Consider the following 144095-nt stretch of genomic DNA (forward strand, 5'->3'; position numbering starts at 1 on the left):
AAATTGTTGGAATACCGAAATTTACCCTCGAATTAGTGAAGAATTTGAGAAAGTTACATTCAATTATCTCCCTCGAAGAAAATCAAATGGCAGATGCTTTGGCTACATAGCTGCTATGTTTCAGGCAACTCAGAAGGTTGATATGATGCCAATCAAAATGCAAGTATATGAAATTCCTGCACATTGTTATAGTGTGAAGAAGAGGTAGATGGTAAACCATGGTATCATGATATCCTGCAATATATCAAAAATCAAGTTATCCACCAATGCATCAGAAATTGATAAAAGAACCTTAAGAAGAATCGCTGCTGGATATTTTCTTGATGGCGAGATTATGTATAGAAGAAGCAATGATCAATGCTGTTGAGATGTTTAAATACCAGTGAAGCCCGAAATGTCATTGAAGAAGTACACAGTGGAATGTGGAACACATGCAAATGGTCTTTCCATGGCCAGAAAAATAATGAGATATGGATACTATTGGCTACTATGTACACAGATTGCATTGATTACGCAGGAAATGTCATAAATGCCAGATATATGCAGACAAGATTCATGTACCCCCATCTCCTTTACATGTAATGACAGCACCCTGCCATTTCTATGTGGGGAATAGATGTCATTGGGGCAATCACACCAAAGCATCAAATGGACATTGTTTCTTTGTGGCAATTGATTATTTTACCAAATGGTTGAAGCTGCTTCATATACCAATATTAAGAGATCCACAGTCTGCAAGTTCATAAAGAAGAGATAGTTTGCCGGTATGGTCTACCAGAAAGGATTATTACAGACAATGCTCTGAACTTGAACAACAAGATGATGACCGAACTTTGTGCACAGTTTAAGATCAAACATGCAAATTCAGTGGCATATCGTCCAAAGATGAATGGGGCAGTTGAAGCAGCAATAAGAACATCAAGAGAATCATTACGAAGACTACTGAAACTTACAAGATTGGCATGAGAAGTTACCTTTTGCTCTATACGCATACCGAACTACTGTTCGAAATCTACTGGGGCAACGCCTTTTTCTTTAGTCTACGGGATGGAAGCAGTCTTACCAATTGAAGTTGAGATTCCATCGCTCCGAATATTGAGAGAAATAAAATTGGATGAATCTGAATGGATCCAAGCTAGAGTTGATCAATTGAACCTTATTGAGGAGAAAAGATTGAAAGCTATTTGCCATGGACAGATGTATCAGAAACGGATGATGAAGTCTCATGACAAAAAAGTACATCCAAGAGAATTCCAAGAGGTGATCTAGTACTAAAAAAGATCTTGCCTATACATAAAGATTTCCGTGGGAAATGGATGCCTAATGGGAAGGACCATACGTTGTGAAAAAGGCCTTTTCCGGAGGAGCGTTGATCTTGGCAGAAATGGATGGAAAAATTCTGAAAAATCCAATAAACTCGGATTCTGTCAAGAAATATTATGCTTGAAGAAAAAAAAAAAAAAAAAAAAGAGAAAAAAAAAAAAAAAAAAAAAAAAAGAAGAAGAAGAAAAGAAAAAAGGGGTCAAGGTGAAAACCCGCAAAGGGCATCTTGTAACCAAAGGAAGGATTTGAGTTGAAAACCTGAAAAGGCGGCTCAAATGCAGGTTGATATTAGGCATCTGGCAATTGAACTCTCTTAAAATTTTGATGGTTTGGAAGAAGATTCACATCTACAAGCATTTTGACAACGATTGAGATCTTCCAGACAAAGGCTTACATCATTACTCTAAGTTGTACCAACTTGATTAATTTAGAAATACTTATGCTCATAATTTGTTGAGACATTTGAATTTTTATCATTATTATGTTTGCCATAAATTTGAATACAATTCTATTTATTTCAAGTTCAATTTATTTGAGATTTAATTTAATTTTGGAAATTCAATAAATTCTTTTCTACTGAATTAACATAATTTTGAAATAATTTAAAGATTTCTGAATATCACTTTATGTTAATACTTTTAAATACATGGAATACAAAGTAGGCAAATCATCACTATCTTAAAGCCATGAACATCAAGATTGTTACAAGTGGTGCTACCGACAAAGAGGTCGAATCCGCCAATTCTACTCATCAATTGCTCCAACCGATCATCATTCAGTTCTTGCACATCTGTTTTCAGAGATATAATAAAACAGTAGAAGATGATCTTTGCAATATTGATTCCAGCAAAAAGAAACAAGACATTGATATCACTAGGAAACATGTTTCTATACAGATCTTTGTATATGGTTTTTAAGGAAACCTAGAAGCATTTCCACCTCATCAGGTTCAAGTGGAGTAACTTTATTCCTTCCAACCCATACTAGATTCCATTTTCAGCACTCATCAAGAACATACTTCTGGACACTCGAAGGTGGCTCATTGTCATAAGCTTCAGAAGCCTTACAGACCCTTTCTGTCAATTCGGCACTTCCTGAACATGTTTATAAACAATTCAACCTTTTATATGTGCTCAATAGCATCTTCTGGAAGTGTTCTTTGAGTTATCTGATCTGGTTAGAAGAACATAGCATCTTCTGGAAGTGTTCTTTGAGTTATCTGATCTGGTTAGAAGAACATAGCATCTTCTGGAAGTGTTCTTTGAGTTATCTGATCTGATTAGACAGAATAGCATCTTCTGGAAGTGTTCTTTGAGTTATCTGATCTGGTTAGACAGAACATAGCATCTTCTGGAAGTGTTCTTTGAGTTATCTGATCTGGTTGGAAAGAACATAGCATCTTATGGAAGTGTTCTTTGAGTTATCTGATCTGGTTGGAAAGAACATAGCATCTTCTGGAAGTGTTCTTTGAGTTATCTGATCTGGTTGGAAAAAACATAGCATCTTCTGGAAGTGTTCTTTGAGTTATCTGATCTGATTAGACAGAATAGCATCTTCTGGAAGTGTTCTTTGAGTTATCTGATCTGGTTTGGCAGAACCAATCATTGAAATTAGAAGATGAATTTGCCAATAGCATCTTCTGGAAGTGTTCTTTGAGTTATCTGATCTGATTAGACAGAATAGCATCTTCTGGAAGTGTTCTTTGAGTTATCTGATCTGATTAGACAGAATAGCATCTTCTGGAAGTGTTCTTTGAGTTATCTGATCTGGTTTGGTAAGAACTACAGAACCAATCATTAGAATTAAAAGATGAACTACATGATCGTCTTCATTAAGAAGTTTCTTTTTAAGCTTCTTTTGCTTATTCCTTTCCCAAAAATCATAGCACGAGTTTCGCCTTTGCTTGTAACTAGGATTATCACATGATGGCTTCCCACCTTTTTCCGGAGGAAAGCTATTTGAAGTTTCAACTTCTGAGAATCACAAATTTGTCAAGAATAACATTTTATCAGAATCAGAATTCAGGATTTCTCGGTATTAGAAGAACTATTAATATCTGTGAAATCATCCTGAAAGGTTACTTCATAATCAGATGAGTTGTTATCAGAATCAACATGTTGTCTGAATGCAAGCTTTTCAAAAGCCTATACTATTGAGTTTTATTCTCAAGAGGTTTTGTGATATTATATCTACATCTACATTTGTCAAAGATGATAGATTCTCTGATTCTAAGAAGAAAGATCTATTGGGTTTTTACAATTGAAGGAATACTCAATTCACCAATCTGAAATCAAACAACTTAACATTCATGCATCATATTTAGACATTTGCAAAAATAGATGCATTTTCATTCTTTTTTATTCTTGTTGAAATTTTAACAGGAATTTCAAAGATTTTAGCAAAGATGAATCCATCATTTGGTGGATCAACATTTCCAGAGAAAGAGTTCATAATGAGAAGAACTCGTCATCTGAAGAAGGAAGAAGAAGTTCATAATGAGAAGAACTTGTTCAACCTTTTGTTTGAATTCATCGCCAGATGGATCATCATTTCCAGAGAAAGAGTTCATAATGAGAAGAACTCATCTGAAGAAGGAAGAAGAAGTTCATAATGAGAAGAACTTGTTCAACCTTTTGTTTGAATTCATCGCCAGATGGATCATCATTTCCAGAGAAAGAGTTCATAATGAGAAGAACTCATCTGAAGAAGGAAGAAGAAGTTCATAATGAGAAGAACTTGTTCAACCTTTTGCTTGAATTCATCACTTGATGGATCAACATTTCCAGAGAAAGAGTTCATAATGAGAAGAACTCGTCATCTGAAGAAGGAAGAAGAAGTTCATAATGAGAAGAACTTGTTCAACCTTTTGCTTGAATTCATCGCCAAATGGATCATCATTTCCAGAGAAAGAGTTCATAATGAGAAGAACTCGTCATCTGAAGAAGGAAGAAGAAGTTCATAATGAGAAGAACTTGTTCAATCTTTTGCTTGAATTCATCATTTGATGGAACATCATCCCCAGCAGAAAGTTCATAATGAGAAGAACTCATCTGAAGAAAAAGAAGAATTTATTCAATATCTTCATTACAATCAAGTGAAGCCAAATGGATAAAAAATTTTATTATCTTTTCATCTTTGCCCTATTCTTGTTAACACAATAATGAGCAAAGAGGGGCAGCTGAAGATATTAATTTTTTATCCATATCATTATTATTAATATTATTATTATTATTATTATTATTATTAGTATTTATTATTATTATTAATATTATATATTATTTAATAAATAATTACAACTGGACCGGCCCAGTTACAAGCCAACTAGAACCGGTCCAGCCAACCAGAAACCCTAAACAATTAGTAAGGTTTCAGCTAGGGTTTCTAAACCCTAGCCACACGCCAGCCGCCTCTGATGCTTCCAGATCCCAGCCGCCGCCTCACTGCCAAGTGGTCCAATGGCCCACTGCCGACGCCTCCGCCGCTGCCACGTCCCGAATGAAGGCTCCAGAAGATCAACGACGGCCGTCCACGCCAAGGCTACGGGGTGAGTCACCACTGGTAGTCCGGTGACTCACCAAAGCCCTCTCTTCGGACCGGTCCGATGACCGCACCGGTGGTGGCTATAAAAGCCACCACCCACCTGCAAGACAAAAGGAGGAGACAGAACGAGACACAGAAACAAAAAAAAAAAAAAAGAGAAATAGAACCGAAAAAAAAACAGAGAAAACAACAGCTACCAACGATCCCAGTCCACCACAACAGAGCAAAAACAAAAGGAAAAAGGAAGAAAAGAAACTTACCGAGGGAACCGTTGATCATCGGAGCCTTTTTGGAGCCATCGGAAAGTCAAAGGTCGAAGGTATAAACTTTAGATCTACGCATTTCAGTAGTATTTTAGGCTAAAAAACCTACGGATCTAGCTTTAGGGAAAACCAGGCTTTAATTTAGGGTGGGATTTATAATTTCCGGCCACCGGATATGGTGGCCGGCGGTGGTTTTGACGGTGGCCCACGGTGGCCGACTGATAACCAGCTTCCCTCCGATGAGGGAAGCTAGAGAGAAGGAAGAGAGAAAGCTTCTTCTCTCGTTTTTGAGAGAAGAAGAAGAAGAAAGAAATGAGATGCTGGCCCTTCGGGCCAGCTATGAATGGGCTTAAATAGCCCTCCCCAAACGACGCCGTTTTGGGGAGGGATCTGTCCGTAATTAATAAAAAGATTAACCTCTTCCGTCATCCCTTTAGTTTGTAATCTTTACCTTTTAGTCACTGAATCAAATTTTTGATTCTTTTAATTTGGTCTCTACATTTTATTTATTTATATTTTAGCCATTAACCGTATTAATAATATATTTAAGATAAATTTCATATTTAGTCCTTTAATTTTGATAAATAATATTTTAATCCCGAGTATATATTTTTAATTTATTTTAATATGATATTCGAATTTTATATAGTTTTAAATTAGTCACTAAATTAATAAAATATGAAAATAACATGTTTAAACCCTATAATTTTGAATTAGGTTTTTTTTAATTTTAATTTTTACTATAATTTAGTCACTAATTTTAAATATTTTCATTTATTTTACCACTTTTAAATATATTGTTCTAATTGTATTTTTATTGTTTTAATTGTTTATATATTTAAATAATTTTACTATTATTATATAGTCATAAATATATATAATGAATAATAAATCATATTTTTTTTTAATAAATTATTTTTTATATATCGAAGAAAAGGACAGTCTTAATACAACTGGATGTCCTATTCTGATGTTTTAAAATTAAACAATAGTATTTAAATTAATATTTATCAAAGAAAAGAGCTGTCTTAAGGCACCTAGAAGTTCTTTTCTGATATTTTTAAATAAATAAATATTTTTTTTATATAATTTTGAAATAATAGAATAATAAATTAAATATATTTTTGATTTTTTTTAAATTTTAATAATAGAGACAATTTATAATTAAAAAGTACCAATTTTGGGCGTTGTAGGGGTGCTAATCCTTCCCTAAACGTAACCGACCACGAACCCCTTTTTATTATTAAAAAGAACAAATTTTTGGTTATAAAACGCAGATCAGTTCATCTTTTAAATATGGTTTTCTTAAAAACTATTTTAAAAGAAAATTTTTAGGTATTCGACCTACCTGATCCAAAAGGTCGATGGCGACTCACAAATTATTTTCAAAATTATTTATTAACATTAATTTCCCCACCATAAATTAATATTTCGTGCCCGGACGAAAAACGGTTACGACAATCCCTAACTACAAGCACTGAAAATTGAAATTCTTAACTTCACATTTCGTAGAATTAGCTATTCAGTTCAACTAACTTCCCAGCATCAAAATCTTATATTAAATTCAAGGCAAACACACAAGAAATGACAAGAATACTGGAGGCGGCAATAAACTAACAAATAAAATTTCTTGAAGTTGTAAAGTTTAACAAATCAATACATCCCAAATACGAAAAATCAAGCATTAAGCACACTATCCCCAGCTAAAAAAGGGGGGTCAACGAACGTAGTCGAATCAGAAGCTCTTAAACGATCCAAGAAGAACAGGAAAGAAATCGACGGTACAATCGAACACTTAGAAACTCCTAAAAAAAGGAGAGATTTTTGGAATAAGGTTATTACCAGCAACTTCGACCACAACTTCAAGGATTGATTTGGAGGCTAAGATTCTTTAATCCAAATCCAATTATTTTCTAATACGAAATGATTAAATTTGATAAATTAGGGATTGGGAAAAGGTGAGAAGAAAAGAGGCGAGGCGGCCTCTTACGTGTTTCGAGCCAGCTTATATAGGGAAGGCAGCTGACGTGGACAACCTCCGTACACTATTCTTTTAAGTCGGCGCCGTTCAGCATTCGATGGAAGATGACATATCAGCACGCGTTCTTACCTTATGGACTTCTTTTATATATGGTAAACTAATTGTTTAGTACTTAGTTCATAAATTTTTTAAAATCATTTTATTTCATTTTAGTAACTGCAGTTAAAAGTTTAATAATATATAAATCATTAATTTTTTAATTATTTTAATATATAAACTTTTAATTTTTTTAAAAAATTTAATATTAAAATTTGAATGGATACTAAACTAAAAGAAATAAAGTTTTTAATGATGGTGTACTAAGCTGAAACAAAAATTAAATTTTTGATATAATTTTGAAAAAATTACAAGTTTAGATACTAAAACAGACCAAGATTAATAATTTAGATACTAAACGTATAATTTACCCTTATATATATATATATTACATCCACGTCACTAATATTTGAAAATTTGCGCTAAAATTATTATAATTATCTATTTTCTATAAAATGTTACTGAATTATTAATTTTCATTAATGGACTATTACATGTTTTTATAACTTAATTATAATCTTAATCCTAAGTAGAATAATAAAGAAAATTTTAGAGGAAAAAAACTTCTAAATAGGTCTATAACCTATGATTTAAGAAAATATGAACGGTTTAACTACCTGATTAAATATATTTGTCCGGATTCTTACATTACATCAATTTGATTTTAAAGTTAGGAATAAAAAAATTATAAATATTTAAAAAACGTAAAAGATTAGTTGTTAAAAAATTTTAGAGAAAAAAAAACTTCTAAATAGGTCTCAACGGGTATGACTATTTTTATATATGACTAGGGGTGCTTATTGAGTGAGTCGATCGTATGTTAGACAATGTTCGATTCGCACTCGTTAAAAATATTTGTTGCTCGACTCAACTAGTTGTTCATTAAGCTCGTTAAAATTGTGGTCATTAAAAAAATTTACTGCTTAACTCGACTCGTTGCTTGTTAAGCTCGACTCATTGCTCATTAAGATTTCTAAAAAAATTACCTTATTTTTTTAACTAAAAATAAAATTTACTAATACTGTACGAGGATATTAAGGTTTACTATTTTATTATTTATTAAAAAATAATATATAAGTTAACTTATTATTTTTGTATATTTTAAATTAAAATAATATATGTTAAATTAAAATAATATATGTTTAAGTTTAAATAATAAAAGAAATTTACCTTTCGACCATTGTAAATTAAATATATTATTTAATTTAAATATTAGTAAGATAATTACTCTTTAAATATGCTAATTTAAAAAAATATTTGTTGTCTTTTTAACTTTGAATATTAAAGATAATTATATATTTTTGTATATTTTAAATTAAAATAATATTTGTTTAATTTGATTAATAAAAGAGTTTTATCTTTTGAATATTTCAAATTAAAAAATATTGTTATCTGTTTAATGTTGAATATTAAAATATATTTAGTTGGATTAAATCTCTCTTGAAAATCCCCTATAAATAGTAAACAAATATGTTAAGTTAAACACAATATCTCACAACTCAGTTTTTCAAGAACTTCTCTTATAAAAAAAAATTTATGTTCCTTAGTTTTTTCAATGATAGTCGAAATCAATGATTGTTCATGATCTGTACAAATATGCTACTGTAGCCGATCATTATTTGTTGTATCATGGGACATAAATTTGTATCATGGGAGATAAATGAAAAACGAACTCGAGCACTAAAGAATGATCGAAAATCTGTTTTAAGGAAACTGTATAGCGATAGGCCTCAACTGATTTCGATCGATAAATCAAAATAAAAAGAATATTTTATTTCCATTTTTTTTTTACATCTAATAAGTTTAACCTTTTTGATTTAGTTTATTTTCTCATGATTGATTTTGTCTCAAATTATTTTTTTAGATGACAATCTTAAGATAAGAGTAAACTCGTTCATTCTCTTTATCACTTTGTACTTTTTATATTCTATAATGATATTTATTCATTATTAATTTTTTTCTATCGTTCTAGGATTAATGTACGCGTATTTTCTAACAGCCTTTACCAATCCCCTCTGCTCCCTGGACTCCCCGATGATCTTGGCATTGCTTGCCTAATACGAGTCCCGGGATTTGAGCACAGAAAGCTCCGCCTGGTCTGCAAAACATGGTATAGACTTTTGTCCGGTAACTTCTTTTATTCTCTCCGTAAGAGCCTTGGGATTGCAGAAGAATTTCTTGGCAGAAGAATGGATATATATTATTAAAAGAGATCGAGACAGAAAATTTTCTTGGCATGCCTTTGATCCCGTATACCAGCTCTGGCAACCCCTCACTCCTGTCACCAAGTAACATTCCGAAGCCCTTAGCTTTGGATGTGCTGTCCTCAGTGGTTGTCACCTTTATCTGTTTGGTGGTAAGGATCCCTTAAAGAAAGATATGCGACGAGTCGTATTTTACAGTGCCAGGACAAACAAATGGCACCGTGCCCCAGATATGCTTCGTCGAAGACATTTCTCTGGTTCGTGTGTTATAAACAATTGCTTGTATGTTGCTGGTGGAGAGAATGAAGGGGTGCATCGGTCGTTGAGGTCTGCTGAGGTATTTGATCCCAACAAGAATAGGTGGTCTTATATTTCAGATATGAGCACGGCAATGGTGCCCTTCATTGGGGTTGTAAATGAGGGGAAATGGTTCTTGCAGGGGATTGGATCTCACCAACAGGTGATGAGTGAGGTCTACCAACCCGAACCGATAGCTGGTACCATGTCTATAACGTAATGGTTGCAGGCTGGCGGAACCCGCGTACTTTAAACGGTCATCTCTATGCTTTGGAATACAAGGATGGCTTAAGCTAAGGGTTTAACCCGCGTACTGATTCTTGGAGTAAGCATATCGACAGTAGGAAACATTTGGGGAATTCTCGAGCTTTGGAAGTAGCGGCTCTCGTTCCTCTTAACGGGAAACCCTGCATCATTCGGAACAATATGAGCGTATCTCTGGTTGATGTTTCGAAATCCGATGATCTGAGGGACTGTGGAGACTAGGGCCTCTCTAAAGTCACAACCCCAAATAAGATACAAATATGAAACTTTATTGATAAATAGCATTGTAGTTGCAATTCATGTAAAAGGAAAAGCCTACAAGACTAGGGCTTCCTGGAAGAAGAAAAAAACAACCACCAAAATGAAGGTTGTTATGGCAGATGAGATTTACTCATTGCCACCAGCCAAAAAAGCCCCATCAATCTGAAGCCACCCAAACATAGAACTGCACAAAACAAAGTCATACAGACACCCAAACATAGAATTCTCCGTGAACCGAGGCTACGAAAATGCCTCCGGTGGACGGGGGCTCGAACATTACATCAGACTTTCCCGTGTCAAGAAAGCCTGCAAAAAATGGGATGGACAGGCCATCCGAAAAACAAGCCAAGGTACCCAGGAAAACACCAAGCCATAGAGCAATGAGCATGACCGGTTTGTTGGACCAAAAAACCTGTGCTGAATGATAATATTAGAAAAGGATGTCACATCTCCACAAGCTCTCTACAAGGAGCTCAACAGTTCCACTACTGATTGAATTGCAGTGCTGGAGATTCAACCCCAAGAGGGTCTTGCCTAATCTTTTCAGGAATGGGATGCTTTTGTTCGACACTCCGGAGCAACCTGAGAAAGAAAGTACTTGCAAAATTAGTTGTTCTGCATGGGACAAGGCGGCAACACCAGCATCGGTGATTGCACACCTTGACACATCCAGATCACCGAGGAAGACACAATTGTCTGCAACTGCCACCAAACTTGCATCGGTAATCCTCCTGCAACCATCGAGATTGAGCAACTCGAGGGTACCTCCATGTAGCCTGGCCAAGGCCAGAACTACCTCGTCGGTCAAATTTAAGCAGTCGCTCAGATTCACCTTCACAAGTCCTGCTACACAAGACTCGAGAAGAGGTAGAAGACCAGCATCTGTGATGCCATAAAGCCCACTCAAATCTACATGCTGAAGCTGAGGGCACAATTTTCCCACCATAGCCAGGCTGGAAGTCCCGAAGCCTGTGCAGTTCCTTATCGACAAGGATTTAAGGGAACTGCAAGGGGAGGACAAAGGAGCTTCCAAGGACACATCCTTAATTCCCATGCACTTCACTAGGGCCAGAGATTTCAATCCACAGTTTGAGAGGGCACCAATAATCCCAAATTGTGTGACCTTGTTGCATTCCTCCAATAGCAGGCCCTCAAGAGAACCTGCAAACTTGGCAAAAGCCAGCAACCCATGATCAGAAACAAAGCAACACCTGCGAAGGCTCATCTGCTTAAGGTTCGAGCATCCCTTTGCCATGGCTTCAAGACTCACATCTGTTACCCCCAAGCAAGAAGTAATCATCAAAGAGACCAACTTTTGCAGACCCTTAGCATTCCCCATGACCCAAAATCCCTTCTCGCTCACATTTCGTAGACCACCGAGCATTAGATTTGTCACGGACTTTCCATAATGCCCGATCACAGCAAGAGAAAAATCTGTGATGTTCAACCCCTGAAGCTTCACCTTTGAAAGGATAGAATGTTCTGGTGAAAACAGACTCGAAACTCCGTTATCCCCAACAAGTGGGCAGTCCTTGATAGAAATGGACTGCAGCTTGAGGCAAAGCTTTCCGATAGCTTGGAGGCCCTCATTACCAATCTTTGGGCAAGATTCGATGCTCAAAGCGGTCAAATTAGGGCAGTGCTCTGCAATTGCAGTCAAACCCTTGTTTGTAATAGAAGAGCACTGACAAAGGTCAAGCTTCTCCAACAAATGGCATTCATTAGCTATTTCAGACAAACCCTCGTCTCCAACACGCGGGACATTCCACAAAGAAAGCGCCTTCAGAGAAGGGCAACAACGGGCAACAGCGGATAGCCCGAAATCAGTTACTCCACGGTAAGAGGTACTTCCCCTAATCGAAAGCTTTCCAAGACCACCATGACCGCTCGTTCCAACAGCGACCGCAGCAAGCCTCGTGTCAGTTGCTTTCTTCGCTTCCAAGGACCTTGTAAGATACCCATCACTTTCATCAGACAAGATCATCTCAACATCGTCAGAAACTGAAACGATATTCTCCTTGACGACCTTCGATGACTCGTACTCGCTCCTACGAATACCGGTCAAGAGCATAAGCCAGTGCTTCGAAACACAAGCACAGGAGCTCCTTTCTTTGCCCCCAGAAAGGCGTTTGAAGATCTCAAAAAGACATTCATCAGGCAGGACGTTGATTGATGGTTGATTATTCTGCTCAAACTCGGTTTCCCCAAAGAGAAAAGGGGCAGTAATTCGAGCTCTCTTACGAGAAGGGCAATAGAGATCCACTTGGGAACTGATCGAACATGATCTACCCGAGTCTCTGGAATTTGTATAAAAGGCCCCCCCAACACAGAAATCATCATCACCTGAAATTCCAATAAGCTAAAACAATCCCAAGTATATTTCCAAACAGTGTAAGCAGAAATCAGACATGTTCTCACAACAATATCTTTTTCTTCATCTCAAGAACAATCAATCATACAGGAAATTCATAAAATTTCATTCTTCTTTTTCTACAAATTTTAAAAGCTTTCATCTTTGATGCAAACCTCAAGAATCTAAATTACAATCCTCACAAGTGATGAAAACTTGGTTCCTAAATCATTTATCTTTAATTTCTTGTTCAAAGCTAAAACCAGCTAAAACAAACCACACCATGGCTTAAAAACAGAACCTTGGGTATCAACTAGTGATCTCCATATCTAGAAACTCAAAGCCAATAAATACGAATAGAAAAGAAGCTTACCGGTGTAATTAACAAGAGCAGGCATGGTTGAATCCCAAAACGCAACACCCAGCAAGAGAAAACGCTAGAAAAACGCAGGCCAAGTATAGACCTTGAAAGCTTGAATTGTATCAGAAGAATGAATTCTTAAACCCCACTAAAGTAGGGCAAAAAAAAGGAAGAAGAAGAAGATTGAAAGAGAATAAGTTTCTGTGTTTAGCTGAAGAAAAAAACAGGACACGAGTGGTATTTATTTGGCTGAAAGAATAAGAAGAAGATGTCAGTGTGACGAAATTTCCAAAATTTTTATTATTTTAATTTTATGTCTTTTGTTTCAGATTCATTAACTGACAACCCTCGCTACATGCAATGCATCTTTCCTGGGAACTTTTCTTTTCTCGGCCAACCGTACATTGTATTATATTAAAATTTAGTATATAATATTATAAAATATTTTCAAGGATAAAGTTTTGGTTAATTCCTGAATTTCACTTTTTTTTCTCACATTAATCCATAAATTTCTGGGTAAACTACACGGGTGACCTCTAAACTATAGTCAAAAATCATTTTTGACCACTAATGTTTCAATTTGATCAAACATACCATCCAACTATTGAAATACTTCAATCAAGTCACATGTCGTTAACAGTTAATGGAACAGGTGACGTGGCAGTTAAAAACATTTTGGTATAATTATACAATTGGTCCACATTACTTATATATTCTTTCAATTTGGTCCTCATTTTAATAAATTAAAATCATGACACATGTCATCATTCGATTGGAGGACTAAATCTATAAATTAAAAATAAATTTAAATAAATTAGTCTTCCAATCGACTGATGACATGTATCATTATTTTAATTTATTAAAATGAGGACCAAATTGAAGAATATATATAAGCAACATGGATCAATTATGTAATTATACCAAAATGTTTTTAACTACCATATCACAGGTTTCGTTAACCGTTAATGGTAGGTGGCTTGATTGAAATATTTTAATAGTTTGATGGTTTGTTTCATCAAATTGAAACATCGATGGTCAAAATGATTTTTGACTATAATTTAATAGTCAATCGTGTAATTTACCCTAAATTTTCTCATCTCTTATTGAATTTATTTGTTTCACTCTCGCCTTTAAACTAAATAAAAATAAAAATTAAAAGGGTAAAGTACACGAGGATCCCTGACTATAGGATATTACTTTATTAAATCTCTTGACTATTAAAAGTTGCAAAATGGTCCTTTGAAAGTTACTTTGTTAAGTCCCTCGCTTATCAAAAGTTACAAAATTGTCACTCGACTATTCATTATGTTTCAAGCTCGTCATTTTCCATAAAAAAATTAACAATTATCTGACCTGGATGTTAACACGTTGACTGAGATATGATAGTCGTTTGAGATTATAATATAAAATTTTATTACATCTTAGTCAGTAGAATAACGTGTAACTCAGATTGTCATCAATTTTTTAACAAAAAATAATGAGTTTGGAACATAATGAATAGTCGATAGACCATTATGTACTTTTATTAGTCAAGTGACTCAACAAAGGCAACTCCCTATAGTCAGATAACCATTTTATAACTTTTAATATTCTAAGGACTTAACAAAATAATATCTTATAATCAGAGACTATTTATGTACATTACCCAAATAAAAATAACTTATTTTAATTAATAAATAAATGAATTAACTAACTAAAAATTAACAGAAGGACCAATCACGAAATCTATATTTTCTTGTAAAGTTTATTCAACTTTGCTTGCCTTTGAAATAAAGAAATCGCTAACGTTGTCTCTTAATTAACATTAAATTGAATTTTGGACGGTGTATAAAGTAATTATTTTTAGGCCTAGCATGCAAGATTCTAGGGTTTCCCTTATCATTTGAAATAATAATATAGTTCTCTTAATTATAATTTTTATTTTAAATTAATTTATAAATTTAAAAGGTTTTTGTATTAATTTTTAGTTTTTAAATTAATATTTATATTTTAAAATATTTTTATATCAATCCTTATTAGAGCTAATAAAGATATATTTTAAAGGTGATGATAGTTGAAATTATGATACTCTAAAAGAATTTAAGGACATTTAGAAATAGATAGTTTTTTTTAGAAGATCACGTGTTGAATTTTAGAGGCTTCAAAAATATATTAATTTAAAAAAAGAATGATATAAATCCAATTTCCAAGACTTTTAAAAAAATTCAAGAGTTAACTAAACATTAATGAAACTATCAACATTGAATGTATCGATAGTTTGAGGATTGATAAATAATGTTTTAAAATTTAGGGTCTAATTTAGAATGAGGTTATACTTTGAGGACCAATATAGATTAAAAAAATGGTAGTTTGATTGTTAATTAATGATGAACAAGTTGGACAAGTGGGTGATTTTATTATCTTTAATTATTGTATGACTAATAATGGGGCTGCTCTCTACCATTTGATAAATGCAAGCAAATGCGAATCAAACTTATCAAGAAAATTTTAGTATTAGCATCTAGCTTTTCGACTTTGATTAAAATTTGGTAGGTTAATCTACACTGTTGATCATTAAACTTTAGGGAAAAATACGTATTTAGTATCTAAATTATCAGTTTTGATTTATTTTAATACTTGATTTTTTTTTTATTAATTTGGAGTAAGTACAAGGGGTAAGTACAAGACAATATATGTTTATTGATAACCTTCAACCTTTTGACATTAAACGCTCACACCCCTGACATCTATGGTGCTCGAACCCAAGTCATCAAGGAATAACAACGATTCCTTTACCGCAGAGGCCACTTGGGTCACAACTAAACTTTTATTTTTTTTAAATCATACCTAATGTTTAATTATTTTGTTTCGTTTTAGTAACCCGCCGTTAAAAACTTAACGCATTTTGTACCTAAACTATCAATTTTGGTATGTTTTATTACCTAAACTTTCATTTTTTTCAAAATTTTGCGTTAAATTTTGAAAATGGATACTAAAATGAAACAAAAATTAAACTTTAGGTATAATTTTGAAAAAAATAAATGTTTATGTATTAAAACGAACTAAAACTAATAGTTTAGGTACTAAACGTATAATTTATCCTAAATTTTAAGTTTTGTATTGATTTTATAATTGAAATTTAAAACACTCTTGTATAAATATTAAACTTTGGTTTTGGATTTAAGTGAGACGTTGAGTTGTTAAATCATTAAATTCCTGACGAGGTGATCATCATTTTCGTGTTGTTTTGATAAAAAATTATCAATTCTTTCGATCGTCTGATCATCTCTATCCACCGGTCATCATCAACAATAAGATTAACATCAAAATATTCATATTTTACTTCTTTTCCTTATGCTTAGAATGTTTTTTCACGAAACCACCTCAAAATAAATGAAGATCCATCCAAATGTTCAGTATTCTAATGTTCTGTTCTCCTCTAACGATCGTCTAATGAGAGTGAGCTCGAAATATTTTTTTCGCATGTCGAAAGAATGTCTCTCTTTTAAACAAACAACCTCAAATCTCTCCATTTCGGAAAAAGTGTTCAAACCCTAAAAGTTCCAGCTTATGCTGCCACAAAATTGGACAACATCAATTTAGGACTACTCTTGCAGCTGAATTTTATCAACGGTCCAAATTGTCGAACATTGAACTCACCCAAGAATGGATAAAAATTAATAATTCAAAATTGTAAGAGTGGGCCATGGTTGTTGTGTTGACGTGGGACAAAACAAAACAAAAATAAATAAATAAAATTGGCAATTTGCGGAAGAGGGGGGCCCATTTAGAGAAAATGCGAGTGCTTTTGGGTTCTCTTGTCTTGGACAAAATGAAAAAGGATGTACATTGAATTTGAATACCCTTTTCTCTTTAATTTAATTACGTCGGTCCATCCTATCGTCGGAAAATCAATGTAAAACCCGATTTTTTTTTAAAAGGGATTTCTTGAAATAAGTCAAAATCTTTAAGGGTAAAGTACATAAATAGTATCTTGACTATAGGTACTATTTTATTAAATCTATTGGTTATTAAAAGTTGTAAATTGGTCTCTTTATTATAGAATGTTGTTTTATCAAGTCCATCGACAATTAAAAGTTACAAAATTGTTATATGACTATTCATTATGTTCCAAATTCGTCATTCTCCTTTAAAAATTAACGTTTGTCTAAGCTGAATGTTAGCATGATGATTGAGATATGATAGTCGTTTGAGATTCTATGATTAGATTTTGTCATATTATAGCCAAGAAGTTAATATTCAGCTCAGAATTCTATCAATTTTTTCTAATGAAAATGGACGAGTTTGAAACATAAATGAATAGTCGAGTGACCATTTTATAACTTTTAATAGTCGAGGGACCATTTGTATACTTTACCCAATCTTTAAAGTAAAATTGTTTTAATTTAAGTACAAAATAAATCAATTATGTTTTGCGAATTAAGTAATAGAACGTTATATCATTTTAATATCATAAATAAATAAATAATACAAAAAGTATATTTTTATTTAAAAATGATTTAATTTGATATATAATCATAAACATTATATAAGTTTTTTTATATATAAAAACAAGTATTCTTTTTATGGACTTACAAAGTACAAAAAGGCAACGGCAGCACTCAATTTTCCTCGTTTTTTCTATGAGCATATAGATGGATAAACACGGCGCCAGTTGGTGATATGGATGACGGCTGACGCGTCTCTTTATTTATTGGGTAAAGTTTACTAGAGGTTCATGTCTTATATTCAAACCATCTTTTTACCTATTAAGTTTTCAAATGTTACAAAATACTCATTAAATTTATTATCAAACTATTATCAAATAATCTTAAAATTTATCATTATTTTATAAATGCAATAATAATTTGACAAAAATGCATCATAGGTCCCTATTCTTTTAAAAGAAAATCAATATAACCCTCATATTATTTTATTCCTTAGTATGACTCTCCAACTCAAAAAATAAACCCAATATGACCTTTTAAACTATATTTTTCATCTTTCACCTTTACATTATCGATGTGACAATTCACTAAACTGACGTAATGATCAACAGTGTTGACGTGACAATCCATAGTAGTTGATAACGTGATGGATAACATTACAAATAGACCAACACTATAATGGTGAACTTCCACACCTGTACTATAACGTCAACAACGGAAAAAAGTTGATCAAAGGACCACATTGAGTTTGTATTTTGAGTTAGTTGGCCACATTGAGAGAGAAAATAATACAAGAGTCGTATTGATTTTTTTTCAAAAGTATAGACATCTTATTCCTTTTTACCTAATAATTTTGCAACATAAATAAATTTATTAACTAAAAAATCATTTCAACATGATTTAGTGATCATTTACATGCTTTACCATTAAGTAAATGTTATAAGCCCAAATTCCAACACAGCTAATCCAATCAGCCAACCTATGTGGACACTTGATTTTGGACAGAAATCAAAGGATGGAGAGAGATGCATGCACGGCCCTGAAGTTGAAGCAAAAGAAATAAAAATGCTTGAATTTGAATACAAATCTGTGGACATGCATATTGTTTGTCTTAAAAGTTTAATATTCTTCGACTTTACTAGGTATAAAGATGTTGGTAAATCACATATTACCAACCACGTTTCTCAATCATACTAATGAATAAAATAAAACATGAATGCATTGTGGTCAAGTGAACCTGTTGAAGAAACACCTATGCAATCAGTCTAAATTTAAAAATAAATAATAAAATAAAGTTTTTTTTAAAAAAATACTTTATTAGTTGAGAAATTATTTATCTGTGTTCCAACAGCTATTTTAGGAATGCAACAAAATAACAAACACGGTTCCAAATGTATCATCGCCATTCAATATAGGTGTAATTGAAAAAAAAATCATCGAACCCTATCACCTGCTGAATCGGTTGAAGATCGACTCGACGACTGTAATATATCCACTTCTTGTGGTTCCCCTAATTACCACGTTTGAATATGAGAGATGCCAGGTTAGCTCTCCACCCAATAATCAACGACGATGGTGGTTGTGTTTTGGGAAGAAGGGAAGCTAGTCCCTGACGCATGCTGTAACCGGGAACGATTGGATGATTGACATTTGTCTCTGCCATCCTGGAAAAATGTTCCACAAGCACATTACCAAATCACCAAAGCATTGCTCAACTCAAAAGAGTCCATTTTTCTGATAAAAACTCACTAAACAAACGTGCGTGCAGACTAGGAAAGGAGCCGAGGTATAGAAGTATGAAAGTGTATCATCACGGGCATCGTACATCAATAATACAAATTGGTGTGACAGAAGGAAAGGGAACAAGGTATAGAATAAGTATGAAAAGTAACTAAATCTTCAAATAAGAGTGAAGAAATGAAGAGATCTAGAACTGGAATCAAAGACTTCCACAACTTCTAGTTTTATGACATGAAAGCAGGTAATGGAGACAAAAACAAAAAACGATTACTGACTAGAACTTACGATTAACCCTAACGATTTTTGAAGAGTTTTTATTGCAGTAAATAATGTGTAAAAGCATAAAATCAGTCATCATGGTAGGCATACTACTGCAAGTCCTCAACTGTAATGCAAGGGAGCTAAATCCATATGCAGTCAAGATTACAGCAAAAAAATTGTGTTTTAAAAGAGTTGGCACGGGGAAAATCATCAGCTAGAGAAGCAGGCTAGAAATTCTCTAAGCACCAAAAATCTGGTGCAATCAAAGATTCAGTATGATTGAAGATGCCACTTGAACCTCTCTAACTGTAAAGAGATTAATAAAGGAAAAACTTTTCTCTGCTGTCTTCTCCAAATGTCAACGCCCCGCAGTTAACTTAATAAGAAGCTAAAGATCAACTAACCGGCGTAAAGATAAAGGTAGTCAACCCTACCTTCTTCCAAAACAAAGAAGCATCAGTTCCCTTAGGTGTTCTTAAAACAAAGAAATAACATGTACTTAGCATAGTACTCAGGACATATTTTGGACAGGATGATCAAGGAAATGCATGCGGCTCAGAGTGCATGTGATTAGAAGAAAAATTGTCTGGTAAAAGCATGTACCAGTACTTAATTAAGGATAATGAAATCATATTTAAAGAAAAAAAAAAGTAAATTATGCGTATTTGTTCTTTGTAAATTTTATCAAAAGCAACCCTTATCACTATCAACATGATGGCAGTCGGCAAGTGAAAAACACCAGCAACCATATTCAGATAATAAATAACATAATTGCCTGAACATTTCAAAGTATCTATAGAATAGTTGCCATAATGGGTCCGAACTAAGCTGCCAATAAATTCATAAGGGAAATAAGGTAACAAAAACAAACAAAAGACAAAGCAACCGTAAAGAGAGATAGCCATACGTGGGAGGCACCGTCCCTTCAGAAGCAAATGTGGAAAGGCCTTGTCGTTGCTTGTGTTTAGGGTTGGAAGTGCATAGTACATATACTCGTCCGCGGCGCTTAACGGTTCTGCAGAACTCGCACATCTTTTTCACTGATGATCGCACCTTCATACTTAACACTGCATAATCCAAATATCATCAAACAAGCCAAATCATATATAACAATAACATAATTCAAATACGAACATAGCTGGCGCAATTGCAGATATCGCGGTCATAAAATAACGGTTTCTGACGACACCGCTACCGTTCTATTGCGGTCGCGTACAGCTATTTAAATCCGTATAACTATAAGTAAGAAATGAATCAATGAAGCATAAATTAGCAATTGCACAATAACTTTTTTGCAAGAAATTCAATTTCAGCCTCGAGAAAAAAGTATGAATTACTTTTTCACAAATCAAACGAAAATGAAAGACCCTTTACAGGTTAAATCGAACAAAAAAATGTAACAGAGTGATGCAGAGGCAGAGAGCAGGTAACACAAACCGAGCAATAACTCAAAATCCAATGGCTCAAGTAGAAACCAATCTTCAAGTTAAGTTTGGGGTTTCAGAAATTACCTTATCTAGTTTCTTGATCCGCCCGAAACTTGAAAAACAAGAGAGCAGTGGCGAGAGGCTTGTCTAGCGGCGGTGATGTGCGAAGAAGGACGAGACTTGTGGTGGGCCGGCAATTTTTAAAAGAGAATGGTTTCAACCCTTGTGCAACATTGGGTTCGAATCCCGCATTTAAAAATAGACGAAATTGGGCCCAAAGGTTCGGCCTACAATGAGTATTTGTAGTATTCAATGTGTATTATTATTTTCAACTATAATGAGGAACCTTCAAAATTTATAAAATTTTAAAATATATATTTCAAACACATGCATGGATGAAAACCGGGATAGAAGATGGGTACAATTTTATGGATTTCACATTGTATCTGCATTAATAGGGGCGAGGATGGATACGAGTTTAGTGGGTAGTGAACGAGTATAGATATAAAAAGTCATAATCGTCGTGGGTAGTGGGTAGGTGACAGGTTTAATACTTTACTCACACCGCATCCGCCCTCCCCATATTCGTCCGTTCACTAACTTTTCACTATATAATTTTTAGACCATTATGAATTTAGGTATAATTTTAAATATTATTTTGTAAATATTAAAATTTTATAGGACACGACATGTATTGTAACTAAATATTATGATATATATATTTTTAAAATTTAAGTCAGTCGTTTCTCCTATCTCAAATCAGTGGGTTTAGACGGGTATAAATATGTATGAGATGAGTGGTGGGTATCTAATTAGTTAATGAGTGTGGAGATGAATTTAAGAATATATTCGAGTGAGTGGGTGTTGATTTAAAAATTTTACCCGACTTAGAGATGGATAAGTGGTGAATACGAAAATATTTTAACAAATAACAAAAATACATAAAACCCAAAATACACTTTGATTTTGAAAAGACCCGTCGGATATTCTCGGCATTTCCCTCCGAATATTCCTTTCCTTTCCGCTGTATTCCCCACATTTTCCCTTCGCCAACTCCTTCTTCCCTCCCGTTTCTCTCTTTTTCCCTCACCCTCTCTTTCATTTTCTTACCATCCAATCACTAATTTTAAGATTTAAAGCTAAGATTTCTGGCCATGAAATTTGGGAAGAGCCTCAGCAACCAAATCGAGGAGACGTTGCCTGACTGGCAGGACAAGTTCCTTTCTTATAAGGAGCTTAAGAAGAAACTGAAGCTTATTGAGCCTAAGTCCAATGAGAGGCCGAATAAGCGGCTTAGATCGGATCAAAATTCTCTCGGTGTTTTGGGTGCAGGAGATAAAGTCGGCGAAGGCTACGGCATGTCGAAGAAGGAGTCCGATTTCATTGAGCTTTTGGAAGAGGAGCTCGAGAAATTCAACGCTTTTTTCGTGGAGAAAGAGGAAGAATATATCATTAGATTGAAGGTAACTCCAACGCTGATTTGATTTCGAGCTGTTTTTATTGCCTGGGGAGGGGGATTTACTTCTTGTTTCTATTTTCTTTCTTCGGTTTTCCCGGTAAACAAACAGGATCCGGAACGTTGTCGTATACGCTAAATCAAGATATCAAGTTATTTTGGGTTGGTTGCAGGAATTACAAGACAGTGTGGCGAAGGCAGAGGATTCCAATGAAGAAATGATGAAGATTAGGAAGGAGATAGTGGACTTCCATGGCGAGATGGTTTTGTTGGAGAATTATAGTTCCCTTAACTACACAGGTATTTCAGCTTTCTTTTCATTTAATCAACACTTTTGTTTGTTTGATCAAAGATATTGCAACTTGCTTTCTGTTCACGCTTTACGTAGTTGATACCACTATTGTAGCTGGCTGCATAATCATTTAATCATGTATTTGTTGCTTTTTTGAATCATATTTTGCACCATAATCGTGATTAAGCTATCATAATCATAGTATGAAACTATTAGATATTATCATTCCAACTTACAATCCCTGTAGAAGAACCAGTAATTGTTAAAGAACTTAAGGCCCATTTATCTGGAATTACTTTATTCGTTCTATCTATTGCGTGTTCCTTCTGCAGCTAACCACTCATCCACATACATTCTTTGATTCAAAGTTAAATATTCTACTCTTAAATGGCCACCTTTCAATTTGTTCAACAGCATTTCCTTGGGCATATGCGGCACCCATTAAAAAGATTACCTTTAAATATTTGATGAATAAACTACCCATCTAGTACTTAAACTATCATTTTTGTTCCGCTTTAGTATCTAAACTATTCCGTCGTTAAAAACTTAACGCGTTTATTACCTAAACTATTAGCTTGGTCCATTTTAATACCTAAACTTTTAATTTTTTAAATAAAATTGTCGCTAAATTTTGAATGAGGATACTAAATTAAAACAAAAACTAAATTTTATGTATGATTTTGAAAAAATTGAAAGTTTATGTACTAAAATGGACCAAAATTGATAGATCAGGTATTAAACGTGTAATTTACCTTAAATTATTTTTCTAATGGTAATTTTAGTCCTTATAATTTAAATATTTATCAAATTAAACCTTGCTTCTTTTAAATTTAGATCAAATATTTTTTTAAGTCCATATTAATATTGAAGTTAGACGATTTAACCCCTTTTATTGTTGTTTCGTCTCTATTAACACTGAAAACTATGAACAGGATTGGTGAAAATATTGAAGAAGTATGAAAAAAGAACTGGTGATTTAATCCGCTCGCCTTTCATTCAAAGGATATTGCAACAGCCGTTCTACACGACCGACTTGGTTTACAAGCTGGTTAAGAAATGTGAGGCGATGCTGGACCATCTCTTCCCCAAGAACGAGAAGCGGGCACCAGCCTCAACCGAAGCAGCGAAGACCGGTTGCGATGCTTCGACATCTACGACTGAAGATTTGGTCAGAATGCCCAAGGAGCTACCGAAGATAAAGCACATGGAGAGCCTATACATGAAAAGCACCGTATCAGCATTGCGGGTATTGAAGGAAATTCGGAGTGGAAGCTCCACCGTTAGCGTTTTCTCATTGCCTCCCCTGCAAATAAGTGGATTGGACGAGACATGGAAGAAGATCCATGTTCTTGAACAAGCAGCCAAATAGTGGAATTTCAGCTCCTGGTGTTATTTTACTTCTTTAACTTTAGTTTGGTTGTAGACTGTAATTAGTTCTCCAACTTTTGTTATATCTGAAAATATAAACCTGTAGTCCGGTAAAATTGGTCAAATAAGTCACCCGGGTATCAACATTAGTCCATTAAGTTAAACTGGATTTTAATTTTTGAGCATGACGAATCGGTTCAAATAATATTTTTATTCAATCGAGACGAGTTTTAAATCATTATAGTAAATGTCATAGATCATTTTGAAGATGGTTTAATTGATCAATTGTTTTACTTGCTTAGCTTATTGGGTCAATTTTGTCCCTTTGGTCTAGCAAATTTCGAGTTCAAATTCTTGTGTATATAGAAAATTATCGTTGAAATATTCACCCACCACAGTTAAATGTGCGATCCGCGTCGATCCAGATTAATTAAACAAAACAGCATGAATTGGGAGAGCAACAAAAATAACTTAGATTTTGATATTAGATTAATTGATACTGAATCAAATATTAAATATCTATATGTATTTATTTATTTATTTAGCTTAAATCTAACCGAATATTTTATTTACTATAGACAGTAACAAATCACAGTCCGTTGAGTGTGGACAAATGTGTATCTCGAAGTTCAAAATTTGTATGACTCCCGTCTTTAAATTTTTGTTTATATCGATTTTATTTAAAATATTTATGTTATATATAAAATAATTTTAATTTATAGTTGCAATAATATGGAGAAGCAACCCGTACCGTTGCCCATTTCAGCCGCCATTATTTTAAGCGACCATAACTTTCTATTCACTCTAGAAATTCTTTTTCATTTTCTATTTACTATCAGATTAATACTTTAGCTTCAAGACAAGACTGTTTGAACCGCTAATACAAGCCTCTTAATATATTCAGATTTTCGCTCTCCTTCTCTTCTTCTTCTTCTTCTTCACAGCAACAACCCCATTTAAAACTTAGCAAGAAAAAAAAATCTGGGTTTCAATGGCTTCTCTGACTCCAATTTCCCAGTCCCACTCCTTTCTCAAAAGACCCAACCTTAAATCTCCTCCACCTCCCAATTTCTCTTCCAGTTTTGTCCTCAAGGATTTCCCACATTCCAAAGATCTGTCTCTTAAACTCCCCAGGATGGTTACTAGGAGCGCCGTCGTATCGGCCACGACGGCGGAGAAGCACAGGAAGAGGTACCCCGGAGAGGCTAAAGGGTTCGTGGAGGAGATGAGGATCGTGGCTATGAAGTTGCATACTAGAGACCAGGCAAAGGAAGGAGAGAAGGAAGTGAAACAACCTGAAGAGCGTACCGTTAAGGTATGGGAGCCCACCGTCGATGGGTACTTGAAGTTCCTTGTTGACGGCAAGTTGGTTTACGATACGCTTGAAGGGATTATTGATAAGGCTGCCTTTTCTAGCTGTAAGCTTTCCATTTTTCTATTTTCCTATTTTCATTTGACTTTTTTCTTTGAATTCTACTTCCTATGTGTATTTGTTTTCAGCTATATTTTTGGAATATTGTGATTGATTTTAGGATCAAATCATATGTGAGAAGATGTGTTCATTAAGGGAAAACAAGACTAGAATGAGCCTTTTAAGTTTTTTATACGATGATATTTAGATTTATTATGGGGCACAACGGGGTGAACTTGGGGTAATTGCTCTCAATTTGACGAAAAAACTATAAGAATGCAGATTAAATGTATTTGTTTCATGAAATTCTGTGATATCCTCTTCTATATGGGGGAATGACCGAATGAAAAATTAAGAATGCAGATTGTATGCCAAGAATTCTTTCTTTCTTCGATTCCGGGCTTCAGTTGTTTGGTCTAATGGTTCGATGAAGGTAGATTCAAATAGCCTTTCACATGAAAACCAAAGCACTTTACCATTAACATAGATGATTGAATTGTAGCTGTTTAATACTTGAAATGAATTCCTTTAAAAGTAACAGGGGTGCTAACTTCGCGTTAAACCCGAAGTTTCGGATGGTTTGTAATGCACCACCCAGTTCCTAGCTTTGCTCATTTCATATGTAATTATGTATATGCTTGTATGTATGTGCTTCTTGAGTGTGGTATTTTATGGTTTTACGGTACTGCTAGAAAAAAAAGTAAAGTAATAAGTATGGTCTGCTTCAGATGCTGAATTCAGAAACACTGGATTGGAAAGGTCTGAGAAGTTGGCAATGGATTTACAGTGGTTCAAAGATCAAGGCTATGCCATTCCAGAACCATCTTCTCCTGGTGATACGTATGCCGCGTATCTTAAAGAACTATCTGACAAGGATCCACAAGCATTCATATGTCATTTCTACAACATTTATTTTGCCCACTCGGCTGGTGGCCGGATGATCGGGAAAAAGGTAAACACAATACTAGCTCCAAATGTGTATCAAAAAGTAAATTTCTCAATCCTTATCTACACTGTTTAGAATTAAGCACATGTCATTGTGCTCCGTCTCTCTTCGTCTCTCTATCCCCATTTGGGTCAGTTCATTCATCTCACCAGCTTCTATCTAGTAGACATCCCATAGCCATACTTATTTTGTAACATGTTGATTGTTGAATGCATACACTTCCCTCGATATCTATGTCCTTACTGCCCCCTCCATAAAATGTGCTCTCTTAAATGAATACTAACTTGATTTACGAGAAGAGCACTCGAGCTCATTTAACCCCACTCTTTCTATTAGGTGGCTGAGAAGATACTTGACAACAAGGAGTTGGAATTTTACAAATGGGATGGTGACCTTTCCCAGCTGTTACAAAATGTGAGGGACAAGCTGAATAAAGTTGCTGAGGTAATATTCATTGTATGATTGCTTAACTCTCTTGTAAACACCATTTGCATTCCGTTTCTGTAAGACTAATACCTATTCTATGTTACTTAAGAGCTGGACTCGAGAGGAGAAGAACCATTGCTTGGAAGAAACAGAGAAATCGTTCAAATATTCAGGGGATATTCTTCGATTAATATTGTCATAGTATGCCAGCCATAACTTGTTCTGGTTTGTGTTATCAAATATGGACTCAACACTGTGGACTGAACTTGTAAACATATTTCTCTACAATTACTCGTATTCCTGGAATTCCCCCCTAATACTGTTCAGCTACACTAAAGTTTCTTTCGTTCAATATCATATGCATGAATGCTAATTTAGGGGCTGTTTGTTTACCTTTTAATGGAACCATAAAGCGCTGAATGTTGAATCGTTCAACATTCAACGCGTTTGTTTCGCACCTCTGAATGATTCAGTGCTGATTGATTCAGCAAAACAGTGTTGAATTATTCAGCATAGAAGTACATTCTGAATGATTCAGAGCTAGTAAACAAACAACATGTTACATTCAGAGTTAATTCATCCAGAGCCTCTGAATCATTCAGCACTTAATCATTCTGAAGTAAACAAACACCCCTTAGGTTCAAAATTGAGTTTTTTTTTATGCTTTGAGGTTTATCTCACCTGTCCTGTTCCATTATATGGATTTAATTGTGATGCATAGTCAGTGAGCATTGAGCGCCTGTAGCTCAGTGTATAGAGTGTCTGTGTCCTGAACAGAAGATCATAGGTTGGACCCCAATCTGACGCGCTCAGAATGTTAGGATTCTGCTCTGTTAAATATTTTAATCTCCCTTTTTCCCTGCAACAACAGACATACATTAATGGCATCAATAGTTGAACATGAATCGCGGAGCGGATCCGAAGGTTATTGATGGCTTGATGCACTCGAAAAAATTACCTTCCATGAAATGCGAGTAAAATGCATGATTGAAGAACACTAGAGCATGAGTTGGTCAAAAACTAGTGTTAAAGAAACACACAGAAGTGAAGCCCTAGCGAGTTTGACATTCGTTTTGTTCTACAATGCTTTCAACTTCAGAGAACAGAGAAGAGAAAAAGTGGGTCTGTCAATTGTTCCACCGGAAGCAAAGGCATTCAGCTCAAGTGAATTACTCAAAACGCCATCGGCACAGCAGTCGGGAACCACGAGCAATGAGGTCATAGTTTAGTTCTATAAAAGAACCAGGAACCAGCAGCTTATTGTTTCTGTTTCTTGCTTTTTGTCTGTTTCAGAGCCGTTTTGGCGGGGTGTACTAAACCCACTACATACCACACCACCGGGCGGCTCGCCTGAGTACCGAGTCTTTCTCTTCCGCCAACTTGACATCGTCGTCACCTGCAAGATAAAAACTTGACTTTACTAAACAAGCAAGAGAAAAGAAAGCCCGTTCTATGTTGTTAGTAAAGCGCTCTAGCAGTAATCAAACTAAAGCGCACGCTAGAAATGGCTTTCTTTGTGTCAAATACAGTGAGCAGAAAATAGCTAGTGGCTTCCTGTTGAATGCTGCGCCATTTCTACCTTACCCAAGTCGGCTTTGAAGACGACAGTCAAGCCTAGTTACTGGGAGATACGTTGCTTCTCCTTATCCAAGCTGACAAAAAACTGGAACATGGTGAGCGGCAGTAATCGAACCCGCGCGGGCAGAGACACCTGATATCTAGGCATGCCTGTTAACCACTCCGGCAGGCTCTCTTGATGGCGATATGTCGCATGATTAATATATAAAAAAATAGAATTATTCCATCCATCGTACAACACTATTACAAGAGTCATCTATGGTGCTACCTCCTTTGATCGTGAAATTCTTTGAAGCCAAAAACCTTTTTCCTTTCCATATTTTCAAAATGCGAGAAATAGACAAAACAAAAGGTTTGTTGTCAATCCATGTGAATTAGATTATTGCTTCACCGGAAACTCTTGTAAAAGGGTCACACAATGCTTAACTTTCTTTGCATTGCATCTTTTAATTCTTTCTTCTTCTCACATTGTAATTTTGTTATGGGCGTTCTATTGTTTTTCTTTCAGCTACTTATGTTTTTCTATCGCTTCTGACTGTAGGTTTTTTCTATTTATCCTTTCCATTTGTAATTTTTATTTAAGAAAAATAGACATATAAGATCACCGTATGCCTCACTTTCAACTGTTCATGTCACACCCCAATTTTAATTTTAAAATATATTTAATTTAATTAAGGGACTAAAATGGGCAGTTTTAAAAATTCTGGGTTAATCTCTTTGGGAAGTTTAGAGACTTATTCCTGAATTTTTCCATTTTTGAGATGTAGAGAAAATTTAAAAAAATGGAATTTGGTCGGCCATCACTCTACCATCTAAGATAGGCCACTATGATGTAACCCAAACTAGAAAAAACCCTTGGGATCGTGAACTAACCCCATACCTTAAACCCGTTCGTCACCCTCCTCGTCGCTCCCCGCTCCGGCCAGCGTTGCAGGTCACCATCATCTTCAATAGAAGCGCCAGGCCACCGCGAAGCAACCCCAGCCAACCACCAACGCTAAATGCTTGCGGTTAGTCGTGGTTGGGCGTTTGAACTTCCGTCGAAACCCCCTTCTGTCGCCTCAGGTTATCGCGTTTTTCGAATGCCTCTATCGTCCCCTTGCCTCATCGTCGCTGCCACAATGTTCCCCGACCATTTTCGACCAGAACCCAACCGACGGATCATCGTATTATGACTGTTTTTCTCATCGTTGGTGTCGGTAAGCTTGGATTAAATTCTCAGTTATTTTTCTTTCAGTTTTGATTGATTTTTAGTTAAATCTTGGTTGATATGGTGTTTAGATGCTCCTGGAGTGCTCAGCAGTCGCCCTAACCCCGTCGCCATCGCAACGTGCACCATGTGCGCGTGAGGCTCCTCCCCGGTCTTGGAACCCCCTAGAACCGATTCGAGTTAACTCTGACCGAACTGAGTTAACCTGAACCGGAATGACCCGTTGACCTTGACCCAAACCGTTGACTTTGACTTGCCAATTGACTTTGACTGTTGACCGTTGATTTTGACCGAAAAATCATTTTTTATGTTTTTCGACATCTTGAGTCCAGATCCAAAGTTCGTTTTGTCAAATTTGAACCCGAAAGCCTCTGAATTGACTGTTAAACTCTATCGTGCATATATAATTTAAACAATTTAATTAAGTTCATTTAATTTAAGGTCAATAATTGATTAATTTATGATGATGTCGTTAATCAAAGTACTCATGGATTCCCTGACCGTTCGTCTGTTTGATCTGGTTCCTCCATATTTGTCCATTAACACGAGCCCGTGATTACTCGTATAATTCTGTAACTCTGTTAGTCATTCAGTTTAGAATATTAATCCGATAATAATTTTGTTCTAGTATGACCTAGGTGTACAGTCGAAGAACGTATTGAAGCTAGTGCTCGATAGATCTCCCATACTGATTCTTTTTGCGAGGTGTGTTCTTATGTGCAATATATATATGATTTAAATACATGTATGAAGATATCATGTGCACTTGACTGTTTTAATTGATTTGCAATATGGCTAGCTGATCTGATTTAATTTCGCATGATTTATCTGTTTCAAGCATGATTTTTTTATTTACTAAAGTATTAAGCATGATTGTCTAATTCATGTTTTGTGGTTATTGAATTGATACATGTTTGAACTCTGATTTCCTTGATACTGTTAGTTACTGTTTGAAAACTATTATCTTCGGGATATTCTGGGATCTGGTATGAATTCTCTGCAGGTTCAGCTCTGATCAATCTGGTAATTCTTTATATAGGTTCAGTAACGATCAAGCTGGTAATTCCTTATTGATCTAAGGCGACCCTTGGGTGGGCTCCTGAGCTCAATGGGCCTACTGGTAAGACCTTATGGACCCTAAGGTACTCCCTTAGGGTGACACCTCTATTATGTGCATTGGGTAAGTCCTTATGGGCTTGAGGGCACACCCCTCAGGTGGACACCTACGCTTCGGCTAGGGTAAGACCTTATGGACCTAAGATGCTCCTTTAGGTTGCCTCCTACGCCCTTTGGGCCTAGGGTAAGTACTTATGGATGCATTTCTGGGGAACTGCATATGGTGTTCAGTTAGAGGGCGATTCTATATTTTAAGCTAAAAACACTACTGACGTTTTCATAACTTGGAACTAAACTAATTTGGAACTTAACTGTATGTTTTATTTATACACTGTTGGAACACACTGCGCTCCCTAGCTCACTCCCCCAAACTTTCCCCTTTCAGATATTTTTTCATAGGCGACCCGGACCTGACACTTGGAGGATCGACACATTCGTACAATATTATTTTGTTGTAATGTTTTTATCTTCTGAGTTGCATTTATTTTTGGGTGACATGTGATTATATTTTGAAAATACTGGTCTACAACGTATGCTAGTTCTGATACTTGTGATAGATTTGCTTCGAAACTGATTACAGAATATTTATTTTACTCAATCCTTACGACGGCTTTAAATTACTAGAATTGAACTTTAATATTTTCAACAATATTTTTAAAAGATGTTTATTCGTAATATGATTTTAAATCATTGAAAATGTTTTGGAAGTTTTTATTATAATCCGCTAGATCTGGTCGTAACACATAGGTGGATTTAGGGTTACAGTTCATGTGTTTTTATTCCTGCACTAGACAATTTTAACTTTGCTTTAGACAAAAAAAAACATTCTTTTTAATATATCTTCTAAATTTAGTAGACATGGGACACACTATCGATCAGGATGGCAGACAATGCAAGTAGGCCAGCCATAATTTCTAAGGCATGTGCTTTAGTGAAACAAATTGCTCAAACATTTGCGGGTTGAACTTCTTCAACCCAAAATGCTTTTTATAAAGGCTGCAGTTAGACATGTGTACCAACAATAATCTATGTGTGTGCGCATGCTTGAAAATTAGAACAATAAAATAAGATATCTCAAGTGCGTATTACTATAATACGTACAATAGATGATATTAAAATATCATCTTGTATTTAACATCATCTTAAATCCAAATAATAATTATTGTGTGGTCTTATTTTTTCTTGTCTTTACGGTTCGTGAAACGTCATATCTAAATTTATTTTAATTGGCACCTTAGAGATTTTGACCCAAAACTTCTTTTGACCCAAAACCGAGTCAAGTTTGAACTGGTGTTGACCTGAACTCGATTTAACCCTAAAAATATTGAATATGCACCCAACCTGAGAACGACCTACATCAATATTTAAAGATAATTTTCATAATATCTCTATATTTTTCAACTATTTCATAGTTTATCAAATAATAATATAAGAATTTTATTTGCATCCAATCAAAAATAAATTAGTTCCCAACAATTAAAGCTATAACATATTAAAACATGTACATTAAGTAATAGCATCATTCATACTAAGCCCCCATAAGTGTAGATTCAAGATTATCCTTTCTCTCAGTTCATACCAAAACATAAAAGACACAACAATCACTTTCAAGGTCAGATTAACGTGGCACAACCTCATCAGTCAAAGCCTCTAAAGGAGCGACCACCACAATCCCAGAGGCCCATCACGCCGAAAACGAGACTCGATAAGATTCTAGATCAAGAGCTTCTCAATTGCATCCTGCATTCCACAATTGAACAAAACATGAGATGCAGGAGCAGATTCAGCCACAAAAGGTGCAAAATATAACATGCTGTACTAGAAGGCAAAGTAAGTACCTTGAGTTGTTGTATTTGGGATTTCAATTGGCTTCCTTCGTTCGTTGTGACGGAACACGCGATTACAGGTCTTGTGACCCCGCATGCTCGTCCAAGAGCTTGCTTTGAAGGAACAAAAACGTAGGGCACATTCTGCAAAAGCAGCATTGCTATTGTTATCAAAATCCAGGCAATGAATCAAGGTGTGAACTTTACATTGAGGAATCAAGAAGATGTATAACTGGAATGTTTCCGAGCTCAAGAAACAGAGTGTATAACCAAAAGAAAAAGTACAGTAGAATCATATGCTCCAAATTCAGGGATGGACAGAGATGGAAATTTTAAATTCACACATAGTTTAAGCATATTATTTGTAACTTTTATCAATGATCTAATGTCGCACCTCTAGCATAAAATCTTTTGTCCATCCTGCCTAAATTCATAGCTAGCGAGGACATCATATACAACATTAACACATTAAACTTGTAGCAGGGAACATCATATACAACATTAAACTTGTAGCAAGGAACATCATATACAACAACAACAAACACATCGACCATAAATACATATACCGCCGAGCAATTACTTCGACTAGCGTAAATACTCAAATATGAAGCATGAATTCAAGGAAAAAGACATAAAGCAATTACCTTATCTTCAGCAAGCAAAGGAAGATGGAGCAGAATCTCAAGGGGCTCGGTATCGGCAGCCATCACAACGAACTCGGAGATACCTCTGTTCAGGGTCTTGGTAGCTGAATCCCAAACAAACACAATTAAAAAGAAAAGAAAAATAAAAGATAACAATGATTGCAAAAAATATAGAAATGATTATTGTTTCAAAACCTTCATTAGCTCCCTTTTTGAGCTGCTTGTAGTTGGCAGCTTGTTGAACGAGATCTAAAATCGTTGTTGTCAACTGAGCATCCGCAAGCGGGTATGCTTTGGGGTTCACTGCTTCTCCGGTCTGCAAAAGTATCAGCCAATTGTAAGTTAAAATGAAAAGATAAGACTACTTCCGCTTAACAAATAAAAAGATTCATTACCATTTTTTTTCTCTATGGGAAAACAGAGGAGGAAGACAAGTAACTAGCGTTTTTGTTCGATACAATAAAAGGGGCGCTAGGGTTTATTTGAGAAATATCGCAGATCGCTTATTTATAGATATTGCAACTCGGATCGGGTCCAACAGCTATAGGCCTGAATTATTAATTGGGTAAACCACCCATTTAGGAACTAAACTATCAATTTTGATCCGTTTTAGTACCTAAACTTATATTTTTTTCCAAAATCATACCTACCGTTTAATTTTTGTTTCATTTTAATACCCGCCGTTAAAAACTTAATGGACTGGCTGACAGTGCATAGCTCCAGTGGATAGACGACCAATCCAAACGGTGGATCTCGAGAGAATGACGAGTCGACCAACATAGTTCAGTTTCAGGCCCATAAGACGATTAATGAATGAGATTAGAGGATTTAGAAGTTGAAGATTCCATCATTGATTTAGTGAGATTGAGACATTTTTTGGTGAAACAGAGGCATGAATCATGTTCAGGGGGTCAAAAAAGGTACGAGTTGGAATGTGTCGATCTACGAGCCTGTCCGTTAAATTTTTAACGACGGAGTACTAAAATGAAACAAAAATAAACATTAGGTATGGTTTCGAAAAAATAAAAAAATCTATGAATTAAAATAGACCAAAATTGATAATTTAGGTACTAAACAGATAATTTACCCTTATTAATTAATAAATGTATTTAGCACTTAAATTTTAAATTTAATTCATAATTAAAACAAAAACTTGAGTGAATGGGGTTGACTCAAGTGATTATCAGCTTGATATCACTTAAGCAATATCTCATGTTTGAGTCCTTGTGTATGCATAAAATCTCGGTTGAGAGACTCTCAACGGGGATTTTATGCACTTATAAGGACTTGAAATCGAGACATACTTAAGTAGAATCAAACTACTTACCACTTGAATTAACTCGTTTATTGTTTTGGGGTCTTTTCTTTACTCTTATTTGTCAAAAAAAAAATAAGGCAAAGGCTAATGGTTATGAATATTTTGTTCATATGCTTTTATATGTTGAAATGTAATATATTCTAATAACTGAATTTTTATGACAGAAAATTTAACCAATCAAATTTTTATTAGTATTGATCGTTATTTTTATTGATATAATTAATTAATTCTTGTTGTATAGACTCAATTATTTTCAAAAACAAAAGTTTAAGTATGATTTTGGAAAAATTAAAAATTTAGATACTAAAACGAATTAAAATTGATAGTTTAATTACTATATATGTAATTTAGCTTAATATTTTTAATATAGGGTTGATACACTAAAAAATGTGTTCGAGTAATGACAATAGATTCAAACGAACAAAAACAATGACATATTTAATCAAACACGTTGGAAATATTTTTTTAAATATTTTAGCGTTTTTCAATATCAACGTAACATTACAAAAGCATTCGTAACGTAAAATATAGTTATTTTTATAAAATATTATGTTGTAACACCCATAACCTCCATAACTACAATATCATAATCGTAATTGTAATTTAATACTATGCTATCGGCTTAAATTTCTGCAACAAATCACAATGCGGTGAGTGTTCAATAAACCCCATCTGATGTCGCCGCAGCTCAACCCTACAATTCTGCGCCACAACAGAATAATAATTGCTCTCCACACTCTCCTCTGTTAAAATCAATTAATCTTGCATGCATAAGCAATTAACACATAAGGATCTTGATATGCTAATTAAATCAACCAAATAAAGCTCATGACATAATTATTAAGAATTACAATAAAAGAAATGAAAACTTACTTGATGATTCCATTATGATAGTTGAATATCCCAAAAGCAAGAAATAATAAATGTTATACAATCTCAATATTGTATAATCCTCAATTCGCCTTGTGATGATATTAAGACTTGTTTGATTCTTGATGAGAGAATAAGAACCCCAAAGCAGAGAGTGTTCTTGTTTTCTTTAAGAGAAAAAAAGAAAGAGCCTTGAGAAAGGGAAAAATGTATGATACGTGAGATTTTAAAAAATTGATTCCACTATATTTTTTAAATCACGAAATACCTTCTCAAATCTACACTAATCATCACTGTGTGTACAACAACAACAACAATTATCACTGTGTGTACAACAACAACAATTATCAATTACTTAAATTATATGAATCAATATTAGAAATCAAAATTTCTAACATTCCCCCACTTGATTCATATATGATAAGTATATAACATATTAACATAATTTGAGTTCACTTAAATAATGTAATATACAAGTCACACCTTCGTAAGAACTAAACCGACTAAATCATGGCAGTCACGGGCCTGGAAAACGTCCTGATTCCTTCCATGTATTACAGGTCAATCAAATTCAAACAAACACAATTTAATAAGATAGACACCCGAAAATATCTTATCCGACAATGTCTTAAAATAAGATCCAATATCTATAATCATAACAAAATATGCATAACTGAAATATGATTCATAGATAAGCAAAATCCGACAAACATCGATCTCTAGAGTATCAAACAAACATAAATGTGCAAGACATATATTCATACATGTATGACTAAGCAGCCGCTATACAAGGACTTCGCAACTACTCCCATTTCACTAACACGACCAATAAATGTATTAAGAGCTAGTCCTTCAGTCAACAGATCCACAATCATATCATTGGAGCCAATATGCACTATTTGAACTATTTGATTTTGCACTTCTTCTTTGATAGATAGATAAATACTTTTAAATCCATATGTTTGGCACCCTTGGAGTATCTATCATTCTTAGAGAATAATACAACTGTCGCATTATCACAATAAATCCTCATCAATTTAGCAATTGTACCAATGATGCCTAAACCATCAACAAAACTGCGCAGCCATAATGATTGAACTGTAACTTCGAAGCATGCTACAAATTTAGCCTCCTTAGTGGAAGTAGCAATGACAAACTGCTTACCACTCTTCCATGAGACAACTATCCTTCCGGGTATCCGAACATCCGGTATAGTCGAGTCCGAGTAACCAACAACCTCAAGGTTACTAGTTCTTCTTATGAGAGCATGTAATCCTTATACCTTGCAAGTACTTAAAACTCTCTTTGCAGCTCTCCAATGAATTAATCCATTATTTGATTAATAACGATCTAACATACCGACCACAAAGTTTATATCCGACCAAGTACATGTCTGAGCATACACCAAACTTCCAACTAAAAAAGAATAAGGGATATTATCCATTTCTTTGCACTCCATGTCGTTCTTGGGACATTGAGACAGACTAAAATTGGCTCCTTTCTGGATGGGAACTGGACTAGGTGTACATGACTCCATCTTAAATCTTTCTAGAACTTTGTTGATGTAAGACTTTTGAGATAATCCCAAAATTTTTTGTAATATATCCTGAAATATTTCTATTCTTATCACATAGGAAGCCTCACCCATATCCTTAATCTCAAAGTTGCTAGAAATGTAGCCCTTAACATCATGCAATGACCCATGATCACAAGTGACAAGAAGAATATCATCTACATACAACACAAGGATTATAAACTTGCTTCCCACAACCTTCATATAGATACATTGGCCAACGATCATTTCTACAAAGCCATATGATAATATAGTATCATTAAATTTCAAGTATCATTGTCGAGAAGCTTGTTTTAATTCATAGATTGATTTCTTCAACCTACATATCAGGTTTTTTTCACTTGTGGTCTCAAAACCTTGAGGTTGATCCATATATACCTCTTTTTCCAAATCTCCATTGAGAAATGATGTTTTAACATCCATTTAGTGAAGCTCAAGAACAAAATAAGCCACTAAAGCCATTACAATCCTTAAAGAGTCATTTCTAGAAACCAGAGAGAAAGTCTCTTTATAGTCAATGTTATCATTTTAAGTGTAACCTTTGGCAACAAGTCTGGCTTTATACCTCTCAAAATTTCCCTTAGAGTCTCGCTTGGTCTTAAAGACCCACTTATTCGATTCTTTTAGAGTCCTTTGGCAATTACGTCATTTCCCAAACAATGTTATTATCCATATATTTCAACTCTTCCTTCATTGCCATCAACCACTTGTTAGAATTTTCACTGTTCATGGCTTGGTCCAAAAAGATTGGGTCATTATCAATGCTCAAGTCACTTTGATGCAAGTGCATAAACTATATACTCATTTGAAATAATTGATCTTTTATCTCTAGTAGACCTCCTTAATGTTATTTCTTATTAGGTTGTACTTGCTCATTAACTTGAGCATTTTCCTCATTTTTTTGAACAATGACATCCATAATTGGATTTGGAGCATCCATTTGTTGTTGTTCTATATTCATGCTTTGTGGACGTGCTACAATAATAGAAACACCAATTTGAGATTGATCGTGATGGGTTTTGGTCTATCAATGACTCTTTTTCTCTACATTACGAGCTCTCATACTCCCACAGACTTTTTTATTTTCGTATCTGAAAATGAATCACTTTCGTTTCTTACTTGGAGTTTTGCCTCCATGATAACCAGTGTTTGAATTACCACAATAGGCAAAGTTGGCTTGGGGAAGTTTGACCTTAAGGTCTTCCTTTTACCTTGTCTCCTCTTGCAAGAGCATGACCTTAGTATCCGAAAGAGACCATTTTTCATTAAGTTGGTTGTATGTTCTCCGAAATTGCTTGAAATCATCACCCTTACATGATTTCAGCATGAACTCAACCAACACTCTCTCACCAAGATCCATATCCAAACTTTTAAGCCGGTTATAGGTATTCACCATGTGGTAATGTTTCTTCCATTGACTGAGTTAGAGTGTACTTTCTATTAGATAAATTATCAATAAGAGCAACAACAACAAATTATCCACAATGTCTTTCATAGTACACTTCTTAATTTCAGCAACAAATTCCCTCACATTCTCAGTTTTGGGTTGGGAGGCCTTAATTATAGGAACTATACTAAGCTTAAGAAATCTCATCATAAGCTTGTTCGATCTCTCCAGTTCTCCCATAATTTCTTGTCTGTCTCCGGACTAGTATCGGTCGATTTAGTGGGCTCATCCATAACTAGAGTAAATCGAGTCTCAAAATGCCAACATTTAGCTTGAAATATTCGATCCAATCACCATTGTTCTGCCAATTAAACTTGATACCATTGGTAGTCATATTTGACATAGTAGAGACCACTGTAAACATTTACATCTTACATATTAATTGCTTTGAATTTAACCACAATTCAGACAATAACATATACCAAAACATTGCATTTAAATTCACTTTGGCTAAATCTAAACACAACCAACAATCATCAAACACGCATCATTCTTATAACATATATAAGGTCAATCATTAAGTTTACTTTAACATACAAGTCATTTTTGGATGTAACTTATATATTAATTAAACAAAGTTTATAACTTACTTCAATTGTTAATAACCATGAGTAAGATCTATCTTTGGGTAATCGTATAACTACATGTTAATAACTATAAATGTTTATTATTTTTAAATGTCATTTATGATGCTACATCAAATAAACATTTATAAACATAATATAAATCATTTAATGAATTTTGAGTGGGCCACTTTGGTTACTAACACACTCACTAAAATATTAAATATTTAAATCATGACCTAAAATTGTTTGATGTGATCCTACACTTACCACGACAACATCATTAACTCTACTTACCATGGCAACGTCATTAACTCTACTTGCCACGACAACGTCATTCACTTAATAGTTCATTTCCCTTCTTCTTTTGTTGCTACAAAAGAATTCTCATTTTTATGGTATGTTTTTGTATAAATTCAAAATAATTATTACTTAATAGCTTCATTTCCCTTCTTCTTTTGTTGCTACATATACGTAGCAAGTATCTAATAGATAATAAATTAACAACAATCTAATCATATATCAAAAATTCAAATTAACACCAATCTAATTATATCAAATTATTTTTCCATATATAATACCTAAAAATTACTATAAACGATTAAATATCAATTAAACTGACCCTAACCATGATCCATCGTATCAGTCGTCGAAATATTTGGCACTGTTGCCGCGGCTGCATCGGCAGACACGCCGCCTTGTCTGTGTAATGCAGTTGCAGCCTCATCTTCAGGTGATACATTTCATTTGGTCAGCGTTTAGCGCTTTGTTTGCATATTCCGTGTTGATGAAACCTTCGAAACAGATCTGTTGACTATGCACCGAAAGTGTACATAATAAATGCAACTTTCGGTGCTGCTTGAAAAAAAGGGGGCAGCAGCTATTGCTGAATTTTGAAAATGGTAGAACCTTAATTTTAGCAATTGTAATTTAGGGTATTTACAAATTAGTCCTTAAAGCTTCAACTATAAATACCCTAGCTCATTTAGCTTCAAAAGCATCCCAAAGCATTCTAGCTTTCTTCCAATACTAGAGAGAATTTAAAGAGTTTCTTGAGAGTTGTTTTCTCCTTTTTATCAAGAGAGAATTATCATTGTTTTCTCCTTGGTAGATCGAGAGAAGTTATAATTCCTATTTTCTCATAGTTAAAATCTTCTACCATTACCCGTGGTTTTTACCCTATTTTATTTAGGGGTTTTCTACGTAAATTGTGTGTCTCTTTTTATCTTCATTTTTATTTTTTCAAATTATCAGTTGTGATTTTACTCTATTCGATAGCCGTCTTCCGCAACAATTGGTATCAGAGCTAGATTAGAGTGTATAATATCTGCTTATTGTCTTTATGGTTGCCACCAAAAGGTGGATCCTCCAACATAAGAAAGTAAGAAGGTATTACCCATTCTTTGAAGGTTCCAGAGAACTATTCACGATAGTGAAATAGTGGGAGTTATCCGTAATAGAAGCTATGGCAACAAAATTTGATATTGAAAAATTAAATGGGAGAAATTTCTCATTGTGGAAATTGAAGATGAAGGTCATCCTGAGGAAAGACGGATGTCTAGCAACTATCAGTGAAAGGCCGGTAGATTTTACAGATGACAACAAATGGATCGAAATGGACGGGAATACTATGACAAACTTTCATATAGCATTAGCAGATGAAGTATTGTCAAGCATCGAGGAGGAGAAGACAGGTAAGGAGATATAGGATCATCTCACCAAATTGTACGAGGCCACATCGTTGCACAATAAAATTTTCCTTAAGAGGAAATTGTACACTCTCCGTATGCCAGAATCTACTCCAGTGACAGAGCACTTAAATACGCTCAACACTTTATTTTCTCAGCTTACATCCTTAAGCTGTAAAATAGGAGAACAAGAACGTGTTGAACTTTTACTTCAAAGTCTACCGGATTCGTATGATCAACTCATCATCAACTTTACAGACAGTAATGTCACCAGTCTAGTCTTCGATGACGTTGCAGCTGCTGTTCTACAAGAAGAAAATCGGCGCAAGAACAAGGAAGACAGACAAATAAATCTGCAACAAGCAGAAGCGTTGACAACGATAAGAGAGAGATCAACAGAACGTGGCCAAAATAGCAGTCACAAACATGGTAGATCGAAGTCAAGGAGCAAGAAGAATTTAAAGTGCTACAACTGTGGAAAGAAGGGTCACTTGAAGAAGGATTGTTGGAGTCTAAATAAAAACTCTAATCCACAAGGCAATACAGCAAACACTTCAGATGATGAAGATGCTCTATGTTTTGAAGCGTCAACCACCATGGAATGCAGAAAAAGATTTGTAGATATATGGCTTATTAATTCGGGAGCGACATATCACATGACCTCAAGAAGAGAATGGTTCCATCATTATGAACATGTCTCAGGAGGATCTGTGTATTGTTGCAATGATCATGCCTTAGAGATCGTTGGTGTGGGAACCATCAAATTAAAGATGTATGATGGAACAATTAAAGTTGTTCGAGATGTGCGGCATGTGAAAGGCCTGGAGAAAAATTTATTATCCTACGGATTGTTGGATAATAATGCTAGCAAGATTGAAACACGGAAAGAAATCATGAAGGTGTTCCGTGGAGCGCTTGTGGTGTTGAAAGGAGAAAAAATAGCTGCAAACTTATACATGCTGAAGGGAGAGACTTTTCTAGAAGCAGAAGTCTCTGTTGCCTCATGTAGTTCAGATTCCTATGGCATCAGAAACTTGGACACATGTCAGAACAAGGAATGAAAGTCCTTGTGGAGCAAAAGCTACTTCCAGGCTTAACAAATGTATCACTTACTTTGTATGAGCATTGCATAATAAGTAAGTAACACCGGTTGAAATTCAACACATCAACTTCTAGAGGCAAAAATGTTCTAGAACTGGTTCACTCTGACGTATGGCAAGCACCAGTTACATCTTTAGACGGAGCAAAATATTTTGTCTCATTTATTGATGATTACTCCAGGAGATGTTAGGTGTACCCTATTAAGAAGAAGTCATATGTGTTTTCAACTTTCAAAAACTTCAAAGTGCGAGTGGAACTTGATTCTGGAAATAAGATCCAGTGTTTCAGAATAGATAATGAGGAGAATACACAAGCGAAGAATTTGATGACTTTTGCAGGAAAGAAGGCATCAAAAGACAGTTCACAGTGGCGAACACTCCTTAACAAAATGGAGTGGCAGAGCGGATGAACAGAACCTTGTTAGAAAGAACAAGAGCAATGTTGAGGGATGCAGGCCTAGAAAAATTATTCTGGGCAGAAGCAGTCAATACCGCCTGTTATTTGGTAAATCGAGCTCAATCAACTGCAATAGAGCTGAAGACACCAATGGAGATAGGGACTGATAAACCAAATGATTATTCAAACCTCCATGTATTTGGAAGTATTGTGTACGTGATGTACAACTCCCAAGAAATCTCAAAGCTGGATCCAAAATCCAAGAAATGCAAATTCTTGGGGTATGATGATGGAGTCAAGGGGTATCACTTGTGGGATCCCACTGCCCGCAAAGTGATCATCTGTAGTGATGTTATCTTTGTAGAAGATAAACTACAAAGAAAAGAATACGATGATAGCGCTGAAAAGTTAAGACTACACAGATACATGTGGAAAAGGATGTTGAAGAAGGAGATTCTTCTGAAGCAGAACCAACACATGATGAACAAGAACCAGAGAGTTCTGAAGCTCCAACAACTCGTCAATTAGATCGTGTGAGAATACGTCCCAATTGGTACTCAGATTATGTTATAGAAGGAAATGTTGCATACTGCCTTTTAACAGAGGACGGTGAGCCATCAACATATCAGGAGGTAATAAACAACTCAGATGCTTCACTGTGGATGATGGCGATGCAAGAAGAAATCGAAGCCCTTCATAAAAATAATACATGGGACCTTGTGCCACTACCACAAGGAAGAAAGGCAATCGGGAACAAATGGGTCTTCAAAATCAAGCAAAATGGTGACAATCAAGTTGAGAGGTATCGTGCAAGACTGGTGGTCAAAGGATATGCTCAAAAAGAAGGTATTGATTTCAATGAAATATTTTCTCCTGTGGTTCGACTAACAACAGTTCGAGTAGTTTTGGCAATGTGTGCTACATTGGACTTACATCTAGAGCAGCTAGATGTTAAAACAACTTTTCTTCATGGAAATCTTGAAGAAGAAATTTATATGCTCCAGCCTGAAGGTTTTGAAGAAAAAAAAAGAACTTAGTTTGCAGGTTGAACAAATCTCTGTACGGTCTAAAGAAGGCGCCGAGGTGTTGGTATAAGAGATTTGATTCCTTCATTATGTGCCTTGGATACAACAGACTTAATGCAGACCCTTGTGCTTATTTCAAGAGGTCTGGTGATAACGATTTTGTTATATTGTTGTTGTATGTGGATGACATGTTGGTTGCAGGACCCAACAAAGATCATATGAAGAATTGAAGGCACAACTGGCTAGGGAATTTGAAATGAAGGACTTGGGATCAGCAAACAAGATTCTAGGGATGCAAATTCACCGAGACAGAAGTAATAGGAGATTTGGCTTCACTAAAGAATTACTTGAAGAAGATCTTGTCACGATTCAACATGCAAGATTGTAAGCCAATTTCTACCCCTCTTCCTATTAACTTCAAATTATCCTCCAGTATGAGTCCTAGCAGTGAAGAAGAGATGATGGAGATGTCTCGAGTACCGTATGCATCAGCAGTGGGAAGTTTAATGTTTGCTATGATATGCACAAGACCAAAAATTGCACAAGCAGTGGGAGTGGTTAGTCGGTACATGGCGAATCCAGGCAAAGTGCATTGGAATACAGTGAAGAGGATCCTGAGATACATCAAAGGGACCTCAAATGTTGCATTATGTTACGGAGGATCAAACTTACTTATCAATGGGTATGTCGATTCTGACTATGCAGGGGATTTAGATAAAAGCAAATCTACAACAGGATATGTGTTCAAAGTTGCTGGTGGAGCTGTAAGCTGGGTTTCAAAATTGCAATCAGTTGTGGCTATATCCATAAAAGAAGCAGAATATGTAGCAGTTACACAAGCCAGTAAAGAAGCAATTTGGTTGAAGATGCTATTGGAGGTTGGGCACAATCAAGAGTATGTCTCTATGTTTTCTGACAGCCAAAGAGCCTTGCATCTAGCAAGGAATCCAACATTTCATTCAAGGACAAAACACATACGAGTTCAATACCATTTCATTCGTGAAAAGGTGGAAGAAGGGACGGTAGATATGCAGAAGATCCATACCAAAGACAATATAGCAGATTTCATGACGAAGGTAATCAATGCTGATAAATTTACCTAGTGTCGATCCTCTTGTGGCCTGTTAGAGACATAAGTAACATAATGGTACAAGGTAGAAAGAATGGTGTGAAGATATGATTGTTCCAATCAAATCTTCAAGTGGGAGATTGTTGACTATGCATCGAAAGTGTGCATAATAAATGCAACTTTCGGTGCTGCTTGAAAAAAAAGGGGGGCAGCAGCTATTACTGAATTTTGGAAATGGTTGAACCTTAATTTTAGCCATTGTAATTTAGGGTATTTACAAATTAGTCCTTAAAGCTTCAACTATAAATACCCTAGCTCTTTTAGCTTCAAAAGCATCCCAAAGCATTCTAGCTTTCTTCCAATACTAGAGAGAATTCAGAGAGTTTCTTGAGAGTTGTTTTCTCCTTTTTATCAAGAGAGAATTATCATTGTTTTCTCCTTGGTAGATCGAGAGAAGTTGTAATTCCTATTTTCTCATGGTGAAAATCTTCTACCGTTACCCGTGGTTTTTACCCTATTTTATTTAGGGGTTTTCCACGTAAATTTTGTGTCTCTTTTTATCTTCATTTTTATTTTCTCAAATTATCAGTTGCGATTTTGCTCTATCCGATAGCCGTCTTCCGCAACAAGATCTTGATGATTCCAATGGACTCGTTCTTCTCCATCTACAACGCGCTCACTTCATTGTTCAAATCATCCATCTGCTTTTGTTTCTTTGCACGTGATCACCTTGCTGATTCAGGGTTCGACTCCATCTTATTCCTTTTCTTCTCGTTGGGATCACATAAACTCGCCGGCTTTTGCACAGTAGCCATCTCGGAGGAATTTTTTTAAACAGGATGATAGATATTTAATCGAAATAAATAAACTTAATTGAAAACAAACTAAGGGGGCTATCTTTAACCGAACAAATTAATCGAACCAATAAAGAAAGACAACAGAAAACGATTGTAAGCATTGTATACCATGCATTGGAATGGTGTTATTCATAAAAGAAACCCTAGGTAATTCGAGCTATGTAAAAGTTGAAGGATGACCAAGGTCTGCTTTTTTAGGTAAAGAAAGTACGTTAATTTTCAGCGGCAAAAGTGCCCATATAGCATATGGGAATGTTTATTTCCCAAACTAATGCAGTCAGACGATTAATTCTTCAAAAGGGGTGATTGCTATATAATTACATGCAGTGTTTGGGATCTCTCAGTGTCTTCAGGGTTAGACCAGATTTCACGGTGTCTTTAGGGTGAATTCCATTGTTAAAATCCGGGCGTCTTTAGCAGAAAAAAGAAGTTGACGTTTATACACAAATATTACCTTAACAGAAATTAATTACTTGTTAGTACTGTTTAAGAATATTTTACGGATCTAGCGAATTTTTAAATATTTTCTATAAAATTATTTCTGCATTAAATTACACAATACAATATGTCTACTAATTACCACTTGACATTTTCTGATGCGTTTTTGATCATTTCAAAAACTTATGCGATGCATGTGTCGTGCCTTTCTGCAAAATAATTTTTCAAAATGATGATGATGATCCGTAATATTTTATAAAATTATTTATATTTTAAATTACTTACCCTCAAAGTTTTCCTATAATATACTATACGTATATGATTTTGAAAGGGTCAAAAACACATCAGAAAGTGTCAAGTGATAATTGGTAGACATAATTGTATTGTGTAATTTAATGTAGGAATAATTTTATATAAAATATTTAAAATTTTACTAGATCTGTAAAATATTCTTAAACATGTCTAACAAGTAATTAATTTCGATTAAGGTGATATTTATGTAAAAATGCCAACTTTTTTTTCTGAAATCTGGTCCAACCCTGAAGACATCGAGAGATCTAATCCAACCCTGAAGACGCCGAGATATCTCACACACTGCATGTAGTCCTGTAACAATCACCCCATTTGAAGAATTAATCGCCTGACTGCATTAATTTGAGAAATAAACATTCCCACATGCCTTATATGCCCTTTTCAGTCAAAGGTATTTATCAACGCCTTTTTAATTATTTCATTAGCTTAAAGATATTTTCTTTAAATAATAGAGTATATCTTATCTTTATTTACAATATTCGTTAATGCCGTCTAATTTAAAGACATTTTCTTTAAATAATGGAGTATATCTTATTCAATTTTTAATTTTTTTCAAAATCATATTTAATTTTTAGTTTTTGTTTCATTTTAGCATCCCAACATTAAAAATTTAATGCGTTTAGTACTTAAACTATCAGTTTTGATCTATTTTAGTACCTAAACTTTTAATTTTTTTTCAAAACGTAACGTTAAATTTTGAACATGTGCACTAAAATAATACAAAAACTAAACTTTATGTATGATTTAAAAAAATAAAAATTTAGATACTAAAATGAACTAATAGTGTCAAATTTACTCTTTAAAAATAATTATATAAAATGTTAGTAAGGACACTAGCGTTGTCAGCATGATGAAAACATAGGATCAGATGTCTAATGGAATCATAACCTCAAAACAGAAGAATTTGATGGTGTCTAATAAAAAAGCATTGTTTTGTTGTATACACAGTGAAAGAAATGAAGTAAATACGATATACGGACGTATATACGGATGCTTTTCGCCGAAGAACAGATACGTATAAGCTAACAAGGCCTTACCAGAAAAAAGTACATCTTCAACCCCAACCCTGTATTGGAAACAAAATTTAGAGTCATCAGGCTTGAAGAACCTGGCAGTGAACAAGGTGGCCTTTTAGCCGGTTCCGGCCGGCAAGGCTAGACCAAAGGTTCGTATACCAAGTCTTGAACTGACCCAGACTCGGTCTAAAATGAAATAGAATATTCGTTTTGAGGGTTTAATTGAAAACCACAAAAAATATAAGGGCTTAAATAATGCACTTAAAAGTGAGTAAAATATTACTCGTAGATATTCTTTATTTGAAGTCTTCAAGTTATCGTATTAAAAATAAATGCAAAAAGGCATAGAGGTGTTTGTACTTTAGCGGGAAAAATTATTGAAACCCTCGTATTATTTTTCTCTCGACGATGTCTTCTAACTCAAAAAATAAATTCAATGTGGCCTTTTGATCAATATTTTCTGTCGTTGACCGTTATAATATTTGTGTGTCAGTTCACGGTCCTAACGTGACAATCCATCTACTATGTTTAAGTTACCAATTTAACTAATCAGTAATATTTTCCGTTACGTTAATCTGTGATACTAGACTGTAATATCAGCACTGTGAATTATCACGTCAGTAATATAAATTACCACATCAACACCATAACGATCATTGATAAAAATCATCGGTTAAAAAATAATATGAAAATTATATTAATTTTTTCTCAAAAATACATATTCCTCTTATCTCTTTCTGTCAAATATAAAATAAAGCATGGTGGTGACTTACAAGACCATGGTAGCGTGGACCATGTTTACAGCGCCAACCAAGGATTGTGAGGTCTATATACCTTATCAGGAACTAAAAAACATATATAATTGAGGAAAAACAAGAACAAATTTGCTTTCATTACACTTTAACAATATCAAATTGTGTACAAACATCAAATTTTGGGTTTTTTAATTGTCCTCTTGGTTTTAAAGCTTTGTCTTAATTAATTTGGATTTATTCGCGTCGTACACCTGATTTTGATGGATATGTTTCCCGGTTGGAATTTTCTTCATAAAAAACTCATATTTAAGACATTTCTTAAATGATATTAAATTATTTACCACTCGAATCAATTCATGTCTATCAATATTTGGTACTTTAACTATTGTTACAAGTAACGACAATATATGAGAAAAGTAAAGGAAAATGGCATGACAAGTACTATCAATGTGCCCTACCACTCACCATTTTCTATTTCTAATCGGAGGGTTCTAACATGTTACCATAGGAAGTTGATTATGAAACCAAATTCTATTTGCCTACTTTTGTAATATTGCATATATTATTATTGTAGCCAATGATTTTGTAGTTTATTTATGGTTTGTATTCTTAATTTATATCTGTAAAGAGGACAAACGTAACATCTTTTGTTAGGGGTGGACTTTTGAAATTTCATGAAGAAATAAACTTATAATGTCTTAAGGGAAAGAACATATTTTTAATAGAAAATACATAAAAAAAATCTAAATTATATGATAATTTTAAATTTTTAAGGAGCGACTGCCCTCACTTGTCTCCCTTCGATCCATCATTGTCTATAGAGGTTGTTTTGATACGACTCTTTGAATTGGTAAATTAAATCGATTAAATTTATTAATTACTTGGATTGTTAATTCTAAATAATTTCTTGACAAAAAGACATTAAAGGTCCATATTTTTTGAAGAAAAAATCAATGAAATCCCCGTATTATTTTTCTCTCAATGTGGTCTCCAACTCAGAAAATAATTTAATGTGGTCCTTTGACCAACGTTTTTTCGTCTTTTAGCCGTTACGACGTTGATGTGACAATTCAGGTCGCTGATGTGACGATCCACAGTACTAACGTGGTAGTCCATCTGCCATGTTTGAATTATCAATTTAGTTCATTTGTCATGTTATCTGACGTTATCAACCACCGTAGACTGCCACGTCAACATAGTGGACCGTCATATCAACACCGTAAATTGTCACATTACATCGTAACGGTCAACAATAAAATCTTTGGTCAAAGAGCCACATTGAACTTATTTTTTGAATTGGAGGGTCACATTAAGAGAAAGAATAATACGAGAGTTGTATTGTTTCTTTTAAAATACATGAACCTATGATGCATTTCTTCCTAATTTCTTTCTAAAGATTTGTTATTAATTTTTGAAGGCAAGTGTGTGCTTAAATATAATTTTAAAAATTTATGAAAATAAATTGGATATTGCATAAAAAAATAGAACTAATTGATTATACACCAATAATAGTTGATGATATGATTGATCCTGAAAGTGCTGCATGAGGCCGAGGAAACTCAATCACATAAACTTGGTTTCAATGAACTCTCTCATATCTCTCTAAATGTTTTGGCTACGTCCATGATGCTTCAACCAATAGAAGAAATAGATTTCGTTGGATCTCTTCATAATCTTTGGTGCTTGTTAAACACCTTTAATATACTTATTTTTTAAAAAATTGATTATTTATCTAAATAATATTATTTTATTAAATTTTTTAAAAGACTAAAAAATTTGGATGTATTTTTTACATGCATAATATCAAAATCTTATAAAGACAAATTTTCTTTTGGGCACAAAAAAAAGTTTAGGTCAGGGTGGTTTTCTATTTTAGGGTAAGGATATTTCTATAACTCAATTGAGATTTATATAAGAATTTACAAATTGTTCCCCAAGAATCATGGCATATCTATTACCCAATTGTGATTTATATAAGAATTTACAGATTATTCACCAAGAATAACGGTGGTAGAATTCGAAATTAGGCCTGTAAGTTCAAATTCATAAATCCCAACCATTTATGATTTGTTTTTCATATTTGGTATATCTATACCTTTCATATTTTCAATAAAGATGTCATGTTTAATATATATTTTGTTGGTTTATTTTAAGAATGATTATGAAATAGGTTAAATTTTTTATCTACTCAAAATTGATATGAGTATAATATTTTTTTAATTTTAATAAAAAAATCTCATCCAACTTAATTTAAGGTAAATTATGTGTTTAGTATTTAAATTGTTAGTTTTAATTGTTTATAGTAACCTAAACTTTCTTTTCTTTTTAAATGATACCAAAATTTTTGTTTTTGTTACATTTTAGTGTCCTGTTCAAAATTTCATGTTAAATTTCAAAAAATTGAAAGTTTAGGCAATAAAAGGAAACCAAAACTGATAGTTTAGCATTAAACGTGTAAAACATTTTACGGCGGGATACTAAAATAAAATAAAAATTAAACATTATATATGGTTTTGAAAAAAATTGAAAGTTTATATATTAAAACGAACCAAAAATAATAATTTAGGTATTAAATGTGTAGTTTACCTTTTATTTATAAGGCTTAAACTTACATTCAACCTAACCCATTATAAGCACGAACCAAATGACATCGGTAATAAATTACTATTATTCTTATTCTTACTAGAGTTCAAATATTATCACGAGTGTAAATGTTAAAGGTCAAATAATGAAGAATTATCTATAAATAAATATTACGTTATATTTACTCATATTAATTTAAAAAAACCTTAACCTAATATATATATCCCACGAACGAACACATGATTGAAAAAGGTAAATATTTTAAAAGAAATAGAAATAAAAATCTGAGGAATAATTGGAGAAGGAAAGGACGAGGTTACCCTTACAAAGGCATCGGTTAGGGTAGAGACAAGAGTTTGGTTTGGTTCCTTCAAAAAAAAAAAAAGAGTTTGGTTTGGGACCCATAAAAATCAGTGAGTGGAGAGTTTGGTCCGTCCACTGAAGGGTCACACAAGCAATGAATAGGCCACCACCCCAGACCCAATCGCTCTTGAAGTTGACGACACGATAAATAGAGGGAGTATTATACTGCATTTGAAAATTTTAAATCTTTTTATATATTTTTTTTATTTTTCTATTGATTATTTATTTTAATGATCTTTAAAATTTTATAACTTAACCCCTTATAATTCTTAATATAATTTCTTGTACTTTTTATATAAATTTTTGTTTTCGTTTCCAGTTGAGATGACACCTCCCATAATAACTCACCACCGGTCTCCATGGGCTCCACCCTGTCTGTCTGCCGTATCATTTCATTCGATCTGTGCACCTCGCTACCCAACTGGGTCAAGGTCAGCCACTCATGGTGCACCCGTGGCACTCCCGTAATTCCACCTCAACACTCTGGGCCTTTTTGTCGTGGGCGTTGCGGAAACCAAAAAAAATCACTATGAAAATGCTGCAGGTTTTTTTTGTCTGTCACGTGCGGAGATTGAATCAAAACCGTCGAAGTGCTTTAAGTACCGATCCGACGGTTGCTGAATCGAAATGTAAACCGTGTACTTGCATTCGTCTCCAGCTCATGGTCACCTTGTTATTTTCTGCCGACTTTAGGTCCTGTTGGGCGATCGATTTTATATTTCCGATAAGAAGACATCAAAGGTCTCTATATTTTAAAAAAAATCATATTATTTTTCTTTCAATGCGTCTTTAAAATTAAGAAAATAGATTTAATATAATCCTTTGATCGATGTTTTTTTATAATTAAACATTATGTTACTGACGTAATAATCTACGATAATTATTAACATGGTGAATGACATTGTATATGAATTAAATTAATAACTAAAACATAAAAAATAAACTGTTACATCAATAACATTAACTGTCACATCAATACCAGATAGTCAATAACGATATTTATTGGTAAAAAGGTACATTAAAAATATTTTCTTAATTTGAAGCGTACTGCCTAGGGGAAAACAACTAATATGAAACCCATATTATTTTTTTGTCAAGAGTATAGGAAACTCTGTTTTTTTGCCTATATTTTTAAAACAATCTTTAAACCTAGTCATGACGTAAATTATCTAAAATCAACCATATTATCTAACTTCTAATATTTAATTTAAGGGTAAGTTACGTGTTTAGTACCTTAACTATTATTTTTAATTCATTTTAGTATTTTAATTTTTAATTTTTCAAAACTATACGTAAAGTTTAGTTTTTGTTTCATTTCAGTATCACACCATTAAAAACTTTATTTTTTATTTCATTTTAGTACATCCGTTCAAAAGTTAACGTTAAAATTTGATTTTTTTTAAAGTTTAGGTACTAAAACGGATCAAAATTGATACTTTAGGTACTAAATGCATTAAGTTTTTAACGACTAAAATGAAATGAAACTAAATATTAAGTATGATTGAAACAAAATTAAAAATTAAAATGCTAAAATAGATCAGAATTGATAATTTAGATTCTAAATACGTAGTTTACTCTTAATTTAAATGCCTCGCGTAATACCTCTAACATAAAAGATTAAAGCTATATAAAATTCAGGTTAAGATAATAAAAACTAGCAACTCTTTTGATCACGAACCATGCTACCATCTTATGTCCGCTTAATTATATCTGGGTTTATCTGTCCTGCCTTAACAGGACAAGCATCCTTTCATCTCTATTTTTATCAACTCATTTATAGTTTTCGAGTAATTTAGCTATTGCCCACAACTTTCCTAAAACTAAAACTTTAGGTACAAGTTAGAACTTTCGTAACGGGTGGTCTAGTGGATGAGACACTTAATTTATTAAGCAAGGTCATGAGTTCGAATATTTATGATTGTGAATGGAGCAAATTGGGTTGAAAGGGTCACCTTTACCTCTACAGTACACGATCCAGATTAATCGATCAATAGATCAGATGTCGATGTTTATACAAAAAATATTAATTTATTAAATAAAAATTAATTTTTGTCTTATTATTTTTCATATAAGTACTAAAATGTAATTCTTCTAAATCGTTGTTTTTTTTATTAAAAATAAATTATTTAGTTAAAAATATTTCTTATTAATTATTTAATTAAATGCATTATACGTCATTGAATTATGTATAATTTAAAAAGCATCTTATTTATTATTAAATATAAAATATATTTTATCTTATTTACTTTTAACCATAAATTAACCAGTTGGAGCGATAATTCGCATCGATCCTATAATTTCTCGCAAACCAAACGGATCTTTAATAACCCAGCTCAGCAAAACCCACGTGCACAACCATGTGTCGGATCCAACGGTCCGGATCTTCTCCGTTCATCTGCTTAGTCTGCTTATAGAAACCTTTTACCGCCTCTTCTCCTTCCCAACTTCTTCCCTTATAAACGCTGCAACTGCAGCAGAGAAGCGGAGCCAAAGCATTTGCTCCCTTATCTTTGGCTTATTTCGAGAATCAAACCTTTAAATTCTCTTAATATATCAATTCAGTCCAGAAAATGCTTCTGAGGAGCGTATCTTCGCCGATGCTCAATTCATGGGCTCCGCACTCTAAGGAGCCTTCGCCGGAGCACGAGTTGCCTTACCAGATTTCCCGAACCCGAACTGTTTCGTTCACAGTTTCGTGTTCCGTTGGATCGAGCGACGATTTGACTCGGAAGATGAAGAGGGCAGTGTCGGAGACGGATCTGAGGGACCTGGTGGTTCCGATGATGAAAGCCCGTAATAAGGGTAGTGGAATTTTGAGCGGAGTTTGTGTTGAGGAAGAAGAGGAGGTGGAGAAAGAGGAAGCTGGATTTGAGTGGTTGAGAGCGGCGTCTCTTGGAGTTGAGGAAGAGTGCGGGATAGGCGGTGGCGGTAGAGAAGGCAGCGGCGGCGGATCCGACGGTGGTGATAACGAATGGGGCTATTGGGATCCGAATAACGGAAATGACGTCACCGATTCTTATTATCAGAAAATGATCCAAGCTAATCCTGGAAATTCTCTTCTCCTCGGCAATTACGCTAGATTCTTAAAAGAGGTAATTTACTTATTTCTTCCCAATAAATTGATTAAAATGAATTCTGGGTATCTGAGTTTGATCTAATATATGAAATCCAAAACAGGTACGTGGGGATTCGGTGAAAGCCGAGGAATATTACGGGCGAGCAATCTTGGCAAATCCAAATGATGGGAATGTTCTGTCTTCGTATGCCGATTTAATCTGGCAAACTCACAAAGATGGCCCCAGAGCTGAAACTTACTTTGATCAAGCTGTTAAAGCTGCCCCTGATGACTGGTAAATACCCTCGGAACCAAATTCTAAGCTATGGGTTATATTACATACGGTTAATAACGTAAATCTATATGCTCTTTTTGATGAAATTTGCAGTTTTGTGCTCGCATCATATGCGCGATTTCTTTGGGACGCCGAGGAAGAAGACGATGAAGAGGATAGTAAAGTTGGCGAAAATTTGAGTTATGGGTCGAATCAAAGCTTTTTCCATGGAGTTCCTCCAACGCCGCCTCCTTTGGCTGCTGCTTCCTAAGCCCTCTTGGTGTTAAAAAAATAACATGTATTTGTCTTTTCTGACTTTTGTTAATTCTGGTAATCTTTTGAGGTTTTATTTAGTTTGATTTTTCATTACCATTGTAGAAAAGAGTGAGATTTGTAGTTAATTGAGAGCTGTGTTATGCTTTTCCCCATTCTTGAATCCGTATCATGTAAAATAAAGATATGGAAAATGAATGTTTCATTGAAATACTTCTCCTTGCCTCTTTCTTTTCAGGGGTAAAATATGCTGATAGTTTCTTTATATGTTTTCGGTTTAATCTACTTTGATCACTAATTTAAAAATGAAGGGAAATAGCGTCTAATATTATCGATCCGTTCGATTTTAATCTCTAATATTGTTGATCTGTTTGATTTAAGTCCCTCAATTGGTAATTTTCGTTCAATTTTAGTCCCTCAGCTGGGAATTCTCGTTCAATTTTAATCCTTCGAATCATGTTAGGGATTTAAACAAAGAGGATTAACGAAAATTAATAGTTGAGAGACTAAAATCGAACCAATTAACAACATTAGGAACTATTTCCTTTTAATTTTTAAATTGATGACTGGTTGGTAATACCCTAAACATAACGGACTATTTACATAGTTTACCCTTCTTTTTAACCCATGCTATGATTTCTTCTATTTTGTTAAAAATTCCCAGGTCAGTGATGACTTTTCTTTAATCAATACAAATAATACATATGAATGCTTGTAAAGGAATTAATTCATTCCGGGTCTTCGTACCACTGGAATTGATACCGTTGACCAAGATGTACAATCCACCGAGTTTTCTCATCATTCTTTGCCTATGGTATTAGCTAATGAAGATAAACATCAAGCTGTGTTCATAGATTTTGCTTAGCAAATCTTGATGCTGATTACATTCATTGAAGTTTCTTTTGGGTGCTTTTACAGGCTATGAAGAGTAATTTTCGGATTTCTTTTGGGTAATTACAAGGCAGTAATTATTCTTTGATAATTCTCTACCATTTGATATTGAACGTTCACACTCTTAACATTTATAATGCTCAAACTCGAGACTTTAAAGAATAGCAACAATTTTTTACTACTGAGGTGATTTAAACTTCAAAGAATAACAACATTTTTTTTACTACCGAAATAATTTAGACTTTAAAGAATAACAATAATTTTTTTTATTACCGAGATGATTTAGTTCGTGCTGGCCTAGGATCATAAGCACGCTTGTAAGGTATCTATTTGTTAGGCTGACCATAAATGTAGGAACAACTACCTGATGCCAATCTCGAAGAAGTTTCGATTCTTGATTGTCAGCTATGGATCCTTGGAAATGAGATTGTGTTCCATTGTATATCATGGGAATTCCAAATAGCCGTCGCCGGCAAACTTTTCTTGCAACTGCACAGTACCGTGGCCTATCAATTTATACCATGCCACTTTTAATTAATGAGATGAACGATATACTTCCAAATTAGTCTTGGACGATTGTCAGAATAGATCATAGTATTCAAATTTATAACTTTTAAATAACTTTTTATTGATTTTGAATCAATTTTTATAAAAAAAAAAATCGATCAATAAAACATGAATGTTTTGATATAAATCTCATCATGAATAACAACATATAACATATATCATTGATTAATAATAACAATAAGGAGAATTAACGGTTATATAAAGTAATGAGGTTTTTATAAAACGATGTAGATCAAATATGTAACCCCATCACCGTCCAACATTTAACTTCACCAAACAACCAACCCATGAACCACTCGAAACTCAACTAAGATCAAACCAAACTCGATAATAAAACAATCATTCAATTTGATCAAACCGTAGCAAAATAGTATTCAAATTTATCCATTTTTTTATAATTATTTTATCGTCTCAATCATCATTTTGTAACAGTTCAATATAACAATCGTTTTATAACTTCTAAAAAATCAATGACAAACAATCATGTGAACATAGTTCAATAACCTTTGATTACTACTTTACCTTAAATTTTAGGTTTATCTCCTCTCAACGTATAATGTATTTACAATTTTTTATGTGTGCCAAAATGGTACACATTAGTGATAAAAACAAAACAGATTTCAGATGATGGATATTTGAATTCACGTACCTCATTCGCGAATGATGATGGTCATGGTGTAGATCTAATCTCTGCAAAATAATCTACAAGAGCTATTTCAAATAGATTGAATGGAGAGCGTTTACACACTGTAGCAAGCTTAAGAGACTTAATTCACAATACCAATTTACACCTGATTGATCACGGATTATATGAGGCAGCGGAAAACAACTCCAGAGCTTTACAAAATATATTCAATAAGTCGATCGTTAAAGCACATTAATGATGACAATTTGGTAAAAGATCGACGTACGTGTGCTGCAAACAGGAATGGAGAAAACATCATATGCCACAATGTAGAGTTTTTCATACCTTGATCGTCGAACAATTCAGCCTTAGACATCCTTATTTAGGCAAAATGAAGTCGAGCGATTTGTTTATGAACATCCACTTAGAAAGTTAAAAACCATCTCAATGCTTTAGTAGTACTCCAGTGCAATAGGCTCCTGTACAATGTCCGGCGGTTCTTGCTCTCCAAACACTGGTTCACGGTCAATGTTGAGCTTACTTTCGCCCGAATCAGCTGTAGGAACTGCCTCCCACTGTTGGATTGGAGATAACTCTTCATTTGTCACGTCAGATAATGTTGGATTCTCCTCACTAGATGCTTTAGATGAAGCTATCTTCCCTGCAGTGGTTGCTTTCAATGCAGTTGCCTTTTCCTGATCGGATGCCTTAGATGGTTTATCCTCGTTTTTTGCACTGGATAAACTAGTCTTCTGAGAAGGCAGTTTGGGAAGGGATTTACGTAGTGGCTTCTTGGCAAGGACAGGAGAAATTACTTTGGTAGAGATGCTCTGAGATGCTTTCTCATCTAGACTTAGCTGACCCGATTGGTGACTGTTATTGTTGGTATCATCAGAGTCCAAAGGAATTGAGTCGTTTTTCCGACCAAGCTTTGGAGATTTAGGTCTTGTTGTTGGTATCTGCATCCAGGCAATAGGAAGGTCAATTTTATGCCTCAGGTTCACTCAAGAGGGGCCTTCACTAATTATCCAAAATCGATTCATTGGTTTGAGTTGTTACAAGTTAATGTATCAGCTATGGCTAACAACAGTTAACAGAGGTATTGTTTTATCCTAAATTCCTAATGGTAAAACCTTAAAAGGTAACCTTGACACCTATATGTATTGTTTGGCATTTCAATCCTGTCATCCTCCCACACCCAAGAGAGAGAATAAAAAATAAATAAATAATATCAATAAGCATGTTTTTGCATTCCTAGCTTTTTAAGCATAAAAGCATTTGACAAACCTTCTTTAGTTCCACCTTAGGAGGTGAAGGTTCCTGATAAAAGCTTGGCATTGGGGTTGCTTTAAAGTTCAAAGTCTTCCTAAAAATCTTAATCTCAGCTTCTTGAGTTTCCTATCATAAATTTAAAAAGTTGTTCAGATAAGAAAGAAACTATTTTGGGCCTTAAGTCATCATATTCACAAAATTACACCTTGGACTTTGCTTGAGAGTTGCTCTTTTCTACTTCTCTTGCATTTATCTTTTCCTCAAGTTGAGTGTAGAACTGCGCAACACAATGGAGACGGTTTAGAAGTACTATAAGAGAGTTGCCAGAATAGACTATGTAAAATCTCGAGAATGTTAAACAAAGAATCAACCTCTTTTCTTTTCTCAGCCCGTTCATCACACTTGAAACTGAAACCATAATTTGGAAGAGTCCCAAACCTACGAGGTTTGGCATCAGCTTCCGTGGGGCTTCTATGAAGCAATTAAGGATAAACAGAATATATCATATCAAACCAGAAGCTTCTAGACAGAGCAAGAGGGAAGTTCAAATTGCAAACCATTTCAACTCATAGTCCCAGACAAGAAGTAATAATGAAACAAACGATAAAGGATACGAGGACTCTGTGTCTCCTTCAGCTTTATGAATAGGTCCTTCCTTCAGAGGTTTCAGCTTGGGTTCCTCCCTAAAATACACAACAGAACAGTTGAGAAATGGAAGGAGAAAGTATCCTTCATCATCTCGAACATAAAGTCTAATTCCAGGGGATCTAAGTTAATTAATAAAATCAATAACATGGAAAGAAGGCTGCATGATAAAAGAGAACTTCCAACATATGCATAAGCAGTACGTACATAGTGCCTTCAGAGAAGGGTGCACCAGATTTCTCAGAATGCTGTCAGAAGCGGAGAGAGGGGGAACAATGATCAGAATGACAGTAATGGTTAGAAAATAAAAGAAATGAGTAGTACTATATGTTTCAACCTTGGATGCATTGCCTTGTTTTTCATTAACTGATCTACTTTGAAGAGGTTGTTTCGGACGTGAATTTGAAGCAAGAGAACCACCATTCGAAGCTGTCGGAGTTGCCTTTTCACTTGTTCCATCTCTACTTTTCTTCACTAAAGCTGAAGAAACTTTTTTGGGACCAGAGGACTTCTCGTTCTTGGTCTTGCCTTGAACCTTACGAGGCTTGGTTTGCTTCACATTATCTTTAACTTCCCCTTCCTATGAAGACAGACACGCTCATAAAACATGAAATTCAGACTAATGGAAATTAATAAGAGGATTTACATTTGATAACTGAATGTACACTGTCAGTGAATCAAATGATGGCAAAACCCTTAATTCTGCAAATTAATGAAGTGCTGTCATCCAGTTCTGTTCATTGATAGTTTATACATTGTTACTGACTCAAATATAAACCCTTAATAAAAGCACCCAAACAGAATGTAAGACATACTACCATTGAATCAATCAATCCGTTGCTATCCATAAAGTCATTCACTTCTTCTCTTCCTTCCCCAGCTTTTCCATTATCATCCTGTTCATTCTGCAAATTAGTCTCGGAGGTTTTCTCAACATTCCCATTCGCATAATCTGAAATACCACTGTCGTCCTCAGACACCCGAAGTTGCCTAACAACACCCTTTTGAAGAGCAACCTCGTCAATCGCATTGACAGACAAGATATCTTCCGAATCCATCACACACTGAATAATAGAAACAGGTACAAGGCAAAATACAAATAATGAAAATCAATTTAACACTTCCACTGATTAAATTTCTCAACCTTCACAGCATCTACAAATATATTTAGTAATTTTCGATTATATCCGTCTATCCACGTTCATCTCTTGCAAGGTACAACCTCAAAGGATATAAATAACAGGTCAATTTGCAGAAAAATAATAATCGCATCTAGCATCTATGATATTCATTGCTGTCGTAAATTTGTTCAGGAAAAAATGAACTAGCAACACTAAATTAGATCTTATAGTAGCGTACGCGTACCAATAATAAACAGAAAATCTAAATGAAAACGTCAGGAGTAGCTTAACTAAAAAAGCGCAATCAAATCAGCCAAAAAAACGAGTGAAAACAGTGATTTAAGAAGTGCAAATCTCCTATGAGAACAGAGATCTTCAGTAACACTAAACAATTACGCATTTCTTTCACAATGATCTACTCTTACCGAAACTCAAACATGAAATCCTCAGTCTTTCTCACAACCAAACAAACAGCAATCTAAGGAAGAAAAACAGTTTTCACTTATTGCTTCCTTACCTCGTGAAGCGTGCCACAAATCAAAACTTCATGAAGCCGAGAAGAAAGAAAAATTAGAGAGATTAGAAGGAAATCGAAAGGATCTGAGAAGGAAGAAGTACCGAAACTCAAACATGAAATCCTCAGTCTTTCTCAGCAACCAAACAAACAGCAATCTAAGGAAGAAAAAAACAGTTTCACTTATTTGCTTCCTTACCTCGTGAAGCGTGCCACAAATCAAAACTTCATGAAGCCGAGAAGAAGAAAAATTAGAGAGATTAGTGAAGGAAATCGAAAGGATCTGAGAAGGAAGAAGATAGTGAAGAGAGGGAACAGTGAAGATTAAAGACTAGGCAGGAAAAACAAATAAAATGGGAAATAAATGGAAAATGACATATTTTTATTGTTTGTTTGGCTGGAATCTAATTTGTGAAGGTGAAATGAAAGGTAATTTATAGTAGCGGCTTTCAAATCTATTTCCATGTCACTTTCTTTCAACAGAAAATGATTTATACGGCTACGAATATACAGTTTTGGTACATTACGTTTCTTTCACCTTTTAACTACAATCGTTAATTCGAGTATACGAAATGCCTCTAAGAACACTGATAGTTGGTTCAAATACGTTTGAAAACAATAATCTTTAATTTCAAGAGAAATAGAATTATTTATTATAATTTTTATCTTTAAAAATTGTATTATAAATATTAAAATATCAGGTAATATGAGATACACTAATATCACGTAAAAAATAGAGATCTTGAAGTTTAAAAAACAATAATGTTGTATATTCTAACAAATATGTGTTTTTTGAAAAGAGGATAATAATATGTGACAAGTTATATTAAGATAATTTTTTTTTATATAACCATCAATATTCAATCTATTGATTAACTAATTCGAAATCGTATATTACAAAGGCAATGGCGACCCTCCCAACTCAATTTGTTTCGTTTGCAATCTTTAGGATTCAAACCCCTGACCTTACTTAAGAGATCTAGTGTCTCATCCCACTAGACCAACCGGTTGTTGGTATATTAGGGAAATCATTTGACTACTCGATTTCACATTCAATGTCCCAATGAGTATAGTAGATAAAATAGACAATTGTAACACTGTACTCGGCGACAGATCTAGAAATTTAAGAACGGGTGTAAAATTTTAATATTATTTTCTTAAAAATAATAGGTATGCATATTTTTTAAAAAAATTTCCCATTTCCCCTTAACATATAAAACAAAATTTCATTTTTTCTCTCTAAATGATGATGTACTTGACCCCTAGGAAGCTTAGTACACATCCGCTCCTAACTTTCCCGTGAGACTTTTATCGTAAAATTAAATGGATAGAATATCACAACTTAGAGAGATAACTCAATAATTTATTACTTAAACCATAACTAGAACAAAGAAAAAAAATATTATGTTGTGTTATATTTCTATCTCTAATATAATAAAATCTATGATTGAATTGATATAACAAATTAATTGAATGTTAACTAAGTAAAAATCAACTAATTTTTTATTTTAAAATAGTCATTAATACTATTATATTTTGGATAATCTGAATTTATTACTCAAGAAAGCAAAAAACTGCTACAAGTGAACCAATATCATTACACAACTGACAAAACCTGTATAAGCATTAGCCCTCACTAGCACACAACAGAAACCAGAAAATACAAGAAGAGTACAGGGAAATAAGAAAGGAAATGATATCGCAGTTATCATGCGATGTTCCAGCTTGCGCAGAGGGCGACATTCCTCGGGTATGTTCCGTTGATAGGGCAACTGTAACATCCTCAATACCGGGTTAGTGATCAAATTGTAAAGTATCAGAATTTGGTAACTAAAGAAGAACAATGGATTAGTTCAATGATTTATTTGGAAATAAATCCTAAAAGTTGTTAGTAATTATTAGATGAATTAGAGGGCAAAGTGGTCATTTGAATTGGAAATGATAAGATAATGATTTATATGGGATAAGCTTGAGAGATTCTCCAGAAACTCTCTGTTCTTCTTCTTCTTCCTTTCCTCCCGTGTCTCCATAGCAAATGTAAGTTTTCTGATTAGTTGATTATTTGTTGATTTTAAGTATGAGTTGTGATCATTAAGGATAACTAAGTTTAAGGAAAGCTTAAGTTATCTTAAAATCAAAAGATAAAGGAGTTAGAGAAGATTAAAGATTTGAAGTTCTTGAGTGAAATCTTGAAATAGTTTATAATAAAATTGAAAGTTAAATTTGACTTGTCATCAATCTAGTTAAGACATATGAAGTGTTGGAAGTGGAATTAACACATGTTGTGAAAATAAGGTAATTCTTGAATTTCATATGAAGGATAGGATTTTGAGGTTTAAGATGAAATAAATGAGTACAGATTGGTTTAAGTGTGTGTATGGAGTTAAGAATGAAAAAGGGGATGAAACATGAAGGATTTAAGCAAAAATGGATGAATTTTCGGGTTTAAAAAGAGGATTATGGCAGAGTGCATCGATGCATCAAGGTTAAATCCCAGAAATTGTTGAAGTGCATCGATGCATAAGGTGCATTGATGCACTCATTTAAATTAATTGAACATCGAATGCCATGGATGCATTGATGCATAAGGAGTGCATCGATGCACCTGCTTAAAATACAAACATCGAATATGATTTATGCACCGATGCATGGTTAGTGCATCGATGCACCCGTCAAGGGATGCATCGATACATGGTGTAGTGCATCGATGCATACCTTCAATAAGAGATGGAAATATCTTTCTTTTAGCCTAAGGATTTAGTTTGAAATATATCAATTTGTATGCTGATAAGTATCAATGTATTACTATGTAGATTTAGAGCGTAATCTCATTCCAGAACAATCGAAGGATTAGAATCGAATCAAAGCAAGGCTAAGGTGAGTGCAATTTAAATTGTACTTATGTATCAAATATTGGCTTGCGATGAGCCAGTGATGAAGTTACTATAGTAAGAAGGGACTTCTAAAAATGTTATTTGAATTGTGATTCTTATATTTGCACGAGTACATGAAAATGGGTACATATGTTATATGTATTGCATCTGTTACATGAATTGAGTGAATAAATGTTAGTGTGATGAGTTATGTGAACTGGTTTAAGTAGCGGATGTAATTATATACGTTATGTAAAATAAATATGTGATTTAAGACATAAGTTAAAGAACTATATGATATGAGATAAGATAGACACATGCTATTATAAGTAACTATAGGATCACAAACTATGTAAAATAGCAATGATTTATATGATAACAAGAGAAAGGATATAAATTACATGAGTTAGATATATATATATATAGGAATTGGTATAACCAACTTATGAGATTAGATTAAAAGTGAGATAAGTTAAATAACATTGATTTATAGGACAATATAAGAATAATATATAAATGAGGAGACATTGACAGAAGTGATTATATGAACATATAAAATAAGTTATATGGAGAGATTTATGAGCTGAAATGAACATATAATACATGAGTCATATGGTAAAGATTTATGAAGCTATAGGAAAATGTTATGGGAACTATGTGATGATAAGTTATGAGAAAATATTTATATAGGTAATAAGCTATGTGAAATTGAATTAAGTAATATATGAAACTAGAAAATAATTAATGTGAAATAAGTGATTAGGTAAAACTGTGAGAAGTTATAAGGCATTGTTATTCGAAGTATATGAAAGTATGTATATGGATACATGTATAAGTTTATATGTATACTATGTGCTATGTGATGTATATATGAACATATGTGAACAAGATATGACATGCGAGTTCACATGAACAATGAGGAATGATATAAGCCATATGAAATGATCTACGTGAATATATGCACTTGTGATATATGTATGATATGAAATATATAGTTACACATACATGTAGTATGTGACAGAAGAGAAAGAACAAGTGATATGAAAGGTATAAATGATAATGCCCATGTTATATGATATGAGAACTAGTGGTATAGTTGGCATGCCAAGAGTCGAGGGTATATTAGTCCTTCGGGATGTATCCAGTGGTCCTTCGGGACGTATCCAGTGGTTCTTCGGGACGTATCTAGTGGTCTTTTGGGACATAATAGTCTTTCGGGACGAATACTGAACAAATGTTCGGTGCCCCATGAGGAAATTTATACGATCTGTGGTGACAGCATTAGTGCACAACCTCAATGTACTCACATACCTTAAGTTCTCACAGGTGTATATGGGCTAATAAAAAGACAATAACAAATTCAACATATGATGCATATGCTTTTGGTGATATGGAATATGTTCCATAAATTATATGATATTATGTATGTTTAGTTGTGAAATGATAAATGTGTTCATGATATACAGAAATGATAAATACAAGATCATATGATAAAGAGATTTCGTAATAATGGTATATGTACATGTATGTATTTTGATATATGAAATGTACTATGATTTCTATTATATGTTTTATATGCCTCACTAAGTCACGACTTAGCGTGTGATTGTTTCACACGTAGGTACCAAGAAGAGGAAGAATGAGAAAAGTTAAGCAAGACAAGTCAGTTCATCCTTTCCAAAGATCAGATCAGAAAAGCATTGTATATATGTATTTTAATACGGATGGTAGTTGGCATGTAAATAAAGATTTGAATTTGATATACTCTAATTAGTTTTTCTAAATCATATGAATCTTTTATGTAATAGTCAGTTGTTTTAATAAAATTTTTAAAATTATTCACTAGTTTGTACAAGTACCGTTTTGAAAAGTCAACGTGACACCTCGGATTCGTATCCGGGTCGGGTACGGGTTGGGGGTGTTACAGCAATCGCTCAACCTAATCTGTATAGCGTCTTTAATGCCCTCCAGGATTTCATTCCAAGTCTAGGATTTCCCCCAAACAACCTACCATTTCTCTTTTTCCAAATGCAATACACATAACTCGATAACAAGCTTTAGCACTCTCGTGATGAGAGATTTACCCTTAAAACAGTGCGTGGCCCAAGCTAACTCGTCCATCCCAGTGGCACGCTCTGCGATTAACACCACAGAGTTAAAGAATGGTCGTCCATAGACTTCTCGCGTAACCACACTCGAAGAATATATGGTTTCTAGTCTCAGGCTCTAAGTTGCATAACAAGCATCTATCATTATCAATAGCTAATCACATCCGCAGCAACCTCACCCTAGTAGGAAGCCTATCCAGGATGGTCATCCATATTATTATATTGTACTTAGGGATACCCAGAGAACAAAACCAGGTGGTGCCAACAACCTTCGGTGCCATGGGGGGAATGTCCTCCCAAATCCGTATTGTGCTAAGTTCTTTGCCTCGGCTAGCAAATAAATGATGAACAAAATGCATCAACTTTAGCAGCTTCTTGAAGCTCCAACTAGATTTGTAGGTAAGTTCATCTGCCAGAAATCAAAGCTTTTAATTATGTATGAATGAATCCACGCCACCCATAAGGAACCCTCCTCTGCCACCAAGTTCCTTATTAGCTTCACAGCACAAGCCTTGTTCCAACCAAGAATATCAATGACCCCGATACCCCTTTAGACTTCAGAAGACAAATCTGCTTCCAAATCACCCGAGCTCCCTTTGCATGCAAGTCAGCTCCCTTCCAAAAGAAGCGATAACACATTTGTTCCACCTTTCTGATCACCACAGTAGGAAGCACAATCTACCTACACCAGTAGTTGTCAAACTAAAAAGAACATCACATACCAGTTGGAGTCTGCCAGCAAATCTCAAATGCTTGTTAACCCAAAGGTTCAAACGCGCCCTATTTTATCAATAAGAGGCTGACAGTCTGCCTCAGTAAGTTTCTTTGTCACCAGAGGGATACCCAAGTATCGAACAGGAGCTTCCCTGTTTTAAAACTCACAATCTCACTTATATATCTACACTGAACAACAGACAACCCAGCAACAAACATCTCAAATTTACTGATATTCAGTTTAAGCCCAGAGATAGAGTAGAAAACCCAGTATAGTTTGCACACCAATAATAGAGTCAATGGAAGCTTTAAAGAAAATAAGAAGGTTATCCACAAAGAAAAGATGAGTCAAGCTTATCATTTTACATTTAGGATGGAACTTAAAAATTCCCCTAAGAGTAGCCACATTCAACAGATTTGATAAAACGTTCATGGCGAGTACAAAGAGGTAAGGCGAAAGAGGTTCGCCTTGCCTGACATCCCGAGCACCCCTAAAGTAGTCAACGAGGCTGCCATTAAACATGATTGAATAACTCGGTTTGGTGAAACATGCCCAATTACAGCCAATAAATTTCTCACGCAGGCCCAAAGCCTTCAGAATAACATCAATAAAATCCCAAACAATGGAGTCAAAAGCCTTTTGAAGGTCTATCTTTAAAGCACATCTAGGGAAAATATTATTCCTATTATAACTCCTAACAATCTCTTGGGCGAGGAGAGTGTTATCTATAATAATTCTCCCTTTAACAAAAGCAGTTTGATTTTTAGATATCATGTCGGGGAACACAGCAGACAGCGCCTAACTAAGATCCTGGTGATAGTCTTATAGATCACAATGCAACAGGAAATATGTCTAAAATCTTTGACTAGGCTAGGATTTGGCACTTTAGGGGTAAGAACAATACATGTGGAGTTAAAAGCATGAAGTACAAAAGAATTTTCGAAACAATACTTAATTGCAGCTGTGAAATCTTCGCCAACAATTGACCAAGCTTTCTTGTAGAAGAAAGGATTGTAGCCATCAGGCCCAGGGGAATTTTCATTACCTTGTCCCCAAATGGCATCCTTGATCTCTACATCGGATACATCACTGCATAAAATAGTGTCAGCTCCTAGGGGAAGAGAATAATTAAGGAGTTCTTTAATTGTTGCAATGTTGTTACCCTTAACATTTGCATCAGTCATTCCCAGCTGGTTTTTAGAAGAACATGATTACCTCGTTGGACATATCATCAAAAGTGTCCAGCCTGACACCAGATTGATCATAAAGAACCCTTATTGTGTTACTTTTCCTTCTACTTGCCACTATCGAATAGAAAAAGTGGGTCCCTTGATCCCCATCATTTAACCAACTTGCTTTGGCTTTTTGCTTATAAAAAAAATCTTAGCTTCTTCAAGGATTTTTAGCTCACTTTCAGCTTGTAATTCATCATTCACATTACTGACAGCAAATAAATTTGCAAGTTGGATACCCAACAGCTCCTCTCTTTTCAGTTTCACCTGGTTGGAAATGTCATTAAAATGGTTCTGTTTAAATTCCTGAGAGGACATTTCAACCTCTTAAGTTTTTGGAATAGAACTTGAGCTGGATTACCCTCACACCGGAACCTGCCAAGACTCCTTGATGATGGCCAAAAAATTTGGATGCAAATCCCATAAATTAAAGAACTTAAACGGTTTAGGCCTGGTCACAGGGGCTATCTTGAGAAGCCACACAATGACTGGGCAGTGGTCCGAGTCCTCGGGCGAGAACTCTACATCAGAGTCTGGAAAAATATCAACCCAAGCCAAATTCACCATACTCGGTCTAACTTGAGAGCTAAATACGAATCGGTTGCTTGTTTGACCAGTGAATAGAAGACTAGTGAAAGGGTGGTCGAAACCCCCAGATTTTCCACACAGCTTCGAAAGTCCAAATATCAGCCTCGCAGGAGCATTAATGTTACCCATGCTTTCCTCCGTATTCAAGATGATTTTAAAATCACCCCTAATCATCCATGGTAGGTTATAATCCAGTGAGCTTAATTGGTTCCATAACTGCCTCCAATCGGTAGTTTCCAACAGACAGAGGATGCTTATTTGACAACTAACAACCCAACTTATAATTTTCCTCTGCTTATGAGGATTGTTAAATCCTCGAGCGTTCCAAAAACAAACTAACATAATGTAATGGAGGAGTAAGATGTACCACCCCTATCCTCCATTTTCTTCACTTTGTCAACCTGCTCCTTTTTCTTCAACTTTAAATCTTGTATGAGCTTAGCCACTCCTAAAGAAGTTGCTCTCTGCTTCTTACCATCATCAGCAGTCAGCAAGCTCTCATGATCAATAGAGGTAAGGACCTCAAACTTGTTCTTTGAAACTCCCAAAGTGGCTTTTGTTTCCTTTGCTGGCCTACCCCTTCCTTGCTTAATAGGAGGATTACTCCCAGAAGTCCCCACATAAGCAGTCAGCTTTGCTTCATTATCAATATCTCTCCCAGAACCAGTTGGGGCCTTTTTTGCACAAATTTCTTCCACTACCGCAACATTGATAGGAATAATCTGTTCAGTAAAATTCATTTTCTCAATATTCAAACCATCGCTCTTCCCCTCATTCCCAGCTGGATTTTTGTTTACAATTATATCTTGTGCTGGAGTTTTCTCAATACCAACACTTTTCCCCTCATTCCCAGCTGGACTATTATTAACAACATCATGTTTAATCACCTGAGCTGGGACTTTTTCCCTCCATACCTGCTCCTTCTTTTTCCCATATGACATAATTTCGTAAAATGCCCAAATCTACCACATTCAACACACGAGACAGGTATCCAAGGTATAACGACCTTGATTCTAGCTACAGACTCGTCACACAAAATCACATCAACAAAAACTGGGATTTTCGAATCAACATCAATTTCTAAACATACTCTAGCATATTCAAGTCTCGCCCTAGAAGCAGTAATGGAGTCCACATATAAGGGCTTACCGATAACACTAGCGATGTAGCTGAGTCCCTTCTTCGAAAATAATTTCAAAGGAACGTTGAACAGTTGGATCCAAATTGGCATGCGATCCAAGTCAAAGTGTAGCTCCTTCAAGTTCGGCTTCCATTTCCTGAGGAAGAGAGGCTTGTGTTGTACATGTTAGGGACCATTTTCTAAAACCCAATCCCTGGCCAAGGAGCTAGCAAAGGAAAAAACAAAAAGGTTTGATCCGGCGAGACTCACCTTCACCGGAGCGGCTTTTCCCCACATTAGCTCAATTGTCTTTTACAGTAAACCAAAATTTGGGGTTGAGCCAATGAATTGCCCAACCAGAGCGTGTCTCCACTCTAATATTCCCTCCTCGAATACATCTCTTGGAGGCTTCACAACGAGCACACCCTCAGACTCCGTCGGGGGGAAAATCCAATTCTTGTTCATTTCCCGCCGCAAATAACTTCCTCCAGTCCGTAGTCACACCAATAGACATAGCCCAACAGAAACCCCAAAGAATCAACTAGCAAAATAGAGAAAGAATCAACCAATCGAAGGAGAAGAAGGATAGCCCGCTTTCAATCGCTGTTAGTCCTGCTAACATGCACCGAGAGAGAAAGCAAAACATGCGCCATCAAAATTTTTTGATACTATTATATTATCTTTTAATAATTTATATAATATTTAACAAAAGTAACTAAAATCATTACATTTATATAATATTTAACAAAAGTAACTAAAATCATTACATGTAGATCAACTATAAAATTTACAAATTTATATACAAATACTTATCATTTCACATTTGCTTCTTTAAAAAAATGATATTTTTGAGTTTTTTAGCTTGATCCAATTCAAATTTAATTAAATTAAGAATAAATATTAAACATAATCTAAAAATAAACCTTAAATTACGTATGTAAATCGTATTCTGATTTAACTGAATTCAACCGTCTAAGGGTTACAATACGTAAAGCTGCATGGGCAAAGACTTTAACGCAATTAATTAATAACAATCTTTTTTTCCTTTCAAGTTTAACTACTTATAAGTAATTTATTCATGACATTTATTTGTAATTATTTATATGGAAGTTTCCAAGTTATTTTCGCTGGACAGTCCACATAAATCAATCTTGTCCTCTATGTATCTTTCCCGAGGGTTGTTTGTTTGACTCTGAATGAATTATTCAACACTGAATGGAATCATTCAGCGCTGAATACTGAACAGTTCAGCATTTAACGCGTTTGTTTCTCACCTCTGAATGATTCAGTGTTGAATGATTCAACAAAACAGTGCTGAATGATTCAACAAAATAGTACATTATGAATGATTCAGAGTCATTATCAAACAACATGTCACATTCAGAGCTAATTCATACAGAGCCTCTGAATCATTCAGCATTTGAATAATTCAGCGCTTAATCATTATGAAGTAAACAAACAGTCCCTAAATCCTAATCTTGTTGCTTTTTAGTCCAATTATTTATGGGGTAAAATACACCGATAGCTCAATTATTAGTAATTTTTACAAATGAGTCACTAAAAAAATTATAAATTAATCATTCAATTAATCGATTGTTATAAATATATCACTCCATTGTTAAAAATAAGCAAATATTAACTTTTTAGTTACATCTTGACACTCTGTTTACCAATTATAATAATCAATTCACACAATCTATAGATTGTTACAATCGAGTTACTCGTCTGTAATCTAAAAGTTAATGTTCGTTACATTTACACACTTTATGATAAAGTGACACGTTTGTAACAATTAAATAATTGCATGATCCGTTTTTTTTTTTGAAATATAAACTATTTACAATTTTATTAATAATCGAGTGATATTAGATTAGGGATGGACATGGGTCGGGTTTCGACCAACCCGATCAAACCCAAAAATTTTACATCTTTCATCTGAGTCGACCCGAAAAATATATACCATCCACCTGACTAGAACCCGAACCGAATTTTTTAGATAAAATCCGAACCGGACCTGACCTGAAATAATAATAAAATATTATTTTTTTTATTCAATAAAAACAGTGAATTAATTGAAAAAATGATATATAGAAGGGTATTATTGTAATTATTTCAAAATATATAAGGTAAAAAAATTTCGGGTATCGTATTTTTCACCATAAACTCGAACTCGATCCGATCCAATCATCACATTTAAAAAAATCGACCCGATCCAACCATATTTAAAAAAAAAAAAATCTGACCCGATCGGGTCGGGTCGGGTTGGAACCCGTCAGGTCCGAGTCCCATGCCCATCCCTACATAAGATGTAATTTATCTTTATTTATTTTTATGGTAATTTTAAAGCTAAATATTCTTCTACAAATTAATCTTCATTGTCATATACTATTTTAGGTATAGGTTATTACGTGGAAGCTAAGGGCTCAACAAAACAAAGAAAACGATGCTCTTTACCTACTAATTGAACATTTTTAATGTAAGAAGATTTAAATAAAAGTTAAGTTGTATTGAGAAATTATATAAAATAATAATAAATTTAATTATTATTATTTTATAATAATTCAATATAAGCCAAGTTGGGGGCATAAAGACTGTGGTTTAGTTTTTTTGTCAACCTTGAAAATAAGTAATTATAGAAAATTCTTATTCGGAATAATTGCAATATTTACCTTACCTTTTCGCTTGTCATTCTCAGTAACCATTGACAACTACCAAGGTAGGTAAATACATTCAACTAATATTAATAAATATATTATTCGATATCATTTTTAAAAAATAAATAGTTTAGTCGATTTCTTTTTACTTTTTCTTACATGCTGCTGCTGTCATCCAATTGCTTGGCTGACGTAATCACGTCCATTGGTGTTAGAGAATTTTTTTCATGCTGGTCAAATTACGATATCGATCACTGTACCCTGTCAAATTTTGAGATTTTGTCTTTCTATTTAGAAATTTCAAAATCAGATCCATTTATTTTTCATTTTAAAAGATTTAGTCTCGTGATTGGGAAGTGAGGAGTAATTTTGTCCGGTGTGATGGAAATGAGGTAGCGGATAAACTTGTGCTCTATCCCGTGGTCTGTCGATAGGTGAAAAATGCTTTGAAGAGCCACCAATTGAAAATCTTCTAATGCTTAGGGAAGATCGAACCCGTGCTCTTACTCGGTCCGAAGTTTAAGTGGTTGTCAGACCAAATAAAAGAAGTGAGGCTGGAACCTCTTATGATTACTGCATGTAGTTATAAGCTGCCTGGTCTTGTTTCAGATTTTGTCGAGTCTTGTAATCTCGTTTATGTTTTCCTGTTTGTCTTGGTGAGTTTTTGTGCTCATAGTTCACTCTTGTAAATGCTACCATGAGTACTCTTTTCCTCCGATTAGGTTCAGGGAGGTTTTTAACGAGACTTGTGTGAGCACCTCCCTTTCATAAAAGAAATTATACACATGTATAATGTAATGGATTCTCTCTAATTTGTTTAAGAATTATTAAAGAATGCATGGACAACAAAATTTACATTAATAAGATTATTATAAAGGAATCAAAATTGACATATTTATTATTTATTGTAGTTCATGGAGCTAAGATAATGATAAACCCATTGAAGGTGGGAGAAATCATTGTCTTTTTCAAGGACATAAAAACCAGTAGAACTTTGGTCCCTCATCATAACCTGTCCTATGTAGGGACCATTGCAGACAGAACAATGCTTTCTTTCTTTGTCACTCCATTTTCCTTCACATTTATTTATATGGAAAATTTGCTAATTTTTTTATTGTTTAAATTTCATTTATTTATTTTGGTTGATTTAAATTAAATATATTATTTAAATTTAAATATGATTACCTAATGTTCGGGTACTAATTGCTTGTAATTTCAACGATTCCCTTTGGTCATATACTATATATGTATTTTTGCGCATGTAAAAAGTAAAATTTATAACATTATTTAATAAATCAATATCATTTAGAGTAATTTAATATATTTATAATGTTATTTCTTAAAGACGGCAACACTTGTTAAAATTAAGTTAAATTTCTAACATATGAGCATTAAAGTTTGAGAAGCATGTAGTTCAAATTTGATTAAAAAATAAACTTAAAACAAAAAAAAAATTAAAAATATGAATTAAATCATAAAAGAATTAAATTATTGAACTAAAAATCAACTGGACTCGAAATTCGAACAAAGAGTTCGAGTACATGCTCATCCAATCAAAGAGAGGAGACACTAATAGAAACACTTGAATGTCCTTCCACCTTGATCCACAATCCACTAGTTTGATATGAGCATTAATCTTAAAACTTTAAAGAACAAGTTCTGATTTTTTCACGATCCACCTGCGGCGATCGAATAAGCTCTCCTCCGTTAGTCGTTTGTCGAGTACCAACCTTAAGCATTCATCATCCTCTACAACGGCATGCTCCGAAGGAAGGCCAATCATGGTTGACATACCAGCTACATGAGAACAATCGGTACATAAAACACATGGTTACGAATCGGGTTTTATGTACCTGAAGAATTTTGAAGTACGAGTTATCGAAAGGAACCGGGCTTCCGAAGCCTTACTGCCAATGGTGTGAGCACCGGATAAAGCAACTAGTTCTTGTGTTCTGCAAGCAAAGTGTGCTACATAGTATGACAGTTAAAAGATGCAAAAAGCAAGCGTGCTGCATGGTATGACAGTTAAAGGTTATCAGGTAATAACTATACACCATATGATCAAAGCTTGGTGTTCACCCGGAATCTAGTCGGCCTAATGTAATCGGAATTTTTCAGACCTCCGCAAACAGAAACGGCTTCGGCTCCCGACTGAAATCATGTCGCCCATGGTACTAATGATGGAAAATAAAATTTCTTAAAGTTTCCTCTTCTTTTTAAAGTTTTTCACTCTTGTCTAGCATTCTGATTCTGAAGGCTGATTTTGTATTGAATAATAGTTGGTATTTACAAAATTTTCTGAACGATATTAGTACATTTCTTTGGAACAATTTAACCAAACTATCCTATTAAGAAATTGTTATCTTGGACCAGAAAGCCGAACAGCTGAAAGATAATCATCGCCATTGAACATCGATGGTGCCGAGACCAAAAATGTGCTGTCTCCAATCACGGCTGCCGGTTTAACGAACTCGAAAAAGTCGAGTTCCATCTGGAAGAGTTCCTCGGTACACAGAACCGAATCCTCCCTGTCCGAGCTTAATCGAGAAGTTATTTGTAGCGATCCTAAGGTCGTTATAAGTGAACCGGGTAGGCATCCCGGCTAAACTTTCCAAGAAAGTATCCTCTTCTGAAGTCTCACCAGGAGATTCCAGCAATGTTTTCCTTCTCTTGTAGTATCTCAATATATGGGAAGCCTCTTTTCCCTCTTCTATCCCCTCTACCGATTTCGGAAATCTTAACAAAACCAACCAAATCGGACTCGTTTTTAGAGCTTCGGAAGCTACCAATGTCGTCAAAAATGAAACAAATCCTCGAGTTATTGTCGTAAAACATAGCCACACAGTCGCAATTACTAAGACAAGATGCTTTGCAGCCATTAAGATCAGTTTTCGACCAAGGAGAAACGTGGCCAAGCGCGAAGTAATCGAGCCCGGTTCCAGCATCTACAAGACCTACAGAATCCTTTCCATTACCACAACTAGAGGCAACGCCAGTTTTGTAAGCGCTCGAACTAAGCTCCAATAGACTTGGTGTTTCCTGCTAAAGAATCTTTTTTTTTTGAACCATCTGCTAAAGAATCTGAGCGAACAAAATAAGGCAGACAAGCTTCGGGTGTTCTGCACGGATCACCGGGAACTTTCCTGTCGAAGAAGACTCTGCGGATTTAGATTGAAAAAATATATAAACCCATCACTTCTTAACACATCAATCCAAGTGGTACGCACATTTACATTAATAGAATCTGATATCCTAAACTCCCATAGCAACACTTTGTTTTTATCAAAGAACTTCTATGAGTTCCCATCAATGGAAGCTAGAGTCACTACCCCACCATTTTTGTCAATGTTCCTTCAAGCATCCTTTCCCATCGACCAATACAGTTGCGGGTTGAGTAACCTGCGGAAAGAACCATGTCATCTCGCTTGATTTCAAGGATGTAAGTCAAGTTACCAGGACTACGTTTGCTTATAAGCCTCATCCCTTGTTTAAACTCTTGGTTCTAAACAAGAGTATCCGAAGGATGAGCAAAGCTCTCCCAAATGACTTTGCCATCGTTCCTTTGCAAGACCAAATTCCCTGAATCCATCAATACCATAGCAGAAAACCTTGTGGTCACGGTATTTTCGTCCAGACAACAGTTTGTCCTTTCTGTAACAACACGTCGCCATTGTTTTGAAATACATACATGTCTGAATTTGAAACAGGGAAGTCTCTGTTAGCTGCCCAAATTACCTTTGTAGTCGTAATATCCACGATGACTAGTAAAAACCGTGTGACATCCGAGGTAGTAGTGGCAAAGCCAAAACCAAACTCAGAGCTGTTTGACACGAGGAACAAACCATTATTGTCGATCCAATTCATCTGAGAAACTTGAAAACCCTGTGAACCGATCGTTAGCCATAGAGGTATCAAAGAAAACAAGGGTAAGTGCAGAATAGAGCAGGAAATCAATACAACCCTTGCTTTCCATGAGAATATTCAGAATCAAGCCCAAACCAAGGAAGATATATGGAAAGAAAATCTGGGTTTCATAATACAAAAAATTGGCTCTAAAGGAAGCAGATTACAAGGCTATATTGAGCTAATTAGTCCATAAATTCAACAAAGTTCTGGTTTTGGAATGGAAAACAAGTTATTGAAGGGAACTAATAGCTTCAAATTCATGGAAAAACTTGTCTACAAAATGATCAAAAGATAAGGGACAAGATCAGATAAGGCAAGAGCAAACTGACAACTGGTGGGCAGTTCTTATTTGACCATGAAATCAGTGGGAAAAATATGCAAATTTTGAGAAGTGTTGGTCAAGTAACATGAGCAATAAATTACGAAGAAGATGGTTTTAATGGATAACAGTGTGAAGAACAATGAGACAGAGTGAAGGGGTTAGCTTTGACCTCATTTATTGCAGAAACAAGTGGATTTGCAGGTATGAGTGTCTGGTTTTTTCCTAAATCTGAGCTGCCTTCCCATCTTTTTTCCTTGGTGTTTTGGTATTCTTCCAATATGATAAACAAAGTGGTCAACTTTTTACGTTTTGGTTTACAAATCCAATTAATTTAATACCATTTTTTAAAAAATTAAGCCACGGTAATTACAATAAATACTAGTGTCTTACTTTTATTCGATTATTAAAAGTTACAAAATGGTCCTCTGACTATAGAATGTTGCTTTGTTAAGTCATTTGACTATTAAAAATTTGGTAGTTTTTTAAACTGGATGTCAATATGATGACTGAGATATGATAATCATTTGAGTTTCTATTATCAAATTTTATAATATCACAGTTAACAGGTTAAAATTCAGCTCAAAATTCTATCTATTTTTAATGAAAAATGACGAGTTTAGAACATAATAAATAGTTAAGCGACCATTTTATAACTTTTAATAGTCGAGTCTATAGTTAGATGACTATTTTTATAACTTTAATAATCGAGAGATTAATAAAGTAGTATCCTATATTGAATGACCATTGTATACTTTACCCATATTTTCAATATTAATTTTCATTCGATTCATTAAGACTTAAATTTAAATTTAAATTGTTATATTATATAATACCATGATTAAAAATATTATATCAATTACTGTTTATTAGAGTCTTGTTTTATTATTATTAGTTTTTAGTCAAATTATTATTATGTTATCATTGGATTCATATTTTCAGGGATTGGATGGGGAACGGTATGGGCCAGGAATAAGGCCAATTGGGCAATAATTTAATGTAAAATCGGGAACACAATTATTGGAAGGTCATCGTTGTAGAAATATTTATTTAGAAAATTTTAGTTATTGATAATAAAAATTTATATCTACGATACTCGAAAATCTCAAGAGATAACAACATTATTGATCACTAAAATCACTTAATTCGTGTAAATTTATGTCATTCACTTTATTCTTTTCTTTTCGAATTTTATCTTCTTTCTCGTGAAAGTTATGTTTCATTCGTGATTCAGCCCAACGTTATAATCGTTATTTTTTGATCTTTCTTTCAGCACACGATATCGATAAACTTATCTTATTATATCTTATCACTATGTCGATTCAGATTTTACTTAAATTATTTTAAAACTTGTTAAACTCTACACTAACTCAACCATTTAACATAAAATGAAGATATAAAATTCACTTTCCTTCTTCACCTTTCTCTGTTGAAATTGGAAGAAAACTTTTTTCACAAGAAGTTAAGGGAAAAAAAAAGTTTAGGTCATTTTATTATTTTTAAATGAAATTTTAAGAAAATTTAATCATATAATATTGTTAACTACTTAAACAGAGTAGATCAAGCATGAACCAAGTGTATTATATGGTAAAGAAATTGTTGTTGTTTTTGAAAACCTAAATTCCAACACTATAGAGGTCAGGCGTGTGAGCATTCAATGTTAAAAGGTTAAAAGTGTTCTTGAACATATTATCTTATACCTATCACATATTAATAAAAGAATTAGTGAGTAGATTAATTTTTTTAATATTAATGGTCAAATTAGCAGTGAGAAGAGAGTGAAATTTATTGAGTTTACCCCTTCAAAATTAAAAGTTACTTTGTCCCTTTTACCTCGTACCTTTAATGAAAAGCGAAGGGTGGGAAAATTTTGTATAAAAGCCCAAGCCCCCCCTCCCTTCTTTGTTTCCTTAGGTGGGAACCCCCCTTGTCCATATAAAAGCTTCAAAAGATGCTTCGAGGTGCCAAATTCACATGGATGGAGCAAACATCACTCGATCATTTTAGCGTGATTCCAAGAACCTCCATCCATATCTTTGAAAAGTCTCTCCTTTCCTTTGAGCTTTTCTAAACACAATATTACATGATCGAAAAGGTTAAATATTCTCCCACCACAATCAAGGTTCCGGACTCGTCTCGTAGATGGAAATAACTCGACTAGACTCGGATATAATCATAATCGAAACCCGGAGTTCAAAAAAGTTACAAAGAAAAGCTCCCCCATCCCCACTCCCCCCATAAGACTCTCAAGCATATCGACTCTTAGATTTTGTAAAGACCTTTGTCCCCTACTCGTACATACAAATACATTTTTTTCTCTTTAGATTTTTTCATTTAATAATCATTAGGTTTAGCCCTACTTCTTAATCCAAGTCCAACCAACCAGACAAGTTGTCCCCGCTGGTGAGAGATTATATCTTGTAATGGATATGTTTTAAGGACAAAACAAACCACTTTCCCCACATGGATAATGTATGTCACAACTACAATAAGGGACCTTATCAAACAATTAGACTATGGCTAAGTTATCTAAATAACAGTTCTACATATAATATATTCCTATGCTTTTCCACTTTGCAGTTTACGAGTGTCGGCCGACAGCCGACATGGAATGGTTCGGTTGGTTGAATAATCATTAGAGGTCTTACAGGCACCAAGGTCCAAGTTTCACCAACAGCCAGCATGTAAGTCAAAAGGATTAGCTCATCTAATTGATACTTCACTCAAATATTTACACCTTACATTCTTGCAAACATTTCAACACACTGATCATCAACACAAAACTATTAGCTACGAAAAAGATTGCGGAAAGGGAAGAGAGTTTTCTTTCGGCAGCACAAATACTCACCGAGACCATGTTAAGGGTCTTTAAGTCTAGGCCTGTACGGAAGCTTCGATGGCAAATGAAATTGTTGATCGGCTGCCGGACCATATATCGTCTTTCGCTTCCTCTTTGTTGCATCTTCCTTCGAGCGTTCACCTTCAATGCTCTGTTCGTTTGAGGATGGGTTCAAGGGATCATCTCCTTTGCTCCTAAGAAAGGAAGGGAAACTTTTGTCACTGAACTTGTTTGACTCTGGAAAGGTGGAATCGTTTTTTCTTATTTCCAGAGGTCGACCATTTCGAACACTAAAGCAAGGTGTTGAAAGAGGGCCCAATCGCAACGATAGATCACAGGCAAATTCATATGGGCTCTTGGCAGCATTTGCTGCATCTGTTTGTTTCATCTTATTCGAAGAGTCCACATCAGAAAACAGTAGGTTATGAATGTAACCAGTCTTGGCAGGCGCTACTGTATTAGAAATTAGCAAATTAGGAGGATACTTCTCTATAGGTAAGCATGGATTGTTACTAGGAAGGGAACCTTTCTCAGATGCAAAAAGAAACTTGTTATGGGCACCGTTAAAATGAATCAAATTCATTGTTGTTGATTTCATGAAGCCGGAATAACCAGCCATGCAATGTGAGTTCACTGTGACATTTCCTCGAGCAATGTTGTCGAATTCTCGAGTTCCCGGATCAAGGTAACACCTCAGGTTACAATTTCGTTGGCTCCTCGAGCTTCTTCTCGGTGTGCAGCCTAAATGCAAAGCAGCTATGTTACCATCTAGATCCGGCCTATGCGTTTCGACTAAGTCTAGTGGATCACATTATGATTCTTAAAGATATTTTCTGAAACCGTTATTCAATCAATGCAAAATCACATTATAAATGTCATGAAATAAATTATACCATCAAAACCCAACTTGTAAATATAATACCAATAGTAATAAATTAATTTAAAACAGGTCTTCAAAATCAAATCACAATAACCGAACAGTAATAGCAAAAGTGTCATCATCCTAAAATACGATACTTTAAAATAAGTTCCATGTCACCAAAATAAAGTCAACTAGCAAGATAAAACATTACAATCATATATACTTCAAGAGATATGTTGATCCTCCAAGTGCTCGAACCGATGTATCTAACCAACAGTATCTGAAAGGGGGAAAAATATTTTTGAAAGGTGAGCTAGGCTCAGTGTGTCCCAATATTACCTTAAAAATCACAGGTACATTAAACAAATCATAGTCCAGTAAATCTCATAAATTCATAAAAGAGTTTAACTTTTGAAAATCATAGTTTAAACTCTTTCTTGTACACCATCAGTAATTTCCAAAACTATTTTTCCATATAGCTTACTCTAAGCACACAGCAAAAAGAAAGCCAACCTAAGGATAAGCTTTATAGCTTGTATCCTTAAGCCCGTAAGTCCAAGTCCATATAGCTTACCCTAAGCACACAGCAAGGGAAGCCAACATAATGTATCTTGGGGCCCCAAGAGTCACATTAGGCCCATTCTGTTTATTAGCTTGATCAGAGCTATACTATTGTAATTCAATCCAAAAGTTCAATTGCACCGTTGACACAAATTCCATAAATCATCACTTAAATTGGTGCATCAATAAAAACAGTAACCAAAGACCAGTGTACCTCATATTAAAACTAATAAAACAGTTCAGTAATAATTAGGGAACACACCTCGATAATAGGTTCAAATAGTAGATCTACTGATTGCTGGTTTCACCACGCTCTCTGCTACAGTTTCGAACCTAATTTATAATAACACTATATTACTAATGGGTAACATATAAATCTTTAAAATCATAAAATTTAGGGTCTTACGGGTGAATACTGGCATACGGTTTAACTGATCTAGAAGAGCTGGGTCGAGCTGTCGAACGATCCGGAGAGTCTCTTGTACCTTCAACATATAATTTATCAGCCCCAAAATCCTATTTAATTGTTCAAAGCTAAAATTCTTAAGTATATAAGCCTTTTCAGGGTTTGACTATCAATTGGAGGATTTCGGGTTTGAATTGGCCAACGTATTGCGGGAATCGGAATCAGGACGTCGAAAAAAACATAAAGTATGACTTTTCGAAAATTTAAATTCTGGTCAAAGTCAACCACTTTGACCGTCGATTTGGAGACCTTCAGGTTCGAATTTGACAAAACGAACTTTGGAAACGGATTTGGGACGTCGAAAACTATCAGAATAGGTATACTCGGAAAAGATTAACGATCGTTTAAAGGTCGGTCAAAGCCATTTTAAGTTTTGGTCAAAGGAAGTCAACGATCAACGGTCGGGTCGGGTCGGTCAGACCAGTTCGAACCGGTCGAAACCGGTTCAAAACTGGTCAAACCTGTTTTCAGCCACTCACTCTCCCTGCGGCGGCGCGTTTGGCGCGTGAGGCCTCCTCCGGGGGTCTAAAAATTACAGAAAAATTTCTAAAAATTATTTTGAGCGATTTCGAGATACTTACAAAGATCGGTTCAAATTTTTGAACGGCAGAGAGCTCGATTTCAACTCGGCCGAATCTTTGACTGCTCCACCTCCTCACGCACCGCCGTCGACGGAGACCAAGGTTGACACCGACGGACTCGAAACGGCACAAGGAACACGATGGTGCGGGAGGTGTGTCGAAAACCGATCAACGATTGGAGATGAATTTAAGATTTTCTCGGCGGTAGTGCTAAAAAAAACGTCGAGACTTTGACTCGAAATTCACGTTGTTTGGCAGCGTTTCACTATAATTGATTTACTGGGTTTTGTTCACGGGTCGAAGATGAACACGACGGTGGTTTCAATTTTATGATTGGAGGTCGAACGGCGTCGGAAACGGGCTTGGAAGTAAAGGTACAAGAGGAGGAAATTTGAGCAATTATAATTTGTGTTTTCTGGTTTAAAACCAGAAAACACGCTTATAACACCAATCTTGCCGACAGTTTTAGAGGAAATTCAGGGACCAAGCCCTAAATTTCCTTTACTTCGAAAATGGCCTACAAGTTTTCATAAATTTTAATTTAGTCGCTTAATTTCACCCAATTACACCAATTTAAATTGTTTTTTTTTTCTCCGGTTGTTACAATTATCCCCCTCTATAAGAAATTTCATCCTCGAAATTTACCTTATGAGAATAGTTGAGGAAACTAAGCCTCCATTGACTCCAATGTCTCCCAAGTAGCTTCTGAGGGACCTCGGTTACTCCATTGAACTTTGACCATTGGAATACACCTATTCCGAAGAACTCGTTCATCTCTTTCTAAGATCTGGATGGGCTCCTCCTCATATGACAAATCAGGTCTCAGCTCTACCTCATCAACTCTGGATCTGGACAGTATCGCCTTAACATAGACACATGAAAAACATCATGAATACGACTAAGATGGGAAGTCAACTCAAGCTGATAAGCAACAGGTCCAACTTTCTTCAGAATACGATACGACCCAATAAATCGCGGACTCAGTTTACCCTTACGTCCAAATCTCAATACTTTCTTCCATGGAGATACCTTGAGAAAACCTGATCTTCAACGTCAAAACTGTATATCCTTCCTCCTTTGATATGCGTAAAATTTCTGCCTATCAAATGCCTCTTTCAGACGGTCACGGATCAATCTGACTGTGTCTTCCGTCTCCCGCACTAACTCAGGTCCCAAAGTCTTCCTATCACGTAACTCAGTCCAACAAATCGGGGTGCGACCACTACGCCCATAGAGTGCTTCATAGGGTGCCATACGAATGCTGGTCTGGTAACTTTTATTATAAGCAAATTCAGCCAAAGGCAAAAAGTTCTCCCCCAGCTACCATGAAAATAATTACACACCCCGTAACATATCCTCTAGAATCTGAATTACTCTCTCAATTGACCATCAGTTTGTGGATGGAAGGAGGTACTATAATCCAATCTTGTACCCAAAGCCGTATGTAGCGCCTTCCAAAATCTCGAAGTAAATCTCGGATCTCGATATGAAATGATAGATAACGGAACACCATGCAATCTAACAATCTCTGAAATATACAACCTCGCCAACTTGTCCAACGTATAATTTACCCGTACAGGAATGAAGTGAGCTGACTTTGTAAGTCTGTCAACAATCACCCAAATTGAGTCTTTTTTCGAAGGAGTCATAAGTAAACCAGTAACAAAATCCATAGTAATACGCTCTCATTTCCATTCAGGAATCTTGATAGGTTGTAACAAACCTGATGGATGTTGATGTTCTGCCTTAACTTGCTGACAAGTCAAACACCTCGCTACAAAATTCGAGATGTCTTTCTTCATGCCGACCCAATGATACCTCTCTCTAAAATTCCGATACATCTTATCTCCACCGGGGTGCATAGCATATGGACTACTATGAGACTCAGTAAGGATAGTCTGCCTCAACTCAAGGGCGTAATCTGAGCTTGTCCCTTGCTCTACTTGCTCAAAGATAGAAAGCAAGGAGCTATCAAGGGGCTGCTTAGCTTTGATCTCATCAACCAAGGTCGGCTTAACTTGTAATTCTGCTAACAGAGTGTCATCGTCATATAAATTCATCCTGGCCATTAAAGATCTCAACTCTGTTACCGCCTTTCGACTCAAAGCATCCGCTACAATGTTAGCTTTACCAGGGTAATAATCAATCACGCAACATAATCCTTTAGAAGCTCTAGCCAGCGTCGCTGTCTCAAATTAAGCTCCTTCTGGGTCAAAAGATACTTTAAGCCCTTATGATCCGTGAAAATGTAACACTTCTCTCCATAAAGATAGTGTCTCCAAATCTTCAAGGCAAAAATTACTGCCGCCAACTCTAAATCGTGAGTAGGATAATTACACTCATGCGGTCGCAGCTGACGGGATGCATAAGCCACCACCTTACTTTCCTGCATTAGAACACAGCCCGAGTCCTGAGTGTGACGCATCACTATACACTGTAAAATCCTTCCCGGACTCTGGTTGAATCAACACTGGTGCTTGAGTCAATACCGCCTTTAATTTCTCAAAGCTCTCCTGTTGTGCCTCACCACAGTCAAACGGTACATTCTTCCTTAACAACTTTGTCAAAGGAGAAGCAATGATCGAGAAGCCCTCAACAAAACGTCGATAATAACCAGCCAAGCCCAAGAAACTACGAATCTCAGAGATATTCTTGGGTCGTTTCCAATTCACAATAGCCTCGATCTTGCTTGGATCGACCTGAATACCTTGCGCAGAAATAATACGCCCCAGAAACGACACTTCTTGAAGCCAAAACTCACACTTGCTTAGTTTGGCATATAGACGATGCTCTCTCAAAGTCCGCAGAACGATCTTCAAATGCTCGTCATGCTCTGCCTCAGTACGAGAATAGATCAGAATATCATCAATAAAGACCACCACAAATTGATCCAAATATGGTCGGAACACCCGATTCATCAAATCCATGAAAGCTGCAGGAGCATTCGTCAAACCAAAAGGCATCACTAAGAATTTCATAATGACCATATCTAGTGCGAATGCCCGTCTTTGCAACATCAGATCCTTTAACTTTCAATTGATAATACCCCGAACGAAGATCAATCTTAGAGAATACAGTAGCTCCTCGCAACTGATCAAATAAGTCATCAATCCTAGGTAGTGGATATTTATTCTTGACCATCATCTCGGTGTGCAGCCTAAATGCAAAGCAGCTAACCAACAACAAAGCAGAATCAAGCAACACATTCATCATAATTAAGCAAGAATCAAGCCACAAAACAACCCCAATTCACAAACTTACACATTTGGCTTCAAATTAAAGCAGAGGAACCCATCATGCAAAGCAAAACCAGTACCTTCAATACAAGGTTGAAGAAGCTCTCCAGTTTCAGTACTCTCATCACGCCTAATGATTGTGTTAATGGCATCATTCGCTCGATCCCGCAGAGTCTTAAGGTCCATGTACTCGGCCTATGCAAATATACAAATGCCATAAAAACACGGTGTGAGTGTAACACCCCCAACCCGTATCCGACCCGGATACGAGTCCGAAGTGTCACATTGACTTTTTAAACATTTATTCGTATAAAATAGTGGGTAATTTAAAAACTTTGTTAACATTTAAATTATTTCAAAACGTTTACAACATATATCAGAGTTCATACCATTTATATCTTTAGACTACATGCCAACTACACTCTGTAAACAGTACATACATTTTCTGATCTGACATTTGGTAAGGAAACTGACCTGTCTTGCTCCGCATCACTCTTTACTCTTCTCGAAACCTACGTGTGAAACAATCACACGCTAAGTCGAAGACTTAGTGAGGCATAACGACTTATAATGCACTTTAAAACATATATCGATACATGCATGTTCTTTTCTATCATGTTATAGCAATTCCATGCATTCTTCGTATCATATAAAATCATATCAGATTAATTACAGTAAATACATACAGACACATAATTCATCATATGGTTCACGTAACACATTTCAAACCACTTATAAACCCATCGTATACATATCACATTCAGTATGATTGTTTAATCACTTTATTAGCCCATGTACACTAGTGAGAACTTAAGGTATGTGAGTACATTGAGGTTGTGCACACATATGCTGTCACCACAGCTCGATCAATGTCCCGAAGGACCAGTCCATAGATTCCGAAGAACCTAGGTAATCAGTCCATATGTCCCGAAGGACATAGGTAAACAGTCCATATGTTCCGAAGAACATAGGTAAACAGTCCATATGTCCCGAAGAACATAGGTAAACAGTCCATATGTCCCGAAGAACATAGGTAAACCCTCGACCCTTGGCATGCCAACTATACCCCTAGCTCTCATATCACATAACATGGGCATTATCATTTATAACAGTTCACATTACTTATCATATTCTTTCTCTTATAACCACTTATCCTTTCTTTTCAGTCACGTATCACATGTACGTGTAATCATTGATCTCATAACATATCTTGTTTTCACATATATATTTCATATCATTTCACATACACTTTCATATCACATGCCATATAAGCTCATAGCTTCTTTCACATTCTCATAGGATCACATAGTTCATATCTTATACTTTGTTTTCTCATGTTCACATATATCATGTCATATGGCTCATATCTCTCATGCAGTCACATAGTTCAGTTTCACATATGTTCATATATACATTACATAGCACATACTTCTCATAACATTACATTCAAAAGCATGTTAACACATATAATCATGCATACATACAATTCATGTCATTCATATACGTATAATCATATATTCATGCATTCTAACAGAGGAAATAGACTTGTCGCAAGTCTTGTTTCCATTTAGCACCATAAACTAATTAATATGCACTCACCTGGCCTCACTAGTCAATTCCAATCTCTTATCTTTCCCCTTGATCGATCTTACTTGCCAAACGTTCCGGAATTCTTTATGCGTAGAATCTACATAAATGTACATTTCGAGGTAATCATTAGATACCTACACCTTGTAATTGAATACTAGCAACTTAAACGAACTTATTAAACCAATATTAACATTTTTCTTTAGGGGGAATCGGTTCCCTACTATGGGGGTATCGATTCCCTCAAGACATTCTGGAATTCTGCCGTTTGAAGGGGTATCGGTTCCCCTTGAATGGGTACCGATTCCCCTTGCCCAGAAATCATATTTTCAACCCGAAAATTACTTCATTTTCACTCAAACACTTCATATAACATCCCCTTTTCATTCTTAACTCTAGTACACATACTTAAACCAATCTATATTCATTTATTTCATCTTAAACCTCAAAATTCTATCTTCCATATGAGATTCAAAAATCATACCAAATTTTCAATGTGTTCTACTTCCAATTCTAACACTTCCTACTTCTTAATTTAACCATTGACAAGTCAAATTTAACTTCAAATTCTACTTATCAATTCTTTTCCAAAGTTTCATATAAAAACTCCAAATCTTTAATCCCTCATAACCTCTCCATCATTTGTTTTTAAGATGATTTAAGCTTTCCTTAAGCTTAGTTATTATCTAATAATCAAAACCCAACCTTAAAATCAACAATTCATTTACAAACAAAGAACTTACCTTTTGAAGCTAGCCCCACGTGAAGAAGAGAAAGCAAGAAGAAGAAAGCTTCCAGATAGCTCTCTTCCCACGTGTATAATTCCTTAAATGATCAAATGACCATTTTACCCTTTATTTCCTTTAACAATTACAAAATAACCTTCATCATATGCATCCAATAATCATAGAGCTATTTCATTCTTCTATTTTAGTCATCAAATTATGAAACTTTACGATTTGATCACTAACCCGGTATTGAGGGTGTTACAGTGAGCTCATGGCCCGTTCTTTTTCATTATAAAACTAAACACAAGCAAAAAGAAAGAGAACATTTTTACCTCAGAATTAGCTTTGGAATACATTATTTCTTCAGCTTTTAAAACAACAACAGGGAGCTTCTCTTGCCATTCCTTGTTCTTCTTAGTTGCAGAGCTATGAATCTCGTTTACAACTCTAGACAAAACAAACCCAACTACATTAAAGAAAAGAAAAAAGACAACTTTAGACACATGAAAGAAATGGAGAACAAACCTGAAAATTTCTTGAATGAGGGAACCACGCATGGGTTGGTGCCTATCACTATGCCAGCTTTTTCTCTCAAACATAAGGTCTTGGACCTGGTCTAGGCATCTTCAATGGCGTTTCTTGAAACAAGAAGAAGAAGATGAGAGCCAAAAGGGTTTTTTTTATTGAGTGCCCCTTCAAAGTGAAACAATGGCAAGAGCTATGTTGAGAAAGTTGTGTGTAGCTTAATGCTTTCTGGGGCTCTCTTTATTCATGAAAACTGAGGAACTGATGGTCTGACCAAAACAAATGCAGAACCGTACCAACCCAAAGATATGAGCAGTGGAACAGAAAAATTAAAAATGGGAGACTTCTTTTGTTTTTTTATGGATAAAATACATTAAAATTACTGAATTGTTTGTTTTTTAAATTATTAAAAAATAAATTTTAAAATTTAATGCACTGTTTTAATAATATGTGTAATTATAACGTAATATATATTTAAAAATAATTTTTAATCTTTTGACATTGAACTTATATCCTTAGCGTCTATGTGCTTAAACTCATCTCCTTAAAAATAACAATAACGTTGTTACCACTAAAATTACTTAGTTTGTACATTAAAACCTTGCACTAACTTGTAATATTATGTGGTTATTCTATAATATTTTGATAAATTCAACAATTATTTTATGATTTTTAAAAATTTAATTATTAAAAATATCATTTGAATATAGATGATAATATACTATTTATTTATTTTTATTCTTCTGTTCGTTTTGTCACAAACCCAATAATTGAAAAGGCAGGGTTAATTGATGAGTTTGGTCTGTAGCTCCCGACTCAATCCACATGCCTGGCTTCCCTAGCCTACACCTTACAGAGACACATAAACGTATGATACAGTTAAGGGTTATTTTCATTCCAAGTCATCAAACTATGTCCTATATTTTAAATTAATTCCAATCTTTCAATTGAGTCCCAAAGTACTAGTATTGTATCATTTCTATCCTTCTCATCGCTCTATCACATGGATATCTCGGTCATGATCATTAAAAAAACGTTATTGATCTATATGAATTGGTTCAAGTGATAAGTAGCTTGACATCGTTTAAACAATGTCTTGAGTTTAAGTTTTTGTGTATGCAAAAAATCCTTACTGGGAGACTCACTTACCAAAGTCATTGTATATGTAGAAAATTTCTGCTGGGAAACTTTCCCACCAAACCTATGTATGTGCGATGCATGTCGAATTTTCTTTTTATTAATCTTAGATGTGTACAAGATAATATATGTTTAAAGATAACTCTCAATCATTTGACATTAAGCGCTACATTATTAACTCAATATCTCAAAGTGACATTAAACGCTTATGTCCATAATATTCTCAGTACTCAAACTCGGGAATAACAACTGTTGTCACTGTCGGTGGCATGAATGTAATGTTTTCCCAATATGTGTTATAAGACTTGCCAATCTTGTTCATATTTCAACAGCCCCCTACACCACCTACACTGCTGGACCCAAAGTGAACCAAAAGGTGACGTGAGTATCGTTATATTTATATATTAAAGATAGTTGAATATTTTTCATCGAATATGTAATATTATTATATTTCAGAATATAATTTTAAATTTAATTTTAGTTAATTAAAATAATTTATTTTAATAATATAATTAGTAAAACAATGCTTGATGAAAAAATCATAAGTAAATTAGTAAAAAATAATTACTATCAATATCATATCACAATAATATAAGAGGATCATTATATTATATTTATGTCGAGTTTAATTAAATATATAAGTTTTTATTTTAAAATTTGTATTAAAAATCTATTAAGTGAATTTAATAATTAAAAAGGTTTTTTTAGAGATTTTACGTTTGAGTAGTTGCATTTACAAGATGTATATATCTTTAATATATAAAAAATCTGAATAAATACTATCTTATAACCATTTTAAAATATTCAAAAAATATTGTATTAAATTTTGAATCGAGATACTTTCTCAAACCTGAATTAGATCGACTGATAAATAAAATATATATTATATTTGAGTAGACTAGAAATCTCACTCAACTCGTGATGATTCCTACTTAATTTCAGGCATAATAATAAAAAGAGAAAATAACCTCAGTGACCAAAAATGCCTTATAATATACGATTTTAACTTTTTTTTTATTTGCCAAAATGACCAACTAAATCGCAATTCGATCGATAATTCGCAACGCGATCTCCGGTATCGCAAATCAGTTTCCAGATTCGCAACGCGATTCTGACTATCGCATTGCGATTTCCCAAATTCGCGTTGCGATTTTCCTAATTCGCAATGCGAATACGTAAATCGCAACGCGAATTTGGAAAATCGCAATGCGATTACGTAAATCGCAATGCGAATACGTATATCGCAATGCGAATCTGACTATCGCAATGCGATTTACATAGCGTCATTCGTATTAACGCGTATTTTTTTTTCAAATTCCAAACACGAATATATTAATATATCGGAACACTGAACCATCCACAGTATATCCCGTAATCGCAACTCATAACCTAAATCACAACTCAATCTCATCTCCATCTCTCACTCTCTAAGGCGACATCCGTCCCCATCTCCGACGAAATCAGTCCCCACGACGATATCAGTCTCCATCTCCGGCGAAATCATTCACGGTCAGAAATGGAAAATCAACCAAATCAACCACCGATGGTTAGTTTTTTTAATTATTTTTATTTTGAAATTTTTGCATTATTATTAGGTTTTTCATATTGAAATTGATGATAAGTTTACTGGTGTTTTCAATAATAGATTAACCATTTCACTTAGATTGCTTATTATATTCATTCGATTGCTGCCAGTACTGCTAAATTGTTTAGTCTTTAACCCTGTGAAGTTAGTATTTATCTTTGTTTTGTCTTTTGGTTGAAGTAATGCAATCCATTCAAGTTTCTTTCAATTTTAGTATTTGAAACCGAGAATGACTATCGCAATGCGATTCTGTCGTTGCGATTTTCATTTCGCGTTGCGATTCTTGCGTTGCGATAGTCAAATTCGCGTTGCGATAGTCATTTTCGTGTTGCGATTTTCATTTTCGTGTTGCGATTTAAAGTTTCAGAAACTATTCTTCTTCTGCAAATTGAAACTTGAATGAATTGCATTACTTCAACCAAAAAACAAATACTAAATTCACAGTGTTGCAAATTTAAGTTTGAAGAATAAACTACTACTCTTTATGTTTATGTTCATATCTTCACAGTGTAGTTTTTGGTATATCTAAATTGGTATGTTTATTGTTTTTGCAGAACTTTTATTCGGCTCAATTGACCTTAAGAAATAAAGTAAGCCTGGCCAAAACAATTGCGTCGAAGCTTTCACCTGCACAAAGAAAAATATTTGAGGATACTTGCTTCGGGCCATGGCTGAAAGTACAACATCCGGGTGGAGATGCTATGTTGACCCATCTGTTTCTTCAAACCATGACTAGCGATCTACCAGAGACTATACAACATCGTGATGAAGAGATATGGTTTGATTTTCCACCGGCGTATACGTGTTTTGGGCGGGAAGAGTTTTGCTTAATCACCGGTCTACGCTTCGGACACGATGATGTAGATCGGTACACTAGACATATTACCCACCTATCATGGTTTTCCCGGGTTTTTCCTGAGCTGTCAACGGAGAAGTCGAATTTACACGTGGAAGACTTGACGAGATTATTGAATAAGAAAGATGGTTTTACTCGGATGGATGACATCGATGTTGTCCGAGGTCTTCTAATACTTTTGCAAGCCGAATTTTTAGGCAGAGAGGCCCGACAACCTATTCCTAATGATCTAATTAAATTTGGTAGAGGACCTAAATGCATGGAACCTGTTTTCGTAGGGTTCGTATCTATGGAGAGCTACATGGAATAAGTTGTCGTCTGCCTTTAATGATCGGAAAAGTTTGCGCGGCGATGGTTCCAAATACACTTTGTCAGGCTTTATTTGGGCCTTTAAGGTAATAATTTTTATATAATGTTTCCAAAATTATAATTAATTCTTTAACAATTACTAATGTTTGTTATTATATTGTTTGTAGATTTAGATATTTGAGGCCTTTCCCGCCATGCAGACATATGCATTAAAAACTTCTAATGATATTCCTAGGGCTATTTCCTGGAAGAGGAAACGGTCGTTGCAGCAATGGGAAGATTTACTACCGTATACTATAATAAATAATGTAAGTTAACACAAATACTACCATATGTTTATAAACAAGTTATTACTAGTACACGTTTAACTTTGTTTGAGCTTTTATATTGTTAGGAGGCCAACACTCCATTACAGAGGCTGACACCCACGGAAGCTGAGCTTGCCACTGATTGGTGGCAAGCTAGTAAGCTTTTTTTTTATGGCACGGATGATGAGCAGCCACCACTTTGAGAGCCATCACCTCACCCAGAGCCATCACCTGATCGACCCGAATATACACCTCCACAAACGAGAGTCATCACCTATTCTGTCATATCATCGAGCCTCTTCTCCACCATCACCTCATGATAGGCGACTGGCAAAGATGCCACGACGTTTATCTCCCTGTTCTCCACCTCCACGGGATGAGTTAGGGGAGTTACGTAATGAGGTCAATGCCTTGCGTGAGGAGGTCAGTACTTTACGCGATGACAATGGTGCATGGCGTGTTGAGGTGTCTACTTTACGTGGTGAGGTATCAGCTCTACGTGAGATTGTAGCATCGTTGCAGAACGAGGTTCATACTCTACGCAACGAGGTAAGTTTAATATTTTTCATATTTAACTTGATGATAAATTTACTCATAATTTCACTTAGATTGCTTAGTAAATTCATTCGGTTACTGTCAATACTGTTTAACTGTTTATTCTTTAACCCTGTGAAGTTAGTATTTGTTTTTGGTTGTCTTTTGGTTGAAGTAATGCAATCCATTCAAGTTTCAATTTGCAGAAGAAGAATAGTTTACTATCGCAATACGAAAATGACTATCGCAACGAGAGAATCGCAAAGCGAAAATGACTATCGCAATGCGAAAATGACTATCGCAATGCGAATTTGACTATCGCAACGAAAGAATCGCAATGCGAAATGAAAATCACATTGCGATTCTCTCGTTGCGATAGTCAAATTCGCATTGCGATAGTCAAATTCGCATTGCGATAGTCATTTTCGCATTGCGATAGTCATTTTCGCGTTGCGATTTTGTTGTTGCGATTTTCATTTCGTATTGCGATTCTCTCGTTGCGATAGTCATTTTCGCGTTGCGATTTTAAGTTTCAGATTCTATTCTTCTTCTGCAAATTGAAACTTGAATGAATTGCATTACTTCAACCAAAAGACAAATACTAACTTCACAGTGTTGAAAATTTAAGTTTCAAGAATAAACTACTACTCTTTATGTTGTCATTGAACCTGCACTAAACTTATATGATATCCTTTTAAATGTTTATATAAGTGCTTACTTCTGGAATGTTATCTGATGCATTTTGTGAACAATGATATAATAATGACTTGGGTGAATACCGTGCAAGTTTGAAATATATTTGTCTTTGTTTTCACTGTTTAATATCATGTCAGTTTATTTACTGATTTATGTATTAATTTATTTTTAGCGGCCCGCTAAGGTGGATGCTCTACGTCGGGTTTTTCTTGCAAGACAGAATTCACGCATCAGACGGCGTGCACGTGCCATTACGTCTCCGTTCACCCCAATAGTGCGAAGAATCCGTAAGAAAAAGCCCGACTCACCTGTCATCGTTCAAGAGGCCTCCCCTATCGTTCAAGATGCCCCTATCATCCCTCAAGAGTCCCCTCCCACCGTTCAAGAGGCCACTGTCATCGTTGAAGAGGTCTCTCCCAACATTTTAGAGCCCGATTCACACGGCGTAATATATCGAATTATTGAAAGCCCCCTCACGTGCCGGACGTGATGGATGACTGTTGGCTTTCGTATAAGTTACCAGCTAGTACCATTCCGGCAGATGAAGTGGAGAGGAAACAACTACCGGAAATAATTCTGGATAATACCCTTTGGGCTAAGACCGCAGTTGATTTTTATCTACATGAGCAGAGCCAAGGGTGTTACGCTGACATATACAAACTCAACGATGATATGCATTTGTTGATTGAACGGTCTTGGTGGGGTGTATTATTAGGGGTTGAAGACAACGGCTATTTCGATGGGGGGTAAGTCTTATATTTCTTCTTATATTTCAGTTTGATTAATTTTTTTTTAAATTTATATAATTCACTAATATATGTCTTTTTTTTGTAAAACAGCATATTGATGCATGGGTGACACATCTTCTAATTGTAAGTAAATTGAAGAAAAATATAAAAAAAAACGCTATATACAATTATGCCGACGTCTTTTCACGTAGTTCACTTGAAGAATCAATGACAGGAATCATATGTGTTAGCTAATGGACAATCTAAACTTTATCCTGCATGGTGGGAGGTCGATAAGGTTAGTATATTTGTTTAAATATTTTAAAGGTGTTCATAAATAAGTGTGTAATTTGAATTATTACATTTCGATGCAAGTGTTTATCCCTGTTTTGGACCGTACTCATTGGCTTCTCGTCGAGCTTCAGCTCCCATCCTTAAAGACAATAGTATATGACAACATGATAAATTACATATCATTGTCTGATTTGAGAGATATTATTAAGGGATGGAGCTCTCATTTGGCTAAATTATTGGATGCAATTAATTATTGGACTAAGTCTGGAAACAAGAAGCCAAAGAAGTTCAATGTTACAGTTATCAGAGACGAGACCGCGCCACAACAAACGAAGGAAGCCAGAGGGGATTGTGGTCCTCTCGTATGTATGTGCTTGGAGCGTTTGACGACAGGAAGTACACATTTTCTACCTCCCACCGATAGAGATAGAGGTGCAATAGGCTTGTGGTTTCGGCATTTTATGGCTAGAGCGATATATGCGAGACGCTACCTACCTACATCCGCGTTATGAAAGTGTCCATAAACAATTTGTAAGTCAAATGCAAGTGTTGTTAAACATATATACTCTTTTTGGTTTGAAAATGTTTGGTTAAGTAGCTAGAATTCAATAATTTGCTGTTTGTAGGTTTTAGATGTGTAGAAAGTGTTGTTGATTCAATGTTTGGTTTCTGCAGGTTAATCCTAAAGTGAGCTGCGTGAAATGGATGTATGGGTGCAAAAGTTGATTTCATTATTATTTTTTGATTGTTTAATTGATTTGTAAAAGATGATTTGTAAATGTTGATTTGTTTAATTGATGTGTACATAATATTTGTGCTTGTTTAATTGATTGAAATGTAATAGTTGATTTGTTGATTTCAATCTGCATTGTGTTGAATGCAAAACAGACTATCGCAACGCGGAAATGACTATCGCAACGAGAGAATCGCAACGAGTGAATCGCAATGCGAAAATGAAAATCGCAACGCGAAATTAGTTTCGCGTTGCGATTTTCATTTTCGCATTGCGATTCACTCGTTGCGATAGTCATTTCCGCGTTGCGATAGTCAATTCTGCATTGCGATAGTCATTTCCGTGTTGCGATAGTCATATTCGCGTTGCGATTTCTGCGTTGTGATAGTCAATTGAATGTCTAATAAGTGATAACAACTGAACATATCATAGCAATGTTCAAACTCAAGTTACTAATACATGCCTAACTGAAAATGTTAAAAGTTCACACATAATATACACATAATACAACGTTTGCATTTAAAAATCACCTAAGTTAACAGTCCCAAAAGGTGAAGCCGGTTGTGATTGGGATTTTTGATGAGGATCCATATTTTTGGTAAAGGAAAAGATGATTGTGATGGCACTGGTGATCCACATGTCAACCTTGTATGACCACTTTCCTTGCACCGACTACATGTCGATCTCTTCTTCTCTTCACCCTTAGACGGTATACGATCGTGACTTTTTGGTCGGCCAGGTAGCCTTCTGTCCATGGCTGGTGGCAAAACTGTTTGTAAGTCATCTGGTATGTCCCACTCAGAAGGATGTGGAATAGGGTATACAATCTCGCCATAAGTCTGTCGATATACTTCTGTAGTGTAGCAATCCATAGCGTATGCGCTTGAATCATCTTGGTTTAGATGAAGAGAGACTTTTATAACATGGCCACACAGATAACCAGATGTTTTCCATTTCATACAACTACACGTCTTTGCATTTAGATCGACAAGTCCATTTAAGTTATTATCCAATAATTCAAACAAAGTGTTTGAACATGGTTCAACTCTCCATGACGTTGACTTCACAACACGTTTCGTTATCTTTTTTTCTGTCCATGGTGTAACACGATGTTCCAATGTTCCTGTAAATTTAAATAAATAATACTTAGTAAAATATATGATAAGTTACGAATTTAAAGAAATAATACCTGCATGGTTTCTTTTCTTGTAGTACCACTGTTGAATAGAGGCTCGAAAAAACTCCATTAACATAGTAATGGGTAATTTCTAGGAATGACGACTTAGAGCGTTGATTGATTATGCACTATTAGACGTCATGAAACCATATCTTGCTCCAAGTTGATGTACTATTGACCATCTTTCAAACCCGACATCTTCTAGTGTTTGAGCACACTGAGGCAAAACACGTCTTAAACAATTTATATGCTTATTAAAATCCACTTCCCGATAAGCTTTTACAGCCTTCCAGTATGTCCATTTGTGATTTTTTATACCAGCAGACCTTGATTTTAGATTTCTATAAATGAACACCACAAAGTCCATGAAAAGCATCTGGGAAACACCTTCTAACAGCGTTGTCAATTGAGTTTGCCATATCGGATATGATTGTCAGATTGCTAATAGGACCTATGTAATCCCTAAGATGCCCCATAAACCATGTCCATGAATCGGAGGTTTCAGATTTGCCAACCCCGTAAGCTATTGGCAGTATCCCATTGTTAGCATCCATGGCTACTGCTAATAAGTTTACTCCAAGGTATCGACCTTTTAAATGTGCTCCGTCAACTATAATAAATGGGCGCATGCAATTAATAAACGAACGAATCTACAAAATCATATACACAAGAAATATAATCATTTAAATGTGAAATGCATGTAACTAACAAAAATGAGTCAACAAAATTATATTGATTTACTAACCGCATCACCAATGGCGATAAACAGCAACTCAAAGCGTCCATCTCTATCCGTTTTGATATGAGTTACTGACCCAGGATTTTTCAGCTTTAAATTGTGACAATAAGTCGGCAGTTGGGCAAACGATGCTTCTGGCGACCCCCTCAACAATTCCAAGGCATAACATTTGGCTCTCCAAGCTTGAGAATATGAGATACTAATCTTGAACCGAGCATTCATGTCAGTCATAATTTCATGTCCCCGATATACCCTGCCATTCAAAAACATTAACTCAGCCAGAAAACCACCCAACACCTTTTTGTTTGCCTGTCTATGGTGAGGAAAAACTTGGGTTCTTGAACATGTATGTTTATCAATAAAAGTCCTAACTTGAAACATTTCGCAATCTTTTATCCTCTTTGCAATCATACGCCACGTACAGTTTTTGTCAATCATACACCTTGTTTCGAAACGATCTTTGCTTGATTTGTTAACTTTTAGTTGATAGCTATCTTCCACATATTTCGTATACAAAGCTATCTTCAAGTCTTCCTTTGTATCAAAACAATCATCTTTCTTGATACGAATAATTTTTGTGTAACAATCAACTGCTATCTTTACTAATTCTTCTTCCGGTATCTGAAGTAATTCTGGCATATTCCAGTTATACTCATGTGGCATTTTCTTCGGGGACTTTTCTTTGGGGATTTCTTCTTCTTCCTTTTCTTCTTCAGTGTTATATGAATTACAGAATGGATGTTCAACATGTTCATTTACAGTCGTAACTTCCTCCTCATTATCATCAACAACATCTTCCTCGGCAACGGCTGTTTCATCATCAAAATTCGGGTATTGACCAATATCAAAATCATTACACGCAAGGTCTGTTTCTTCTTCTGAAAAATCATCAAAATCCGAGTATTGACCAAGATCAAAGTCCGGGTATTGACCAAGATCAAATTTCAAATAGTGACTAGTACTCACAATTTTTTCTGTTGGCTCATCATCGTCTAACTAGTCAATACGAAAACCGGAATTTGGTGCTGAAAGTTGATTGGGATTTGGATTAGGGAAAGGTTGTGGGTTTTGAGATTGCGTTTGGTATTGGAAATGTGGTGAAACAATATTTGCTTGGTGATGAAATTGTGGTGGAACCATTAAATTTTGAGCACCATAAACTGGGGTTGAAAAACTTAGTTGATTATTACTCACTACTGACCCAACTTCACTACTTCTAGGTTCAACAACATACAATGTAACATCATCACTTGAAACACTAATGTAAGCACTGAATCGTTCAACATCTTCAGTGTCGGTTAACAAATAAACTTTACAATTTCTCTGATAAGATAGCCTAAATCCACTTAGAGGCTCTAAATTCAATTTATTTGCAACACGTAACATTAGAGTTTCATAAGTTAACTTTTTTAATAACAGTTTTAGTTGAAGACTCATGGGTAAAGGCATATATTGTAAAACACCATGAACATTCTCCCATGACCCTCCAAAACACAAATCTATCAAAACATGATCAACATTAGATGATTTCATATTGTAAATTAATTTACTAAACAAACGAGCTGCGAAACTAAAACCTGTTACCAGATGTGGAAGGATGTCGTTAGATATAGGAACGGATATCACCGGAGAGAGTGATAGATGGAGATGGAATGAGTTACGATTTAGGGATTTAGGTTATGAGTTGATGCTGCTGCGTAGTTATATACCCAAAATATTTGTGTTGCGAAACTAAAACCTGTTGCGAATTCAGAAATCGAGTTGCGAATTTGAAATTCAGTATTGCGATAGTCAGAATCTCGTTGCGATTTACAGATTCGCATTGCGATTTACGTATTCGCATTGCGATTTACGTAATTGCATTGCGATTTTCCAAATTCGTGTTGCGATTTACGTATTCGCATTGTGAATTAGGAAAATCGCAACGCGAATTTGGGAAATCGCAATGCGATAGTCAGAATCGCGTCGCGTTGCGAATTATCGATCGCATTGCGATTTAGTTGGTCATTTTGGCAAATCCAAAAAAAGTTGGTTAAAATCGTATATTATAAGGCATTTTTGGTCACTAAGGTTATTTTCTCTAATACAAATGCTCTCAATGTTTGCACAAATAACCGTTTTATTACTTTTTTGGAGTATTTTACCATAATCTTTCAATTTTTAGTCAAAATATATCAGGTTGAATGAAAACCATTATTTAACCTACGATCATTCCATGTTATTAACTTACATTTTCACACATATTTAATTGATAATGTGACATGTCACATTACTAAAGTGATGACGTGATATGTGTCACACCAATAAATGAAAATATGTGAAAATATCACGTCAGTAGTATATGTTAACTGTAAATCAACTAATATTTTTTACTTAACATAATTAATTTTACCAAAAAATTAAAATGCTAGAATTAAAAGATAAAATATTCAAAAGATAACATATAAAATGATTATTATTTGTGACTAAATTAAAGTGATTATAAAATAAAATATATTCTAAATACTTTTGATTATTTAACAATAAATGCTCAACCACTTATATCACTAACATAATATGATTCATATATATACAAAATAATCATTCATACAAACATTAAAAAATAATATTATCATTATGCCTATATTTCGTTCAAAAATTTATTTGATTATCACCTAACATAAAAAAAAAACATAAAACTTATAAATGTCACCCTCTTCGCTTGCATGTGAACCACGTGTAAAAAAAAATCATCTAAATATTATAATATTAAATGTCAGACGTCATTTTCTTAAATTTTACTAATATGATATCTTTGATGATAAGACGCGTTACGTAAAACGCGCCTTTATTTAGATGGACCAAAGACACGTGTCTTGAAATGTGCCTTCCAGGAGAAATGTTGACATAGTACTACGTGGGAATGCACGTTTCAAAGGCATGCCTTCCAAGGTTTTCTAGTTACATCAGATTTCATAAAAACATTTAAAAATATATATTTTAAAAAATTGAAAAATAATACTATAGGAACTAACATCATAATTTAATACATATTAGTTTCATGAGTTGAATAGCTTAATGGGATTAGTTTATATAGACATATTAGAGTGTTTATGTTATGTTTTTTAACAATGTAGGATAAAAGCTAAAAGGTGTATTCTTTAACTTTTATATTTCTATATCTAATGAATCTAATTATACATTATTGTTAAATTACATTAGGTTAATATTTATTATTAAAGTTTATGTTAAGTAATATTAGATATTTTTATAGGTATTAGATACTGTAGAGATATTTTTTTATAGGTATTAGATACTGTTGTCAAACCATCTAATTTAGAAATATCAATTTTATTTCTAAAATTACAAACAAGTTAGATCACACTTACATAATTTATTATCAATGAGTAAAACGATTCAATATATTGTTAATTACTTGTACATCATCTGTCGTGAGGTAATTGAAGAAGAACTCGAGGGTTTGTCATGCAAGTGTGACTTCTTTGAAATAAGTAAAATAAGTCTTAGGGTAACATGAAATCAATAATTTGTCGTATCCATTCAAAATCAAAGTGAAAGTTACATACAAACAAAACTTTGAATATAAGCATCTACTTGTTGTTCTGAAAAGATTATGAAATGTTTTTTAATTGATATATATATCAGTTTCAAAAGTTAATTTAATATTTGATACTTTTTTATTATGTTTCTTGACAAATTTCTATATAAATCTCACATTTTACATGTTCATGGCACCAAGCAATATTTGTTTTCTATATTTTTATATTAGATTCAACTTAAATTATAGATCTAATTAATCATATTTAATAAATAATACATTTATATGCCAATAAAATATTTTTAATTTGTGTTACATAAATTTTTTTGAACTCATAATTAAAAAAATAAGTATTTAAATATACTATCATAGAAAGATATCTAATCTTAATTAATAAATATTAATAATAAATATTAACCTACTGTAATTTAATAATAGTGTATAAGTAAATTCATTCGATATAGTGATAAAAAAGTTAAGGAATACACATTTTTGCTTTTATCTCATATTGTTAAGAAATATAATATAAACACTCAAATATGCCTATATAAACTAACCCCATTAAGCTCTTCAACTTATGTAACTAATATGTATTAAATTATGATATTAGTCCATATAGTTTTAGTTTTTAATTTTTAAAGCATATTTTTAAATGCTTTTAGGGGGCGTTTGGATGGGGGTGAGATTCCCATGAGAATGGAATCCACATTCTCCTGTTTGGTTAGCCGGGAATCTCATTCTTCGTAATGTAAGATTACCAATAGTTGATTTTTTGGGTTATATTACCGGGAATGTCATTACCTCCATTTCCTTAGGTATTGTTAGATTACCGGCGTTTTGGACTAAAATGTCCTTAAATTGTTTTTCTTCAAAAATATCATTCTTCTGTCATTGAATAATAAAAATTCTACGAATGTTAAATTACAAATTTATCCTTAAACTATTTTAGATTTATAAAAAAATCTATAATTAAAATTTTATATGAAGTTTAGGGGTTAAAATAAAATTTTATCCTTTCATTAAACATTTTTATATTTTCAATTTTGTTAAAAAATTATATAAATTTTATGAATTTAATTTTTTTATTCATTTAACCAAACGTATAATAAGGATAATTTGATCAAATATACATTTCAATAATCTTTTATTCCTTTAACCAAACACTATAATCTTATATTCCTGCTAAACCAACCAAACACAAAATACAACATTCCTAGTAATTATATTCTCTGGTAATCTTACATTACCACTGATAATTTTACATTCCGTAAATCAAATACACCTTAAAGAATATGATGTGATAAGAAAACATTTGAAGAAAACCCTTAAAATTCGTCTTCCCACGTGGTGTCATATTAATATTTCCTACGTATTTCAAGAGATTATCCTTCAACCCACCTAAACATAAATGTGTTTCACATAATATTCTTTATCAGAAAAGATGTTAAATCAGCATAATTTGAAAAGAAAAAGATATTTGACAGATAATATTACGATTTTTGACGCTCAATTATTCATAAAAAGGCAGGTAATTTCATTCCTTTAAATTAATTCTTAACATATTCTGTATATTAAAAATCATTTCTTTGATTCATTTGGCGCCGTCGACTTAGGATTTTTCATTAAAAAATGATTTCTCTAAAACAAAAAATCCCACTCTGTTCTCGCTCTAAAATCTCACACTCTCCTCTTCCTCTCGCTCACCACTCTTTTTCCACTCAACAGAGAAGAAAAAACTGGAAATCATGCTGTCCCCAACACCATTGTCGCTGTTATGTGCTCTGATCCTTTGCATGCCTTTAGCCGTTATTGTCACAATCACTTCTCCGACGACCAGCACGACAACCACCGTCCATGACGGTCCCGAAACCAATCCTGTCCCGGATTTTGTCCCGGCAACCAAAACCCACCAAAGATTATCCTTTAAACCGCCGCCGTTACCGCCAGAAGATGACAAGTCACTCTTTCGGGTCGCTTCCCGAGTCAACTCAAGAACGCATCCTGGCTCCCCTAAAAAGATTGCGTTTTTATTCCTCACCGTATCACCTCTCCCTTTCGCTCCCCTTTGGGAGCTTTATTTTAATCAAATCCCTAAAAGCCTCTTCAATGTTTACGTCCATGCCGACCCGACTCACCCTTACGAAACGCCGTTTTCGGGATTGTTCGCTCACCGTGTCATCCATTCGAAACCCGCCCTCCGTTTCACCCCTACTCTCATATCCGCGGTGCGGCGGTTATTGGCTCGCGCGCTACTACACGATCGTTCGAATTACATGTTTGTACTTATATCCGCGTCGTGTATCCCTATCCACTCGTTTAACTTCACTTACCATACCCTAATCGGGTCCAAGAAGAGCTTCATCGAGATCCTGGACAACGAGATCGGGACCTTCGATAGGTGGGCGGCGCGTGGGGCGGACCTGATGTTGCCGGAGGTGAAGCTCGACGATTTCAGGATCGGGTCCCAGTTTTGGTCCCTGACGCGTAAGCACGCGAGGCTCATCGTTGGCGACGAGATCATTTGGGCCAAGTTCAACCTGCCGTGTGTGGTGTGGGACAATTGTTACCCGGAGGAAAATTACTTCCCAAGCCTCGTCCACATGCGCGATCCAAGCGGCGTTGTGCCGGCTACTTTGACGCACGTGGACTGGAACGGGAGCTCCGATGGCCACCCGCGAATGTACGTGGCGTCGGAGGTGGGGGCCGAGTTGATCACGAAGTTAAGATTGGATAAGCCTAGATATGGTGATGATGGAACCAAGTGCTCAGATTCGTCCGTGATATGTCGGCGTGATCCGTTTTTATTCGCCCGGAAGTTGGCTTCGGATTCGATCCAGCGGTTGATGAGTATCGCGAGTGAGGTAATTTTCTCGGATTAAAGTATATTTTCTCTCCCTGTGTGAATGGCTTGTAGTACATTTCCTTTGTTCTTTTTACAGCTCTTTTAATTTATCAAGGAAAAAAACAAAGCTGGGTAAAAAGAAACCCAGTGCGATTGTTGGCGACCTCTTAATATTCGCGCCATTGTGGGTTTGACAATGACTGAAACATGAACAAGCTTGTCAAGGAGATTTGTAGCATGGACAACTATATCATGAAAACAAAAATTACAAGCTTGTCAAGTAATAAGTTAAATTTATACGATATATGTGTGTGTTTATTTGGTGATAGATGAGCAGTGAGCATCCAATAAGCTGGTGAATTGGGTTTCAACGAGGCAAACATGAGCATATGCTTGCGACATATGGTGGGACCCTCTTCAAGGCTTAATACCTCGAGAATTACCTCAAGTCACTTTACGCCACGTTGAATGACGATCTCTGCAAAAATAATCTACAAGAGCTATATTTCAAATGGAGAGCATTTACACGGTAGCGAAAGAGACTTGGTTCACAATACCTATTTGTGCAGCAGCTATGGATAAAACCCTGATCGATCACGGATTATAAAACGCAACGAAAAACAACTCCAGAACTTTACAAAATATATTCAATGAGCCAATCCTTAAACCACATAAATTATGACAATTTGGTAAAAGATCGAGAGGAATGGAGAAGACAACGCCAAAGAGCCACAATGTAGAGTTTTTCATACCTTGATCGTTGAATAATTCGGTCGTAGACGTCCTTATTTAGGCAAAATGCAGTCGAGCTTTGCATATGAACATCGCTCAAAAATCAAAAGCCATGGCCATGAAAGCCTTTAATACTCCAGTGCAATAGGCTCCTGTACAATGTCTGTCGGTTCTCGGTCAATGTCGAGCTTACTTTCATCTGAATCAGTTGTAGGAACTGCCTCCTGCGGTTGGATTGGAGATAATGTGAGATTCTTCTTACTTGATGCTTTAGATGAGGCTATCTTCCCTTCAGTGGTTGCATTCGACGCAGTTGCCATTTCCTCATTGGGTGCCTTAGATGCTTTTCATCATTTTGCACTGGATAAACTAGTCTTCTGAGAAGGCAATTTGGGAAGGGATTTACGCGGTGGCTTCTTTGCATGGACGGGAGAAATTACTTTGGCAGATATGCTTTCTCGTCTAGACTTAGCCAACCTGATTGGCGACTGCTAGTTTTGGTATCATCGGAGTCCAAAGGAACTGAGTTTTTTTCCGACCAAGCTTTGGAGATTTAGGTCTTGTTGTTGGTATCTGCATCCAGGCAATTGGAATGCATCAATTTTATGCTCTCAGGTTCACTTGGAGGGGCCTTCACTAAGTATCCAACACCAATTCAATTGTTTATCGGTTCGAGTTGTAACAAGTTAAATGTATCACCGACAGCTAAAAACAGTTAACTGAGGTATGACTTCCAACTCGAGCATTTTGCAGAAAAGAAATGGCTCTTGGAGGGAAATGAGTAGAGACACTTGCAAATGCCTAAATAACGAAGGCTTAAAAAGTAGATAGGTGGCAATCCTAATGATAAAAGCTTAAAAGGTAACCTATATGTATTGTTTGGCATTTCACTCCTGTCATCCTCCCACACCCAAAAGAGTGAACAAATAAATAATATTAATAAGCATGTCGTTTGCATTTCTAGCTTTTTATGCATCAAAACATTCGACAAACCTTCTTTAATTCCACCTTAGCAGGTGAAGGTTCCTGATAAAAGCTTGGCATTGGAGTTGCTTTAAAGTTCAAAGCCTTCCTAAACATCTTAGTCTCAGCTTCTTGAGTTTCCTATCAGAAATTCAGTAAGTTGTTATGATATGAGAGAAACTATTTGGGTCTTAAGTCATCATATTCACAAAATAACACCTTGGACTTTGCTTGCAAGTTGCTCTTTTCTACTTCCCTTGCATGATTTTTTTCCTCGAGTGTAGAACTGCACAACAGAATGGAGAAGATTTAGAAAAACTAGAGAGCTGCCAAAATAGACGATGTAAAATCTCAAGAATATTAAATAAAGAATCAACCTCTTTCCTTTTCTCAGCCCGTGCATCACACTTGAAACTGAAACCATAATTTGGAAGAGTGCCAACCCTACGAGTTATGGCATCAGCTGCAAACAAACTGTAAAGGATATGGGGACTCTGTGTCTCCTTCGGCTTTATGATTAGACCCTTTCTTCAGAGGCTTCAGCTTGGGTTTATCCCTATAATACACAATAGAACAGTTGAGAAATGGACGGGGAAATTATTCTTCATCACCTAGAACATATTTCAGGGGCCGTAAATTAGTTAATAAAATCAATGACATGGGCGGAAGGCTGCATGAAAAACAGAAGAACTTCAAACATAAGCATAACGTACATAGTGCCTTCAGAGAAGGGTGCACCAGGTTTCCCAGAATGCTGTCAGAAGCAGAGAGAAGGAAGGAAATGAACAGAAAGGCAGTAACAGTAAATAAAAAAGAAAAGTGCTGAAAAAGAAATCAGTCGTACTATCAGCTCCAACCTTGGATGTGTTCCCTTGTTTTTCATTAACTGATCTACTTTGAAGAGGTTGTTTTGGACGTGAATTGGTAGCAAGAGAACCACCATTCGAAGCTGTCGAAGTCGCCTTTTAACTCTTTCCATCTTTACTTTTCTTCACTAAAGCTGAAGAAACATTTTTGGGACCAGAGGGCTTCTCATTCTTGGTATTGCCTGGAACCTTCTGTGGCTTGGTTTACCCCACATTATCTTTAACTTCCCCTTCCTATGAAGACAGACACACTCATAAAACATGAAATTCAGACTAATGGTAATTAATAAGAGGATTTACATTTGATAACTAAATGTACATTGTCAGTGAATCAAATGATGGCAAAACATAAAAAAATTAAAAATATATCCACTTAAACCTCATTTTTAATGAAGTACTGTCATCCAGTTCTGTTCATTGATAGTTTATACATTGTTACTGCCTCAAATATAAACCCTTAATAAAAGCACCCAAACAGAATGTAAGACATACTACCTTCGAATCAATCAATCAATCCGTATCTATCCATAAAGTCATTCACTTCTTCTCTTCCCCAGCTTTTCCATTATCATCCAGTTCATTCTGCAATTAATCTCGGAGATTTTCTCAACATTCCCATTCGCATTATCTGAAATACCACTGTCGTCCTCAGACACCCGAAGTTGCCTATCAACACCCTTTTGAAGAGCAACCTCGTCAATCGCATTAACAGACAAGATATCTTCCGAATCCATCACACACTGAATAAAACAAACAAGTATAAGGCCAAATACAAAATAATGAAAATCAATTTAACACTTCCACTGATTTAAATTTTCTCAAACCTTCACAGCAACTACAAACTATATTTAGTAATTTTCGATTATATCCGTCTATCCACGTTCATCTCTTTCAAGTTACAACCTCAAAAGGATATAAATAACAGGTCAATTTGCAGAAAAATAATAATCGCATCTAGCATCTATGATATTCATTTTGCCGTAAATTTGTTCAGGAAAAAACGAACTAGCAACACTAAATTAGATCTTATAGTAGCGTACGCGTACCAAAAATAAACAGAAAATCTAAATGAAAACGTCAGGAGTAGCTTAACTAAAAAAGCGCAATCAAATCAGCCAAAAAAAAAAACGAGTGAAAACAGATGATTTAAGAAGTGCAAATCTCCAATGAGAACAGAGATCTTCATCAACACTAAACAATTAGCGCATTTCCTTTCATAATGATCTACTCTTACCGAAACTCAAACATGAAATCCTCAGTCTTTCTCAGCAACCAAACAAACAGCTATTTAAGGAAGAAAAAAACAGTTTCACTTATTTGCTTCCTTACCTCGTGAAGCGTGCGACAAATCAAAACTTCATGAAGCCGAGAAGAAGAAAAATTAGAGAGATTAATGAAGGAAATCGAAAGGATCTGAGAAGGAAGAAGACAGCGAAGATTAAAGACTAGGCAGGAAAAACAAATAAAAATGGGAAATAAATGGGAAAATGACATTTTTTTATTGTTTGTTTGGCTGGAATCTAATTTGTGAAGGGTGAAATGAAAGGTGATTTATAGTAGCGGCTTTCAAATCTATTTCCATGTCACTTTCTTTCAACAGAAAATGATTGCTGTCTGTCCCCTACCAATATATAGTTTTCTTCCACCATGCAGTATCCGTTAAAGAGGTTAAATTTTTTTCACTAACCGCTTAACGGTAAAAAAAATTATTGATATTGTTTAAAATATTGAATTCGAGTATTATGAAGGTTAGGAGTGTAAACGTTCAATGTCAAATCGTTGAGAGTTATCTTTGAAAAAAATTAAAAGATGGATTATAATAGAAAATTATATTAATCTAGATCGATTCGGGACATATATATATAATACGTAAATATTCCATGAAAAGCAAGCATAAAACATGTCACTTAGTTTGGGTTGTGGGCTTCAAAAGTTATCCATTGGTTTTAAAGCCTATTAATTGGGCGTATTCAATAATGGGTTCGATGTATGGGTTAAAGTACCTGTTAGGTCCCCTATTATAAATATTGTATTAATTTAATCATATCAAAATGACCAATTTAGTCCTTCTGTTATAGAGACTTATTTAAACTAACCATATACAATTGGATCTTCTAAAATCAGAAGATGGAGCATTGATTTGATAGGGACCGGTATGGTAAGCCATCTCTTCAGTAAACCTAACACAGAGTTCCACCAGCATAGCTTGTCATGTAAATGATGTTAGAAGAAACACCAGAGCCGAACAGTGTTACAGAACTCGGCTCCTTTAAGAACTATGCAAAGAAAACAGCATTTTTGTTGTCGGTTCGCCGCTTAACTGGCGTGAGATGTTAAAACTCGACATTTTAATGAGTTTTAAAGTACCACACAAGAAGATGATCAAACGAATATGGATATAAGAATGTCAACAGATATTTCGATATTACAAAAGCACAAAGAGACGTACACATTTGGATCATGAATGTCTCAGCAATCAGTAAGAAAATTTGAAAAGATAATATGGAAGGTAAGCAATGAAGACTCGATTGTTTATATGTTTAAGAAATCAGTAAGGAGTGTAGTAATAACCGGCCGGTGGCCCCATCCCGTTGACCGGTGGCATTCCGTAAGGCATCGGCCCAGGTCCGTAATTCGATCCGGGGTTGCTAATCTTAGCCAAACTAGTTTGGCCTTGCATTCCATCCCTCGCATATTGCTGCCAAACCTGTTGTTCCTGGACAACAAAATGTTGTTTCTTCTCCATGTCGGACATTTGCACATACGAAGGTGGCGGAATGCTCAAAGATGCTGCAAAAGGGTCTTGATTGACATTCTGAACCGTTCCATCTGGTGCCGGAAGTGCTAAAACTTGTGTCGTGCTCTTCCCGGGCATCGGTAGTGCCACACTGCTGGCGCTACCCCCACTCAACTGAGCAGTACTAACATGCTGCATTACCGTTCCTTGATCGTACATGCCATTCAATAACAATGGATCGAGCCCACCGCCCAAAACTGCCTTTTGCCTCGGCAAATTACTAGCTGACTCGACCAAAGCCAATTCCCAATCTGCCTTCCCCGGCTCAGCAGCCGGAGTTTGCCAAGCTGATGTCACTTCGGGTTGGCCATTTGATGGGAAAGCATCCCATGATCCATTGCCACTGTCAGCTGAAGGACCGTTAAATAAAGCCAAGGCCAATTTGTTACCCTGATCATCCGCGGTGACAGCATCATCCCTCAAGTTCACTAAGTCCTCTTGAGTTTTAACAGGCTCGGGCTCCGCCGGCGGCGGCGTAGGCGGCGGAGTGTGATTCTCCGGTGGAGGTAGTGCCTTTATTTCATTCATATCTGGTTCGGGCTCAGCCTCTTTCGGTGGAGGAGGAAGCTCCTTCTTCTCTGGACTTTTGGGCCTCTCAGCTCCATCCCTCACATACACTCCCAATGTGTCCAACAACTTACTCGTAATCCTCTGCACATCGGGATACTCCGATGATCTGGCCACGCCCATTTCCTTGCACCAATTGTAAAATGCAATCAACTCATCGATCTGCTTTGCAGCACTTGTATACGCATCGAATGCCTTGACAGAATCTGGGTACTCCATATTGAAAAACCTATCAAGCAACACAGCTAAAACTTCACAAATATCAGCATACAATTGAAAACTCTCTTTCACGACAGGATACAAAGCATACAATATCATCCTGCTAATCTTAGCCAATCCGGTAGGCCGACACGACAAAAACCGATCCAACAACCTCTGCAAGTGTCCCATTTTACCGAATATCATCTCGGGCTTCATTTCCCTCAATGGGGTCATTGTTTTCTTCTCCTCCCTCCCATCTCTCCCCCTGCTGTCTCATTCACGTCACCATAAGATCTTGTTCTCCTGGGCATCCCATAGGCTCCATATCCATTGTCACCTATGAAATCTCTGTAATCGTACTCGTTCGGTCTCTGTGACGGTGACCGGAAAGTATCTCTTACACCACCGTATCGATCATCGCCGTTTCCATGACTACTTACCCCACTGCCCCTACCTTTTTTCCGATCGAAAAGCATCGATTCAAGTATTTGATCCAAATACATTGCATAGGCTCGAACAAAAGAAGAGTGATCCCATGAACTCGAATGTGCCTCGTCTATAAAATCCGACATATTCAACAACCTCGTACCTTTCCTCGTAGCATACAAGATCTCTTCTTGAAAAACCGGACCTCCATCGTTCATCAGCCTGTGAACAAGCACCAAAGCTTTGAGTGCCACGATCCAGTCACGTGTCTTCCCCAACCGTTTCGACACAGCGTAAACGCACGCGCGGACGTACCCGCCGGAGTAGGAGGTCAAACTGAGGATTTGTCGTACGTATTTCTCGTTCGCGGGGTCATCGTCGTGGCTCGTCGCTTTCACGATAGCCACCTCGAGTTCCGGCGCCATGTTGCTCGCCACTTTAGCTATTCCTATGCTCGTTTGGTCCTTAACGGCCCCGATCGCTTTCCGTAATGTGCTCGGCGCCATCTCCACCCTTTGATTTCAACCGAATTACACTTCCTTCACTTCAAACGTTCATTTCAAAAGTAGTAGAAATCCAATAAATTTAATTAGCTAATTCAAATTAAGCCATTAAGCCAATCCAAATATAAAAGTTTTGCTTTCACTCACCTTCGAGATTCACAGCCTAAGGCGACGAAGCAGTCACAAAAGCGCCGGTTCCGTTAACTTTTGAAGAAAAACCAACTAACTAACAGAGTAACGAGGGAGAAGAAGAGTTGACGAGACGGCGGAGGAGGAGGAGAAAGGGAATCGGAAAGAAAAGGTGGGAAAATGGGGTGGGACGTGGTAGGCTGAAGGTGGTGTCGGAGGGGCGCGTGCTTGCTTTGTTGAGTATAAAGCATGGTTTTCAGAACCGGATCGATTAGTGAACCGGTCATGCTACCGGTTCACTGGTTCAACCGGTTAAATTAATCTGACCGATCGAAAGAATCGGACGACATCATAATTATTTAAAAAATTAAATAAAAATACAAAAAATATTTAATAAAAAATAATTTTTTATATCACAAGTCATATTCAAAATAAGTCATAACATATATACGTTAAAAACCATAAAATCAAGTGAAACAAAATGATTTAAATTAATTACAACATAATATTTAAGGTAAAACATATTAAATAATAAATATAATTATATAATTATAATTAAAAAATAAATTTGGGTTAAAAAATCATAACAAAATGATATTGTCTTGTTTAATTTTTTTTTAAAAACAATCTCACATGTCTAAGAAACATAAAAGAACATCCCAAAAGTCTAAAGAGAAAATATGAGAACAAAACAATCTCACATTGCTAAGAAATATAGAAGCGCATCACAACTAACTTCTATAAATAATAGAGATAATTTGGCATTCAAAATCATGGAGCCTTTTGGTGAGCATTGAGTGAACTATTCTTTTACTTCAATCAAGTTCGAATTTTAGGCTTCAATCGAGCTTCTAATTTTTTTTGAGTTCAAGTTTCAATATTATATTTCGAGTTTGAGTTGAACTTGATAATTTTTAACTTGTGATTTTGAGTTGAGTTGAGCTTACTTTTAAAGTTTTCAAGTTCGAGTCGAGCTCAGCAATACTCGAGTTCGACTTGGCTCGTTTAACAAACGACGTTGTTTGGTTTAATTTTTTTTTTAAAAAAAAAACAAAATTCCCGGTTTTTTCCGGTTTTCAGCCGGTCCGATTTGAACGGTTCAGCGGTTTTGGCCGGTTCACTAATAACGGTTCAACTGATTTAGATTAAATCAGACTAAGTAACAGTTTTCAGTTAAACCGGCCGATCCGATTCGATTTTCAAAACAGAGGTTTAAAGTAAAACAAAAACATATTTTGCAGCTTTGCTTCGCGATGGTACGCGTACGGGTTACGGTGATACCTATATTTCTCTCTCATAATCTAAGAAAAATCAACCTAATTTAAAATTTTTAAAAATAGTAATGATAATTTTTTAATATTTTCGGTTAAAATTTCTTTTATTATATTTTTGATTGACAATAAAAATATATATTATTTTCGATTCAATCAAAGATATTAAAAAGTTAATATTTTTAAGTTGCGTCTAACTTAAATATTATGATTTTTATAATATTTTTGATCGTGTCTATTTCTTAATTTTAAATTAGATTATCGTATCACATAACTACCTATTTTTCTTGCATAGATGTACTTTCATTCTTTTGAAGGATACACAGATTTACTTTATTTTTTGATTAAACATAGATTAGGATGAAGGATACACAGATTTGCTTTATTTTTTGATTAAACATAGATTTACTTTAAAGTAAACAGGATTAAGCTATTTTTACTTCTTTTTAAGAACAATTTGTTAGCTTGTCGGAATCCAACATAACTGATAAATTAAGATGCTACGTCCACTGTCTCCAAACCCCATCCATATAAATAAACAATTCAAAATTACTTCAAATAATTTAATTCAAACATAAAACCCATCTAAATAAAAAATTAATCCGATTAGTCCATTATTCCTTCATCTTATCTATAAAGTATAGAAATAATCCAAAAGTTCTATTTTTTTTTTTATTATCAAAAGTAAAGGGAGGGATTTTAGGAGGTGGTTTATTTTGGCGATTATAAAATAATATATGTTTTAAATACTTTCAATCATTTGACAATTAACGGTCAATCACTCTGACTACGTTGGTTCGTGCTAGTTTGGGATAGTTAGAAAGTAGTATTTGTTCATGATTCTTTTAATCAGTTGATAATGTATACACACTGCAAATACAGGTGTTCGAACTTAGAGTCTCTAAAAAGAATAATATTCTCTTTAACCATTAAGATAATTTAACGAATTCTTTTAAAATTCTATTTCAAGCGTTCAAGTTGTGGTTATTTTCATCGTGTTACATAATTTAAACTATTAGGATAGATATTCAAATAATTACATATAATAATGTAAATGTTTAATTTGATAATTTAAGTATTTCTTTTTTAGTTGAAACTGTTATCTTGCTTGTGAATGCTTTAGCTTAAATTCCAAGAGATTAGGTGAACCAAACTTTTAGGGTTGATATTGAAAGGCTCAATAATCAGATTTAAAGCCTGACCAAATTTCATAAATGTTATCAGGGGAGTCAGATTGTTCAACCACATTTCAACTAACGCAAGCTGCTTCATTTAAGAAATGGTAATTTTTTTTTGAATATATATATATGAATCTGATGGGGTTCTTATCAAAATAACAAGCTAATGGTAATAAATTATATTTATGCTTCACACATCTTGTTCTTGCCAGGCTCTTACATAAACAGTTCCACATTTGATTTTACAGCTTTTACAACTAGTTACTGCATGGTTTCAACCCCAGAAGCCAACAGTAAAAAACGATGAGGGTTTGATATTTTAGCAGTCTTTAATCCATGTTTCACCGGGTGAAAAAATATACGAACTGCCATGGAATATCTCCTGCAATCGACCAATTAATCTCCTTCATTGTCCTGGTAAGTGAGAGTATAACGTGTACTGTAATCATCTTCACCACGTGTTTTATCTGTTCAAAACAGTCCCCAGGAAGAGAAAAGGTGGCCTTAAATGTCGTTTGGATTTTTGGGTAATTTTGAGTGGCTTTGTTTATTATATACGATTACTTACTTTGGGTGAACATGGTGATTAATGAGTTGGTGAGTTGGTGATAAGAATGGTAATGCCTCAGGTCAATCTTTCTTGCTATTGGCACCCCTTCCATCTTCACCTTGACATAAATGGATCTACCATTATTTCCATTTCCAATTTGTTCATCTCTTTCATGCTGATGGTGATGTTGATGATGATGCAATGTTCTCTTCCTCCATGACTTGATGGGTGGCCATCCCACAACTTGATCTTCTTCTGCGTCATTCATACTGCAGTATTCAAGATCAAGTACTTGTCAATATTCAATGATAAAACTATATGGATCGAATGAAGAGAACTTACTCATCAATGGCGAATGCTGTTTTCTTTTTATCCTTATATTCATCGTCTTCCTCGTTTGGATGATCACTCCAGAGAAGTAAAGGCATTGCGTTACACTCATGGTCATTCAAGTTTCCAGATGTCTGCTCGGAACCACGTTTGTTTTTAACACGGTAACCTTTGTCTCCTAAACAGCTCTTTCCTTTGAGGCGGTCGAGTCCATGGTGGTGGTTCGGAGTGGGGAGAGCAAGACACAGTTGAAGCTCATCAGACATTGAAACTGAAGTGCAAATTCACACTGTTAAACACAATATAATGGGCAAAAAAGGAGAACCGAGAGATGGGGTTTGAAGAGAATGTAGCTTCCGGTTGAAGCTGAGGAAGTGTGTGTATATATGGGATAGTAGTTAGGGACAACAATGGGGGGCCGAGTCGGGAAAAGGCTTGACAATGATCCGGACAGGTAAGAAAGGGACGCTGCAACTTGCCCTACCCCAGCCTAACTCAAGGTTTAACCTTGATTAATCCCGATCCAAGTCGCACACTTTGGAGGAGGGTGAGTCTCTCAATAGGAATCCTCTGCGTATACAGAGCCGAACTCGAGATCTGTTTAATTGATATCAAACTATTTACCACTTTAACCAGAGCCGTTGATGGCTAACTCAAAGTTTCACCCTGTCTTTTGGTCCAACTCCACCTATTACATTGCATGGAGTCTTGATTTTCTTTTTTCAAGCTTGTCTGAAATTCCAGACACGCACCAAGCTGTCGGCAAACATCCCTAAAACACAACACGATGCATGAAGTGATCTCCGGTTTCAAACAGCATCCTTTGATAATGGGGAACTCAAACATTCCCTCCATCTTCTTCCTTGATACTTTTCTTCCACTTAAATAGCGTTGATTCCTTTTGTCGGAGTTTCCTTCTACAATGGTAGATCAATAATGGGAGGGAGAGAGAGGGGAAATGAACTTAGACCAAGTGACCAACGAGTTAGGTATTCGTTGCATGTAGATCTATCAATTTCAATCTAAAATTGAAAATTTTATCGATTTAATCCAATTAAACTCGATCATTAAAACTAATATTAAGACAATCCAAATCTAAAAAAAGTTAAAACGATTAAAATCACAATGATTCAATCTATATATAATATCGAAATGATCGAATTTGTAATAATTTGATGTAAAATTCAAGCAACACAATTAGGGATGTAAACGATACAAATCACGAGCTACTCGCAATCGACTCAGTCAAAACTTGATAAATACTCGACTCGAATGTACTCGACTTGAGCTCAAGTTCTTAACAAGTCGAAATAAATTTTTTAATACTCGACTCGAAAAGCTCACGAGCAACTTAAAAATATAATATATTAAGATTTTATTATTAATTATTAATAATATTAATATTTATGTGTTGATTTTAAAAAAAAAATAGTATAAGATTTTAATGTATTTAAGGTTTAGAATTGCGTTTGAAGCTTCAATCGAGTTAAATTTATGATTTTTTTTTTCATTTCGAGCTCTTACAAGCTTCAATTCATGATTTCGAGTTCGAGTCGAGCTTGAAAGTTTTAGGCTTGCAAGTTTTCGAGCCGAGTCGAGCTTCATTTCAGAGTTTTCAAGTCGAGTCGAGCTCAGCAATACTCATTCTCAACTTGACTCGTTTACACCTCTAGAGACAATAATAGGAGGGAGGGAATGAAGAAGTTGGACAAAGTTATCCGAACAACAAATTATCCGCATGTATGGGTGTTTGTTAGTTTGTTTGATGGCATTGAATTGGCGGTAGGGTTGCTTTGTTTTGGGAACATTGAAAGGGTTCACGTGATGGCCGGCATGGGGCTCGACAAAGCCTGGTTCTATTTTCAAACCACCTATCGGAGTTGCTCATGTTCAGTCCCATCATGGCTCCATCTTCAATCTTGATCCGATCATCATCATGCTCGTGCGCTGGAACCCACTCCCAACTTACTAAATTATCATAGTATCTTACTTATATGATCAAATTTATGATTTTTCTAAAGAATTATGATAATAACGATATTAACTGTATTAAGATTAAATCTGTTTAGATTTCGACAATAGAAAGGGGCAAGGTCCCACTCTAAAGCATTCATGTGTCTTTATGACTTAAAGAGGTCCCTTTTCAAGAGATCAAGGCATCCTCAATTGATGACACCCATTTAGAGGAAACCCCTTTCCCTATAAAAAACAGTAGAAATGGACTTGAAGTCTTAATCCTCTTTGAAACCATAAATGATCCTAAAATTTTAAAACTTGAATTGAATCTAACCGTATTAATCCGGTTCAAAACTAATTGGACTGGAAGGCAGGTAACAAGATCAAACCCAGCCACATTGAAGACAGGAAACACATCATACTCTTGAACTTTATGCTTTCATTTTCCTTGTTGTTCAAATGATTAAAAATACACAATACAGCAGTGTTAAAAAAAGGATTACTGGTATAATTGTAACCCCAAACTTTAATGTAATTCATTTCTGGCAACTGTAATGGAGATTGTGGGTTACCTCATCATATTCTAACCCCATTTTATCTATCTCCAGACTCGGTTAATTCCTTATCATTATTCTTTCTTGACATGATATCACATTCAAGTCTATGCTGTAGATGAGAATTCACCTGCTTTCTTAGTTTCGCGTTCTCGGTGAAGATGTCTGCTATGATCTTCCTTAGCTCATCATCTGTTCCAGTATCATATTGGTTGTAATATTGGCTATTGATATTGCCAGCGTCACTGCCTTCTCTCTTGGCTAACAGCTGAACCTAATCAGATTTTTTGTAAGGTAAGAATTTAGTTAGCGAAAAAGACAAGGAAGGCCAAGCAATAAAAGAATGGAAACTAACATTAAAAATTTGCATAAAAGCCACGGAAAATGATATTAAACAAATAAAATTCGAGGGGTGGGTGGGGAGTGGATGGGAGATAGAGGGCACATAAGTAGCAAACTTGTTTCTGTGTTTTACCCATGGTGGTGAAAGTCTACATATTCCGGTCAGCATTGAAGAATATTAATTGGGAACAAAAATGGCCAAAACAACTTTTACGGTCTATCTAAATATTTCCCAATAAATATTAAATGGGCATCAAAGGGACATTAGTTTAACAGTATTTGAATAGCCAAAAAAGCAAGGTACCTCAACAAGTAGGAGAGTGATTTTATCATCTGAAGTAGTCAACAAATCCAATGCTTCTTCAATGGAGGAAGACTCTTTGATTAAATCTTCATCTGTAGAAATATTCACACTGCATTCAAGGAGCTGGTTGTGAAGAAGCCGGCAATCATTGAGCAGTTTTTCTCTTGCATTTCTTACATGCTTAATTTTTTGCCTTTCCTGTTCTAGTTGTGCCTGCAAAATTCAGAAGATTACATCTCATAGCAAGAGAACTTGGAGCAATGATTTGCTCTCACTACACCTAATATCTCTCGAATACTTAACGAAGATGAAGCTTTTCAACAGATATTAATGGTTTTCTGTTTCTTTTATTCTGGTCGAATGCCTAAAGAAGAAACTTAGCGACAACAAATACTTCAGTACAGACAGTTACCTCAGCTTCAGATTTTTCTGACAGTGATTGACCAACCTCTTGCTTCAGTTCTTTTTGGGATTTCCTGAGAGACTTAACCTCTTTAACTAGAACTTTAATATCTGCTTTTGATTTTGCCTCTAGTTCTTCATATCGCTTTGATATATCATTCAACTGCTCCTTAGTAGCATTTAATTCTTGCAGCATTGCATCTTTCTCCTCAGCAACAGATTGGTTGGTAGTCTCTGTCATTTGCTTCTCATCCTGTCTCATGTTTTAATGTCTATTAGTGAATGATTAAACATTACAAGTATATTTAAACGGCAACGGGATAACTTTTGTGGTGCTTGTCCAAGAGAAAGCAGTAGTGGATAATTTTTCAAAAGAAAAAGAAAAAAATCACGCAACATTGAATACATATCATGCACGTGCACACTGCAAGCATATGACAGTAACAAAGGAAAATAAATTTGAAGAATAAAACGGGGTTGAATGCATTACCCGTTTAGGATTCAACTTCAATTCCATTTCCAATGATTTCCGCCGAAGGTCTTCCATTTCCCACTGCATTTGAGTAAACCTTTCTCTTTCAATCAGGATAGCTTGTTGCAGCTTTTCTTTACTTTTTTGTTTGGTGTTTTCAAGTTCCACTTCCAAATCCTTAACCTGAGCATCTCCAATTTGTTATTTCAATTCAACCTCAAAATTGCTAATATTGTACTAAGACTAAATCTCATTCCACCTCTAGTGGGATATTAAGCATCCAAAGATAAAACACATTAGAAAATGACATGAGGGATAAAATACTCGATACAGAAGAGGAAAACTAGAAAATGCAATACCGGTTGATACATCCGAATGCTGATAAAACAAAGGATATTATTAAAAGAAAGGGAAACCAATATATAGTGATATAAGTAGTCGACTTCACAAGTTTGAGCTACAGCTGCCAAAATCCCTGAATACTGATAATATCTCAATTGTAATAATACCAAACTATTCAAATTATGACAACTACCAAAATTTATCTCAAAAAGCACATACACACCTTTGTTGTAAGATAACCTTTGACTGCTATTTCTTGATTTAATCTGGCTATAAGATCCTCCATGTCAGTTTTGCAGTGACTAATATCCTCGGCATGGTTAGAAGAACCCTGTTTATCTTATGACGCTGGTACACTGGAAGAATTATTTGTGTATCTCCAAAAGACCGAGGATCGGAGTTTCCAAGGGTTCCCATGGCATTTAATATTTCAGCAGTTCCAGGAAGGTCACGAGAGCTATTGACGGATGAATTTGGAATCCCAGAAATCGATATGTCACTACCTCTCAAAGAACTTACATCACTTCCAACACTTCCAACACTTTCAGTTGATAACTTCCGAGCATGACCAGCCACCTTAGCTGGCTCTATCTCAGAAAAGAGTTCCAACCGATTACCAGCAATAGATGAAGCTCTGGACCCATTTCCATTATAAATGTCTTTCCCCATAGTATTATTCATGTGTATGGCGTGTGATTTATGCTTAGGAAAATCTTCTAGCTGCTCCAAAATTGCTTGTCCCATGAATAGTCCCTCATCAATATTGGACATACCACACTTCACAAGTTTTTCTATTGAAACTGTTAAATCTTCATCCAGTGTCAAATCTCCCAAACCAATTTCAGAACTGTCATCTCTCCCTAATCTAGGTGTCCCAAGCTCAGATGTCTCATAAGCAGTATCACTACCATAATCTGATGTGATTGACGAACTGCCAGCAAAATGAGATATACTTGAATTGGGAGGAACATTATTTGACAAAATTGTGCTATTTCCCACAGTATTATCTTCGGATGAGCAATCATTTAGTTCTTGAAATGCTGGAAAGAATAAGAAATATCAAAACTCCAAGTTAATGATGAAACTAATCTTAATTATGGATAATATATATCTATACACTTGCATATATGGTCAATTATACAACCTATAACTTTGGGCTCTATTAGACATCCATTTTTACAGCTAAATTTTACAAGATAATATAACTAAGTCTTAAAGTTCCATTAATTATGTAGAATTGCACATACAAGACCTCGTGGCAGCTTCTAGTTCAAGAAAGGATGCCACTGTGACACTTCTGGATAAGTCAATGTCAGATAACAGTTTTGTCATCCACTCCTCCAGTGAACACCTTCTCTGCCAAAAAAAAAAAACTAAGCAGCTTTATTTAGTTGTCTAAATAATACCTAAGAATGATCTTTCAGTTTTGACATTCACTTTCTGTTTCCAACAGATATTTGTCAAGTAATCTCCAATCAGTGCTAAGTTTATTTGTCAGTGGGAAAACATAAATATCATACAGATTCAAAACTTGAAATGTTTTTTCTATTAAAGAACAAAAAAAAAATCCATTTATGGGTTTTGAGTTTTGACTCATCCAATGCCGAGTAAGTGCCCAAAGATACGAAGTTTGATATCAAGGGATGAACTTGTTATTAGAAACTACAAGAGAAAACAAAATAGTGGAGACCATTAAAGAAGAAAAATGAGAACCAAAATAGACTCTGGTATTTCCCGATGATAAGGAGAAGGTGTTAAATTCTATCAAAACCATAAAAGAAAGAGGAAAACAAACAAAGTCGAAAACTTCTTGCCTACCTCTTCCAACAGAGCCCTGCTTTTCAAACGCAACAGCCCCTTGGGTGGAGCAGGGGGGAGGCTTTTCTTGGGATATGCCTTTTTCAGCTGTAGAGGGAAGTCGATGACAATATAAGAGGCCCCTAAATCAGTTGTATTTGAATATTTGAATCAGGGTGCATGCCATTTGTTTCTACAGTAATGCTCAAGCGATATGTCATACCAACAGTTATCTAACATACTCTCTGAATTGTGGACTTCTTTGTGCAACATAAAGGAAATGTCAAAACTTACTTCATTAAATAGCTTCAAAAAAATCATTAAATCTTCTCGATACCCCATGTGTAGTTGTAACACCATCCGGTGATTGTATCCCTACATTTACCCTGTAAAACTGCCACCTAAGAATGTTAACTGAGAACAACAGCAAATAAATTAAGAGAAAATCGCCTCAGTGACCAAAAAAAAGTTATAATATACGATTTTAACCAACTTTTTTTGGATTTGCCAAAATGACCAACAAAATCGCAACGCGAAATAAAAATCGCAACGCGATCCCCAGAATCGCAAATCAGTTTCCAAAATCGCAACGCGATTCTTGAAAATCGCAATGCGATATACGGATTCGCATTGCGATTTTCCAAAATCGCAACGCGAATATGAAAATCGCAACGCGAACACATAAATCGCAACGTGTATCCGTATATCGCAACGCGTATCCGTAAATCGCAATGCGTATCCGTATATCGCAACGCGTATCCGTAAATCGCAACGATAATCCGTAAATCGCAACGAGAATCTGTAAATCGCAACGATAATCCGTAAATCGCAACGAGAATCTGTAAATCGCAACGATAATCCGTAAATCGCAACGAGAATCTGTAAATCACAACACTGAAATTTTGGGTATATAACACTGAAATCATAAACTAAATCCCTAAATCGCAACTCATTCCATCTCCATCTATCACTCTCTCCGGCGACATCCGTTCCTATATCCAACGACATCCTTCCCAATCCGGCAACAGGTTTTAGTTTCGCAGCTCGTCTGTTTAGTAAATTAATTTACAACCATGAAATCATCTAATGTTGATCATGTTTGGATAGATTTGTGTTTGGAGGGTCATGGGATAATGTTCATGGTGTTTTACAATATATGCCTTTACCCATGAATCTTCAACTAAAATTGTCTTTACAAAAGTTAACTTATGAAACTCTAATGCTACGTGTTTCAAATAAATTGAATTTAGAGCCCCTAAGTGGATTTAGGCTATCTTATCAGAGAAATGGTAAAGTTTATTTGTTAACCGACAATGAAGATGTTGAACGATTCATTGCTTACATTAGTGTTTCACAAGATGATGTTACATTGTATGTTGTTGAACCTAGAAGTAGTATTGTTGGGTCAGTAGCGGGTAGTAATCAACTAAGTTTTTTCTCAAAACCCACAACCTTTCTCTAATCCAAATCCCAATCAACTTTCAGCACCAAATTCCGGTTTTCGTATTGACCAGTTAGACGATGATGAGCCAACAGAAAAAATTGTGAGTACTAGTCAGTATTCGAAATTTGGTCTTGGTCAATATCCGGACTTTGATATTGGTCAATACACGGATTTTGATGATGTTTCAGAAGAAGAAACAGACCATGTGTGTAATGATTTTAATATTGGTCAATACCCGAATTTTGATGATGAAACACCGTTGCCGAGGAAGATGTTGTTGATGATAATGAGGAGGAAGTTACGACTGTGAATGAACATGTTGAACATCCATTCTGTAATTCATATAATCCTGAAGAAGAAAAAGAAGAAGAAAAAGTCCCCGAAGAAAAGAAAATGCCACGGGAGTATAACTGGAATATGCCAGAATTACTTCAGTTACCGGAAGAAGAGTTGGCAAAGAAAGCAGTTGATTGTTACACAAAAGTTATTCGTGTCAAGAAAGATGATTGTTTTGATACAAAGGAAGACTTGAAGATAGCTTTGTATACGAAATGTGTGGAAGATGGCTATCAACTAAAAGTTAACAAATCAAGCAAAGATCGTTTCGAAACAAGGTGTATGATTGACAAAAACTGTACGTGGCGTATGATTGCAAAGAGAATAAAAGATTGCAAAATGTTTCAAGTTAGGACTTTTATTGATAAACATACATGTTCAAGAACCCAAGTTTTTCCTCACCATAGACAGGCAAACAAAAAGGTGTTGGGTGGTTTTCTGGCTGAGTTAATGTTTTTGAATGGCAGGGTATATCGGGGACATGAAATTATGACTGACATGAATGCTCGGTTCAAGATTAGTATATCATATTCTCAAGCTTGGAGAGCCAAATGTTATGCCTTGGAATTGTTGAGGGGGTCGCCAGAAGCATCGTTTGCCCAACTGCCGGCTTATTGTCACAATTTAAAGCTGAAAAATCCTGGGTCGGTAACTCATATCAAAACAGATAGAGATGGACGCTTTGAGTTGCTGTTTATCGCCATTGGTGCTACGGTTAGTAAATCAATATAATTTTGTTGACTCATTTTTGTTAGTTACATGCATTTCACATTTAAATGATTATATTTCTTGTATATTATTTTGTAGATTCGTTCGTTTATTACTTGCATGCGCCCAGTTATTATAGTTGACGGAGCACATTTGAAAGGTCGATACCTTGGAGTAAACTTATTAGCAGTAGCCATGGATGCTAACAATGGGATATTGCCAATAGCTTACGGGGTTGGCAAATCTGAAACCTCTGATTCATGGACATGGTTTATGGGGCATCTTAGGGATTGCATAGGTCCTATTAGCAATCTGACAATCATATCCGATAGGGCAAACTCAATTGACAACGCTGTTAGAAGGTGTTTCCCAGATGCTTTTCATGGACTTTGTGGTGTTCATTTGTATAGAAATCTAAAATCAAGGTCTGCTGGTATAAAAAAGCACAAATGGACATACTGGAAGGCTGTAAAAGCTTATCGGGAAGTGGATTTCAATAAGCATATAAATTGTTTAAGACGTGTTTTGCCTCAGTGTGCTCAAACACTAGAAGATGTCGGGTTTGAAAGATGGTCAAGAGTACATCAACTTGGAGCAAGATATGGTTTCATGACGTCTAATAGTGCAGAATCAATCAACGCTCTAAGTCGTCATTCCCGGAAATTACCCATTACTATGTTAATGGAGTTTTTTCGAGCCTCTATTCAACAGTGGTACTACAAGAAAAGAAACCATGCAGGTATTATTTCTTTGAATTCGTAACTTATCATATTTATATATTTTACTAAGTATTGTTTATTTAAATTTACAGGAACATTGGAACATCGTGTTACACCATGGACTGAAAAAAGATAACGAAACGTGTTGTGAAGTCAACGTCATGGAGAGTTGAACCATGTTCAAACACTTTGTTTCAAGTACTGGATAATAACTTAAATGGGCTAGTCGATCTAAATGCAAAGACGTGTAGTTGTATGAAATGGCAAACATCTGGTTATCCGTGTGGCCATGTTATAAAAGTTGCTCTTCATTTAAACCAAGATGATTTAAGCGCATACGCTATGGATTGCTACACTACAGAAGTTTATCGACAGACTTATGCCGAGATTGTCTACCCTATTCCACATCCTTCTGAGTGGGACATACCAGATAACTTACAAACAGTTTTGCCACCAGCCATGGACAGAAGGCTACCTGGCCGACCAAAAAGTCACGATCGTATACCGTCTAAGGGTGAAGAGAAGAAGAGATCGACATGTAGTCGGTGCAAGGAAAGTGGTCATACAAGGTTGACATGTGGATCACCAGTGCCATCAAAATCATCTTTTCCTCTACCAAAATATGGATCCTCATCAAAATCCAAAGCTCATATGGTGTCAAGCGAAAGGCAACCATCTTCAAAATCCCAATCACAATTGGCTTCACCTTTTGGGACTGTTAACTTAGGTGATTTTTAAATGCAAACGTTGTATTATGTGGATTTTATGTGTGAACTTTTAACATTTTCAGTTGAATTAATGACTCAGGCCAACCATTTTGACTTAACCAACTCTTGTTATTCAGTTGTTATCACTATTAGGCATGCATTTGACTATCGCAACACGGAAATTACAATCGCAACGAGAGAATCGCAATGCGAAATGAAAATCGCATTGCGATTCTCTCGTTGCGATTTTCATTTCCACATTGCGATTTTCATTTCGCATTGCGATTCTCTCGTTGCGATTTTCATTTCGCATTGCGATTTTCATTTCGCATTGCGATAGTCAATTTTGCCTTCAACATAATGCAGATTGAAATCAACAAAATCAACCATTACATTTCGCAATGCGGAAATGAAATCGCAACGAGAGAATCGCAATGCGAAATGAAAATCGCAATGCGAAATGAAAATCGCAACGAGAGAATCGCAATGCGAAATGAAAATCGCAATGCGAAATGAAAATCGCAACGAGAGAATCGCAATGCGAAATTAAAATCGCATTGCGATTCTCCCATTGCGATTTTCATTTCCGCATTGCGATTTTCATTTCGCATTGCGATTCTCTCGTTGCGATTTTCATTTCGCATTGCGATTTTCATTTCGCATTGCGATAGTCAATTTGCCTTCAACATAATGCAGATTGAAATCAACAAAATCAACCATTACATTTCAATCAATTAAACAAGCACAAATAAGAATTATATTCGCATCAATTACACAAATCAACTTTTACAAATCATCTTTTACAAATCAATTAAACAATCAAAAAATAAGCAATAATTCTTATTTCCGATCATCTACTATTGAATCAACTTTTACAAATCAATTAAACAATCAAAAAACAATCAATTAAACTATTGAATCAACTTTTGCAGCCATACATCATTTTCACGCAGTTCACTTCTGAGATTAACCTGCAGAAACCAAACATTTGCTCAAACAACACTTTCTACACATCTAAAACCTACAAACAGCAAATTATTGAATTCTAGGTACTTAACCAAACATTTTCAAACCAAAAGTATATAAACTTACCAATTGTTTATGGACATTTTTATAACGCGGATGCAGGTAGGCAGCGTCTCGTATATATCGATTTAGCCATATAATGCCGAAACCACAAGCCTACTGCAGCTCTATCTCTATCGGTGGGAGGTAGATACTTGATGCTTCCCGTCGTCAAACGCTCCAACGCCAAGCATACGAGAGGACCACAATCTCCTCTGGCTCCGCTCGTTTGTTGTGGCGCGGTCTCGTCTCTAATAACTGTAATATTGAGCTTCTTTGGCTTCTTGTTTCCAGAACGAGTCCAATAATTGATCGCATCCAAGAATTTAGCCAAATGAGAGCTCCATCCCTTAATAACATCTCTTAAATCAGCCAATGATATGTAATTTATCATGCTGTCATACACTATTGTCTTAAGGGATGGGAGCTGAAGCTCGACGAGAATCCAATGTTTACGTTCCAAAACAGGGATAAACACCTGCAATCATAAGTAATAATTCATTCATTTGCGCACTTATTTTATAAAACCTTTAAACTCAATCTAAAATAAATACTAACCTTATCGACCTCCCACCATGCAGGATAAAGTTTAGCTTGTCCATTGCCCAAATCAAATGATTCATTTCGTGCATTCTTCAAGTGAACGGCGTGAAAAGACGTCGGCATAATTGTATATCGTATATTTTTATTTTTCTTAAGTTTTCTTATTATTAGAAGACGTGTCACCCACGCATCGATATGCTGTTTTACAAAAAAAGACATATATTAGTGACTTACATAAATTTAAAAAAAAAATTAATCAAATTGAAATATAAGAAAAATATAAGACTTACCCCCCCCATCGAAATAGCCATTGTCTTCGACCCCTAATAATACGCCCCACCAAGACCGATCAAGAAACAAATAGATATCATCGGTGAGCTTGCATATGTCAGTGAAACACCCCTGGCTCCGCTCATGTAGATAAAAATCAACAGCGGTCTTAGCCCAAAGGGTGTTATCCAGAATTGTGTCCGGTAGTTGTTCCCTCTCCTCTTCAGATACCGGTATGGTACTGGCCGGTAACTCATACAAGAGCCAACTTGAATCCATCATGTCCGGCACGTCAGAGGGTTTCTCAAGAAGCCTACATATGACGCCATGTGAATCGGGCTCTTGAATGGTGGGAGGGACCTCTTCAATGATGACAGTGGCCTCTTGAACGGTGGGAGGGGACTCTCGAGGAATGATAGGGGGGCCTCTTCAACGATATGAGTGGACTCTTGAGGGATGACAGGCGAGTCGGGCTTCTTCTTGCGGTGTCTTCGCACTATTGGGGTGTACGGAGACTTAATAGCACGTGCACGCTGTCTGATGCGTGAACTCCGTCGTGCAAGCATAACCCGACGTAAAGCATCCACTCTATCGGGCCGCTAAATAATTAAATACAAAAATCAGTAAATAAACAGACATGATATTTAAACAGTGAAAACAAAGACAAATATGTTTCAAACTTGCATTGTATTCACCCAAGTCATTATTCTATCATAGTTCACAAAATGCATCAGATAACAAAGAAAAATATGTTTCAACTAATACCCTGAAGTTAGTATTTGTCTTTGTTTTGTCTTTTGGTTGAAAGTAAATTTATCCATTCAAGTTTCAATTTGCAGAAGAAGAAATAGTTTACTTTCGCAACACGAAACTTAAAATCGCAACGCGAAACCAAATCGCAACGCGAAATGAAAATCGCAACGACAGAATCGCAATGCGAAATGAAAATCGCAACGAAAGAATCGCAACGCGAAATGAAAATCGCAATGCGATTTTGGTTTCGCGTTGCGATCTTGTCGTTGCGATTTTGGTTTCGCGTTGCGATTTTGTCATTGCGATTTTCATTTCGCGTTGCGATTTTGGTTTCGCGTTGCGATTTTAAGTTTCGTGTTGCGAAAGTAAACTATTTCTTCTTCTGCAAATTGAAACTTGAATGGATAAATTTACTTTCAACCAAAAGACAAAACAAAGACAAATACTATTTCACAGTGTTAAAGAATACACAGTTTAGCAGAATTGGCAGCAACCGAACAAATTTACTTTCAACCAAAAGACAAAACAAAGACAAATACTATTTCACAGTGTTATAGAATACACAGTTTAGCAGAATTGGCAGCAACCGAACAAATTTACTTTCAACCAAAAGACAAAACAAAGACAAATACTATTTCACAGTGTTAAAGAATACACAGTTTAGCAGAATTGGCAGCAACCGAACAAATTTACTTTCAACCAAAAGACAAAACAAAGACAAATACTATTTCACAGTGTTAAAGAATACACAGTTTAGCATAATTGGCAGCAACCGAATAAATTTACTAAGCAATCTAAGTGAAATGGCTAATCTAAGTGAAATTACGAGTAAATTTATCATTAAGTTAAATATGGAAAATCTTAAACTTACCTCGTTGCGTAGAGTATGAACCTCATTCTGCAACGATACTATCATCTCACGTAGAGCGGCAACCTCACCACGTAAAGTTGACACCTCCACACGCCATGCACCATCGTTATCGCGTAGAGTACCGATCTCCTCACGCAAGGCATTGACCTCATCACGTAACTCCCTTGACTCATCCCGTTGAGGTGGAGGTGGAGAACAGGGAGATAGGAGTCGTGGCATCTTTTCCGGTCGCCTATCATGAGGTGATGGTGGAGAAGAGGCTCGATGATGTGACGGGATAGGTGATGGCTCTCGTTCTAGAGGTGTATAGTCGGGTCGATCGGGTGATGGCTCTAGGTGAAGTGATGGCTCTCGAATTGGAGGAAGTGGATGCTGCTCATCATCCGTGCCATCAAAAAAATTCTGACTAGCTTGCCACCAATCAGTGGCAAGCTCTTCCTCCGTGGGTGTCAGTCTTTGTAATGGAATGTTAGCCTCCTAAAATATAAAAACTCAAACAAAGTTAAACGTCTACTATTAATAACTTGTTTATATATTATATGAAAGTATTTGTGTTAACTTACATTATTTATTGTGGCATATGGTATTAAGTCTTCCCAATCCAACAGAGTTTTCCTCTTCCAGGAAATAGCCCTGGGAATATCATTTGACGTTTTTATTGCATATGTACGCATGCTGGGGAAAGCCTCGAATATCCAAATCTACAAACAATATAATAACAAAATTAGTAATTGTTAAATAATTAATTATAATTTTAGAAACATTATATAGAAATTCTTACCTTAAAGGCCCAAACAAAGCCTGACAAAGTGTATTTGGACCCATCGCCCCGCAAACTTTTGCGGTCATCAAAGGCAGACGACAACTTAGTCCAGGTAGCTTTCCATATATACGAACCCCACGGAAACAGATTCCATGCATTCAGGTCCTCTACCAATATTATTAGCTCCCGATGAATAGGTGTCTGGCCTCTCTGCCTAAAAAGCCGGCATACACAAGTAGTAGAAGGCATACTCGGACAACATCGACGTCATCCATCCGAGTGAAACCAGCTTTCTTATTAAACAATTTCTTCAGGTCGTCGACATGTAGGTTCGGCTTCTCCATTGACTCATCCGGAAAAACTCGGGATAACCATGATGGGCAGGCGATATGACGAGTGTACCGGCCTACATCATCGTGTCCGAATCGTAGACCAGTGATTAAGCAGAACTCCTTCCGCCCAAAACAAGTATACGCTGGTGGAAATGAAACCATATCTCTTCCTCACCACGTTGTATACTGTCGGGTAGATTTGATGTCATGGTCTGAAGCCACAAATGGGTCAAATTAGCATCTCCACCCGGATGCTGTACTCTCAGCCATGGCCCGAAGCAGGTTTCCTCAAACAATTGTCTTTGAGCAGGTGAAAGCTTCTTTGCAATTGTAGTGGCCAGGCTGACTTTATTTCTCAAGGTCAATTGAGCCGAAAAAATTTCTACAAAAACAATAAACATACCAAGTTAGATATACCAAAAACTACACTGTGAAGATATACCAAAAACAATAAACATAAAAAGTAGTAGTTTATTCTTGAAACTAAAATTTGCAACACTGTTTTGTCTTTTGGTTGAAATGAAAATCGCAACGAGAGAATCGCAACGCGAGATGACAATCGCAACGAGAGAATCGCAACGCGAAATGAAAATCGCAACGACAGAATCGTAACGCGAAATGAAATCGCAATGCGATTTTGGTTTCGCGTTGCGATTCTCTCGTTGCGATTTTCATTTCGCGTTGCGATTCTCTCGTTGCGATTTTCATTTCTCTCGTTGCGATTTTCATTTATCTCGTTGCGACTCTTCTGCAAATTGAAACTTGAATGGATTGCATTACTTCAACCAAAAGACAGAACAAAGACAAAGACAAATACTAACTTGAAAATCGGAACGAGAGAATAGCAACGCGAAATGAAAATCGCAACGACAGAATCGTAACGCGAAATGAAATCTAAGTGAAATGGTTAATCTATTATTGAAATGACCAGTAAACTTATCATCAGTTTCAATATGAAAAACCTACAATAATGCAAACATTTCAAAATAAAAATAATTAAAAAAACTAACCCTCGGAGGTTGATTTTCCATTTCTGAATATTGTGAGGGATTTCTGACCGTGAATGGTTGTGAGGGATTTCGCCGGAGATGGGGACGGAAATCTTCGGAGATGGGGACGGATTTCTTCGCCGTAGAGAGTGAGAGATGGAGATGGGACTGAGTTGTGATTTTAGGTTTTAGGTTATGAGTTGCGATTACGGGATTTTGTCTTAATATTCTTTTTGTAATTTGAAAATAAAATACGCGTAGCGATTATAATGGCGCTTTAAATATCGCGTTGCGATTTACGGATACGCGTTGCGATTTTATGTATTATCGTTGCGATTTACGGATACGCGTTGCGATATACGGATACGCATTGCGATTTACCCATACGCGTTGCGATTTACGGATACACGTTGCGATTTACGGATACGCGTTGCGATTTATGTGTTCGCGTTGCGATTTTCATATTCGCGTTGCGATTTTGGAAAATCGCAATGCGAATTTGTACTATCGCATTGCGATTTTCAAGAATCGCGTTGCGATTTTGGAAACTGATTTGCGATTCTGGGGATCGCGTTGCGATTTTTATTTCGCGTTGCGATTTTGTTGGTCATTTTGGCAAATCCAAAAAAAGTTGGTTAAAATCGTATATTATAACTTTTTTTTGGTCACTGAGGCGATTTTCTCATAAATTAATCACCAAAAACATTTACATGATTGATGATTATGACAGAATCGCAATGTGTCAGTTAAAGTATTGAAAGGAGTACTGAAGAGTATATGATTTACATCATATATACCCATTTAGATACTGAAAGTTTCTCTGAACCATAATATACAATCATAATTTAAGTGTTACAAGTTAATGATGATGAAATTTGCATTTTGAGAGATAACTCAAAATATCACTACCTAATACCAAGACAAGAGAGATAGAATCTACATCAGACATATATACTAGTAATTACCACTACAGGATCTGAATCTCTTTGTCGTAACTATTTTTCGTTCGGGCACGAATTTTTATACTCGGCGGGAAAAGTGATGTGAATAAATAGTTTTTAAAATAATTTGGGAGTCGCCATCGGCCTTTTTAGGTCAGGTAAGTCGAATACCTAAAAAAATATCTTTTAAAAGAGTTTTTAAGAAAACATCAGTTAAAAGATAAACTGATCTGCGTTTTAACCAAAAATTCGTTCTTTTTAATAATAAAAAGAGATTCGTGGTCGGTTACGTTTAGGGAATGATTAGCACCCCTACAACGCCCAAAATCGGTACTTTTTAATTAGAAATTGTCTCTATTATTAGAAATTAAAAATTCAAAATATATTTAATTTATAATCCTATTTAATTTAAATTTATTACTATAATTTTAAGAAAATATATTAATATATACCTTTATTTTTATAAATAAGATATTTTTTTATTTAGAAATATCAGAAAAGGGCTTTTAGTTGCTTTAAGACAACTCTTTTCTTAATATTAATAAATAAATAAATGTTAATAAAACATTTATCTAAAAATATATTAATATATGATTTATAAAAATAGGACATTTATTTATTTAAGAATATCAGAAAAGGACTTGTAGGTATTTTAAGACAGCTCTTTTCTTAGATATTAAAAAATAAATACATATCAAAATATGTTTATTTTTCTTAAAAGTAATTTATAAAATTAAATTTATAAATAGGATTCTTATTTAATAAACAAATAGAATAAATAAATAAATATTATATAAATATATTTATATAACTTAATAATAATAATAAAATTATCATGAAGATAATAATTTAAACATATATCAAACGTAATAATAAAATAAAATAATAATAATTAAAATGAAAGAAATTAAAAGTAATAATATTAAAAACTAATGGATCATATTTATAAATATATGAACTTAAAAATTTAAAAATAATAAAACTTATGGTTAAAATTAAGATTATATAAAATTTAATGATCAAATTATAAAATATAAATATTTAAGAGACATGATTAGAATTATCATAAAATATAAATACTAGTAGTGTAATTAACCAATATTTATTTAATCGGTGATTAAAATAGAAATATTAAATTTATTAGGGACTAAATATGATATTTATCCTAAATATATTATTTAATACTGGTAAGGATTAAAACATAATAAAATAAAATTCGAAAACTGAATTAGAACATTCAGAAGTTAGTTTCAGTGACTAAAATGAATAATTACAAAACTCGGATGGCTACGGAGAGGGTTTAGCCATATATGTAAATTACACATATACCCCTTCCCAAAACGACGTCGTTCGGGAAGGTATATATATAACCCTTCATAGCTGGCCCGAAGGGCCAGCAGCCTCATTATTCTCTTCTTCTTCTTCTCTCAAAAAACGAGAGAAGAAGAAGCTCTCTCTCGGTTCTCTCTAGCTTCCCTCATCGGAGGGAAGCCGGTTATCGGGCGACAACCTTCTGCCGCCGTAATCCCTGCCTCCGGTGACCGGAAATTCCCAAATTTACCTAAAATATAGATCTAAACGCCCTAAGACCGAATCCGGTCTTTGTTTTCCCTAAAAACCCTTAGGTTCCTGTAGATCTAATTTTTTTACCTCCGAACTTTTGATTCCAGGGTGGTTCCACGGTGGTTCGGCAGCTCTTCGATGGTGAGTTTCTTCTCCGTTTCTCTCCTTATGTCTTTCATTTTCTTTGGATATGGTTGCCCTCGTCGTTACTATGTTGTGTCTTACTGGGTATCTTTTTTTGTTCCGTTTGCTGTCGATTTTTTTTTGTAGGTGGTCGATGGCTTTTATAGCCATCGACGGTGTAGCTCTCAAACCGGTCTCAAATGGTGACCCTAGGTGAGTCACCGGACTAAGGTGGTGACTCACCATAGGGTTTCAACGTGGGGCAGAAACGAGGTGCTTCTAGAGGCTTCGGTTGAAGGTGGCTTCGTGGAGGCGTGGCAGCTGGCTGAGACATCAACGTGGGGCGGCTGGAGGCAGAGGCGGCACCGCGTGGTCCCTAGGGTATCATAACCCTAGGGTTTCTTGTTGGGGAGCTTTGGACCGTTGGATCTTGCCAGATCCAACGGCTGAGATTGAGGCGGCTGGGATGAAGATGCAAGAAACCCTAGAGTTTAGGGTTACTGTTGGGTCTCCACTTGAGCTTGAATTGGGCTTCAGGATCTGGGCCTTTTTGTTGGGCTTCTGATGTAATTTGTAATATATATATATTTAATAAATAATAATAATAACATTATTATAATAATAATAATATTTATAATAATAATTTTAATAATAATAAACGAAAAATTAGTGTTTACAGCTGCCCCTCTTTGCTCATTCTTGTGTTAACAAGAATAGAGCAAAGACAAAAAAAAACAATAATTTTTCATTTGACTTCTTTTGAGTAAGAATGAAATGTTGAAAACATCATTCCAGAGGTCTTAAAAACATCATGCACTGAAGGGCTTACAGATGACCCTAAGGCTTTGAAAACATCAAAAAGCTCCCGAAGGCTTTTTGGAAACATCATGCACTGTAGGACTTACAGATGACCCTAAGGCTTTGAAAACATCAAAAAGCTCCCGAAGGCTTTTTGGAAACATCATGCACTGCAGGACTTACAGATGACCCTAAGGCTTTGAAAACATCAAAAAGCTCCCGAAGGCTTTTTGGAAACATCATACACTGCAGGACTTACAGATGTAGGAAATAGTTTAATAAGTAAAAAAACTAAGGAAATCGTTTTCTTACTTTTCAACAATTTCATTTTTAGAAAAGATTGAATGAGAAACTATGGAAATCGTTTTCTCATTATTTTTCCAAATAACATATTGATTGTGTAACATGCCCCAATCTCAAGATAAGATTGATTTTTGTGGATTGCATCCATCTCTTCTTCAGATGTTTGTGTGATTCCTGTATTTATGGTTTTGAATACCTTCTTCGTGTAAGGTATTTTTTCCATGAATCTTCTTGTTCTTCTGAAGATCTGTAAAATTTCATGTTTGAATGCACTCAGATGTATCAATGTAATACATTGTCTATTGTGTAAATGATATTCTTATGAATGCATGAATGTTGATGCAATCTTCATTTGACTTCAAAGTGGTGAACTTGGTCTTCCTTCACTTCATCATTTATTGCCAGGGTTATCTCTGGATATCAGTGTAGAAACTTATGCTATCAAGCTTGCATTTCTACAGAATCATCTGATCAACTTGTATCTTTGCATCTTATTTGCTTCATTTAAGTCTCAGAAGAAATGTTTCACTTGTGGAACCCTTCTGTGGAAAGAAATCTTCATTATATCTCACTTCTAATCTTGGGGTTGAAGAAGACAAACTTCATCTTGGATTAATAAATGGAAACCATATGATTGCAACATTGGTTCAGCACCATAATCACTGGTTCATAAAACATTTGACAATACATTCATCTTTTCCTGTGGTTTCTGTCCAGATGTAAAACATTTGAAAATACATTCATCCTTTCTTGTGGCTTCTGCCTGGATTTCTGGTCAGGGAGGCTCTTTCATAGCGCTCAGAACTTTCGTATAACGTCACAAGACCACTTGAGAACAAAAATCAATAGGAATACAAATGAGAGGCTGGTGTGACCAAAAAGTTGATCAAATTCTCAAGATATGCTAGTGTCGAAATGAATAAGAGACACTAATTAATCTTGATATCATCTTTGGAAAAGGCAAATGTGATATTGATCATGCTTTCTTTCATAATGAGCATTGTAGAAAGTAGAAACACTTCAGCTATAGGATCAATGTACATAAAGATATCCGTGGAATTCTTGCAGCTGGGGATGAAACACACATGATAAAACCAAAATAGATGAAAACTCAATTCATCTTGGCTAGCAATAATGATCCCAATAACAACGGGAATAACAGTAATGTAAGTGAATCGAGTCTCTCTTTCTAATGTCATCAAGCAAACAACAACTGATGTGAAAAACAACTTCGTAACCTCAACATTATGGTTAAAACTAACTGCTAGGAATCTCAAATAAATATTTTCAATCATCACCAACATACAAAATACAAAATTCAAAGCCGAGATTTTGAGGAATTGAACCCTGGATCGACTGGTTTGCCTGAGGATCATCTTTATTCATGCAACCATGATGTAGATTAACAAAGAACACGCTGTCATGTGACACATGGTTTAAGAAGATTGGGTATTTGAAACCATACTTGCTGAGTAAATATTTGTTCAACAACAAGAACCTGATATAACTTCCTGATGAACAAAGTAATTATGTATAGATAGCTTGACTGTCACTGTTTTACCCTTTTCATTCTTCATATTTTTCTGTCTTATTGGAAATATTTTCTCAAATCAATGATCTTTAACACATGATGATATGGGCCTTCAGCATGTCCCAACATTGCTGATACGAACGTAAAAAAAATGCATCAACAGTCTTAATTCTAATTGAAATGGGCTTTCAGCATGCCCCAATATTTGCTTCTTGTTAATCTTAGCCTTCAAAATGCCCCACATGAATCTGTCTGAAGGAACCTTTAAAATGCCCCAACATTTGCTGATACAGTTGCTAAAAGTATGCTCAACATTACTTCTTGTTGAGATGAGCCTTCAAAATGCCCAAATATTCATATTGTTGTGAACCTTCAAAATGCCCCAATATTCTATTTCTGGTTGAAATGGGACCTCAAGATGTCCATATAGATCTGTCTGATTTACTCTCAATGTCTGTTTAACTGAAATGTCATGATCATAACGAGGTTCAATTTTGACAATGAACTATTGTAGGTACTTGTGGCTTTATTCGTGCCCCAAATCTGTTTATCTTGAATACTCTCATTCTGGTGTCACTAAACAATAGTATTGTCAAGTAACTGGAGGAAATCTCTTCATTGTTACAAACTTAAGAAGTACTCAATCATTCTGACAGAAACGTCTTAGATATGTGTCTTCTGAATGAGGTGACCATTTTCTGTATCTGGAGGGGTATAGTCAGACAGAGTAGTATAAATTGCTTGGTAATTAATTTCAGGCTGACACAGTGGCTTATCATCTCTCAGTGAAGGCCATCTCTGAAATATACTTTTATGTGGGAGAGAAACCAATTTACGCGAACAGTACTCTGATGCAAAGGCAAGACTAAATATACAGTGGTACAGGCTCTTGAAAAATCCACACCCATGCAACATGTGTATTCTGATAACAACTCATCTGATTATGAAGCGATCTTTCAAGCTGATTTCACTAATAAAGATAGTTCTTTTTGATACCGAGGAAATCCTGAATTCTGATTCTGATGAGGAGAATAAACTGTTATTCTTGATGAAAATGGGGTACTCAGAAGTTAAGGCTTCAATAACCATGGAGAGATATGGTCTGGATTCATCAATTACAGAGTTGACAGATTTTATATGTGCTGCTCAAATGGCTAAAGCTACTGACGCACTTCTTATGGTAGAAGATAGGAAGCCATTATGCAATGATCCCAATTACAAGCAAAGGCGAAACTTGGGCTATGATTTTTGAAAAGGAAGAGGCAAAGGAAGCTTGAAAAGAAGCTTCTTAATGAAGACAATCATGCAATTCATCTTTCAATTCTAATGATTGGTTCTGGGGTTCCTACCAAACCAGATCAGATAACTCAAAGAACACTTCCAGAAGATGCTATTAGGTCTCCTTATTTCTGCTATGAGCAAATTCATTTTTTAAATCCAATGATTGGTTTTGGGGTTCATACCAAACCAGATCAGATAACTCAAAGAACACTTCCAGAAGATGCTATTGGGTCTCCTTATTTCTACTATGAGCAAATTAATCTTTCAAATCCAATGATTGGTTTTGGGGTTCATACCAAACCAGATCAGATAACTCAAAGAACACTTCCAGAAGATGCTATTGGGTCTCCTTATTTCTACTATGAGAACGTGGCACTTGCTCCAGTTAATGTTTGGACTGGGATATCACAATACTTATTCGATATAGAGCCATAATTTATAGATTCGAAGCATTTTCATGCTGCTACACTGAAAATATGCTATATTCATAATCTGCCAATTGAGAACAGATTTCCTCTTATCTTGTTTTCTCCACGCACTATACATGATATTTTTCCATTGACAAAGAAATGATGGCCTTCCTGGGATCCAAGAACAAAGTTGAACTGTTTACAAACATGTACAGGAAGTGCCAAATTGACAGAAAGGATCCGCAAGGCTCTTGAAGCTTATGACGATGAACCACCTTCGAGTGTCTAGAAGTATATTCTTGATGAGTACTGAAAATGGAATCTGGTATGGGTTGGAAGGAATAAAATTGTTCCACTTGAACCTGATGAGGTGAAAATGCTTCTAGGTTTCCCTAAAAACTATACATGAGGAGCTGCTAGAGACAAGTTCTCCGGTGATATCCATGTCCTGTCTTTTTTTTGGGATCAGTGATGCAGAGGCCGTCTTCTACTGTCTTGGCATATCTTTGAAAATAGATGTGCAAGAACTGAATGATGATCAGTTGGAGCAATTAATGAGTAGATTTGGCAAATTCGACCTTGTCGTCGATGGCACCCAGCCTAACAACCTTACTGGAAGAAATAAACATCATCAGGATGAACTTGAAGATTTTTGTTGGTGCATTTTCTTGCAATGATTGCTACGACAACTGTCTCTTCTGCTTCTTGAATATATCCCACTCTTTTCGAATCATGGAAAGGTTTAATTGACAGTAAAACTGGTCATCTTCAACTTTTGGAATCCTGTAACCAATGTTACCCTATATAAAAGGCCTATAAGGGTAGATTCTGGTCCAATGTCTTATTTTGTGCCATAAGTCCTCAAATTCAAATTCAGCAATCTTCATCTTGACAAAGAAAGTGATCGACATAGAAGAAGTAGCAATGATGTATCAAGACTTGAGCCAGCATCACGGTATAACCAGAGTGCAGGTAGTGACTTGTTCATGGCTCTATGATGTAATCTTCTAGAGGACATGAATTGATGGTTGGGGAAAATAATCTGTCTGGTGATACTTATCGCCCTCAGTATGATAATCTTTCTTGATGAGCTACTAATAATGTCATAGGAGAGTGTCACAAGTTTAATTCTCCAGACTTTCTGGCTTTTTAGACCACTTGCTTTCAAAAATGTGAAGTGCTTCATTATTCTGGCCTCGTTCATTCTTTTTCTACAACAGAGGTAGAATAAGCAACAATTGCTTCAAGGACCTTCTTCATTTGAGACTGTCCTGTTTGAAAATGTTTTTTCTCCTTTCTTTATTGAAGAATGAAAGAATTTTGTAAAGTGTTGCCTATCACATGTTCACAAGATAATTAAATCATAAACAATGAATTTAATGAATATCAAATAAATCAACTACACTTTTAAATCATTCAAAAATCATAGTCTTATGAACAGTGTCAAAATTATTGACTGATTTGAGGTGTAGGTTGGTTTTGGTAAAGTAGGTTCTTTCAAGTTAGTTCAGTATGTAGCTTCGGCTTCCACTAACTTGAAGAAAAGGTTGTTATGCTCATCTTGTAAAGATGCTTCTCGTTTCCAAAATCTCAGGAACGTCTTTGAGATGTGTGGTGCTTCATTAAGAGCTAAAAACCGTATCTTATGTCGTTGTTGCACCATTCAATATTCGAGCCGCCTTTTTCAGGTTTTCAACACGAATCCTTCTTTGGTTTCAAGATGTTTATTTAAAAATTTACATCTTGAACCCCCCTTTTATCATTTTTTATATCATGCATTAAAGATTTTAAAAACCAATTTTTGCAAATAAAAATCAATCTTGAGAGGCGGAATGAAATCTGAAGATACTCTCTTTAAATGCCCTCAATTTTGCTTTGCTTGACTTGGATCTGCCTGACTGGGGATTTTTCCATCATCTGGATCCCTCTAGATTGCCAAATTTTGGATTCATTTCCATTTTCTCATATCTTCATCATTTATTGCTCTTCTTGTTTGATTATGAATCATCAAATTAATTGTACTCGATCCATTTTGTAACTTGAGGCTCCATGAGTCACCTATCTTGATTCAATTTCTCCTTTTTTTTCTTTTTCTTTTTTCTTTTTGCTTTTCTTTTTTTCTTTCTTTCTTTATTTTTTCTTTTTGTTGTTTTTTTTCAAGTATAATATTTCTTGACAGAATATGAGTTTATTTGGTTTCTCAGAACTTTCTCATTTATTTCTGCCAAAATCAATACTTCTCCGGAAAAGGCCTATTTTTTACAATATTTAACCCGTCCCAATTAGACATCCATTTCTCATGGAAATCTTTATGTATAGGCAAGATCTTTTTAAACACTAGATCACATCTAGATCACCCTCTTGAAACTCTCTAGGATGTACTTTCTTGTTGTGATCTTCCATTATCCATTTCTGATACATCTGCCCATGGCAAACAGCTTTCAATTGGTTCTCATCAATAAGGTTTAATTGATCAAATCGAAATTGGATACATTCAGTCTTCTCCAATTTTTCCTCCTTTAGGATACAAAATAATGGGATCTTAACTTCAATTGGTAATATTGCTTTCATTCCATAGACTAAACAATAAGGTGTTGCCCCTCTAGATGTTCGCACAGTAATTCAATATGCATATAAGGCAAAAGGTAGCTTCTCGTGCTAATCCTTGTAAATTTCAGTGGTCTTTGTAATGATTCTCTTGATGTTCTTATTTGCTCCTGCAAATGCCCCATTCATCTTTGGGTGATATGACACTGAGTTGACGTGCTTGATCTGTGCGCGAAGTTAGTCATCTCATACATAGAAGTCTTTGTAAAAAGAGGTATCTCCAGGGGAATGAATATTCAAGATTAATCTTTACTTACATGAAAAATGTAATTAATGCATGACATATTTATTTCAATCAATCATTTTTTTCTCTGAGTATGCTCCAATCACTCGAAATTATGTTCAATGAGTTGGTCCATGATGCCTCATCTCGTCTCTTCTTGTAGTAAGATTCACGAATAATTGAAAGTTTGGTTCTTTTGAGGTCTTTTGGTTTATGATGGTTTTGTGTTTGGAAGGACAAATGTGTGACTTTTAAAGTCATGTATATGGTGGAAGGTAGTATAATAAATCGATCAACTCTACCCGAAAAAGTAAACATTTAGAGTTGGTGTCTCAAAAACAGGTGTAGACATTACTTCAGATTCTCAGATAAATGTACGGTCAAAATTTGGTCTTTAGTAAAGATCAAGTAATTGGCATTGGATGAAAGGTATAATTTTATCACTTGCCAAAGATCTATAACTTTTGAAAAATTAAAAAAATATTTAATCTACTTGATACTCAATAATCTCAAGGTTAAAACTTGATTCCTTGCTCATAACCATAAAAGAAACACATATTTATTTATTGCACAAAAGGCGGAGAAAGGAACAAAAAAACATATTCAAACAAGATGCTGAAAATAGAAAGTACTACAGTGGTAGATAATACTTCCACTTGTTTATGCATCATGCCTCATTATTCCTATAATGTTGGGTATGTAATAGGATCAAGGTTCTTTTCTTCATTTGCTCCCCATTTCTTGATCATTTCTTGTGTCAAAACCCCTTTGTCAACAAGCATCTCAATTTCTTTTAACAGTGGCCTACAATTGCCTGTAGAATGCCCCTTTACCCCAAGTGGAAATTACAAACATTATCTTGATCATAGCTATGAGCAGAAGCGTTTGATGTCACTTTAGTTGGTCTTGGTGTGATGTATTGACCTTTAACCAAATGAGGATACAAGTCTAAAATGGAAGTTTGGAACACTTCCAAAGTTTTTTTTGATCGCATGACTTTCTTTGGTCGATCCGAACAGTTACTTGCTCTTTTTCTTTTGCAATTGCGAGGACTCTGGATGCGACACTCATTCACATGATCAGCTTTTGCTTTTCGATCCGTTGGACTCCTGGATGTGACTTTTGAGTTTTCTTCATTGATTACATTCTCAATTAAATCTCCACTTGTCACAAGATTCTCGAATTCCTTTGTCGGATTTGCCTGCATTAACTCGAAGAAAGGCGCTGGAAGGGAATCACGAAACATACGTGATATTTCTTCTTCTAATATGGGAGGTTGAACTTGTGCTGCCACTCCTATCCATCTTAAGGCATATTCTTGAAATCTTTCATTGGTTTTCTTCTTTACTCTTCGAAGATCCATACGTGTTGGAGCTAAGCCTTTAACATACCTATATTGTTCCAAAAATGCATCAGCTAGATCTACCCATCTCTTGATCTGTTCTTGGGTCAACTGATTGTACCAGACTACTGTTGGGCCAACAAGACTATCATGGAAAGAGTGAATTAATAGATCATCAGAACTTAAATATCCTTCCATTTTTCTGCAAAATATTCTCAAATGGATTAAGGGACAACTGCTGCCATCATATTTCTCAAAATCAGGCATTTTGAATTTATGGGGAATAATCAAATCTGGAACCAAGCTGAGCTTTCTTGCTTCTAATTCTTTGTGGTGGGCACTAACATCTTTCATGTTTCTGATTGCTTTCTCTGTCCTCTTGACTTTCTCCTTATATTGTGAATAATTAATGAGGCTATTCTTTGGGTTCAAGTGGGATGCCCCAGGGTATATTATCTTTCTCGACTCTTCAATCTGATAGCACGATTTCTCTTTAGCAATTATCTCTTCTTTATCAGATTCCATTCCCTGAATAATTTGATCTGATCCATCTGGTACTGAATCTGATGCTTCTTTCCTTGTATCCCGAGGTAACCCTGTCAATTGTTCTGGCCACTGGTCTTGTAGTCCCTTATAAGATTGCTCCATTATTTTCATGATGATGGTAAAGTAAAATGAATGAATGACCTTGGTTTTACTTCTACAAAACCTTTCATTAATTACTTACATGTTTTTATATTTAATGTATATAACAGTACTTTAAATAATAATAAAAAAATGTAATGTAAATGCGAAAATGCAAAATGTGCAATTCAAAGATATAAAAAGTAAGAATGCAAAATGAAAATGCACAGATACAAAATGTAAATGCATGTATGAAAAGGTGTTACTCAAGAGTGATCATCTTAGAACAGATTTCATTGAACACAAAAGCTTCAGTACATCAAACAAAACTTTTACATGTAGGAGACAACTTTCAGTCCTAACTTCAACAAAACTTTACATATAGGGAATAACTTTCTTATTTTCTTCTCTAAAACCAAGTTAGTTTATCAGCTTATGAGCCATATTGCTTGCCTGGACTGCAGCTTCTTCCATGACATTATGGTGTTCTTTCATTTCCTGTGTCAATTCTCGGAGTTGTTCATTTTCCCTTGTGAGATAACATTTGTGTTCAAAAAGTTTTTAGACAAGATCTTCATGTATGTTGCAACTCTTTTTCAATTTGGTGACCCCTGCTATCCACTCTTCTGGGGTGTTTCCTATGCCAGCATTTTGAAAGGCTTGACTGACCTTCTGGAAATCTTCATGTATGGTTTCCATTTTGATGCTCAATTTATCATTTTCAATCTTCAAATGACGTATTTGAGCTTCAAACCTCAGCAAATCTTTTTCTCTCTAGGCGCCCCTTCTGATATTCTTACATTTGAAGACTTTTGGTATTAATCTAGCAGGACCTTCGGTTACCAAACTAGGTCGATCATTTACCATAAATTGTAAGGTTCCATGATCCAAAAGACTTTGGACTCGACGTTTGAAGGCAAGACAATTCTCGATGGTATGTCCTTGAGCTCCGGCATGATATTCACAATGAACGTTGATGTCATACCAATTTGGATACGGAGGTTGGAACGGTTTTATATAATATGGATTCACTTCTCGTGCTTCAAGTAGCTTCTCATACAACTCTTTATATGATATGGGGATAGTATCAAGATGAGAACCACCTTTTATCTTGGATTGAACCTGAGTTTTAGACATCGGGAGCAGACCCAACTTTGATGATTTCTGATTACATGATTTCTTCTCATCTCTGAGAGCTTTTACAGTGGTCACCATTTCTTTGGTATCTCCAGACGATTTGTGAATACGAATGATGACTGTCTGTAATTTCTCAAGTTGGTTAGGATCAGAAGTCCCTTGCATATCTGAAATTGCATGATTATCTTTATTAAGCTTTCTCTCTTTCTGTGCAGGAATCTCTTCTCTTTTGGCCAAAACAGATATTCTATCCATCATCTTGGACATCTTCTCTCTTATCTCACGTATCTCCTTTTGCTCCTTAATGGACACATGATCTCTAGGTGCATAGCTCTCTTCTATCCTCGGAGTTCCCTCGGGATGTCTTTTCTTGGCCGCATCATATTTTGTTTGATCATAAAACTTTTTGTCCATTTACGATTTCTTTCCAATATGATGAACAGTATTTCAAGTAAACACCTTTTGGTTATGCCATGATCATGCAATGTAAACAAAAGAAATCAATATGAACAGATTAGAGCAATGTAACATGCATAAAAAAAATAAGAAAAAATAGAATAGTCAGTACCAATTAATGGAAAAATCTATCTATCAAGGTATAAATCTTAACCTCATGCTTTCTAGTTCCATGCTTTGTTTGGAAAATTTATCATAACCGCATGATTTCTAGTTCGCATGCATTTATTCAGAAAAAAGAAAAGGAAATAAAATAAATTAAAAGCTAGAGCTTATTTCTCCTTTGTGTATACCTATGAACAGAGGTTCAATATTGTTTTAGATCAGAAGAATTTATAGGGTTCATTATATGCAGAGTTTCAGTTCTAGGAGTAAAGGTACTCGAATTGTCCTTGTTGATGCCCCCTTGGGCTGTCAAACCCTCAATCCTAGTCCATTACAGACTTAAACGGATCGAGTTCAATTCGAGGGGACACATTTCTCTATGCCTGACACGGAGAATAAATTCTCACGAAGACATAGAGCATATGAACCCCGAAAGTTACTTGCTAGGTCTGACACGGAGAATAAATTCTCACGAAGACGTCGCTTTCACTCCCATTTAAAAGGGACAAACTCAATTATAGAGCTTTATGTTATGCAATGCAAGTGTTGTGTATGAGGAGAAATGTTCAAACCTCTAACAGAAAAATAAAAAAAATACCTGAATAAAAAAGTATAAAAATAATAAGTAATAAAAAATTTGAAATAAAAGAATTAAAAATTAAATATATGAATTTTTAATTTCTAACTGATAGAGACAATTTATAATTGATTTTAAAGTTTGACGGTCCCCAGCAGAGTCGCCAAGCTGTCGTAACCGTTTTTCGTCCGGGCACGAATTTTTATACTCGACGGGAAAAGTGATGTGAATAAATGGTTTTTAAAATAATTTGGGAGTCGCCATCGGCCTTTTGGGTCAGGTAGGTCGAATACCTAAAAAATTATATTTTAAAAGAGTTTTTAAGAAAACATCAGTTAAAAGATAAACTGATATGCGTTTTAACCAAAAATTCGTTCTTTTTAATAATAAAAGGGATTCGTGGTCGGTTACGTTTAGGGAAGGATTAGCACCCCTACAACACCCAAAATCGGTACTTTTTAATTAGAAATTGTCTCTATTATTAGAAATTAAAAATTCAAAATATATTTAATTTATAATCCTATTTAATTTAAATTTATTACTATAATTTTAATAAAATATATTAATATATACCTTTATTTTTATAAATAAGATATTTATTTATTTAGAAATATCAGAAAAGGGCTTCTAGTTGCTTTAAGACAGCTCTTTTCTTAATATTAATAAATAAATAAATGTTAATAAAACATTTATCTAAAAATATATTAATATATGATTTATAAAAATATGACATTTATTTATTTAAGAATATCAGAAAAGGACTTCTAGGTATTTTAAGACAGCTCTTTTCTTAGATATTAAAAAATAAATACATACCAAAATATGTTTATTTTTCTTAAAAGTAATTTATAAAATTAAATTTATAAATAGGAATTTTATTTAATAAACAAATAGAATAAATAAATAAATATTATATAAATATATTTATATAACTTAATAATAATAATAATAAAATTATCATGAAGATAATAATTTAAACATATATCAAACGTAATAATAAAATAAAATAATAATAATTAAAATGAAAGAAATTAAAAGTAATAATATTAAAAACTAATGAATCATATTTATAAATATATGAACTTAAAAATTTAAAAATAATAAAACTTATGGTTAAAATTAAGATTATATAAAATTTAATGATCAAATTATAAAATATAAATATTTAAGAGACATGATTAGAATTATCATAAAATATAAATACTAGTAGTGTAATTAACCATTATTTATTTAATCGGTGATTAAAATAGAAATATTAAATTTATTAGGGACTAAATATGATATTTATCCTAAATATATTATTTAATACTGGTAAGGATTAAAACATAATAAAATTTGAAAACTGAATTAGAACATTCAGAAGTTAGTTTTAGTGACTAAAATGAATAATTATAAAACTCGGATGACTACGGAGAGGGTTTAGCCATACATGTAAATTACGCATATACCCCTTCCCAAAACGACGTCGTTCGGGAAGGTATATATATAACCCTTCATAGCTGGCCCGAAGGGCCAGCAGCCTCATTCTTCTCTTCTTCTTCTTCTCTAAAAAACGAGAGAAGAAGAAGCTCTCTCTCGGTTCTCTCTAGCTTCCCTCATCGGAGGGAAGCCGGTTACCGGGCGGCAGCCGTCTACCGCCGTAATCCCTGCCGCCGGCCACCGCCTCCGGTGACCGAAAATTCCCAAATTTACCTAAAATATAGATCTAAATGCCCTAAGACCGAATCCGATCTTTTTTTTCCCTAAAAACCCTTAGGTTCCTGTAGATCTAATTTTTTTACCTCCGAACTTTTGTTTCCACGGTGGTTCGGCAGCTCTTCGATGGTGAGTTTCTTCT

General features: G+C 35.2%; 8 protein-coding genes, 2 long non-coding RNA genes and 4 pseudogenes across 13 annotated transcripts; 6 read left to right on the forward strand and 8 right to left on the reverse strand.

The window, feature by feature from the left end:
* The first annotated feature begins 8832 nt into the window (after positions 1-8832).
* Positions 8833-10190, forward strand: LOC120184917 (annotated as a pseudogene).
* A 163-nt stretch (positions 10191-10353) lies between these two features.
* Positions 10354-13172, reverse strand: LOC120184937 (EIN3-binding F-box protein 1-like). Of its 2 annotated transcripts, none has more exons than XM_039189282.1 (2): positions 12953-13172; positions 10354-12572 (listed from the first exon to the last, which is right to left on the reverse strand). In XM_039189282.1, exons 1-2 carry the CDS (start codon positions 12975-12977, stop codon positions 10660-10662), a joined length of 1938 nt encoding a protein of 645 aa, XP_039045213.1. In that variant the 5' UTR covers positions 12978-13172; the 3' UTR covers positions 10354-10659. The 2 variants fall into 2 exon arrangements, with proteins under 2 accessions (XP_039045213.1, XP_039045212.1); XM_039189281.1 differs by having other exon boundaries at positions 10355-12577; positions 12958-13172.
* Positions 13173-18662: 5490 nt separating this feature from the next.
* Positions 18663-20977, reverse strand: LOC120184930. Of its 2 annotated transcripts, none has more exons than XM_039189274.1 (3): positions 20880-20977; positions 20276-20435; positions 18663-19031 (listed from the first exon to the last, which is right to left on the reverse strand). In XM_039189274.1, exons 2-3 carry the CDS (start codon positions 20425-20427, stop codon positions 18878-18880), a joined length of 306 nt encoding a protein of 101 aa, XP_039045205.1. In that variant the 5' UTR covers positions 20428-20435; positions 20880-20977; the 3' UTR covers positions 18663-18877. The 2 variants fall into 2 exon arrangements, with proteins under 2 accessions (XP_039045205.1, XP_039045206.1); XM_039189275.1 differs by lacking the exon at positions 20880-20977 and adding an exon at positions 20806-20860.
* Positions 20978-21846: 869 nt separating this feature from the next.
* On the forward strand, positions 21847-24055 carry LOC120184928 (SPX domain-containing protein 1-like). Its single transcript, XM_039189273.1, has 3 exons — positions 21847-22258; positions 22425-22551; positions 23476-24055. Exons 1-3 carry the CDS (start codon positions 21950-21952, stop codon positions 23910-23912), a joined length of 873 nt encoding a protein of 290 aa, XP_039045204.1. The 5' UTR covers positions 21847-21949; the 3' UTR covers positions 23913-24055.
* Positions 24056-24777: 722 nt separating this feature from the next.
* On the forward strand, positions 24778-27011 carry LOC120184923 (heme oxygenase 1, chloroplastic-like). Its single transcript, XM_039189271.1, has 4 exons — positions 24778-25329; positions 26051-26274; positions 26605-26712; positions 26804-27011. The coding sequence occupies exons 1-4, from the start codon at positions 24903-24905 to the stop codon at positions 26894-26896; spliced, it is 852 nt and encodes a 283-aa protein (XP_039045202.1). The 5' UTR covers positions 24778-24902; the 3' UTR covers positions 26897-27011.
* Positions 27012-32074: 5063 nt separating this feature from the next.
* LOC120184924 (NHP2-like protein 1) lies at positions 32075-33561 on the reverse strand. Its single transcript, XM_039189272.1, has 5 exons — positions 33464-33561; positions 33264-33384; positions 33069-33172; positions 32437-32568; positions 32075-32338 (listed from the first exon to the last, which is right to left on the reverse strand). Exons 1-5 carry the CDS (start codon positions 33464-33466, stop codon positions 32312-32314), a joined length of 387 nt encoding a protein of 128 aa, XP_039045203.1. The 5' UTR covers positions 33467-33561; the 3' UTR covers positions 32075-32311.
* A 16678-nt stretch (positions 33562-50239) lies between these two features.
* Positions 50240-74352, forward strand: LOC120184926. The gene is made up of 3 exons (XR_005522081.1): positions 50240-50253; positions 61072-61085; positions 74187-74352. It is a non-coding gene; the product is annotated as an uncharacterized LOC120184926 (long non-coding RNA).
* Positions 52992-54201, forward strand: LOC120184922. Its single transcript, XM_039189270.1, has 3 exons — positions 52992-53534; positions 53620-53792; positions 53886-54201. The coding sequence occupies exons 1-3, from the start codon at positions 53013-53015 to the stop codon at positions 54040-54042; spliced, it is 852 nt and encodes a 283-aa protein (XP_039045201.1). The 5' UTR covers positions 52992-53012; the 3' UTR covers positions 54043-54201.
* LOC120184927 lies at positions 53962-54772 on the reverse strand. Its single transcript, XR_005522082.1, has 2 exons — positions 54657-54772; positions 53962-54270 (listed from the first exon to the last, which is right to left on the reverse strand). It is a non-coding gene; the product is annotated as an uncharacterized LOC120184927 (long non-coding RNA).
* LOC120184920 (protein WVD2-like 6) lies at positions 56274-60009 on the reverse strand. Of its 2 annotated transcripts, none has more exons than XM_039189268.1 (9): positions 59683-59722; positions 58863-59108; positions 58382-58624; positions 58252-58292; positions 58014-58082; positions 57771-57870; positions 57605-57676; positions 57415-57525; positions 56274-57086 (listed from the first exon to the last, which is right to left on the reverse strand). In XM_039189268.1, exons 2-9 carry the CDS (start codon positions 59100-59102, stop codon positions 56580-56582), a joined length of 1383 nt encoding a protein of 460 aa, XP_039045199.1. In that variant the 5' UTR covers positions 59103-59108; positions 59683-59722; the 3' UTR covers positions 56274-56579. The 2 variants fall into 2 exon arrangements, with proteins under 2 accessions (XP_039045199.1, XP_039045198.1); XM_039189267.1 differs by lacking the exon at positions 59683-59722 and adding an exon at positions 59879-60009 and having other exon boundaries at positions 56276-57086.
* Positions 74353-100875: 26523 nt separating the features above from the next.
* LOC120184921 (glycosyltransferase BC10-like) lies at positions 100876-102289 on the forward strand. Its single transcript, XM_039189269.1, has one exon. It carries the CDS (start codon positions 100959-100961, stop codon positions 102090-102092), a length of 1134 nt encoding a protein of 377 aa, XP_039045200.1. The 5' UTR covers positions 100876-100958; the 3' UTR covers positions 102093-102289.
* Positions 102290-102368: 79 nt separating this feature from the next.
* LOC120184925 lies at positions 102369-106125 on the reverse strand (annotated as a pseudogene).
* Positions 106126-106981: 856 nt separating this feature from the next.
* Positions 106982-109434, reverse strand: LOC120184919 (annotated as a pseudogene).
* A 5684-nt stretch (positions 109435-115118) lies between these two features.
* On the reverse strand, positions 115119-119146 carry LOC120184938 (annotated as a pseudogene).
* Between the last annotated feature and the right edge of the window lie 24949 nt (positions 119147-144095).

The sequence above is a fragment of the Hibiscus syriacus genome, unplaced genomic scaffold, assembly GCF_006381635.1.
Source record: "Hibiscus syriacus cultivar Baekdansim isolate YM2019G1 unplaced genomic scaffold, ASM638163v2 tig00112980_pilon, whole genome shotgun sequence".
In the NCBI taxonomy this organism is placed as follows: Eukaryota; Viridiplantae; Streptophyta; class Magnoliopsida; order Malvales; family Malvaceae; genus Hibiscus; species Hibiscus syriacus.

Bases quoted from the DNA above. Each gene is read 5' to 3' on its own strand.
- LOC120184937 (XM_039189282.1), bottom strand. From the start codon at position 12,977: ATGCCTGCTCTTGTTAATTACACCG. The intron at 12,573-12,952 runs GTAAGCTTCTTT...TTGGAATTTCAG, and splicing joins TGCTCTTGTTAATTACACCG to GTGATGATGATTTCTGTGTT.
- LOC120184930 (XM_039189274.1), bottom strand. From the start codon at position 20,427: ATGAAGGTGCGATCATCAGTGAAAAAGATGTGCGAGTTCTGCAGAACC. The intron at 19,032-20,275 runs GTATGGCTATCT...ACATTTTTCCAG, and splicing joins GAAGGGACGGTGCCTCCCAC to GATGGCAGAGACAAATGTCA.
- LOC120184928 (XM_039189273.1), top strand. From the start codon at position 21,950: ATGAAATTTGGGAAGAGCCTCAGCAACCAAATCGAGGAGACGTTGCCT. The intron at 22,259-22,424 runs GTAACTCCAACG...GGTTGGTTGCAG, and splicing joins AATATATCATTAGATTGAAG to GAATTACAAGACAGTGTGGC. The intron at 22,552-23,475 runs GTATTTCAGCTT...AACTATGAACAG, and splicing joins TAGTTCCCTTAACTACACAG to GATTGGTGAAAATATTGAAG.
- LOC120184923 (XM_039189271.1), top strand. From the start codon at position 24,903: ATGGCTTCTCTGACTCCAATTTCCCAGTCCCACTCCTTTCTCAAAAGA. The intron at 25,330-26,050 runs GTAAGCTTTCCA...GGTCTGCTTCAG, and splicing joins TAAGGCTGCCTTTTCTAGCT to ATGCTGAATTCAGAAACACT. The intron at 26,713-26,803 runs GTAATATTCATT...ATGTTACTTAAG, and splicing joins AGCTGAATAAAGTTGCTGAG to AGCTGGACTCGAGAGGAGAA.
- LOC120184924 (XM_039189272.1), bottom strand. The intron at 32,569-33,068 runs GTAATTGCTTTA...CTGCTTTTGCAG, and splicing joins CTTTGCTTGCTGAAGATAAG to AATGTGCCCTACGTTTTTGT. The intron at 32,339-32,436 runs GTACTTACTTTG...TGTGGAATGCAG, and splicing joins CCCAAATACAACAACTCAAG to GATGCAATTGAGAAGCTCTT.
- LOC120184922 (XM_039189270.1), top strand. From the start codon at position 53,013: ATGCTTCTGAGGAGCGTATCTTCGCCGATGCTCAATTCATGGGCTCCG. The intron at 53,535-53,619 runs GTAATTTACTTA...AATCCAAAACAG, and splicing joins ACGCTAGATTCTTAAAAGAG to GTACGTGGGGATTCGGTGAA. The intron at 53,793-53,885 runs GTAAATACCCTC...TGAAATTTGCAG, and splicing joins AAAGCTGCCCCTGATGACTG to TTTTGTGCTCGCATCATATG.
- LOC120184920 (XM_039189268.1), bottom strand. From the start codon at position 59,102: ATGGATTCGGAAGATATCTTGTCTGTCAATGCGATTGACGAGGTTGCT. The intron at 57,871-58,013 runs GTATCCTTTATC...ATTGCTTCATAG, and splicing joins GAAGGAGACACAGAGTCCTC to AAGCCCCACGGAAGCTGATG. The intron at 57,087-57,414 runs GTTTGTCAAATG...GCCTGGATGCAG, and splicing joins CTAAGGTGGAACTAAAGAAG to ATACCAACAACAAGACCTAA.
- LOC120184921 (XM_039189269.1), top strand. From the start codon at position 100,959: ATGCTGTCCCCAACACCATTGTCGCTGTTATGTGCTCTGATCCTTTGC.